At 35.4% G+C, this 144,179-nt stretch overlaps 3 protein-coding genes across 4 annotated transcripts; 1 reads left to right on the top strand and 2 right to left on the bottom strand.

Moving 5' to 3' along the window:
- Positions 1–24,449: 24,449 nt before the first annotated feature.
- LOC142340880 (uncharacterized) lies at positions 24,450–114,594 on the bottom strand. The gene is made up of 6 exons (XM_075391639.1): positions 114,461–114,594; positions 114,108–114,220; positions 107,666–107,700; positions 46,230–46,382; positions 27,137–27,369; positions 24,450–24,716 (listed from the first exon to the last, which is right to left on the bottom strand). Exons 2-5 carry the CDS (start codon positions 114,200–114,202, stop codon positions 27,152–27,154), a joined length of 501 nt encoding a protein of 166 aa, XP_075247754.1. The 5' UTR covers positions 114,203–114,220; positions 114,461–114,594; the 3' UTR covers positions 24,450–24,716; positions 27,137–27,151.
- A 5,682-nt stretch (positions 114,595–120,276) lies between these two features.
- Positions 120,277–130,822, top strand: LOC142340879 (uncharacterized). Its single transcript, XM_075391638.1, has 5 exons — positions 120,277–120,602; positions 121,447–121,493; positions 126,153–126,305; positions 127,002–127,201; positions 130,592–130,822. Exons 1-4 carry the CDS (start codon positions 120,502–120,504, stop codon positions 127,181–127,183), a joined length of 483 nt encoding a protein of 160 aa, XP_075247753.1. The 5' UTR covers positions 120,277–120,501; the 3' UTR covers positions 127,184–127,201; positions 130,592–130,822.
- A 2,530-nt stretch (positions 130,823–133,352) lies between these two features.
- On the bottom strand, positions 133,353–143,833 carry LOC142340878 (uncharacterized). Of its 2 annotated transcripts, none has more exons than XM_075391636.1 (5): positions 143,295–143,833; positions 141,485–141,888; positions 136,896–137,107; positions 135,985–136,189; positions 133,353–133,694 (listed from the first exon to the last, which is right to left on the bottom strand). In XM_075391636.1, the coding sequence occupies exons 2-5, from the start codon at positions 141,576–141,578 to the stop codon at positions 133,483–133,485; spliced, it is 723 nt and encodes a 240-aa protein (XP_075247751.1). In that variant the 5' UTR covers positions 141,579–141,888; positions 143,295–143,833; the 3' UTR covers positions 133,353–133,482. The 2 variants fall into 2 exon arrangements, with proteins under 2 accessions (XP_075247751.1, XP_075247752.1); XM_075391637.1 differs by having other exon boundaries at positions 141,485–141,707.
- Between the last annotated feature and the right edge of the window lie 346 nt (positions 143,834–144,179).

The following is a 144,179-nucleotide window of genomic DNA, read 5'->3' as shown; positions in this document are numbered from 1 at the left end:
CATCACACAAGAAGCCTGACTTCAAATCCTTACACTTACACACTTTTCACCCAAATAAATGTAAACGCTCACGTGGTATTTCACTTCCGAGGGACTCTTTCGCAGATGATCCTGATTATCAGCAGAAGAGTTAATTCTAAATTTATCTAGCACTCGTATTTAACGCTCTTTTTGTTTTAGCGACTCCATAGCAGTCACCACCACAGGACAGGAAGGAGGTTCAACAATCCCTCAAAATGTTGACCCTTCAGGATATGACCTCATCATGCTGGAGGTTTATGACATCCTGCCCTCGCCGCTCACAAATTTGGTGCTGCCCCGCCCAGTACCAGAACCAGTATGCGAGATGCAGACACCAGCACTCTTCACGATGGCTCAATCTTCACCACAGCCACAGTCTGTGGACTCGATAAACTACACGCGGGCGAACCCAATGTCTTCACCAGCCAATTCATCCTCTTCTTTAGGTGAACTCCACCTCTAGATCGAGAGCGATACGATTTCACCCTCGGTTCCTGTTGAAACCCCAAGCTCGTGACAAGAGCTGCTCCTTCAAGGAGATCAACCGGTGTCACAGCCACCTCCAATATTCGGAACAACCACGCACTCATCAACCCCCACATCACAACCACCACTCCAGCCTATGAGTATCTCCTCTTGGTATGACGAAGTTGCTATAGCGGAACAATCAGGCCGCTCTATGCCTGAAAAGGTCGTTCACAATTGGGCAATCTCCGGAAGGTTTCGTGGATCTCAACCAGGGCCCAAACAATGGTGTACCCACCACCAGTAATGCCCACTCCCTTTTCACAACGACAACGTGTACCTTCACCACGTTATGGCCCAACCATTCCAATTCTCCGACCACAAACGTCCTTTCCACAACCACCCCGCTACGATTGACCGACGTCGATGGACAATTACCCGTGCACCGACCTTTCACCTAGGAGACGCCCTAGAATAACAACACACGAAATCTACCTCGTGCGCTCTTCACAAAATCATGTTTCACAGTCACCCATCTGACACACTGCAAGCCCCCCCCCCACAAGGCCCACAGCCCTCAACCTCTAGAGGTAGAAGAAATCTCTTTGCTCTCACACAAGGCATCATTCACAGAGCACCAGGGCCAATTTTTCGTTTGTCTTTGTACCAGTTTACAAATCGTCTTGGAATCAACACAATTCACGGTGTCCATTTTCCAGAGCGGATCAACTACACATCTACACCACCACAACATACCTTGTTGCCCAAAGCTAGTTCCTGGACAATTGGAAAATGAGTATGTCCAAGAGGGTCAGGATAGAAATCTCTTACAAGAGTGTCTCCATTTTCCGATCAACCCCCGCTTCACGGAACATTTTTGACACCAGTCCAAATATTTCTTCGCCCTTGTGGGCCACCAGAACGACTACTTGAACACGTTTTTCAACCGCGATGTTGCTCCCTACCGTATTTATCAGAAATACAATCCCTTCTATCTCCAGTTTGGTTTTTTGGCACCCCACACAGATGGATGTAAACAACCAGACGCACAAGCTCAACAAAGTGAAATTGTTGCACACGATCCACAATTATTTGTCCGTTCAACAACATTTCCACAGAACAAACTCTCTCATTCATATAAACTCGCGTCTTCAGTACGCAAACAACAAATTAACTTCGCCCTACTATTTTAATTATAGTTACATGATTCACCCCACTTACTGCGAAGGAACTCTCAGAAACTTTGACCCCATTAAGAACTACTTCTTGTTTTCGCCGCTCTATGCGAAGACAAATTGTCCAATAATTGTCCCCATCGAATATCTCAAGTGTGTAGGGGCAGGAGCTACGAAGTGCATGTATGGCCACACTTTCAACCTCCTCTACAGGGATTGAATGACGGTCAAGCTGGACAATCGAGAGCCGTCAGTAGAGGAGACACAGATCCTCCACCATCTTCTCGCGTTGCAGCCACACTGCAACGTCGAACTCTTCCCCCATGCCCTTGCAGCCTACCTGGCACGCGATCAAGAATTCTTAAAAATCTTCAGGGATTCTGATAATTGGACCCCTGATTTCGAATTCGAATATCCTATTTAGGCCACAGTCCTACAACATCGGGCTCACTGATCCACAGAACTCGAGACTCACTGTTCTCAAACTCACTTTAAATTATCTTTTCTTTTCTTTCTGTGTTTTTTTTAATTTTTACTGTGTTTAACCTTTTTTTATTCTTCTCTTCTTTGCCGCAATTGAAGATTAGGATCAGTTCTTTTCTTTTCGGTCGGGACATACTGAGCAATTATTAAATTTAACTAATAAATTTAATAAGGCAAGTAGCTCACACAGTAGCTAGAAGATGGATTTCCACCAGAAGGTAAGCTAGTAAATCCGACTGGTTCAAACCTTGTATCAGATGGAGATAAACAGAAAGCTCCTTGTACAAACCAGACAGGGACTACGGACTACAAGAGATCCTCCAACTGGGAACAAATCCTCACTACATGACAGTGGGATTAGTTCGGTACTCTAAACAGGACTGACGTTACTGGCCAGTACGCCCTGTAACTGGTGCCCTTACTTGTTCTACAATCAGAGGAACACCTCACTGACGACACTAGTCACTACTTCAGTGACAGCGGCTCCAGACGACGAAAAAATGTTTTTTTTTTGTGAATTAAAGGCACATAAAAATTAATTAATGTCTGTCACAGCAGAAAAAGAGAAAAAGCAAATCAAGAAAGACAAGCAAACTTTGTACAGTTATTGTTCTCCAGAATGTTTGTGAAATTGCCAAAATTGAGGCTCCTAAAAGTCAGTCACTTGGTACAGCAGATCACTGCAAGGAACTCTGTCAACCTTTCAATCACGTGTGGACACCAGAATTAAATTTTTTATTGCAAAAATCACAGGAATTTCTTAAAATCACCAAAACCCCCGCAAAAGCAAAAGCCTCTAGACACAATCATCAATGAAATATAGAAGTAATTTCGATATTGAGTTTAATGGAAACGCCCAAAACTTTTTGCAAATTTCTACAGGTGAACAAACTTTTCTACGGTCTTTCAGAACAAGTTTAAAAAGACACCTCGGCCGGGGTTGATAGTGTTCTGCCAAAACTCGATTAGACCAGCACATTTGATTAGCCAATAGACAAAAACTCTGCACTAATTTTTTTGGACGTAAGGTGATTACAAAATTAGATATTTTGTCGAGGGTTTAAGAAAACCGGTTTTTCTCCATTGCACCTCCCCCCCCCCCAAAAAAAAATTATAGCCCTAATTATGTTATAAATTGCTCGACTGGGGTTGCTTCAGGTTATATGACCAACAAGGTGGGGGAGGGCTTTGAAGTCTCCAAAGAAATCTATATGATAGTTTTAAGTACTGAAGTGTCCCCTAATAATTACCTTCACATGATAGTTATCTAAAAAAAATTATTTACAGTCTCAAAACACTGATTATATGGGAAACAGAATTATTATCTCAGCAGGTACAAATAAATTTAGGATTTTCTATCATAGCAAAACAACCAGACAAACTACGTTAGACAAGCAACTTTTCTCAGAAACCTGTCTCCTGGTTGGTACATTATGAAAGCACATGCGTGGTGTAATTGGTTACTATTTGGAAAACGGTGAACATAAACTAAGTCTTGTAGGATTATTTAACAAAATTTCCACCAATAGCTTTTTCAAAAACCTCCTCTGACGAATATTTTGCAAAGCAGTCCATAGGTGCTAGGAATTTTTTGTTTCTGCGCTGTTTACGAAACAAATGGGTCACTCAAAGTCAATTTGAATTTCGTCATTAGGATCCGAACAATTTTTTAATTAGCAGCCACTTTGAGGAGGAAATGATTGTTCACAGAATCTTGCCGTTTGCAGACAGTGGTAAAAATAACGTGATATTTGTACGAGCACCATGCGTAATAACTAAACCATATTGTTCCCCAAATTCCTGGGCGGGGGAAACTGACAGATTCAGTTACAACCCGACTGAATTTGAAAAGTCCACCGGAAGCTCTAGATGTGACGACTAATTGATTTGCATTGTACTTATTATCAATCAGCACGGGGTTGTTATCCTCACCATAAATAAGCATTGCTCGTTCTCATCAACCATTTAATTTCTTTCAAGGCGGAATATTTGTCGTTAGAATAGGCAGAAACTTTCACCCAAATAAAAACTTTGTTCTAGTATGTTGAATTGATGTAGAGGTTAATTGACACGTGGGCAGGAATATGAAGTTACAGCGAAAGAACACATGAAGACATTTTGTTAAATTGGCCATGGGATTACGGTGCCACCTCAGGAGCACATTTCAGCAACTTATTTGCTGTATGGTGAAATGCGACATTGAAAAAGCTTCTTGAACATGTGATAAAAATTGCCTGGATATTTGTTTTATTTAGAGCGACCCGTTTCTGTGCTATGGACCAGATTGAATTTGTTATCTAGATTTTGATATGTGAAGTGAATTGAGTTATGATTGGCATTTGCGTAAACTGGCGATGTGGGAAATAGTCGCTAACCACAGAGTATTCGTCATGTTTGTTAGTCACGTTTGCTTCTTCATTTGGTTGGCGCAGCAAATTTTATTTTAAAACTGGAAATATGATAATGGGAAAACCAATTGATAAAAGCTTTTCAGTTCAACTTGCCAACCTTCTATTGTGGGAAATGATTTGATCGTGTTCTTTGGTGACGGATAAAAGTGCACAATGATCAACAATAATAAAGAATTTTAAGAAAACTTCGACAGAGGAGACTACTCCTAATAATTCAAGTTCAATTATTCTATATCTATCATTCTTCGTCAACTTTGAGAAAACCTGTTCCGAAAGCTAGTTCTCCGCCACTCTACTGTCTGCTGTTCTGATGCAGCAACAAGTCCAGGATCATCATCTGAACGCGCGTCGGATTTTAAGTGCGTTCAGATGATGATCAGATGTCCCAGTAAGTTTTGTTCCTCTTTTCAACAATGGACAAAGTGGGTAACGAAAGCCTAAGATATAGAATAGACGTACTAATGTGGTGAACTCTTCGACGGATGTAAGGTAAATATTTTAAGTTTGTTGGATTTTAAAGAGAATCTATAGCGATATCAGATTCTAGCAGTAAAAATTCTCCTTGGAAGAAACCTTATCCGAGCCTTTCAATTTCAGACATAGCAAAATGGCCTTTAGTCAAGTTTTTTTCTAAGACCCTTAAAACCCAGTTTTCGCAAACAATTGTAGAATTTTTGCAATTGATCGTCAACAGTACCACGAATAACATCGATGATGCCCTCAAGATTGAATGTATTTCGTTAACCAATAAAGAGTAACTCCTAGCGGTTGGAAGTTCAGCCAGCGTATCCATGAGACTGTAGAAAACAGTTTTGTGACTTTCCATTGCCCAATCGGCTCCCTAATAACTATGTAAAAATGGCGCTTCGGTGTCATTTCCGGGCAAAATTTACAGGCAAAATTATTCGACTGCATGCGTTCTGCAAACCATTTTAAGAAAAAAAACTGTATGTGATGTATCCATTTCATTCAACGTTGTGTGATTGAATCAATTAAATTGTCAAATTTTGGTATCTGATATTCATATTAAGCGGATGAATTTGTTTAAGTTTTGATTCTGTGATATCCCTGACTGTAGAGATGCAATTCGTGTCACAAATCCACTTAGAATTAGTTGAATGGATTCGAGGTGCGAATCCAAGTTTTACTGAGTTGTGGGATTACCACTTTTAGATTTACTTAGCAATCGTGCTGCGATTGCAGACAAAATTAGTGAGAGTGGAATTCCTCCTCAAATCCGTTAGGATTGCGATTAGTGCAAAACAGAGTAGATTGAATGCAACTGAATTCAGTAATAAGATTCTAGAGAATGAATAAATAGTCAAAAGTGGGGGATGTGAACAATCTGAAATATTGACTTTTTAGTCGGCGGTAAATTACTTGTAGGTGAACTATGACTTATAGCTTGACAAGGGCAAACATAAAATATTTTAGTACAAATGAACTTGTATATGGTACAACCGTACCACATATCCTTGGCTCGAGCAAAATTTTAAACTGTAACAGTGTAAAATTTATGATAATATTAACATATGTACTGGTTATTATAAATAATAAGGAATGTGAGCAACAACAGATAAGTGACGAAGGAACAGTGGAAAGGAGGTTAAAATGCAGGAGAAAACTAAAACAATGCAAACTTTCAACATTTACGGTAAAATATATGCATGCAATATAAATTAAGGCACAATCGCGATGCAAATCCCGCAGAATTAATAAAGTAGAGGAAATGGTTACATGAGCAACATCAATTTTAACTAAAGTATATTTAACACGAACCTGGTTAGTTAGCGAACATAAACACGAAATGAATGGAAAAGTTATAGGAATCCATATTTAAATGAACAATTACAGAATTGAAATTTGAACAATTTAACAAATTTAGTCTAATAGTTTTAACTCAAATTTGGTTTTCTGCGTCAAAGACGCTCATACTAATTTCTCTTGCATAGTCCTCATATTCGTAGTTCTCAGGAGACCATGCTCCCACTGGAGGAGGTGCAGGAGGGCTCACTACTCGCAGCTCGTAATATGTATCAGGAACAGGGGGCTGTGCTGCTTCTTCCTGAATGATGGTCTCTATAAATGGATTCGTTGGTTTATGTTTCTTAGAAACAGAAGCGGCTGAATCGTCACTTATTGAGCACACCGAACTCTCAAATCCGAAGTAATCAGGAGCGCGGCGAGTACGTTTATTTCGGGAGGTTGAAGGGGAGGCAACAGATGATGTCACTGAAGAGGCAGCAACAGACGAGGCATTGGATGTATTCAAAGTTGCGGACGTATTTCGAGAACGCTTTCCTCCTGCTTGGGGCTTTCTAGGTTTTCGAGACGCCATTGCCTTGGAGATGTTGCTATTTGCTGAGGAGACTCCCGATGCTGCATCAGATTGGGTTGGTCGATGGCGGATTTTAATCTCTCCGCGAAATTTCTTCTTTAATTATTTTGTATGTTGAGAAATCTTCTCCTCCGTGGTTTTCTCATATGGAAGGGGTCGTCGTTTGGCGTATTCCCAAAGATCTGTATTTCGTTCGGCGTGGGTGCCGAATTTGGCAACATCACTGTTTCTGACACAGACTTCGGGTACTCCTGGTTCCTTAATAACCGTAGTGGTATCAGATGTGCGGACAACTCTACTACCCGGGGCCAGGGTTTCCCATAATCCGCGAAGGTCCCGTTTGGAGCGCTTTGTGACTTTTCTAGCCAGTTTAAGATCCAGTGACTGCTCTGTCCGTGGAATAGGATTGTTCAGTTTGGGATGCATGATGAAACGGGAGATAGCTTTATTGTGATCCCCATTATAGCGGCGTCCCTCGTCTACCTGTGCTTTCTGCATCGCCTCTTCGATCAATATATCGCTCCGACCCCCCGTCACCCATCCATTTTCGTCCAAGTAATCTTCAACAGGGACGGTATCGGCATCTAAATAGTGGTGAAGAATGTTTTCATATGATAGATTAGATGATTTGGGTATTGTAATTATATTACTTAGTGGTGTGTTTGGCTTTCTTCCAAAATGTGCTTGGAAAGGTGTTACGTTTGTTGTCTTCTGTTTACATATACGTAATTGATATATTATTGACTTTATTGCTTCTTTAATTGTGAATGTTTTATTTCTATTGTCTAATTTCATGCAGCTTAAGCGTCTTTTAATAGTTTGTATCAAACGCTCCACTAGTCCTATAGCTCTATGATCGTTTGCAGTGGCAGTGAGTATGTTAATATTATGTTGTTTACAAAAATTTTTAACTTTATAACCTATTAGACAACGTGCTTGATCTAATCTAATATTTCGGGGAACACCGTGGATTTGAATGTAGTCGTCTAAAAATTTTAGAACATTTGGTCCATTAGCTTTGTCAAATACTTCTACAGTGGGATATTTAGAAAAACGATCAATACATGCAAGGAAATAAATATCTTGATCTTTTTCATTTGTGATAGGTCCTCCAAAATCAATTTGTATTTCTTCATTAGGCTCTGTACATTGTAGTAAAGGTTTCCATTTAGACGCCGGAACAACGGGTTTAAGATACTTACCAATATCAGTACAAGGCTTGCACTGAGCCGCTTTGTTCAATATTTCTCGGTGCATATACGGCCAGAACGCGTATTGCCCGAGCGTTATCATGCCCCAACTTCCCGGATGTGTTAAGTCGAAGCTTTCCAAGACAGCGTCCTGAATGGAGTGCGGAATTGCTACTCCTTCGTCCACGCAAACACAGCCCGAGCGGACATGTAGGTCTCTCCAGTAGGAGAACAAGTAAGGGTTCACTTCCTTACACCTTTGAGGATCGTTTTGAAGAGTGCAGTCACGTACTTCCTTCAGGACTGCATCCTTACTGGTGAGAACCGCCAAGAAGCCCTTCGTGAAGAGCTTCGTGAGGTTGTTCTCGAAGACCTCTTCTTTTGACAGGTCCAAGTTTGGGGAATTTTGGCCTTCTTTGGACGATCTGGTAGTATTCACTGCGGAATTAGGTGTAGACTGAAACGTGACCCGGCTGTGTGTAGGGGGAGTTTGCGGGTTAGATGCTGAGCTGCTCATCGTGTGATTGTGGATTGAATGGATATGAGATGTATTTGACTGAGTATTGAGATGTGCTTGAATTTGAATTGGCGTTGTACTAGTAGTAGAGTTAGACTGGATTTGTGCTGCGTTTGCAGAGTTTTCAAGAATCAATTGTGTGGTATTACGATTAATGGCAGAAAGCAATTTGGAATAGTTTGTTGTACGAGGATGCGAGGCACGTGTGGAATGTGTGTGAGTGACGCTGTTAAAGTGCTGTGATTGACAGGTTTGTGGTGTGGTAATTACATGAATTGCAGCAATAGCGTCGCAAATGCGGGTAATTGTTGCTACCGCAAATTCCTCGTCATATTTGTTTGTAACTTTTGCTTCTTGATTTGGTTGGCGAGAAATATAATCTACCAGCCCCATTTTTGCACCAGATATATGTTCGATATTAAAATCAAAAGGTAAAAGACGATCGATCCAGCGTGTTAATCTACTATTATAAGATTTATTAGACCTATGTTCTTTCATAATTGAAAGTAATGCTCGATGATCAGTGATAATTGTGAATGATTTGCCAAATAAATAATATTTAAAATATTCTACAGACCACACTACGCCTAACAATTCTAGTTCATTAATGCTATAGCGTTCCTCATTAGAGTTGGGGAAACGAGACGCGAATGCAACTGTATGCCAGCCCGTAGGCGAACGTTGTTCTAATGCTGCTCCTAATCCCGCTCTTGAAGCATCGCATTTGATCCGCGTTTCCAAGTGAGGATTATAATGTGTATTTTCTGTGGCGTTTGCTACTTTATTTTTAATTGCTTGAAAGTGTGTGTCATGTTCAGTGTTCCAAATGAATTTTGTGTTCTGTTTTAATAATGGACGAAGGGGATGGCACAATTGAGATAAATTAGGGATGAATTTTCCTAGATAATGAACAGAACCTAAGAAAGGTCGAAGTTGTTTTTAAGTTTTTAGGTGCTGATAAGGAAGCGATTGCCGCTGTTTTTGACTCAAGTGGAGCTATTGCTGATTGAATAAACTTATGTGCTAGCCATTCAATTTCTGTCTTTGCAAAATGACATTTAGGTAAGTTTATCCGTAAATTATCCTCATCTAATTTCTTTAAACATTTATAGACGAGTTTTAAGTGGTCTTCTTTAGAACCACGGCTAACTACTATAATGTCATCCAGAAAACAATAAGTATTTTGAAGTTCAACTAAAGTGTAGTCCATCACTTTTTGGAAAGCTGCTGGCATATCAGTTAAACCGTAAAAACCAGTAATAAAGCGGTATGTTCCAGTTCTCTCACCGCTAATAATATTGAAGTTACAGGGTTGAGCCGTTTCCGGATCTAATTTCAGTTGAATGTATGCGTACTTCAAATCCAATGTTGAATAATATGCTGTTTCTTGTGACGCGGATGTATTCAAATTCTGTTGAATTGTGTCGATCAAATTGTCAATATTTGGCATTTGATATTTGTTTTTATAATTAGATTTATTTAAAATTTTGGAATCTAAAGCTAATTTAACTGTTTTATCTCTTTTAACTGTAATTACTATAGGTGAAATAAAAATTTTTGTCTGAGCAACTGTTTAATTTTATGATGTGTTTTTCGTCAAGCAACTTTTTAAGTTCTATATTAACTAGTGGTTGTAAGTTAATTGGAACTCGTCGTCTTTTTTTTATGTGTAGGTGTAAATTCATTATGAAATGTTGACTTTACTGAATGTTTTAAAGATTTACCGACACGGGTGATGAGATCTGGAAAATCAAAAGAGATCTGCCTCTTGATTGGACATTGATTTTGATCAATATTTGCAACTTGTTTGAATTGGATAACAAAAAAACCTAGCTTTGGAAAGAGATCTCGTCCAATGATGGGTCGGTGACCGTCTTCCACTACAGTTACATCAACGCCCGTGGCTATCCAGTCATTACACTTTATTGATGTATTGATCACACCAACAATCTTGATTATATCAATAAAAATTTTTTCAGATCATGTATTTCGGGTGACTGTACCCAATAGCTTTCGTTGCATTCGGATACCACTGTGTCCGCCAGACTTTTATTCACAAAAATGCATACGCTTCCCGAATCCACCAATGCTTTTGTGCTTGTATTTCCAACACAAATGACTAAATTTACGGGTTCTACCTCACGAGTGTCGGTTTTGATGGAAATTGCAGCTACACAGTAATCGTTGTAATCATCATAGTCGGAGCATTAATTGGCATCATAGATGCTCTTCTGCTGTACTAGTCTGCTGATATTGTTAACTTGTTCCGCCACCGTTGCTGAAGTACCTACTGTGGCCGCCTCAGAAACCGAGTCATCTACATCATCTACTCTAGGTTTTGGTTTACTGGGTTGTTTTGATTTGCGGCAAACTTTTGCAAAGTGGTTAGCAATTCCACAATTTTTACAAGTTTTTCTACGGGCAAGACAGTTTTGTCTATGAGAAGGAGTCCAGCCATAGCCTCAATTTGGGCAAATCTTAGGTTTGACGAACTGGTTTGTCGGTGATCGGGATCTGTTCCACGATCCCTGAACATTATTTATTGATTGACTTGAAATTTGATTTGTGGTGGTGGGAGGTGGAGTTCCAGAAATTTTCAATTGGTTTTGTATTCCTATTTCAATGTTCATCGCAACCTCAAGAGCTTTTTTAGCCGTCCGTGTTACTTTGAGTAGCTCCCTTTGGATTTCGCCATATTGCAAATTAGCTATGAAGACATCCCGAATGATCGACTCCTCGTGACGTCCTAGATCGCAGTTTAGAGACAACTCACGAAGACACCCGTAGAACTTTTCCACAGGTTCTCCTTTCATTTGTTTTCTAGTGAGAAATTTGTATCGATCAAATGTGATATTTCGTTGTTTAGTGAACACCCTATCAAAGCATTCCCAAAGAACTTTTGTTTTTACTCTATCGATCTGAATACTCGGTTCTTGAGAACCAAATATTCGTCTCCCTTCCATTCCCAAGCTGAGGTATGTTAGAGAGACTGCTTTGCTATTACAATATTTCCAAGGTTTTTCTCCACACAGTATGCCAACAAGTTCTATTTTTTGACAACGATTGAGCCACGAATTTTTGAGCTGTTCATTTCTGGTACGTCGATCTCGTTCACTTTGAGCTGGGCTATTTTCGACATCATCCTCGTAAATAGGTTCTGGGGATAGAGTGACCTTGTCCGGAGGATCATCAAGGAGAATGTCAATTGAAATGCCTTCTTTAGCCATGATAGCCAATTTTAGCATTATCTGCCATCTATCCCATCGTAGTGGAGGTTCAAGTGTTGACTTTTCCCAAAAGGGCTCGATCCCAAGAAGTGCACGTTCTTTGGTTGCTGACTGCGCCATGTGATATCCCTGACTGTAAAGATGCAATTCGTGTCACAAATCCACTTAGAATTAGTTGAATGGATTTGAGGTGCGAATCCAAGTTTTACTGAGTTGTGGGATTACCACTTTTAGATTTACTTAGCAATTGTGCTGCGATTGCAAACAAAATTAGTGAGAGTGGAATTCCTCCTCAAATCCGTTAGGATTGCGATTAGTGCAAAACAGAGTAGATTGAAAGCAACTGAATTCAGTAATAAGATTCTAGAGAATGAATAAATAGTGAAAAGTGGGGGATGTGAACAATCTGAAATATTGACTTTTTAGTCGGCGGTAAATTACTTGTAGGTGAACTATGATTTATAGCTTGATAAGGGCAAACATAAAATAATTTAGTACATATTAATAAACATGAACTTAATATGGTACAACCGTACCACAGATTCCAAAGCTAAATTTACTGAATTAACCTTGACATAGTAGCAACGCAATTGTCATCCAACAACGAAAGATTTAAACACCAATGAAAAACTTAGTTAGAATAATTTACGTTACTTGATCAGTATTTTGTTTTTTTTTTATCGTTTTCACTAACGCTGTTAATCTTTTGTTGGATTTTCTTTTCTCTCCTTAATTTCTTAGTCTTCTACATACGTTTGCAAACAGGTTAATGAGTACACAGTTGAATGAGAATCTACTTTGGCGTGGGCAAATTTTCCCATGGTACAAATACCATGTATCGCCAAAATTCCGAAGTTGCTACGTTTATCAAAGTTTGTATTGGTAATATTTCATGGATTTTATTCGAAATGCGGTTCAGAAAAACTAAAGAGGATCAGCTTTGTTTTTGCCAACTTGAACATTGCGGTGTACGTGAGATTCTGATTTTGTGTAGATAAAACTGTCTGTAGATGCTGACCAAGTCTAGCGCTTTTCTTGGCTCAAACGCTTCACGAAGCAACCGTCTTTGAATCTCATCGTCAAAAAGCATATCTGCAATGCAGACTGTATTGCAACAAAAACCTTCTCGATTGCCCATGTAACAATTATCTGCCTGTTCCTTGAGACTTACCATAAACTCTTCTACACATTCCTCATTAAGTTGATTACTCGTGATTACTCATCGGGAACTGATATCGATCAAAGGTGGCATTGCGCTTATCAACAAACGCTATATCTATTGCGTCCAGTATTTTTTTTCTAGTTTTTCAAGTATTCACACTTGTAGGTTAATTTTGCTATTGAATACGTATTGCCCTCCCGTTCGTACGCTGATGAATAAAAAAACAAACCTGAGCAGAGAGATTCCAGGGCATATCTCCAAATAAAATGCCTTGTGCTTCGACATTCAAATTTCTTTGGGGGCATTATGCATTTGGTGTTAATCTTCGGCTTGAACAGCAGTGCTTTTTCTCATATATGAGTTTATTGGGTTCTTGTAGTCGAGTTGGTGGAGGATTGAGAAAAGTGTCTATGAAAGTTTCCATTTTAGCTAAGACTGCCATTTTCAAATGTATTTTCCAGCATTCCCATCACAAACAGCTTCAAAGTTGGCTTTTTTCAAAACAATACCAAGGGTTGATTATCCCAAACGGTGCACTTCTGACTGCCCCTCTTGGTGTGGGAGCATATTGTTTATAGTTATTTTGTACCAACATAATATTCATTTCAATGTTATAGATTTGTGGCGTGAATCAAATTTCAAATATTCCCGTCCTTATTGCTTATCAAACGTTAATCCCCAGACTCAGAAAAAAATAAATTGTTAAGAATAAATTGCATGTCAACTATTCATTGAATCATATCAAAGTATTCGCTGTGAGAAAACAGCATAGACTTAAATGAATACAAAATACCAAGCGCATGTGGAAATAAATTTGTAAAATGTGAATTCGCACCACGGGAGTAATAGGCGACAGTTCGATTAGGCAGATGCGACTTTTGAAGCCACGAAACTTTCGAACTAAAATTTTCCAAATCAACATAAACATTACTCACACGTCACCTCCAGCTGTCTTTAAGCGAAAAGATGTATTGAAGTAGATTTGAACTTTACCAGTTTCTCCAGGCCATGAATTAACTAAAAAGATATAAGTGAAATTTTCCAACAGTTCATATATAATCCACGCGTTTTTTGAAAAAACAAATGATATTTTTTAAATTGGCTAACGGGATGAAAAGTACCCTTCACAAATACGTCTTTTTGAGCCTCAAAAAAAAGATCAGGGCATATGCTCTTCGTGTGGCGGCTCTGCCTACTAACTCAACAACCAATTTGAATAGCGCTTCAAGGCCATTTCAGGCTTTAATGCTAGCATAGCATGACAAACAAAATTTAATGCAACATTCTATCGAAGCCATTTGGATTTGTTCACTAAGTTCAACATTTATATTCAGTAACTATTAGTAGTACGCAATTGTAATAAATAAAGTGAAACTCAAACTTGAGTGATCTCAACCACCAGCAAAACAAGGCTACGACTTAACAGTTTTGCATCAGATTCTTGGTGATTAGATTGCGAATCAACCTGTTATTGATACAGAATATTCGACAAAACTTCTACATGTTTAACAAACTTCACATGACATCATATTTACACTGAAAAAGTGACGTTATGGAAAAGTGTTCACATTCTGTCGACATTCTTATCTACAACCAATCCACAGTTCAGTTTTGACATGTAAACCCACGTGACATGTAAACCCATCAAAGGACCTTGAAAAACTACAAAATCAATTGAAATTTACAATTTTGGTTAGATTAAACTGACATACAGTGCGTATTGAAGCACATTTTTTTTGAGCGGCAAATTACGTGTTATCATGTCTTGTTTCTGTAGATCATATTAGTGATTGTACAGTTTTAATTTTATTTTGACTTGTGAAAAGGGAATTAACTTTGATATTCTCAAAACTTTCTTTCTGAGGAATGAAGTTCCTAAGTAAGAGAAACTCTGTGCAAAGCGTAAAGTCAGTTTCTTTCACTGGTTTTAATGAAGCCTAGCATAGTTTTGATATTGTTGGTTATTGAAGACAATTGATAAATAGAAAGTTGTATATTAATTTGAATGAGATTTACAGTATCTGAATTAATATGAAAGCGCCCCCCTTAACGAGAAGGTTTGCTACAAACTTGAAATTTAGTTAACAGTTACTTGAAATTATACTGAACAAATTGAGAGGAGCCGAGTATGCCATTTCGAATTATAAGCTGAGTTGTTAACAAAATTCAACAAAAAATTTTGATTGTTTCAGTTTGTAATATTTTGTTATTCTGAGAGAAACAAGTTTGTTATTCAGCAAAGCTGAGTAATTAGTTATCAGGAGTAATAGAGCAACAAGTAAGGCAACGGTTAGATACGGTATAGCGGATAATACAGTTCGCAAAAGTTAACTGCAAAAACAATATCCGGACAGATTTGAAACCGCTGAAACGAACTGGGCGATGTAAAGTTTCCCTTGAGTTTGATAGGAGAGCAGCCATTACATTTGTTCCGGGACACGGAAAGTGGAAGGCAAACTACTGTCCCATTTGAAGAAGAGAGTGCCGAAGGCACCCCCAAAAAAAGAAAATCCAATGAATCAACAGCGCAACGCCAGTGAGGCAGAGCGAAAGGTGCGAGTGCAATTCACAAAACATGCTGAAGAGTTGACCTCGCTTAAAAGGAACCAGCAAAGCAAATAGCAACCAAGCAATTCGAGCACAACCAGCACAGAGGAGCTTCAATCAACAGCTGAAAGGTACGACAAAAAGTTCCAAGATTTGATGGAAGAAGTTAACACTAAAACAGGGATTAGCTACAAAATAATTGAAGATTCAGATCGACCCAACAAACTAAAGGTCCTCTTCCAACAGACTGTTCACCTTCTAGAAGAAGACATACGCAAACAACTGCAGCGTCAGAGCCCACTTGTGCCCTATCAAGCTAATTTCGTTGAAAAACATCTGAAAGAAGCAAGAAAAGGCAAAGCAAGTTTTGACTATCATTGGCTTGCATATACAAGCAAAGGCACGCAACCAGCACTGAATGCAGAGCAAAGCAACCCAAATCAAGCAATGAATGACAGCGAGAGCAAAAACAACTACCCAACGGACGACCCAGTTGCTCAAACAGTGCAAAATGGAGCGAAAGCAAGTGACCAAGAGACGGAGAATGTTTCGGAAACATCTTCAGCAAAGCAAAGGCGCGAGATAAAGGGTGAAAAAGTTCGAAGTTGGATTCAAAACCAGGATGCGGCTAGAAAAGGTATGGTTCGAGCGGAGGAGGCTAGAGCTGGAAAAGCAAATGAACGAAATGGAAAACAAGCACCAATTACTGGAGGAAGCGCGCGAGCTAGAGCGCAAAGTGAAGAGAACAGCATTAGAGAACAATGATGCTTGTTCCCAATCAACTGTTGCTCGAGACAATTCTCCCTTCAACTGGACCCCAATAAGAGAGATGTCTCAGACTGGGCCAGCAGGATCGACAACCTTCTAACAACAAAACGATTAACAGCTCGCTTCGAAGCCACCCCTGAAGTGAATAGTCCCAGTCACTTCTCAAAAAATCGCAATCCACGAGACCGGTCCTCAAGTGTTGAAGACCGGGACGTTCCCCCAGGGCGGGTCTACTACGATACAACACTGGCTATTCAGGTAGTTGTAACCTACCAAAGTTCAAGTTAAACAACTTCGACGGAAACCCTCTCGAATGGCCGGAGTGGTCTAGTATGTTCATTGCTACACTGGATCAACGACCAATACCAGACTCAGAGAAGATGAGCCATCTGAAGACTCTGATGACAGGCAAGGCAAGTTCAGCAATCTCTGGAATGGGCTAATCTGGACAGTTCTATGGTGCTGCATGGAGCATTCTGGAGAGGAAGTTTGGAAGCCCTCATGTGATCATTGATGCACATCTGGAGAGTCTTCGCAAAGCAACTCAGGTGAAACCTCCCAACTCAACAGATCTGATCAGTTTCTCAGTTATTGTTTCGAACCTTGTGAATTTGCTCAAAGAGTACAAGCAGATTGTTGCCTGCAATCAAGCTCGACACTGTATATGGCAGTAGATAAACCACCCCAAGCTCTCAAAGAGAAGTTGTGGTTCTATGTTGATGATAAAGATAAAGATTGGCCCGATCTGATTATGTTTGAAAAGTGGCTATCTACGATAGCGTTCGTGCAAGCAAGGTTTTCAGCTTTCAAGGGAGAGCGAAGAGAAGAAGACCGAAGAGGCACAAATAGAGACAAACGGTTCTCGAAAACATCGAACTTCAGTGCAAGTTCGAACGTGCAAGTTCGAAAATTCAACATAGCTGGTACACACGGAACAAAGGGTCTGAAGACAGAAAAGTTTCCTCTCAAAATAATGGGACTACATTCATAGGTGCATTCAAACGAAGCGTTTGCACACCCGTCAATCTCCGTGGGGAACACAAAATACAACAAGCTCTAGCAAAGCTTTAATCAATAGAGTGTCCTACCCAACAAAAGCTTCAACTTCATGGAAGTTGCATCATCCTTGGTCATGATGCTTCTGAGCTACAACGGCCATTGGACTACAAGAGAGGAACACGAAGTGACCCTTTCGCCGTTTTAACAGAGCTAGGATGGGTAGTCAGTGGACCCTTGACGGGCAAGAGAAGTCAAAATGTTTGTCATTTTGCCTTCACTGAAGATGTGAAAGTGGCTGAGAATATTCAAACCTGGTGGGTTATAGAAACGTTTCCAAAATCAACGTCGTCAGTCAGTCAAAGAAGGAACTGCATGCACAAAGGATGCTAGAGAGTACGACAAAGATTACAGGCGGGCGGTACGAAGTGGATATGCTGTGGATTGAACCAGAGCCACACCTATCGAACAACTACAGCTCAGAAGTGGGTCAGCTATACCCACTGAAGCAAAGATTCCAAACGGACCCAAACCTGAAAAGTTTGTAGCAACAGTCAATAGATACAGAAGTAGAAAAACGATTCGTAAAGATATTGAACAAGTCCGAAGTGAAAGGCACCTTCGGGAAAAAATCGTACTTGCCACACCATCCAGTGCTTAACCCGAACAAGCCTGGGAACGTAAGACGTGTTTTCAATGCCGCATCAAAATACAAATAATTATGCCTAAATGACAAGCTACTAGCAAGAACTGATCTGCTACACGGGTTGATTGCAACAATTTTCAGATTCCGTGAAGGACCAATAGCCCTAACAGCTGACATTGAATCGATGTTTCTACAGGTGCAAGTTCCCGAGCAGGATAGAAGTTGCTTGAGGTTCTTCTGGCGTCCAAAAACAAATGAACCTGTTCAGACATTTGAATATCAGTGTCATGTATATGGAGCTAAATGTTCTCCAACTTGTGCAAATTATACTCTGAAGCGAGTGGGACTGGACAACGTAGAAGAGTATCCAATAGCCACAAAGGCAATACAAAACAACTTCTACATGGACGATTTCATCAAATCAGTAGAAACCCCGGATGAAGCAATTGAAGTCTTCAATCAACTACAAATTCTTCCTTCGCAATATGGACTTGAACTGAAGAAGTGGATAAGCAACAACGATGCAGTTAACGAAGCAATCCCGGAAGACTTGAAGTCAATCAGCAACACCAAAGCAAGTTGAAGTGGAACCTAATACAGAGGGGTCCTCACTGCTAAGACTATTATGGACTCTTACAAGTGATTGTCCTCAAGTGTGCAGAGGTACGAACAAGGAAGGTGAAACACTTATAACACAGAGAAAGATTCTATCACTGGTACCTTCAGTTTTTGACCCCATCGGATTGTTTGTTCTGTTCAGTGTTCACGTGAAACGGCTTTTGAAAGGCGTCTGAATTAAGAATGGACAACATTGGGATAGCGAAGCGGAAACTGGTGAAGAAGAAGTGTTCCTGAAATGGTAAGAACAATCCAACTGTAGCTGAAACAAGCATCGATCGAAGTTACTTCAACAGGGAGAGGGATAAAGCCAATAATCATGTGCTTGCTGACGCATCCGAACACACGATGTGTGCAGTGGCCTATCTACGTTCACAACCAAAAGATAGAAACCTCAGCTGATTTAGCATTTGTCATTCGAAAACGCAGAGTGGCACCGATGAGGCATCTTTCAATACCTCGATTGTAAATGCATGCGGCAGTCATAGCAGTGAGCTTGAAGGAACAGATAGTCAAGGAACATGAAATGAAGATAAATAGTTGCAGTTTTTGGTCAGACTCAACTACAATATTGCAGTGGATACACAGTTCCCATCGTAATCAACAAGTGTTAGTGGCCAATCGAGTGGCAGAGATACTAGATACAACTGATGTTTCACAGTGGAAACATGTGAGTGGTATCAACAACCCAGCGGACATTGGCACCAGAGCAATCAACATTGAGGAACTGAAGAGAAGTGAGTGGCTCACTGGGCCGGCCTGGTTGAAACGATCAGAAAGTGAATGGCCAGAGCAAGTGAATCTAATCTTTGCGTCTGATGAGAAAAATATACCCTCATAAGTTTTCATGATACAGGCTAAAGAGAATACTAGTGAATACAGTGGCATACGTACAGCGAACATTGAACAAACACAAAACCAGCAACACTCGTAGTCAGCATTGGAGAAAGGGAAAAAGCGAAAGCAGCAATCTTTAAACTACTGCAGCAAGAACAGTTTGGTCAAGTGATGAAATCTCTCAAAGATGAAAAAGAAATTCCAAAAAGAAGCAGAATCCTACAATTCTCACGTTTTTTAGATGGAGAAGGACTTAGTTGGGCCAAAGGCAGAATAGGCAAAAGTCAATTGGATTTCAACGCAAAGCATCCAATATTGCTACATTGGAAACATCATGCGGTTGAATTATTCTTCCGAAGAGAGCACAAGTACAATCAACACGAGGGCATTGAGCATGTAAGAAACATTGTCCAGCAGAAGATGTGGATCCTAAGCATACGGAACGCCTTAAGGTCAATCAAGAAGAAGTGCGTTACCTGCAGAAAGGGCACAACACAAACGATAGCACCAGTAATGGCCAATCTACCCAAGAGCTGTTAGATGCTTCAACAGCCTTTACAAATGTCGGAGTTCACTACTTTGGTCCTTTCATTGTAAACATTGGGCGGAGGAACGAAAAGCGATGGTGTTGTCTTTTCACATGTCTAACTATGAGAGCGGTGCAGCTATAAAGTGGTACCCAAGTTGGACACCGACAGTTGTCTCAATGCAGTATTGAGATATATTGCGCGAAGAGACAAACCAAGTACAATCATCAGTGACAACGGGACAAACTTTGTCGGAGCTGAAGGAGAACTTTCAGAGTACGTTGGGGCATGGAACAAAGAAGGGATCGAAGAACATCTAGTTCAATGAGGAATCTGATGGAAGTTCAACCCACTCGCAGCACCTCACTTCGAGTACGGGAACGGTTAGTGAGAAAATGCAAGAAAGCAATGTATGCAGTGCTGGGGAACAGATCATTCATCGAGAACGTTCTTTCAACAACGATGTGTATTGTTGAGCAGACTTTGAACGCAAGACCGTTGACTCCAGTCAGTTCAGATGTTAATGACTTAGAAGCCTTGACCCCCAATCACTTTTTGCTACAGGAACGTTTGATTACCCTACCTAACTTGGGCAGAAGAATTTGTGGATCATCGAAAGCTCTTTCGATAAACTCAAGCATATGCAAATCTCATATGGGACAGATTTCGGAAAGAACATCTGCCAACTCTGAATAATCGACAAAAATGGCAATCTAAGTCAAACCAAATCCTTAAGGAAGGCGATCTCGTTTGGTTGACCGAAGACAGCAATAAGCGTGGCTGTTACAATCTAGGTTCCATCGGTGGGTCTGACGGTGTAATTTGATCAGCAAAATTTCGAACGAACGACGGAGTGTACAAGAGATCAGTAGTGAAGCTCGCCCCAGTACTACCTGGGCGATGGAAAACAGGTCCGGCGATATGGCGGCTGAGCTAACGAACTCAACAACCGCATTGAATAGCGCTTCAAGACCATTTCAAGCGTTAATGTTAGAATAGCATGACAAACGGAATTTAATGCTACATTCTATCGAAGCCATTTGGATTTGTTCACTATGTTCAACATTTGTATTCAGTAACTATTATTAGTACGCCATTGTCATACATGAAGTGAAATTCAAACTCAAACTATCTCAACCACCAGCAAAGCAATGCTACGCCTCAACAGTATTGCATAAGATTCTTTGTGATTGTATTGCGAATCAACCTGTAATTGCTACAGAATAATTGACAAAACTTCTACATGTTTAACAAACTTCACATGACATCATATTTACACTGAAAAAGTGACGTTATCGAAAAGTGTTCACATTCTGTCGACATTTTTATCTACAACCAATCAACAGTTCAGTTTTGACATGTAAACCCACGTGACTAGCAGCATAAAAGGACCTTGAAAAACAACAAAAAATCAATTGAAATTTACAATTTTGGTTAGATTAAACTGATATACAGTGCGTATTGAAGCACATTTTCTTGAGCGGTAAATTATGTGTTATCATGTCTTGTTTCTGTAGATCATAATAGTTGTTGTACAGTTTAACTTTACTTTGAATTGTGAAAAGAGAATTAACTTTGATATTCTCAAATTTTTCCTTCTGAGGAACGAAGTTCCTAAATAAGAGAAACTCTGTGCAAAGCATAAAGTCATTTTCTTTTACTGGCTTCAGCGAAGCCTAGCATAGTTTTGATATTGTTGGTTATTGAAGCCAATTGATAAGTAGAAGGTTGTTTTTTATTTTGAGTCAGGTTTACAGTATCTGAATTACTTTGAAAGTGCCCCCTAAACGAGAAGGTGCGCTAAAAACTTGAAATTTGTTTTACAATTACTTGAAGTTATACTCAACAAATTGTTAGGAGCCAAATTTGCAATTTCAAAATTTATTAGCCAAAACTCAGCAAAGAAAATTTGATTAATTCAGTTTGATTTATTTTGTTATTCTGAGAGAAGCAATTTTGTTATTCAGCAAAGCTGAGTAATTAGTTATCAGGAGTAATGGAGCAAAGAGTAATGCAACGGTAATCTTCAGTATAGCAGATAATACAGTTCATAAAAGTTAACTTTAAAAACACAATATCCGGACAGATTTGAAACCGCAAGACCGTTGACTCCAGTCAGTTCAGATGTTAATGACTTAGAAGCCTTGACCCCCAATCACTTTTTGCTACAGGAACGTTTGATTACCCTACCTAACTTGTGCAGAAGAACTTGTGGATCATCGAAAACTCTTTCGATAAACTCAAGCATATGCAAATCTCATGTGGGACAGATTTCATGTTAGGAGCCAAATTTGCAATTTCAAAATTTATTAGCCAAAACTCAGCAAAGAAAATTTGATTGTTTCAGTTTGATTTATTTTGTTATTCTGAGAGAAGCAATTTTGTTATTCAGCAAAGCTGAGTAATTAGTTATCAGGAGTAATGGAGCAAAGAGTAATGCAACGGTAATCTTCAGTATAGCAGATAATACAGTTCATAAAAGTTAACTTTAAAAACACAATATCCGGACAGATTTGAAACCGCTGACACGAACTGTGCGTTGTAAATTTTTCCTTGACTTTGATAGGAGAGCAGCCGTTAAACTTCGATTTGTTAGAACCATAGTTATTTCACTAAAGCTAATAAGGCAGACCATATGTGGGCGCCTTTTACAGCCTTAAGGTATAAAGAGTTAAGGCTACGTATTTCTGCGCTCGAAATACGCTTACCTAGTTCTTTCAGACTAACCGACTCTGTAAAACGCTGAAGGTGAACTTCAATTATAACGGAGATAATATAGTATAACACCGGAGTCATAAGTATACACATCTTTCAACTACAGTTTAGTGTGAGTATGTGTATGTTTCGCTCGTCTGAGCAGGAACTTCTTGAGCTGTGGGTTCCCAGCTCTCTTTAGTCCTTCCATCGCAGTTGTGGGTTCAGTTGCAGTAGTTGTTGTCGTTGGTAGCAGTAGTTGTAGTCTTAATCAGTGTGTCGCATGTTGCAGTCAGAATCGTTTTGCTTGTTGGTTTCAGGAGGCATTTTGATGAACATGGGGAGTAGAAGGGAGAGGTTGTGTCTTGTCTGTCTTTGCATTCCTGGCGGAACTCGCTGAGGTCGAAGTCAGTGTACCGGGTATTCTTGGCATACAACAACAATTTGGTTGGCGGTTGTGAGGGTTTCAGGGAGGTCTCTCACTATGATGGTACGGTTCGCTGATAGCTGGTCTTGGTATTTGCTGCATCTCTTGTATCTGGCAGCGTGGTCTCCTTGGCAATTGGCGCACTTGGTTTATCTCTGGGGCAGTGCATTTGGCTACTTTGTGGTGGCCTCAATATTTGATGCATCTAACTTCTTGGGTGCAAGTGTTCGCCTGGTGACCAAAGCCTTGGCACCGATAGCACTGGATCACCACATCACGGCTGGGAAGAGGAGGAGAAGAGGGCTGTGTTTTTCTTGATTACTCACATCGGCAATGGGTGAGCCCGATCATCAGGCCGCGTTCGATCAGAACAGTCTTCGGGGTCTCGCCTCTTGTGAAGGCTCTCACTAGCTGGGTTGGTGCTTGGTTGACTCGGCTCCGGATTCGCACTAGGCTCATCTTCGCCGGGCAGGTCTTGTTGATTGCTGTCTTGACCTCGTCCAGTTTCTTGTCCAGCCCTACTCCAACTACCTCAAAGCTATGATCATTAACATACTTGGCGCTTTGGGTGGAAGGCAAAGCTTCCGGACACGCGCTTTGGATAGCTGAGAGGGCTTTTTTGAATAAGATGTTGCTTGGCTAGGTCCTTATGAAGCTGGAGTTGTAGTTGCTTCTTATTGCATCTTGTAGCTGTTGGTTTGTAGTACGTCGCAATTTTGTAGAACTAAAATTTTGCAAATCAATCTAAAGATTACTCACACGTACACTCCAGCTGTCTTCACGTGAAAAGATGCAATTGAAGTAGATGGGAATTTTACCAGTTTTCCCAGGCCATGAATTAACTAAGGAGATATAAGTGAAATTTTCCAAAAGTTCACGTGTATTACACGCGTTTATAAATAAACAAGTGATATTTCATAAATTGACTATCGAAACGAAAAGTACCTTCCACAAACACGTCTTTTTGAGCCGCGATAAAAGATCAAGGCATATGCTCTTCGATTTGTTAAAACCATGCTTATCTCACTAGAGCTAATAAGGCAGACCTATATGGGAGCCTTTTACAGCCTTAAGGTATAAAGACTTCAGTCTACTTATTTCTGCGCGCGAAGTAGGCTTACCTAGTTCTCTCAGACTAACCGATTCTGTAAAACACTGAAGGTGAACTTCAATTATAACGGTGATAATATAGTATAACACCGGAGTCATAAGTATACACATCGTGCAACTACAATTTAGACTGACTACAGTTAGTTGAGTTAGCGCTATATAAAAGAGAATAGTGTCTTCTCGGTCTCTGATTGGCTAGAGGTGTACATCAAGTACTTCGACTGCTACACCAAGCTCAGCTTAAATCTTCTCAGCTCATAAAAACTGTTTCAAAATTTTTTGGGTGGAAATAAACTCAATTTAAAAACCTTCAACAATATGTTAAATTGATTCAGTAGATCATAAATCAGGTAGCATTCAGTCAAATTAATTTTTCATTATATTTTTTTACTCATTTTTAGAGATGATTAGAATCGCAATCATTCAGCACTGTTTATATGTCAACATAATACCATTGGTGATTAATAACAAAGTCGCTTTAATCATCAAGCCGTTGCCATTTTGAGAGCTCAGAGACCAATTGAATTGTCATATTGCATCGCATTGCGTCGATAAAGCTAAAACAAAATGATCGAATCAAATGCACAAATTTCTTCAATTTTCTGAAAATGTCACTAGCTTAATATAGAGACGATAGTTTCTGCGTTTCCAGCACTTTTCTTTCAGCGAAGATTTATGTAACTTTTGATGAATATTCAAATATTTTTGTGCTTATCTTGCAAAAGTTTTTAGGAAATATGTGATGCGCTGTTGTTCTATCGATGGCCAGTTCTTTATTCCTTATCTTGGAAACAATAGAATGGTCCATAAAGGTTATCGCCCTAGTTGAGAAATCTTCGGTTTTTAAACGTAAGAAATTGTCGGTATTGTCGGTTTTTTCTAGCCAAAAACGACGAAAGCCCTTACGTCGGTATCGTCGTTTTTGTTCGGTATTTAATATAAGAAAGGTTCGGTATTGTCGTTTTTTAACGTGCGAGAGATTCGGTTTTGTCGTTTTTAAACGTAAGAGAGATTCGGTATCGTCATTTTTTTTCTAACGTAAGAGAAATTCGGTATCGTTGAGAGAAACATTAAGAACTATCATATTTTGAGTTTTCCTACCACGAATAAACATGGAAGAAAATTCGGTCGGCACGTTCTGTTTCAAACGTAACCAACCGTCAAAAAAACTTACTTGTAAACTATAAGAAAGTATGTCCAATCCCAGTGAGAGTGAATTATTTAACCAAATTATCATCAATTTTCAACAAGTATGTTACATTCTAAAATTCAAAAATAATCAAGAACTTTGTATTTGCATAACTAGTTTGACCAACGAGCTAACGAAAAATTTTCATGAGCTTTGCACACTTTTCCAGAATTTTTCTTTGAGACGTACGTTTGAAATTCCTGCAAAAAGAACGCTATCGTAACGTTTGACTACATTATAAACAGAAATATCAATTTTCCCAATGGAAAAATCCGACAATTTCTTGCGTCCAAAACCGAACATACCGACGATTTCTTATGTTTAAATACCGAACATACCAAATCTTGCAAAACCAAATATACCGAAGCTTTCTTACGTTCCAGACCGAACATACCGTCAATTTCTTTCGTTTGAAACCGATTAAACCGAATCTGGCTGAACCGAACATACCGAATCTTTCTTACATTCCGAACCGAACATACAAAATCTGGCAAAACCGAACATACCGAAGCTTTCTTACTTTCTAGACCGAACATACCAACAATTTCTTTCATTTGAAACCGATCATACCGAACAGACCAAACATGCCGACCATTTCTTACGTAGAAAACCGAAAATACCGAACATTTCTTGCGTCGTTTTTGTTCGGTCTTCTCAACTAGGGCGCTGAAAATATTTGTATTTCGGGTGACAGTTTCTTCAAATTCTTCATAATTTCGAATCCGAAGTGACCGGATTGAAACTGATAATTTTGTGCAAAATCCACTGATTACGTGGAAGTTATGGGAGAAATTTTAAGAGAAATTTTCTGAGAGAAATAATTTTTTTGAACTAAAGTTCAGCTAAAACTGAACAGGCAAAATTTTTGAACACTTTGGGCAAAAGCTACAATCAGCAAAAATAACCAGCTGAAATCATGAACATACCCGGCAGATTGCCGAAAAATAGCCGCCGTTGATTCCAATAAGCATGATTGGGATTGAACGAATAGAATATATTGAAAAAAAAGATTTTTGTACAAAAAATATTTTTTAAGTCCGATTTATTTTGATGGCATTTCGTAGTTGAACATACTTCTGTTACTTAGAGAGAGGCTACAGGGGCTACTATCAACACCAATAAGCATTAGAGGGTGTAACTAAGACTTATAGGAACGGCGTTTAAATAGCGGGCATCTAAAATTGGGCTTTATGGGTTTATCCCGTTTCTATTTCTGACTTCAATTTTTTATACCGACTCTGTTCATTTTGAATTGCTTTGCTTAGCAACTGATGTTCAAATTCACTTATAGCAGAATGAGAGAAGAGAGAAACTAGCCTAGAGAAGTCAAAAAGATTTCACGCAAAATGTCGAAAAAGCGGCAAAATGGTAAAGCGAAAAAAAAGTTTGACGAAGTGAAAAAAAAAATACGAGCGCAATAATAGCCGGCTGAGAAGATGAGGGCGGCTATTAAACATATCCGAATTACAAGCGTTAAAAAATAAAACCCGATTCGCAAATAAAAAGAATCGAGTTCCCCTCGGACTGCTGATTGTCCCCGAAAATAACAAAAAAAAGATTTCAGAAAACATAAAAGCATGAAATACGGTGGAGAATTATTTGACAGTGGAAAAGTATCACTTTAGAGGTGTAAAATTAAAATAAAGCGGGACGAGAAAAGTGAATAATATTCATGTTTACACACTTTCGAACAAAACTGCCTTTTCAACAACTTTTACACCAGGAACATTATGAATATTAATTTTCATATTGTTGCTCTCGGCTAATGGTGAAAGGATACAAACTCACATAATAAACTGAAGATCACTTTTTGCCCCCTTTCTTCGTGCCACTTCCCCCTTTTTCCCCTTTTTGTTCCTCTCTGCCCTTGCATGCCATAGCGATTATTGCCATGACTAAGGCAGCAACACCAAACAGCATGCCCATAATCAACATCACCACGAAGGTTGTAATTTGTTCAGACCAGAATGAGGCTGGGAATTTACTGGCAAAATATGCCACTGCAACTAGTCCAAAGAGCACTGAAATGAAAAAACAAACTAAGTCAATGAACGATGAGCGTTGAAAAGTGCTCAATGAGCCGATACTTTCCGAAAGTTTAGCATAAAATCTTTAATTCTATAATACACTGAAATGATCTGAATTTTCTGCTCCTTTCTCGTACAATTTCAGCGATTTTCAGCGTTTTTCGGTACATTTCTTAAAAAAACTTTGATTACTGTAAAATCAAATTAAATGGAAAGACTTGTAAGCATCAACGGCGCCATGGAGTATGAAACGCCAAGAAAAGTGCGTTAATTCGAAAATGTTTTGAAATTGCTGTTAATGCGTTTGAACGAGCTGACCGAACTTTTCAGCGCATTTTAGAGCATTAATAAGTAAGGCCTTTGCTCAGAAATTGTCTAATAATTAACACTTATCAACACTTCAACAATTCTTACATCATTTCGGAAAAATCCTCGAAGCATATTTCTGATTTTACCGATTTGACCTTTTCAATTTCAATGACTTCTACTGCGTTGCAGTTAAAATTTGTGTACGTGACAACATTTCTCCCATCTGCAAGACTTAAAAAGCTTCGTTGGCCAGTCCAGTAATGATAATTAAAATATTCAAAAATTTTAAAAACAATTGCAAAATGTAACAAAATCTTGCTAAACTTCGTGATATTAATATCTTCAGAACACCCTTCCCCTGTCTCAAGAGACTATCCAGTATGCCTATTATACGCCATAAACAGTTTCACTGGCTCAAAACGATCCATATAATTGGAACATGTACTAATTTTTCAAAAAAATTTCAAATCAAAATTTATCAAAAAATATCTAAAACTCGACTCATTAAAACAACGATAACCATTCCATTAACTCTAAAAACTAAGAAGCAGGTTAGTATCAAACCTCGAAGGAGGATTCTTGGCTTTTAAAGCTGGAAAAATTTTAAAAAATGACGAACAATTTCAGAAAACATGAAGATTTTTTAAAAGAAATGCTAAAACCCGTTAAATGTTAAAATCTCCATTGCATCTCGAAACAATTGCATCTCCATTATATCTCCAACACCCCATTGCATCTAGAAACTATAGAATAAATTGTTATCAAAGTCTAGAGGAGGTTCCTTGGCTCTTGTGGCTAGACAGTCCTATAAAATGACAAAAATTGTCAAAAAAACTTGAAAAAGTCGCAAGTTTTATAAAACAAATCAATAAAATTTGCGATATTAAGGAGTTGAAAACCATTCCACTACCACTAAAAGCTATGCAACCACATACTATCAAACCTTTACGCAGTTTTTCTGAACCCTGAGGCTGAAAATTCTTGAATAATGACAAGAAATATTAAATATAATTAAAAAATGGTATTTTTTCAAAAAATAGCTAAAATTCGTGATGTTAAAATCTTGAAAAAATTTCGTTACGTCTAGAAACCATACAGTAAAATATCATGAAACCCAAGAGGAGGCTCCTTGGCTCTTAAGGCTAAATAAACCTAAAAACCGACAAAACTTTTCAAAAACCTTGAAAAAATTGGCAAGTTCTTAAAAGAAAGCAAAAATTATCAAAGTTGAAATGTTGAAACCATTCTATTACAACTAAAAACGGTGCAGTAATCTATTATCAAACCATAGTGTGGTTTCCCTGACATTTAGGGTTGATAAAACTCAAAAAATAACAGAAATGTTGTAAAAATGACAAAATTTTCAAAAAGCTTGAAAAAAACTTGTGATAATTTGTATAAATTTGCTTATTTTTAGCGAGCGGTTGTTCGTCAGTAGCTAGCGATGGGGGGGGGGGGGTCCGCCGCAACAGTCGGGTGGCAACAGTTGGGTGTGGGAGTTTTCAACCTCTAAGAACCTCTCTTCACAACATAAGTATAAGTCTCCAAAGCAGTTTGAGCTAAAACGGGGCTGCAAGGCTCTAAGAGCACTTAATGCCCGCTGGGCAATGTTTATCCCGTTTTTGAGGACAAAAAGTCAAAAGCGTCAGACGAATAGTCGGTCAAGCGGTAAATCGCCTAAAAAGAGACCGACAGGACTAATATAATTGCTACAAACTTCCTTTGAGAGCAATTAAAAATGGTCAGAGCTCAATATTCTCTAATGTTTTTTGAAAACAAAACAACCGATCAGCGTTGGAAGAACAGTTCTCAAACGACTAATGGAAGCTCTAATCTATTGCAACGTGCCTCACTTGGGGTCTTTAAAATTAGTAGGGAGCTTAAAATGGCGTCGTTAGAGGTTATTATATACCACTATAATCACCAAAAAATTAAAATTAAAAATAACCATGATTTTGGCGCATTTTTTTTACTTTCAGTAAAGAACTACCACCACTTGAGTTTAGCCACTGATACTTGTTGTAGAATTTTGTATTTTGTCGTTAGAAGGCTTCTAGCTGAGGACTGGCTAGCGCCCAAAACTCTATCGATTTCGAAAGGTTTTTTCGGTGGGTCGTCTATTTGCTGAAATTGATGTCTTTTCTCCTCAGTTGCTCTCGGCCGCCGTTCAAAAGTTCCGTTGATTAAATAAATTAACAGTCGAAAATAAGTAATCAAGCCAAAGTAACAATAACACCGGCAAGAAGTGATCTCAACTGATATCTCAACTGATATTAATTAATCAACCGAAAATGTAGATACATAAACTCAAAAATTTTTACACTAAAAAATGGGTGCACACTTCTAAAAAGAATTTTCATCAAATCAATTCCCAGCTTCTGAAAAGGATTTTCCGTTGCTGAAAAGTGGTCCTAACTATTTCAGTCCTATTTTTAAAGTTATCTCAAATTCTGCGTTTCCGTCTTAATTAAATCTAAAAGTCAAATTTGTTGATTGCAAATTGTCTCACAGTCCAACTGTTCGTGACAAAAATTAATCAATCCCAACTTGCTTTTAAATGATTCTTCTTTATCTAGAACCAACTGTTCTGTATCCTCTCTCTTCGTTCTCTCTCCTCGCAGTTTTCGCTTTCTACTCTCAAGAACTTAGATGCAACGCCTTCTGCCACGTGGCATTAGAAATCGTTACCTGTGTGAACTGCTGTCATTACACCTCTTTGTTCTACTTCTCGCTCTCTTTGGGGGATGGTTGATTGCTAGCTGCATTGATTTCTTTACTTTCGCTCTTTTGGAACGCTCTTCCGAAGATGAACTCAACTCTCATTGGTCAACGAAACAAGTCACGCTGGACTACCCCTACCTATATCACGAGTTATGCAAATTCGTTCACGCAAATACCAATCCGCCTACTAAATACCAAACGTCAAATGCTTTGCATAATATTAGCTCCACCCAATTGTACTGAAGAAACGAATCACTTGACTTTTGAACCAATTAAAAACCAATGTTCGAAAAAACTCCTCTGCCATATACCAAATTCATCAAAAGTAATCTGATAGAGCACACAAATAATCAGGTCTTCATGCTACGATCACCAATTTGCAAGATTTAATGATTTTTAGGCCGACGAAATATTTGCGCATGTCGCAATTTAACCCGTACGTTTCGGAAATTTCCCTAACGTCCCTTGAATGTTCCGAAGTATTCCGTTCCAATGTACCAACCATTCCATTTCAAAAATGATAATCATCTTTCTGCTAACAGAGATTTTCTTGTTGGGTTATATGGCGACATATTTCTCATTGGACCAAACGTTAATTATATACTTTTATCAAAACAAAAACATCTACAGTTGCCCTTTGTCTATCTTTAAAACTGCTTAAAATGTCAGCCCGTAAAAAATTTCTAACAGTAGTCTGAATTTCCGCCGGGACACTAATTTCGACATGAAAGCCCTCCTGAAATCTCGCCTGTCCATTTCAGAATGGGGCGGGTAATTTAGAGTCCCTTATTTCATTGTTCGTTAATTTTTGAATACTTGAGAGTACCCATGGAAGGGTTCATTTGTGAGATATAAGTAATCAAAAATTTATGTCGACATAGGGACTGGGCGTTGACTTAGCCTATAATTTCAACATTATAATCTATAATATTCTATTTCCCTTCGTTCATACAATTTCGGGCAAATTTTTGTTGTTTCAGGAGTCATAGTGTTTCCTTGTATTATTTTCCAAATTTTGCTGTAGCGCAATGCATGGTGTAGACAGAGTCTGCAAACCATCCTCATTTAACTTTGCTATCCAATATAAACAGTATGTGCTATTTAGAAGGTACAATTTGCCAACATAACTATTAAAACTTATTAACTTCCGTGTTCTCGGGTTTCCCAGGAAAAAACGTTTATTGACACCATTCTGGGATTTAAAATCTACTCCCATCAGAAAGACATACCGCCTCGGGCTCTCATACCGATTTTGGTTAATTTTCAATGAATAGTTTAGAAGTTTCATGAGTTAAGCGTTTTCCCAGTTTTCCTGGGATAGGGACCCGGAAAGACGATTTAAGCCTGTTTTGTGTTTCATTTGTAATTAGGGTACTTAGGGTTGCAAGTCCTGTGATTTCTAAGAGATAACAGTGACGCTAATTATGACTTCCTCCTACCTCGACCTAACTCACTTTGGGCGCTAATAGCTCGGGTTCAAACTCTCATATCCAAAAATTCCCCCTGATAAGGTCCTATTGAAATCATCATTTCTATCCGCTCCCAAATTTTCTTGTCGATAGGACTTTATCCTCAGAAATGGGGGTTGCTGACCGAATTCGGTTAATTCTGCATTTTGTGAAAAATGTTCTAAGTTCTCAGTCAAATTTGTCAAACTCGATACTAGCTCTCATTCATTCTTCTTTGCTACCATTCTTTATACCACACTTTTAAAGCAGCTCGTTTTTGATTCACTTTTTGTATACCAAATTTTAATCTTTTCTTTTTATCTGAACACTGTTTTCTTTTCATTATTCATTTGGTTCCTTTTCTTTTATCCATGGACCCAATTGAACACAATAAAATTTCCGAATACCATCTTAATAAGACCATTCCTAATACGTGTATCGACAATTTATCCCGGAACGCTTTCGTTCGTAAATCGAAACGCTATCATTTTTCTGATGGCGTTCTTCAAAAGAACGGAAGAACTGTTGTTTCTGCCTCAGCGGCATAGGAAACTTGAAAACATATTCACGATGTAATTCTTGACCATAAAGGTGCGGGAAAAGCATTAGAAAGTTTTGCCGCCGAACGTTAAGACATTTACAAGTTGCGGGATATATGCCGCTCTCTTACTTCTCTTTGTATTGTATGCGCCTATCGACGTCTTGTTACTATCGAGGGTAAGCGAATGGTGCAAATCAGTGAGAAGAAGCGTATAACAATTTGTCGGGCATTAGGTTTGGAGCCTAAGGAGAAGCTTCCTTTTAATGTCAGAGATGCTCCTTCAATAGATCTGCCAAAGGAACTGATCGACGTGAAAGATTGCGCGACTAACCGTTTTAATTGTTTTCTTGCCTGCATTAGTACACGACTTACAGTGTCAATCAATAATTCTGAAGCACTCGTTGTCGCATTGGAGGTAGCTCGGGAGAATTACCTCAAAAAATGGTACGACAGTTACTACTTTCCGCGTATAGATCTTAATCAGAGCCTTAAAGAACGCGGTATCCAAATTATTGACTTGTTTGCTCTGGCTAAGATCATGGGAGTGCATATTATTGAGTACGATGCAGACAATGGGATTTGGGGTTATTATGCTGGCAATAACCGGGGATGCGAAGATGGCGCAATTTATACTTGGTTTGAAACGCGCAAGGATAACGAGGCTGACTCTATGCTTGTCGTGGGTGCCTTGAATAAACCCAAGGAACCAAAACCCAAGAGTCGTCGCTATTGAGGCTACCCGGATTTCGTGACTTTAAGTGTAATAAGCCCTGCTTAGACTTTTTGCCGTTTATTAACAAAGGGGTCGTCTTTTTGTCTAATAGCTTTGAATAGATCTTGTAGATTAGTCGAAGTTGCTTTTGTTCATTGTTAATTAGCGTTCAATTAGTTGCATTGATAAACTATAATTACTTCTAGCTTGTGCTGCTTTAAAACGCAATTTAATTAATAAAAAATTTGTTTGTATCAAGAGCTTTCATGTCTTTATAAGTATTTTTGTTTAGCTTGGTCATTTGATTGATTTGCAAAATGATATATTCTACACTTGTGAAAGAGAGAGAAAATTAGATAATGCAACGAAACAGTCAATTTTGCAATAATCAATCGAAAAAACAAGTCGATCAAACTAAAATTTTGCATAAGAAAACGAACACCTTTACAATAATTGCTTAAAACTTCATTGGAGAGCAAAGAAGAACAAGGTAAGTTATATAAACCATCAGCTGTTCTCTTGTGATTTATTTAAAAGCAAGTTCTGAACTTGTGAATTTGCCGCAAACTTACTCTCTTACAAAAAAATTTCCTTTTGTTTATCATGCTCTTTTTCCCTACTTTAAATTTTAAAAAATAGACAACTCATTTTAGTTTCTCATTGACGACAAGAAAATAACAAAAATAGCAACTGTTCAAAAGTTTTTCACAAGAACCGATCTTTGAAGAAACAATTAGCCCAAAAATCCAATTGAACAGAAAATAGAAAATATCAATTATTTTTTAAGGTGTAAATACGCATTACAGGAAATAATTTAGTCAATATGAAAACATAAAAATGCCCCCAAACAAAAACTGTATATCACTAACAAATTTCTGTAATGCTGAAGAAAAATCCAAAAACTCCAAGAAAAATGCAAAAAGTAGATCTTTTTCATTTTATTGTCTTTCCTGTCTAAAAAAACTGTTATATGCAGAAAGATTTGAACCTTACTGTACTCTACTTCATCGAGCGCTAGTAATCTCAATTCACAAAGAATGTAATAAGCAAGACAATGGGCAGAATAATAATAAAGTAGTTTAAAAGATCACAAAGTAAATGAAAACTTCTAAATCTTTGAAACCTCCTGTAAACAATACGATTTACAGAAAAACGACAGAGTTCACAAATAAACTCGAAATCTTCAAAACTTTTTTGAAACCTCCTGTCCAATAAATTGCTCTAACATCATAAATTTGCTTGAATGAGGATCATGTCAGCAAAAAATTTCTTCGGGTGCAATAATTCCTTTCCAGGCCTCAATCTTTCGTATTTCTGAACAGAAACTTTAAGCAAAGACCTAAATTTTTTACACCATTTTGTACGCCAATAAAGCCACTCCAATCAATTTTTCATTTTTTCACCTATTTCTATTTCCCCGCGTATACGTGACTTCAGGGAAAATGACTAAAACATGGCCTGCAGATTGCTGGATAAACACCATGAAATAAACTACTGAGGTCTTCTATTATCAATAAATAGTCCAGGCTAAGGTCCAAAAACTGCCACTCGACTTTTACTTACTTTTCTTCTTACTTGACCGCATTATTGCGAAGAGTGGACGAGCTTTGACCAATTTCACTCATAGTGTACATTCTCAATTCAGTTGTAAAGAGATTGCAGAAGTCTTTTTAACACTTCCCAGAATGCAGTAACAAAAAAATGACACACAAAAATTCAAGCTGCAGAGTACTTCATGTTACCAAAAAATTTGCACCCTGAATTCTTGTTCTGTGATTAACGGTCGTAACCAAAATAAGGGAGTCAACAAATTGAAAAAAATTTACGGAAGAACTTCTTATACAATTGGAAGCATAGGTACTGCCTTGAACACCGCAATTCAATCACCATAGCAGAGAGTACGCAATCTAAAATTGAAACTGGATCCTAATTAATGTTTAGATATTTAAGTAGAAATAGTGCACCAAAGACAAGCACTGACTGCAAATTAAAAAAAAAACAATCCATTGATTGGAACCAAATTTTTTGCAGTTGTCGAAGCAGTTTTGGCTATTTTGTAGTATAAGATAATGCCTGGCGAAATGTTTGTAGAGCATCAAGGCATCAAAAATTGAAAACGCGTAGCCGTGACAATAGCTTCACTGAAAAAAAAAATAAGAAAAATAACCGACTAACGTCGGGCGAATTGCTCTCAAACGACCGGCGAGGGTTTGGCTTCGTCAGTAGCTAGCCACGGGGGTAGGGTGCATCGAGGGGTTGATGGGGGCAAGAGTCGGGTGGGGGGGGGGGTAGCGCGGGGGAGGGCTGTGGGGGGAACAGGGCGACAGCGAGGGGGCAAAAGAGGGGGATTCCCATACTTGGAGACTAGTGAGCTGAAAGGCTCTAGGAGCACTTAATGCCCGCTGGGCACTTCCTGTTCCATCCGTTTTTGAGGACGAAAACTCATATGGGTCAGACGAAAAATCGGTCAAGCGAAAAACTGCATAAAAATGACCGACAAAACTATTATAATAGCTACAAACTTTGTTTGAGAGCAATCAATAATAGATTAATCAAGAAAAGCAAACACGCAAGCTTTTATAAAAACTCAGTTCCTTGAATTGATTGTCAAAATATAAACAAGGCTATACATTGGGTTGCTTTCAAAAGGCTTTTACGGAAGGAAATTAGGTTTAAGATCCAACGTAATAATAAACCAAATGACAAAAATTGCCAAACCCAAAAGGCTAATTCAGGTCCTCAAAAAACATTTAAACCTCAAGCAAAATACACATTTAAAGTACCATGAAGATTGCATGACAATTTAACGCAAATTGCAATTCAAAACATAAACTTGTTCCAAATCAAAAAGTAAAAACGAAACTCACAACAAAATTTTCCAGAGAGCTCAAATTTAAAACAAAGCCATAAAGTTTTCTTCGATTTTCCCCCCCATTTACAACTTTAAATGAAGCTTTTATACAAAAAAAACTAATGAATGAAAAACATGATTTGAAACAACAAATCAATTTAATCCCAAACAATGCACTTCGCACTCCAGAATTTTGCTTAGTTAGCATTTAGTCCAGTTGGTTGCTTCTACCAAAAAATACTAAACAAGAAAAAACAAAGAGACAAACATCTATAAAATTTAGATTCAAACCTTATAATTCACCGTCGCTCTTTCTTTCATACAAAAATTATAAAGAAAATAGTAATTCATCAAATTCTATTCATATCAAAATGAAAAAAAAAGAAAATGAGCAAAGAACCTGGTTAGCGTATCGATAATTCTGCATTCCTATAGAAAAGTTTGCTGTATAATTGAAAAAACTGAACAAAAAATTATTTAAAAACGTTCTCATTTTTGCAAGTGAAAAACTTTTGCTGTTTACTTTAAAAATGTTTTTTTGAAAAAAAAGAATAAACTGTTTTTTTGGGAACGCCTCTACCGCTCGTAAAAAAATGAACTGCTTTGGTTAGTCAAGAAATTCAAACTTAAATTGAAAGAAAACGACAAAAATTAAATAAAACTTCTAATTGTTGTAAAAACAAAATAAATATCAAGAAATATGTTTCCAGTGTATTTTTTAATCTTGACACATGTAAATGTACATTAAACTTGTAAATGGAACATCTCAAATTACATTATCAATTAGAACAGTAAGATTTTCTACAAGTACTAGCAGCAAAATTTTCAACAGCTTGATCAGCTGAGAATCAATTCATCTAAAAACTAGGTAATGGGTTGATATACAGTCCATGTCTACACATATATGAATTAATCCCTCCAACAAAGCACTCAAAAATTTAAAATTCGTTCGCTCAACAAAATGCAAATAGTAAATCTCCATCGCTTTGCAAAAGCTTCTTTGTAATCACGTTTTTCTGATTTTCGTTTTGAGGTCAAATGTCAAAGGGACAAAGATAAACCCTGTAAGAAACAAAAGAAACATCCGAGAAAGCAATCGGAATAGTCAGACCAGCACCCAACTCTCAGCCAAATGCATAATATTACTAATCATTTTTAATTCTTTCATTTTAGTTTTCGGTTGGAAAAATAGTTGCAATTTTTTCCAACGAAAACTCCACAAGTTATATTTTTGAACAGTTAGTTTCAAATGATGGCAGAATACTTTCTATCTCCTATAACTGATTCTGATTTTTTATTATGAACTTTATTCAGCAAAAACTAATCTAACTTTTTGTCAGTTTTCGACGTTGGACAGCATCAAGAACTAAAAGCTCTTTTTCTAGCCTGCTTAATGCTACATAGGGCTTCAGTGAAACTTAAGTGATAAAAAATTAAAAGAAATTACTATCATTCAAAGTTACTCATTCAGTCAAACAAAAATTAGCCAGAGTATCTAGTGAAACTATTTGCAGACAAAAATTCTCGAATATGTTAGAGAAAACTCAACAAATAATTCATATGTGCCAAAAAAACATAGAATGGCAAACAAAATATTGAAGTTTCAAACTTAAATCTAATTTTAAGTTCAGATGTTCACAAAATCTATTAAAGCTACAGCTGAAAAAAAATAACGAAATTGGGCTGAACTAACATATGAAACTAATAAATGTTTCGAAAATATGCACATGTAAAAACAATTCGCTCAAATATAAAGGCACCGATAGCATTACCGCATAAACAGCATACAGCAAGCAAAACTTTTGAAAGATTTTTTTATTAAAGCAGAAGTTTAATTAATTACACTAAATCTTCAAAACACTATCAAAGCAACCCTAATATCAAAAAATTTTGTGGAAAAAGGCCTTGAAACCATTAAAATCTAAGAACAAACAAAACTTTGAACCTCCATTTTTACACAAACTTCTTGCTCAGTCCCAAAAGAAGGCATCCACAGATTAAACATTCTCTCATTCTCTGCTTTTCCGGAGTCGTCGTTATCAAAAAATAGCCCATCAAATCAAAAAATGCGAAAAAATATGCAAAAACTTTGAAATAGCAATCTTATGTTCTATAACAGTAAAAAAATAGCAAGAGGAAGCGAAGCTGAGTTGTAGAACACAATCAATCACTCTTTCAGAAAATTCCGACTAACATAGGGAAAATTGTTCTCCAACGACTAGTGGGAGCTCCAATCTATGGCAATCTGCTTCAGTTGGGGGGAATGGGAGGGGGCAAGAAACTAAAATCGCAAAAGGGTGCTTAAAATGACGTCATTAAGGGTTATTATATACCTTTATAACCACAAAAAAATTAAAAGTAAAACAATCCAATTTCAATTTACTACGCATTTTTTTCTCGTTTTACTACCCGCACTTTGGTTCAACTGCCGACACTTGTGATTGATAGGGGAACTAAGATCAAGCGAAACAGAAAAACTAAGGTCGTCAATATCATTCAAAATGGCAAAATGGTGCATGAAAGGACCAAGCGATTAAAATAATTGCTTCAAACTTTGTTCGAGAGCGATTAAAGACAACCTTGTGCATGAAAGGACCAAGCGATTAAAATAATTGCTTCAAACTTTGTTCGAGAGTGATTAAAAAAATCGGTACCGATACAAAAAAGTAATTTCTTGCTAGCAATATTGCTAAAAAAACTCAAAATTTGGAGCCATCCATTAATAGGTTCACAGGATTGGATAGTAGTCTCACAAATTTTGAAGAGACCTTGTTAGAGAATAAATTTATATGAAGCTTGGCAAAAGCTTGCTTTTTCTACAAAAAACTAATCAATGAAAAACATGATTTGAAAAAACAAACCAGTTCAACCCCCAACAAAGCAGTTTGCACCCCAAAGCAGTTTGTTCAGTTAGCTTTTAGTCCACTTGGTTGCTTCTACCAAAATCCACTAAAGAAAAGAAAACAAAATGAGAAATATCTGTAAAATTTAGATTAAGTTCACCTAATCGTTCTTTCTTTCATGCAAAAAATATAAAGAAAAGCAAAAATGGCAATTCATCAAAATTTTTTATATCGAAGTGAAAAAAAAATGAGCAATGAACCTGTTAACCCAATCGATGATTCGCAATTTTTAGAGAAAGTTTTTCTGTATAATTGACCAAGCTAAATTTAAAGCTGAATAAAAGTACTCATTTTTGCAAGCAACAAAATTTTGCCGAAGAATTCATTAGAAATTCTTTGTCAAAAAGGAATCAAATGTTAGTTTGCGAAAAATTGTTCCCAACAAATTTGCTAAAACGCCTCCATCTGTTGTAAGGAAGTTGAATTTTCCAGTTAGCCAAAAAACTTCAGCCTTAAATTAATTGAAAACATCATCTATGTAGAGTGACTACCAAATACTTTGCTAGAGAACCAAAAAATAACAAATTTTCTACTGTTGCAAAAAAAAACTGAATATAAAGAAAATGGTTTCTGGTTTACTTTCAAAATTTAAAACTTGTGAATGCGGTAGAAATGTACAATATCAATCCCGCCACAAGAATTTTACAGATACTAGCAATAAGATTTCCAACCTTTTGATCAACTGACAAATAATTGATCCAAAAACTGGGTAATGGGTATATAAACGGTTCATGTATACACCTATATACACTAATCGTTCCAACAAGGCACTCAAAAAACCAAAATTATTTCACTCAACAAATGCAAGAAGAGAATATCCTTTGTTTTGCAAAACTTTCTTCAAAATGTTGATTTTCTGATTAGGTTAAAAGGTCAAATGGACAAAAAACCCTGTAATGAACAGAAAACAATAGAAAGCAATCGGAACATTCATATCAATGCCCAACTTTCAGCGAAACACACAATATTATAACCCCTTTTTTTCATTCATTTTTTTCCAAGAAAATTTCACCAGTTTGTTTATCGAACAGTTAGTTTCAGCTGATTTCAGGGTACTTTCTATCTCCCATGACTCAATTTGGTTTTTCTCTGTAAAGTAAAGGAGCAAAAAGTGCTCTAACTTTTTGTCTTTTTGACGCTGGTCAGCATCATGAAGAAAACGCTTTCTTCTAGCCTGCTTACTCCTACATCCGGCTTCAGTGAAACTTAAAAGGTAAATAATTAGACGAAACGTTTAGTTTAATACAATCAACCTTTTTCTTTAACCCAAAACCATTCAGAGTTACTATCAGTCAGACAAAAATTAGCCGAAGCATGTAGACAAATTATCTAATTGTAAGCTCAGATATTTGCAAAGCTATGAAAGCCACAGCTGAAAAAAACGAAATTGGGTTGAAATATCATTTGCTACTAATAAATGCTCAAGGTTAAACACTTCGCCCAAATATAAACGCACCAAAAGCATCACCGCATAAACAGCATACGACAAGCAAAATTTTTGAAAGGTTTATGATTAGCGCAAAAGTTTAATTAGCTACCATAAATTTTCTAAACACTATCAGAGCATTCCTAATATCATTATATTACTTTGGAAACAACATTTCGAAATCTTTAAAATCTAAGAGCAAACAAAACTTTAAACCTCCAATTTCACACCTAAACTTCTTGCTGAGTTCAAATAGAAGGCATGCTCAGATTAAACACTCTCTTATTCTCCTTTCTTAGAATTTCCCGAATCGTGTAATAAAGAATAGCCCATGAAATTGACAAAAGTAGGCAAAAGATTTGGAACAGCATTTTTATGTCCCATAACAGTAAAAAAAAATTAGCAAAAAGAAGCTAAGCTCAGTAGAAGAACAAGATCAATCAATTTTTTTGAATATAACCGGCTAAAGTTGAGAAAATTGCCCTCGAACGACTAGATCGAGCACCAATCTATGGCAGCTTCTTGTTTCAGTTGGGGGAGTAGGAGGGCACAAGTAACTAAAGTTGCCAAAGGGTGCTTCAAATGACGTCATTAAAGGTCATTGTATACTTTTATAACCACTAAAGTAATTAAATGTAAGAAAATCCAATTTCACTTTACTACGCAGTTTTCATTTTGACTGCCGGCGCTTTGGTTCAACTGCTGACACTTGTGATTGAAAGCGGAACTAAGATCAAGCGAAGTCAAAAAGACTCAAGGGCTTAAAAATCTCCCAAAACAACGAAAATTTCAGGACAAACTTCTCAGGCATAAAAAGATAAAGCGGTTACAATAATTGCTTCAAGCTTTGTTCGAATCTTTGTTCTACAAAAAACTAATCAATGAAAAACATGATTTGAAAAAACAAACCAATTTAACCCCCAACACTGCAGTTCGCAACCCAGAAATTTGTTTAGTTAGCTTTTAGTCCAGTTGGTTGCTTCTACCAAAATACCATGAGCAAAAGAAAACAAAAAGACAAATATCTATAAAATTAAGATTCAGTTAACCGTCGTTCTTTCTTTCATACAAAAAATATAAAGAATAGCAAAAGAAATAATTCATCAACTTTTATTCATATCCAAATGAAAAAAAGGAAATGAGCAAAGAACCGGGTTAGCCAATCGATGATTTGCAATTTCTATAGAAAACTTTTTAGTATAATTTAGCAATCTAAATAAAAAATTGAATAAAAATCCCATATTTGCAAGTGACAAAAATTTGCCGTTGGTGGCATTGGCAATTCTTTGTAAAAAGGAATTAAATGTTAGTTTACTAAAAGGCCTCTATCTGTTGTAAGAATGTTGAACTGTTTCAGTTAATCAAGAAATTCAAACTTAAATTAGTTGAACGTAACCGACTATCGTCGGGCAAATTGCTCTCAAACGACCGGCGATTGGTTGACTTCGTCAGTAGCTAGCCACGGTTTAGTGAAGCTGGCTTTAACTTGATTCGAATCTGCTACCTTTAGATTTATAGCCTTGTTAGTAAATAAATCAAACAAAAAACTGATTTTAAAAACTTGAAACATGTTGCAAAATTTAAAAGAAACGCTTTCAGATTTCGCAGTGAAATTGATTAAAACTATTTTTTTGTCTCTGAAGTTATGTCAGGTAAACCATCTGCAAAACTTTAAAAGCTTCGTTGGCCAGTAATGATCGTTAAACTCAGAAAAGGACAAAAACTTTCAAAAATTTTAAAAACAATTGCAATTTTTAACAAAATATTGTTATAAAGCGCAACATTAATATCTTCAGAACACCATTCCATTTTCTCAAGAGACTTATTCAGTATCCCTTTTTCAAGCCTTAAACAGTTTCAATGGCTCAAAGATCCATACACTTGGAAAATTGAAATTTTTGAAAATTTTATCGAATAAAATTTTATCAAAGAATTGCTAAAATTCGAGTCATTAAAATAACGATAACCATTCCATTAACTCTAGAAATTAAGCAGCAGCTTACTGTCAAACCTCGAAGGAGGTTTCTGGTGCACGAAAAATTAATTGAAAAATTATTCAAAAAACTTGATAAATTTGTATAAGATTTTAAAAAAAATCGCTGGAATTCGTTATTTTAAAATCTTGAAATTTTTTGGCTCTTGAGTCTGGAAAAACCTAGAAAAACTGACAAACAGTTTCAACAAACATGAAGATTGCCAAAAAAGCAAAAACTCGTGATGTTAAAATTTTTAAAAACACTCCAATGCATCTAAAAATTAAAGAACAACTTATTAACAAACCCTAGGGGAGGTTCATTGGTTCTTGAGGTTATATAAACCTATGAAATGACAAAACTTTTCAAAAACCTTGAAAAATTTTAAGTTTTATAAAAAGTCGATAGTTTTTTTGATATTAAGAAGTTTAAAACTCTTCTATGGCCAAAAAAAAATTTCAGTAGCCTATAGTCATAGCTTATACGAGGTTTCCTGGTTCCTGAGGCTGGAAAAACGTAGATAATGAAAAAAAAACTTGAAAAATTTGAAAATTCAAGTTTTAACAAAGAATTGCTAAAATTCGTGATGTGAAAATGTTGAAAACCATTCTATTATCACTAGAAACAATGCAGCAATCTATTATCAAATCCTTAAGAAGAAGTTTGGAACCATGAGGCTGAGAAACTTTGAAAAATGACAATGTCAAAATTTTAAAAGGAGTTGCAAATTTTGTCGAAAAAAAGCCAAATTTTTGTGATGTTAAAATTTTGAAAATAATTTCATTACATCTATAAATTATACAGTATCTTTTTATCAAACCCTAGAGGAGGCTTCTTGGCTCTTAAATCTGGATAAACCTAAATAAAAGAAAAATTTTTGAAAATCCTGAAAAAAATTGCAAATTTTGTTAACAAAATGCAAAAATTTGCGATGTTGAAATGTTGAAACCATTCTATTATCACTAGAAACTATACAATAACTTATTATAAAACCATAGAGTGGGTTCCTGGACATCCAGGGCTGATAAAACTCAAAAAATGAAAAAAATTTTCAAAAACTTGAAAAAAGCTGTGAAAAATTAGTACAAATTAGCTTGTTTTTAGCGAGCCATTGTTTTTTAGTAGTAGCTAGCCACGGGTGGTGGGGGGGGGGGTCCACCGCGTAGCATTATTTGGGTGGGGGGCAACAGCGCGGTGGGGGTGGGGGGGGCAAAAGTGGGGGGGGGCAACAGTTGGGGGTGGGAGTCTTCAACCTCTAAGAACCTCTCTTCACACCATAATTATAAGTCTCCAAAGCAGTTTGAGCTAAAACAGAGCTGAAAGGCTCTAAGAGGACTTAATGCTCGCTGGGCGCTACTGGTTTATCCCGTTTTTGAGGACGAAAAGTCAAAAGCGTCAGACGAAAAATCGGTAAAGCAAAAAATTGCATTAAAAAAACCGACAGAACTAATATAATTGCTACAAACTTCGTTTGAGAGCAATTGAAAACAACATTTATGTAGAATGACTACAAAATAACTTGCTAGAAAACAAAAAATTCTTTTATTGCAAAAAACCAAAAGAATATAAAAAATTGGTTTCTCGTGCAGTTTTTATAATTCAAACTTGTGAATGCGGTCTAAAAGTACAATATCAATCCCAACCACAAGATTTTTTCTAAGTACTGGCACAAAATTTTCAACCTTTTAATCATTTGATAATTAATTGATCAAAAAACTAGTGTATACACCTATATACACTAATCGCTCCAACAAAGCACTCAAAAATCAAATTTCATTCGCCCAACAAAACGCAAGAAGAGAATGTCCCTCGTTTTGCAAAACTTTCTTTATAATGTTGTTTTTCTGGTTTTCCTTCCTAGGCCAAAATTTCAAGTGGACAAAAATGAACCCTAAAAAGACCAAAAAATACAATAGAAAGCAATCGAAAAACTCATACCAGCACCCAAATCTCAGCCAAATTTATAAACATACCCAGTAGATTGCCGGAAAATAGCCGCCGTTGATTCCAATAAGCATGATTGGGATTGAACGAATAGAAGATATCGAAAAGATTTTTGAAGAAAAAAGTTTTTCAAGTCCAATTTATTTTGATGGCATTTCGTAGTTGAACATACTTCTATTTCTTAGAGAGAAGCTACAGGGGCTACAACCAATACCAATGAGCATTAGAGATGGTAACTAATACTTATAGGAACGACGCTCAAATAGTGGGCATCTAAAATAGGGCTTTATGGGTTTATCCCGTTTCTATTTGACTTCAATTTTTTATACTGACTCTGTTCATTTTGAATTGCTTTGCTGAGAAACTGATGTTCACAATCACTTTAAGCAGAATGAGAGAAGAAAAATACTAGCCTAAAAAAGTCAAAAAGATTTCACGCAAAATGCTGAAAAAGCGGCAAAATGGTAAAGCGAAAAAAATAGGAGCGCTATAATAGCCTGCTGAGAAGATGAGGGCGGCTATTAATAATATTAACCATTTTCATTCATTCTTTTTAGTATGATGCAATTTTTTCCAGAAAAACTCCACCAATTTGATTCTCGAACAGTTAGTTTCAACTGATTGCTGGATGCTATCTATCTCCCATAACTCAATTTGGTTTTTTTTCTATGAAGTAAAGAAGCATAAACTGCTCTAAGTTTTGTCTTTTCGACGCTGGTCAGCATCATGAACAAAACGTTTTCTTCTAGCCTGCTTACTCCTACATCCGGCTTCAGTGAAACTTAAACGATAAACAATTAGACGAAGCGTTTGCTTTAATTCAATCAACCTTTTTCTACAACCAAATCTTTTCAAAGTTGCCCTCAGTCAAACAAAAATTAGTCAAAGCCTCTAGTGAAACTAATTCCTGACAAAAAATCCTCGAATACATTGAAGAAAACCCAACAAAAAATCCATATGGGCCAAAAAAGTTTGGAACAACAGAGGAAGCAAGTCTGTAGGAAGCAATTTTCTGCTGTTTTGAAATTAAACCTTGTTGTGCGCTTCATAAGTTTCTGTCTCCTCCTTGTTTTATAGCTTTCTGTTGCAGTTTGCGTTTTGCATCGATTCCAAAGATAAGTTAAAAGTTTTTGCTGACTCTCAGATTGATGTATGCAAAAAATCACACTTTTCTTCGTTCTTCTTTTGACTTTTGTCCAGCATATAGAATTAAAAACACTTGATTTCAGGTGCTACATTAATTTTGTACATCCTGTTTTAGTGATAGTTTAACAATTGAAAAAACATGAGACCAGCATAACTGAACTCTAGATGGTAAAAATAGATAAATATCATAACTTCCTATCGGGTTGTAATAAAAACTTTTCATCGCATCTTGAAAAATGAAAATCATGACGCCTCCTCGAGTCATAAAAAGAGCGCCCTTCGAGTCGTAAAAACAGACACTGTAGTTCTTTCTCAAGTTGTATAAAGACAAGTGAAAAACCAATGCTACTCTTTGATTGATTAAACGACAGCGCCCCATTTGTATTCAAATTCTCTGTGATTTGCTTTTAATAATTGTGAAAAAAACTTCCCTCACAAAGAGCCGTTTTCGTAAGATATGCCGGCATTTTGCACAAATTTTTGTAAGAAATTGCGGTGTTTAGTGATGAAATATCTTTTTTCATAGCATTTTTTCCAAATCATGCAACAAAATCATGAAGTCAACAGGGTCCCGAGTCCTGAAGACTCGCTGTTTTGGAGGTGATTTTTTTTTATTTTTGTAACTATCAGTTTTTTAGCGTTGAAATTTTTCGTTCACAACCTTCATCCACATTCAGCGCTAAAGCTGCGATACTCTTACATTCATTCACCACATTCACCGCAATTCTTACGTTCTTTTGCAGTTTTCACAGTTGACACCTCGACCCGGGAAATAATAACCTGCTGAGAACATAATGAAGGGCTATTAAACTCTCTCATTTCTTATTCTTCAAAATATGTTTCCCCTGAGAATATGTCATCAAGTTGCAAAGGTTTTTACCCGATACTCCGCAGCAAACAACCAGGCCAACCATGTATCCACACTTCGTCCGGCATTGTTCACAACATAAAGCTACTCCAAACAGCACACATGCTGTTATCAGAAAGAACATTGCCAGCAGGTGCATCGCCAGAGTTGTTGTCATTGTTTCACCTGCGTGTTATACAATTCGTCTACATATTTGTTAGCAATTACATATATGAAATGAATTTTACCCTTTCTTGCAGTTCGAGCTATTTCGAATCATAAGACTCAGCATTCCGGCCCATAAAAAATTGAATATCTAAATTGAATTTCTGATCATAACAGTCTCAATTCATCTCCGAAGTTCACATGGGCACCAAAAATTAATTTTTTTTATATAAGTCAAAACTTTAATTGAATATCTAAATTGAATTTCTGATCATAACAGTCTCAATTCATCTCCGAAGTTCACATGGGCACCAAAAATTAATTTTTTTTATATAGATAAAAGGGCACTGCAAAAATTGATAACTATTACAATAATACTCAATTTTTCTCTAGGAAATGCACTAAGACATTTCTCATTTTGCAAAAACAGGCTGCAGTGCCTTGTAAAAACTGATATTAAAAAATAAAAATCTGTTAGTAGTTATATAAGAGCACGAGTGGGGGGTGGGGGGGGGGGTAAAAGGTCGTACCTATGTATAAAGATTACGTATAGCCTATTTTCATCCATTTTCCGAAGACGTACCTAAAAAAGAGAGTGAAAACAATAGACCTGTCAAATTATCATAGTTACCCAACAGGTAAGTATCGTAGCTACTCAGGTGAAATCCGTCCAGCTGAGATAATTGATTTTCCCCTCTGACACATTTCTAGTTAATCTTGTCTTCTTAATCAAATAGTTCAACAACCTTCACTTTTATACGTTATCTCATACACTTCATTTGCACATAATGTTCACATTTATAACTTTGATTCTTTCATTTACGTAAACTAAATACTTTTCTATCAATTTCTTTGAATTTTAGTATAAATTTTTAATAGATTTTACCCAATTTTGTTCTGATTTACCTAATTTTTGTCATTTTTTTTCCAATAATTGCCAAAAATACCCAATTTATGGCAAATCAACCAATTATTGCCAAAAACACCCAACTCTTGTCAAAAATACCCATTTCATGGTAAAAAACCATACCGAAATATAGCAAAAAAACCCAATTATCACCAAAAATACACAATAATTGCCAAAAAATACCCAATTCTGGGCTAAAAAAAACCCAGTTCTTGCCAAAAAAACCCAATTTTCGCCAAATCTGCACAATTATCACCAAAAATTACCCAATTTTTGCCAAAAATACAAAATCTTGTAAAAAATTACAAAGTTCTTGGCAGAAGATACCCAGTTGTTGCCAAAAAACAACCAATTTTTACAAAAAATACCCAATTCTCGGCGAAACTAAACAATAATTGTCAAAAAGACCCAATTCTTGACAAAAAGAACCAATTCTTGCCAAAAATTACCCAATTCTTGCCAAAAATACCCAAATCTTGCCCAAAAATATACAATTTAAGCTGGCAACCCCTATTTTTGTTAGCTTATTTTGAAAAAAAAACCCAAAAATTCAAATAAAGTTTCTAAATTATTTCCTAAAATGTTCTAATTTCCTCCCATTACTGCCACCTATTTGTAACTTTGAATTCCTGCACATTTTGAAACCTTTGTTGTTTCAAAGAAATCTCACGTAACCCCATTAAATTTTCTGCAGTGAAATGACCTCTGCTCTGCGAAGTCTAATAAAAACCTAATAACTAATCTAATGGTTTATTCACCAATCATCATTAATTTATCACCCGATAAGACAATTAGTCACATAATTGACTCAAATACGTCATTTTATTCTCATAATTACATCATAGTATCTTCTTAAATAGAGTATAGTCATAATAAAGTCGCAACTACATCATAATAACGTCACTATTACATCATTATGTCGTCAAAATTACGTCATACTGTCGTCACAATCACCCCAGAACCACTACAGCATTTTCGTTTTCGGTTTTGTTTTTGTTTTTTGAATTTAAAAAATTAAGCGCAGGTGAGTAAAATGTTCTGTACAAGTTCTCACATCTAGTGATATTTTTTTTGTTTTATATAAGATGCCTCGAAACTTGGACCACAAAGAACTTGGCAGTTCTCGCGACAAGCTTATTTTGAAATGCAGTTTATGTAGACATCAAAAGATTCTCGCAAGAGTTTGCTCACATTGCTTCCAGTAATTTTCGAACGACGAGCAACAGCGGCATCATATTGTCTCTAAACATGCACCGCCTCTCATCCAGAACAGGCAATTTTCTTGAAGCAGCTGCAATTCATCGTTCTCCACATAATATTAGCTTATCATAAACAAAAAATCTGCAGCACTCTGTTCAAGTCCGTTTTGTTGACGTTGACTTACCTAGATACGCATATTCGATTGCTCTTCAAAGTGAGCTCAAAACAGTGGAACATTTTAAAAAAGACCCGGTTCTTGAATTGTATAGAAAGAAAATACGAAAATATTGTCAAAAAACACCAAGTTCTTGCCAAAGAAAAATATTTACTGCAAAAAGTCCAAATTCTTGCTAAGAACATATCTTTTTTTGTCCAAAAACTACCCAATTATCACCAAAAATTACTCAATTTTTGCCAAAAAATTTTAATTCTTGTCAAAACTTACTCATTTCTTGGCAAAAGAAATCTATTTGTTGCCAAAAATAATCCACTTTGACCAAAAACGCCCAATTCGTGGCAAAAACTACGTAATATTGTGAAAATAGACCCAATTCTTGACAAAAAAAAACAATTCTTTCTAAAATATGCACAATTTTTATTAAAATACCCAACTCTTGTCTGAAACATCCAATTTGAGCTAACAACACCCAGTTATCGCCAAAAATAATTAATTCGTGGCAAAATTAGTCAATTTTTGTTAGAAATACCCAATTTTAGCTGACTAACCGCAGTTTTGTTAACGTATTAAAAAATACCCAAAGTTTCAAAGAAAGTGTCTCTTTTTTTCCTAAATTGGTATCATTTTTCCCACATTTCCCAACTTTTTGTTATTTTTTTCTTAGACACTTTGAAACATTTATTGTTTTAGAGAAATCTCACACGTGATCCCATTAACTTTTAGAGGGAAAAACCCTCTGCTTTGCGAAGTCTCAAAGACCTAAATACAAATCTACTTTATTATTTACCAATGATCATTTATGTATCACCTGATTAGACAATTAGTCACTTAATTTACTCAACCGCGTCATTTTATTCTCATAATAACATCATAGTAGCGTCATAATTCGAGCATAAATATAACAAAGTTTCAACAACGTCCTAACACCGTCATAATAACGTCTTAATTATGTCATTGTGTCGTAACAATTAGGTCATTCTGTCGTAATAATCACGTCAGAATTATTGAAGGACTTTCGATTTCGGTTTTGTTTTTACTTTTTGGAGTTTGTAAAACTAAGTGCAGGTGAAAAAAATGTTCTCTTAAAATTCTGACAAATGTTTACTCTCTCGCAACCTACGGTTCAACAATATATAGTTTACTCCTTTCTCACTTCTAGTCTCATTTTTTTGTTTTATATTAATAAAAGATGCCTCGAAACAAAAAAAAATTTTTTGGACAAAAAAAAATTTTGCAATTTTTGCGACAAGCTTAATTCAAAATCCAATTTGAGAGGACATCAGAAGCTTCACACGAGAGCGTCCTTACATTGCTCTAAGTAAATTTCGAACGACGAGAAACCGTGGCATCGTATTGTCTCTAAACATGCACCACCTCTCATTCAGAAAAGGAAACTTTCATGCAGCAGCCGCAATTTATCGTCCTCCACATAATATCAGCTTATCATAAACGAAACAATCAACAGCACTCTGTTCAACTTGCTTACGTTGACGTTGACATATCTATATACGCATATTCGATCTCTCTTCACAGTGAGCTGAAAAAAACGAACACTTTTCACAAGACCCTGTTCTTGAATTGTATCGAAAGAAAATACAAAATTGTTGTCAAAAAATACCCATTTATAGCCAAAAAAAGCCAAACTCTTCCCAAAAAATACCAATTACTGCCAAAAAAATTCAAATTCTTGCTAAGTACATACCCATTTTTTATCCAAAAACTACCCGATTATAAACAAAAGTTACCCAATATTTGCCAAAAAATATTATTTGCTGTAAAAAATTACCCAATTCTTGGCAAAAAAATCCAGTTGTTGCCAAAAATACATAATTTTGACCAAAAACGCCCAACTCTTGGCAAAAACTACACAATATTGTCAAAATAGACCCAATTCTTGACAAAAAATACAATTCTTTCTAAAAATTACACAATTTTTATTAAAATACCCAACTCTTGTCTGAAAACATCCAATTTGAGCTGACAACACCCAATTATCGCCAAAAATAAGTAATTCGTGGAAAAATTAGTCAATATTTGTTAGAAACACCCAATTTTAGCTGACTAACCGCAGTTTTGTTAACATATTAAAAAATGCCCAAAGTTTCAAAGAAAGTGTCTCTTTTTTTCCTAAATTGGTATAATTTTTTCCCACATTTCCCAACTTTTTGTAATTTTTTTTCTTAGACACTTTGAAATATTTATTGTTTTAAAGAAATCTCACTCGTGATCACATAAATTTTTTTAGAGGGAAAAACCCTCTGCTTTGCGAAGTCTCAAAGACCTAAATACAAATCTACTTTATTATTTACCAATGATCATTTATGTATCAACTGATTAGACAATTAGTCACTTAATTGACTCAAACGCGTCATTTTATTCTCATAATAACATCATAGTAGCGTTATAATTCGAGCATAAATTTAACAAAGTTTCAACTACGTCCTAACACCGTCATAATAACGTCTTAATTATGTCATTGTGTCTTAACAATTAGGTCATTCTGTCGTCATAATCACGTCAGAATCATTGAAGGACTTTCGATTTCGGTTTTTTTTTACTTTTTGGAGTTTGTAAAACTAAGTGCAGGTGAAAAAAATCAAGCACCACCTCTCATTCAAAATAATAAGTTTTCATGCAGCAGCTTCAGTTCATCGTTATCCGCATATTATCAGCTTATTCATCGTAAACGAAACAATAATCAGCACTCTGTTCCAGTGGCTTACCTTGATGTTGACTTATCTATATACGTATATTTCATCGCTTTTCACAGTGTCCTCGAAACAGTCGAACACTTTTTACAAGACCTCGTTCTTGAATTGTTTAGAAAGAAAATACAAAATTATTGTCAAAAATATCCATTTAATTCCAAAAAATGCTAAAATCTCGCCAAAAAATGCCATTTACTGCCCAAAAAAATCTAAATTCTTGCTAAGAACATACCCAATTTTTAGCCAAAAACTACCCATTTATCAACAAAAATTACCCAGATTTGCAATAATCCAATTGCTGCCAAACGTACCTAATTTTGACCAAAAATGCCCAATTCTTGGCAAAAACTACACAATATTGTCAAAAAAAGACCCAATTCTTGATAAAAAAACCAATTCTTTCCAAAAGTTACCCAACTCTTAGTAAAATACCCAATTCGTGTCTAAAAACATCCAATTTGAGCTGACAACACCTAATTATTGCCAAAAATAACCAATTTTTAGCAAAATTACCCATTTTTTGGCAAATATACCCAATTTTAGCTGACTAACCCCAGTTTGTTAACATATTAAAAAATACCCAAAGTTTCAAAGAAACTGTCTCTTTTTTTCCTAAATTGGTATAAATTCCTCCCATTTTTCCCAAATTCTTTGTAATTTTACATTCCTAAACATTTTAAAATCTTTATTGTTTCAAAGAAATCTCACACGTGATCCCGTTAATTTTTTTGTGGGGAAAAAGCCACTGCTTTGCGAATTCTAATGAAAACCTGATAACAAATCTATTGGTTTATTTACCAATGATCATTAATGTATCACCTGATTAAATAATAAGTCACTTAATTGACTCAAACACGTCATTTTATTCTCTTAATAACATCATAGTAGCGTCAAAATTATTGTATAGTCATAATAGGATAACAACTACATCGAAATAACGTCACAATTACGTATTTATGTCGTCACAATTACGTCAGAACCATTGGAGGACTTTCGATTTCGGTTTTGTTTTTATTTTTTGGAATTTGCAAAACGAATTTCAGGTGAGTAAAATGTTGTTTACAAGTTCTGACAAATATTTACTCAATCGCAACTTATAGTTCAACAATTTATATTTTACTCTTTTCTCACTTCCAGCCTTACTTTTGTTTGTTTGATTTTAATAAAACATGCCTCGCAACTTGGATCAAAAAGAACTTTGCAATTTTTGCGACAAGCTTATCTCAAAATCTAATCTCAGCAGACATCAGAAACTTCACACGAGAGTGTGCAAAAGTTGCTCCCAGTAATTTTCGATCGACAAGAAACCGCAGCATCATATTGTTTCTAGTCAAGCACCACCTCTCATTCAAAAAATAAGTTTTCGTGCAGCAGCTTCAGTTCATCGTTATCCGCATAATATCAGCTTATTCATCGTAAACGAAACAATAATCAGCATTCTTTTCCAGTGGCTTACCTTGATGTTGACTTATCTATATACGTATATTTCATCGCTTTTCACAGTGACCTCGAAACAGTCGAACACTTTTTACAAGACCTCGCTCTTGAATTGTTTAGAAAGGAAACACAAAATTATTGTCAAAAAAATCCATTTAATTCCAAAAAATGCTAAAATCTCGCCAAAAAATGCCATTTACTGCCCAAAAAATCCAAATTCTTGCTAAGAACATACCCAATTTTTAGCCAAAAACTACCCATTTATCAACAAAAATTACCCAGTTTTTGCAATAATCCAATTGCTGCCAAACGTACCTAATTTTGACCAAAAATGCCCAATTCTTGGCAAAAACTACACAATATTGTCAAAAAAGACCCAATTCTTGATAAAAAAAACCAATTCTTTCTAAAAATTACCCAATTCTTAGTAAAATACCCAATTCTTGTCTAAAAACATCCAACTTGAGCTAACAACATCCATTTATTGCCAAAAATAACCAATTCTTGGCAAAATCACCCACTTTTTCGCAAAATACCCAATTTTGGCTGAGTATCCCCAATTTTGTTAATAGATTTTTTAAAAAAACCCAAAAGTTTCAAAGACTGACATAAAGTGCATCGCTCTTCACAGTGAGCTCAAAACTGTCGACTAATTTTTACAAGATCTGGTTCCTGAATTGTATAGAAAGAAAATACAAAATTATTGTCAGAAAATACCCGTTTTTGCCAAAAAATACCAAATTCTTGCTAAAAAAACACGTTCGCTGCCAAAAAAATCCAACAAATTCTTGCTAAGGCTATACCCATTTTTTATCCGAAATTTACTTAATTTTCACCAAAAAAATACCCAATTTTTGCCAAAAAATACTAATTTTTCTCAAATGTTAACCAATTGTTGGCAAAAAATGTAGTTGTTGCCAAAAAAACCCAATTGTGACAAAAAAGGCTCAATTATTGACAAAAAATAACCAATTCTTTCAAAAAATTACCCAATTCTTAGTGAAAAAAACCACTTTTTGTCTAAAAACATCCAATTTAAGCTGACAACACCCAATTATTGTCAAAAATAAGCAATTCTTGGCAAAATTACCCAATTGATGGCAAAAATACTCAATTTTAGCTGACTAATCCCAGTTTTGTTAGCATATTTAAAAAAAACCAAAACATTCAAAGAAATTGTCTGTGTTTCCTAAATTGGTATAATTTCCTCCATTATTCCCAATTTTTGTAAATTTATATTCCTAAACATTTCGAAATCTCACACGTGATCCCGTTATTTTTTTTGGAGGGAAGAAGCCTCTGCTTTGCGAGGCCTAATAAAAACCTGATGGCAAATCTACTGGTTTTTTTACCAATGATCATTATTGTATCAACTGATTAGACAATTAGTCGTTTAATTGACTCAAACACGTCACTTTATTCTCCTAATATCATCATAGTAGCGTAATTATTAATGTATAGTCATAATAAAAAACAACTAAATCATAATAACGTCACAATAACGTTACTTTTACATCTTTTTTTTCGTCACAATTATGTCAGAACCATTGAAGGACTTTCAATTTCGAATTTGTTTTTTTTTTGAATTTGCAAATTAAGTTCAGGTGAGTAAAATTTTGTTTTCAAGTTCTGATAAATGTTTACTCTATCGCAACTGACAGTTCAACGATTTATATTTTACTCCTTTTATCTCTTCTAGTCTTAATTTTTTTTTGTTTTATATTAATAAAAGATGCTTCGAAACTTCGACGAAAAAGAACTTTGCAATTTTGCGACAAGATTAATTCAAAATCAAATTTGAGCAGACATCACAAGCTTTACCCAAGACTGTACTCACAATGCGCCCAGTAGCTTCTTAACGACGAGAAACCGCAGCATTATTTTGTTTGTAAACACTCACCACCTCTCTTTCAAACGAAAAAATTTTTATGCAGCAGCTTCAGTTCATCGTTCTCCACATATTATCAGCCAATTCATCATAAACGAAACAATCATCAGCACTCTGTTCCAGTGGCTGACGTTGACGTTGACTTGTCTATATACAAAAAATACATTGCTCTTCATAGTGAGCTCGAAACTGTCGAGCAAATTTTACAAGTTCCGGTTCTTGAATTGCAATGGAAGAAAATAAAAATAATTGTCAAAAAATACCCATTTATTGCCAAAAAATAGCAATCCATAGCCAAAAATACAATTTATTGCCAAAAAATACCAAATTCTTGCTAAAAAACCCGTTCGCTGCCAAAAAAATCAAACAAATTCTTGCTAAGGCTATACCCATTTTTTATCCGAAATTTACTTAATTTTCACCAAAAAAATACCCAATTTTTGCCAAAAAGTACTAATTTTTCTCAAATGTTAACCAATTGTTGGCAAAAAATGTAGTTGTTGCCAAAAAAACCCAATTGTGACAAAAAAGGCTCAATTATTGACAAAAAATAACCAATTCTTTCAAAAATTTACCCAATTCTTAGTGAAAAAAACCACTTTTTGTCTAAAAACATCCAATTTAAGCTGACAACACCCAATTATTGTCAAAAATAAGAAATTCTTGGCAAAATTACCCAATTGTTGGCAAAAATACTCAATTTTAGCTGACTAATCCCAGTTTTGTTAGCATATTTTAAAAAAAACCAAAACATTCAAAGAAATTGTCTGTGTTTCCTAAATTGGTATAATTTCCTCCATTATTCCCAATTTTTGTAAATTTATATTCCTAAACATTTCGAAATCTCACACGTGATCCCATTATTTTTTTTGGAGGGAAGAAGCCTCTGCTTTGCGAGGCCTAATAAAAACCTGATGGCAAATCTACTGGTTTTTTTACCAATGATCATTATTGTATCAACTGATTAGACAATTAGTCGTTTAATTGACTCAAACACGTCACTTTATTCTCCTAATATCATCATAGTAGCGTAATTATTAATGTATAGTCATAATAAAAAAACAACTAAATCATAATAACGTCACAATAACGTTACTTTTACGTCTTTTTTTTCGTCACAATTATGTCAGAACCATTGAAGGACTTTCAATTTCGAATTTGTTTTTTTTTTGAATTTGCAAAATAAGTTCAGGTGAGTAAAATTTTGTTTTCAAGTTCTGATAAATGTTTACTCTATTGCAACTGACAGTTCAACGATTTATGTTTTACTCCTTTTATCTCTTCTAGTCTTAATTTTTTTTTGTTTTATATTAATAAAAGATGCTTCGAAACTTCGACGAAAAAGAACTTTGCAATTTTGCGACAAGATTAATTCAAAATCAAATTTGAGCAGACATCACAAGCTTTACCCAAGACTGTACTCACAATGCGCCCAGTAGCTTCTTAACGACGAGAAACCGCAGCATTATTTTGTTTGTAAACACTCACCACCTCTCTTTCAAACGAAAAAATTTTTATGCAGCAGCTTCAGTTCATCGTTCTCCACATATTATCAGCCTATTCATCATAAACGAAACAATCATCAGCACTCTGTTCCAGTGGCTGACGTTGACGTTGACTTGTCTATATACAAAAAATACATTGCTCTTCATAGTGAGCTCGAAACTGTCGAGCAAATTTTACAAGTTCCGGTTCTTGAATTGCAATGGAAGAAAATAAAAATAATTGTCAAAAAATACCCATTTATTGCCAAAAAATAGCAATCCATAGCCAAAAATACAATTTATTGCCAAAAAAACTCAAAAGTTTTGTAAAAAAAACCTGCTTACTGCCAAAAAAGTTCCAAATTCTTCGCAAAGTTACGCAATTATAACCAAAAAACACCAATTTTTGCCAAAAATTATTAATTTTTGTCAAAACTTACCCAATTCTTGGGACAAAAAACTCAATGGTTGCCAAAAATACATCAGCTTTACCAAATAGGCCCAATTCTTGGCAAAACCAATTTTTGTTAAATAATACTAATTCTTGTCAAAACTAACTCGATTCTTGGCACAAAAAATCAGTTGTTGCCAAGAAAACACCAGTTTTTCCAAAAATGCCCAATTCTTGGCAAAACGTAAACAATACTTTTCAAAAAGTACCCAATTCTCGACAATAATAATCAATTATTGTCAAAAATTACCCATTTTTTCTCTAAAAAGATCCAATTTGAGCTGACAACACCCAACTATTCTCAAAAACAGGAAATTCTTGGCAAAATTGCCCAATTTTTGGCACAAATACCCAAAATAAGCTGACTAACCCCAATTTTGTCAACATATATTGATAAATAACCAAAAACTCAAATTAACAAAAAAACTCAAAAACTAATTTCCTCCTATTATTCCCACTTTTTTTGTATTTTTACATTCCTAAACATTTTGAAATCTTTATTGTCCCAACAAAATCTTAAACGTGATCCCATTTTTTATGCAGGGAAATGACCTCTGCTCTGCGAAGTCTAATAAAAACCTAATAACAAATCTACTGGTAAATTTATCAATGATCATTAACTTGTCAACTGATTAGACAATTAGCCTTATAATTGACTCAAACACGTCATTTTATTCTCAGAACAACATCATAGTAGCGTCATTCATATTGTATAGCCATTATAAAGTAACAACTACATCATAATTACATCACATTAACGTCACTTTTACGTCTTTATGTCGCCACAATTACGTCATTATGTCGCCATAATCACGTCAGAACCATTGAAGGACTTGCGATTTCCGTTTTGTTTTTTTTGGAATTTGCAAAATTAAGTGCAGGTGAGTAAAATGTTGTTTACAATTTTTGACAAATGTTTACTCTCTCGAAACTTACAGTTCAATATTTATAATTTACTCCTTTCTTACTTAAAGTCTGTACTTTTTGTTTTATATTAATTAAAGATGCCTCCAAATTGGATTTGCAACTGTTGCACCAAGCTTATTTCGCAATCCAATTTGAGCAGATACCTGATGCTTCAAACGAGAGTGTGCTCATATTGCTCCCAGTAATTTCCGAACGACGAGAAATCGCAGCATTATATTGTTTCTAATCATGCATCAACTCTCATTCAGAAGAAGAAGTTTTCATGCAGCGCTTCAGTTCATCGTTCTTCACAGATTATCAGCTTATTAATCGTAAACGAAAATTTCAAGAGCACTTGGTTGCAGTGGTTTACGTTGACGTTAACTTATCTATATACGCAAAATCCATCGCTCTGCACAGTTAGCTCAAAACAGTCGAGCACTTTTTACAAGACCGGTTTCTTAAAAGAAAGAAAAGAAAACAAAATTTGTGTAATAAAACCATTTATTGTCAAAAAATACCAAATACTTGGCAAAAACTACACAATACTTTTCAGAAAGGACCCAATTCTTGACAAAAAGTAACCAATTCTTGCCAAAATTTACACAATTCTTGGCACGAAAAAACCAATTCTTGCCAAAAAATATCCAATTTGTTGTATTATGTATGCTATAGTATTTGCATAGTGTACTAAATAGTGCCATATAGTATGGTGTACAACTTACACTTTTTTTGCGGTGTTGTAGTAGGGTAATCCAACTGTGAAGAGGGATTAACTGGTTTTCCCTTATGGTATCGTCTGCGGAAGGGAAGGCGTATGGTTTTTTTTACTGCCAGCTGAGACTGCACTTTGATCCACTTGTGGTATGAGAATGTGAAGTAAATAAAAGATGATTTTTTAGAACAGAAATTTGCAAATTCGGGTACATAAGGGTAACTGAATATTGGAAGCTGAAAAAAACAAATGAATGAATTATCTTCAAGAAAGGGCTTGATATATACATAACCATTGAAAATTAAGTAAGAACAGATAAAATTTCAAAATTACCAATTATTGCCAAAAAACACAAAAATTATTGAAAAAAAATACCCAATTATTTGCAAAAAATGCCAAATTTTTGGCGAAAAACTACACATTACTGTCAAAAAGGACCAAGTTCTTGACAAAAGTAACCAATTCTTGCCAAAAATTACCCCAGAAGTACTCAATTCTTGTCAAAAATTATCCAATTGGAGCTGACAACACCAATTATTGCCAAAACAGCCAATTCTTGGCAAATTTGCCAATTTCTTGCAAAAACACCCAATTTCAGCTGACAAACCCCATTTTTGTCAGCATGTTTTGAAAAAATACCAAAAAATTCATAGAAAGTGTCTCTATTTTTTCCTAAATTGATCTAATTTGCTCCCATTATTCCCACCTATTTGTATTTTACTTTCCCAAACATTTTGAAATCTTTATTGTTTCAAAGAAACCTCTCACGTGACCCCTTTAAATTTTTTGAAGGGAAAAGGCCTCTGCTTTGCGAAATCTAAAAAAACTATTAACAAATCTACTGCTTTATTTACCAATGATCATTAATTTATCACCTGATTAGACATTTAGTCACCTAATTGACTCAAATACCTCATTTTATTCTCATAATTACATCATACTGTCGTCGTAATTAGTGAAGAGTCATAATAAAGTAACAACTACATCATAATAACGTCACAATAACGTCACAATTGCGACTTAATGTCTTCACAATTACGTCATTCTGTCGTCATAATCACGTCAGAAACATTGACGGACTTTCGTTTTTGGTTTTATTTTTAATTTTTGATTGTGCAAAATTAAGTGCAGGCGAGTAAATTGTTGTTTACAGGATCTGAGAAATGTTTATTCTATTTCAACTTACAGTTCAACAAGTTGCATTTTTCTCATTTCTTACTTCTAGTCTTATGTTTATTTCATATTAAGAAAAGCTGCCTCGAAACTTGGACCAAAAAGAACTTTGCAATTCCTGCGACAAGCTTACTTTGAAATCCAATTTGAGAAGACATCAAAAGATTAACGCGAGAGTTTGCTCACATTTCTCCCAGTAATTTTCGAAAGACGAGAAATCTCAGCATCATATTGTTTCTAAACATACACCGCCTATCATTCAAAAAAAGAAGTTTTTGTGCAGCAGCTTCAGTTCATCGTTCTCCACATGATGTCAGCTTACTCATCATAAGCAAAAAAACCAACAGGGTAAACTTTGATCCACCTGTGGCATGAGAATGTGAAGTAAATAAAAGATTTTTTTTTTCGAAGCAGAGGTTTGAAAATGTGGCTAAATAAGGACAACTGATTGCTTGATTTTATACGCAAAATCCATTGCTGTTCACAGTGAGCTCAAAACAGTCGAGCACTTTTTACAAGAACCGGTGCTTGAATTTTATAGAAAAAAATACAAAATTATTGTCAAAAAATACTCATTTTCTGCCAAAACAAAACAAATGCTTGCCAAAAATACCACTTACTGCCAAAAAACTCAAAAATATTGTGAAAAAACCCGTTCGATGCCAAAAAGTTCCAAATTCTTTCCAAGAACATACCCAATTTTTATCCAAAAACTAACCAATAATCACCAAAAAATCCCAATTTTTGCCAGAAAATAATAATTTTTGTCAAAACTTACCCAATTCCTGGCAAAAAAATCCAGTTGTTGCAAAAAATACCAAATTTTGATCAAAAAATGCTAAATTCTTGGCAAAAACTACACAAATCTTGCCAAAAAGTACCTAATTCTTGACATAAAAGAACCAATTCTCGCCATAAAGTACCCAACTCTTGCAAAAAAACCTAAATTATGCCCAAAAATAACCAATTTGAGCTGAAAACATCAATTATTGCCATATATAGACAATTCTTGGAAAAATTAGCCAATTCTTACCGAAAAAAAAACCCAGCTTTTGCAAAAAACTACAAAATTTTTGCCAAAAAATATTAATTTTTGTCCAAAGTTTTCCAATTCTTGGCAAAATCCCATTTGATGCCAAAAATACCCAATTTTGTAACAAAAAAAAACACAATTCTTGGCAAAAACTACACAATTCTAGTCAAAAAGAACCCAATTCTTACCTTACCAACAGGTAACAAATTCCAGCCAAAATTTACCAATTCTTGCCAAAAAATAACCAATTCTTGCCAAAAGAATATCCAATTTGTTTTAGTATGTATGCTACAGTATTTAGACAGTATCCTTAATAGTCTTGTATAGTATGGTGTTCAACAAACACCTATAGTATGGTGTTGTAGTATATTACACCACTTGGGAAGAAAGAAAACCTGGTTTTCGCTTATGGTTTTGTCTGTGGAAAGGGAAGGGGTATGATTTTTTACTGCCAGCTGAGACTGCACTTTGATCCACCTGTGGCGTGAGAATGTGAGGTAATCAAAAGATGATTTTTTTTCAGCAGAAATTTGAAAATTTGGGTAAATAAGGGTAACTGAATACTGGAGGCTGAAAAAACAATTGAATGAGTTATCTTCAAGAAAGGGCTTGATATATAAAACCAATGAAATATAAATTAGAACGAATAAATTTTCACAAAAACTTTGTAACCATTGTAATCTCATAAAACAATTTGTAACTAACAAAAATTGATTCTGCATCATGTTGAAATATTTACGTCACATTTTTGTTTAGTAAAAATCAAATGACCAGAAAAATGCGTTGTCTATAATTTGTCACGCGAGGGAGATTTTAGCAAGGAACACATGCAAGTTGTTTTAATATCACGAAATATATTGGAGAGCGTGTCTATTTTATGAAGAGAAAATTTTGATCAAATGATTGCTTCTCATCCTTGTCATTTTCCTGGATAGGAGGAAGAATAAGGTTTTGGAAATTGGACAGATCAAAAGCCTCTGTCTTTTACTTAATGTAACCACATGTTTGTTGAATATGCCATCCATCCTCTAAACACAGTAGTGATTCAAGTCAAGAGTAAGGGAGAAAGATAAACTTGTTGACTTTCAGAGGGTAAAACCCTTGTTCATTGCGAACTCTCTGAATAGTCTGAAAATATGTTGGGAGAGAAAGTACTGAATTGTTGTTATTTTTTCTTCGGCTAAGTGGAAGATGTGATGTGACTCTTTATTTTTTATCAGGAAAACGTGCCTCGAAAATTTCACCAAAAGCACTTTACAATTCTAGCGACAACCTTATTTTGAAATCCAATTTGAGAAGACACCAAAAGATGCACGCGACAGTTTGCTCACATTGCTCCCAGTAATTTTTGAGCGCCGAGAAACCGCATCATCATAATGTTTCTAAACTAGCACCTCCTCTCAATCAGAAAAGAAGGTTTTCATGCAGCAGCTGCAGTTCATTGTTCTCCACATAATATTAGATTGTTCATCATAAACGAAACAATCAACAGCACTCTGTTCCAGTGGCTTACGTTGACGTCGACTTACCTATATACGTAAAATCCATCGCTGTTCACAGTGAGCTCAAAACAGTCAAGCAATTTTTACAAGACCAGGTGCTTGAATTTTATAGAAAAAAATACAAAATTATTGTCAGAAAAATACTCATTTTTTGCCAAAAAATAACAGATGCTTGCCAAAAATACCATTTACTGCCAAAAAACCTAAAAATATTGTGAAAAAACCCGTTCTATGCCAAAAAGTTCAACATTCTTTCCAAGAACATACGCAATTTTTATCCAAAAACTACCCAATTATTGCCACAAATTCCCCAATTTTTGCCAGAAAATAAAAATTCTTGTCAAAATTTACCCAATTCTTTGCAAAAAAATCCAGTTGTTGCGAAGAATACCCAATTTTGATCAAAAAATGCTCAATTCTTGGCAAAAACTACACAAAACTTGCCAAAAGTACCCAATTCTTGACATAAAAGAACAAATTCTGGCCATAAATTACCCAACTCTTGCAGAAACTTCAATTTATGTCCAAAAGTAACCAATTTGAGCTGAAAACACTAATTATTGCCATAAATAGACAATTCTTGGCTAAAATACCCAATTCTTGCCTAAAAAATACACAATTTTTGCAAAAAACTACAAAATTTTTGCCAAAAAATATTAAATTTTGTCCAAAGTTTCCCAATTGTTGCCAAAAACCCATCTGATGCCAAAAAATACCCAATTTTACCAAAAAAAACACAATTCTTGGCAAAAACTACACAATTCTAGTCAAAAGGGACCTAATTCTTACCTTACCAACAGGTAGCCAATTTTTGCCAAAAATTAACCAATTCTTGGCAAAAAATACCCAATTCTGGCCAAAAAGAATATTCAGTTTGTTGTAGTATGTATGCTATAGTATTTAGATAGTATCTTAAATAGAGTTGTATAGTATGGTGCACAACAAACACCTATAGCATGGTGTTATAGTATGTTAAACCAAATGGGAAGAAGGAATAAATGGTTTCCCTTGTGGTTTCGACTGTGGAAAGGGAAGGCGAATGGTTTTTTACTGCCAGCTGAGAATTCACTTTGATTCACCTGTGGCATGAGAATGTGAAGTAATTAAAAGATGATTTTTTTTGAAGCAGAAATTTGAAAATCTGGGTAAATAAGGGTAACTGAATACTGGAAGCTGAAAAAACAATTTAATGAATTATCTTCAAGAAAATGTGTGATATATAAAACCAATAAAACTCAAATAAGAACGAATAAAATTTCAAAAAAAATTTGTATCCATTGTAATCTCATAAAACAATTTGTAACTAACAAAAATTGATTCTGCATCATGTTGAAATAATTACGTCACATTTTTGTTTAGTAAAGATCACAAGACCAGAAAAATGCGTTGTCTATAATTTGTCACGCGAAGGAGATTTTAGCAAGGAACACATGCAATTTGTTTTAATATCACGATTTATATTGGAGAGCATCTCTATTTTATGAAGGGAGCATTTTGATCAAATGATTGCTTCTCATCCTTGTCATTTTCCTGGATAGGAGGAAGAATCTTGAAAATTGGACAGATCGATAACCTCTGTCTTTTACTTAATGTAACCACATGTTTGTAGAACAAGCCATCCAACCTCTAAACACAGTAATGATTCATGTCAAGTGTAAGGGAGTAAGATAAATTTGTTGACTTTCAGAGGGTAAAACCCTTGTTCATTGCGAACTCTACAAATAGTCTGAAAAAATGTTGGGAGAGAAATTACTGATTTGTTGTTTTTTTTTCTCCGGCTAAGTGGAAGTTGTGATGTGACTCTTTATTTTATATTAAGAAAAGGTGCTTCGAAAATTTCACTCAAAAGCACTTTGCAATTCTAGCGACAACCTTATTTTGAAATCCAGATTCAGAAGACATCAAAAGATGCACGAGACTCACATTGCTCCCAGTAGTTTTCAAACGCCGAGAAACCGCATCATCGTAATGTTTCTAAACTTGCACCTCCTCTCAATCAGAAAAGAAAGTTTTCATGCAGCAGCTACAGTTCATTGTTCTCCACATAATATTAGATTATTCATCATAAACGAAACAATCAACAGCATTCTCTTCCAGTGGCTTACGTTGACGTCGACTTACCTATATACGCAAAATCCATCGGTGTTCACAGTGAGCTCAAAACAGTCGAGCACTTTTTACAAGACCCTGTGCTTGAATTTTATAGAAAAAAAATACAAAATTATTGTCAAAAAAACACTCATTTTTTGCCAAAAAATAGCAAATGCTTGCCAAAAATACCATTTACTGCCAAAAAACTCAAAAATATTGTGAAAAAATCCGTTCAATGCCAAAAAGTTCCAAATTCTTTCCAAGAATATACCCAATTTTTATCCAAAAACTACCCAATTATCACCACCAATTCCCCAATTTTTGCCAGAAAATAAAAATTCTTGTCAAAATTTACCCAATTCTTTGCAAAAAAATCCAGTTGTTGCGAAGAATACCCAATTTTGATCAAAAAATGCTCAATTCTTGGCAAACACTACACAAAACTTGCCAAAAGTACCCAATTCTTGACATCAAAGAACCAATTCCTGCCATATAATACCCAACTCTTGCAAAAACCTCAAATTATGCCCAAAATAACCAATTTGAGCTGAAAACACCAATAATTGCCATAAATAGACAATTCTTGACAACATTACCCAATTCTTGCCGAAAAAATACACAATTTTTGCAAGAAACTACAAAATTTTTGCCAAAAAATATTAAATTTTGTCCAAGGTTTCCCAATTGTCGCCAAAAACCCATCCGATGCCAAAAAATACCCAATTTTACAAAAAAAAGCACAATTCTTGGCAAAAACTACACAATTATAGTCAAAAAGGACCTAATTCTTACCTTACCAACAGGTAACCAATTCTTGCCAAAAATTAACCAATTCTTGTCAAAAAATACCGAATTCTTGCCAAAATAATATCCAATTTGTTGTAGTATGTATGCTATAATATTTAGATAGTATCATGAATAGTGTTGTATAGTATGGTGTGCAACAAACGCCTATAGTATGGTGATGTAGTATGTTAAACCAACTGGGAAGAAGGAATACGTGGTTTTCCCTTATGGTTTCGTCTGTGGAAAGGGAAGGCGTGTGGTTTTTTAATGCCAGCTGAGACTGCACTTTGATCCACCTGTGGCATGAGAACGTGATGTAATTAAAAGATGATTTTTTGAAGCAGAATTTTGAAAATTTTGGTAAATAAGGGTAACTGTAAACTGGAAACTGAAAAAACAATTGAATGGATTATCTTCAAGAAAGGGCTTGATATATAAAATCAAAGAAATTTAAGTAAGAACGAACAATATTTCACAAAAATTTTGTATCCAGTGTAATCTCATGAAACAATTTATAATCACAAAAATTGAGTCTGCATCATGACGTAGTAATTACGTCACTTCTATGTTTAGTAAAAATCACATGAGAAAAATGCGTTTTCTATAGTTTTCACGCGGGGAGAATTTAACAAGGATTTCCCATCCTTGTCATTTACCTAGATACGAGGAAGAATAAGGTCTTGGTGATTGGACAGATCGAAGGAGCTGTCTTTTACTGTCAATAGTCTCAAAATATGTTGGGAGAGAAAGTACTGAATTGTCGTTATTTTCTTCGACTAAGTAGACGTTGTGATGTCAAGCTGCCTCTAAATTTCTCCGCAAACGTTTCCGAAGTGTTGAGCTAGTAGTCTGTGTTTATATTGTAACTCTAGTACAATCCACCCCAAACGATAAATCGATGTTGTCATTTGTAATTATTGTTTTTAATGTCTATGCTTCGTTGTTAGGAACGTAATCTAAATCAATATGATGTGTTGATAGAAAAGATATCGATGAAAGAAAAGGAATCAACAGAAAGTTTTGCAGTCTTTCAGGACACTTATCTTAAACCGAGACAAAACAAAAATGCACAGAGGTTCTCGGTCCCAATCCCTATCAAAGTAAGTCTCATAATTTATATGATTGGTAAACCAATCAAAAACTAGAAATGATTGGTAAACCAATGATATGAATGAAAAACTAGAATGCAGCTTATCAAAATAATGAAACAAAATAGATCATTAACCAAGAAATTTTGTTTAAATAAACTTCAAAAATTAAGAAAATTAAAAATAAAAAATAAAAAATATGATCCAATTTTTTGTAACAAACACCTCAGTTGAAAAAAAAACTTTTTAAAATTTTTTTAAAAGCTGAAAAGTGGAAAAAAAGAAAAATTAAAAACGTCAAAATTTACATTAATTGTTGGAAAAGTTATTTAAAAAAAATTTTTGAAAAAAAAGACTTATTAAAACAATTTTTTTTTCAAAAAAATAAAAATTTACATGAAAAAACTTCAAAAAAAGAAATGGAAAAAAACAAAAAATGAAAATCATCAAACAAACTTTTTTGGTCAAAAACATTATGTAAAAAACGACATTTTTGAAAAAAAAAATTATTTACACAAAACAACAGTTTTTTTTTCAAAAAAGTATGAATGTATATGAAAGTACTTGAAAAAATGACAAATGGAAAAAAGAAAAATAGAGAAAATCCAAAATTTAAATTTTTGGTTAAAAACCTTATGTAAAACACGGCATTTCTTAAACAAAAATCTTTTTAAAAAACCCTTTTTTTCAAAAAAATTAAAAAATTTACATGAGAAAAGTCATCAACTGACAATTGGAAAAAAGAAAAATAATTTTGCAAAATACAAACTTTGCTTAAAATGCTTGAAAATAATAAAATATATGCATACAAAATAACTGCTGATACATTTTCTTAAGTAGATAAGATGAGCTGAAGCGCATTAGAACGGATAATTAGTTTCCTGGATGGATTTCACCTGGGTAGTTACGATAATCACACCTGGGATAATTATGATAATTTGAGAGGTCTTTTTTTCTCACTCTCTTTTTTAGATACGTCTGTGTAAAATAGATGAAAATAATCTATTCGTAATCTTTATACATAGGTACTTTTTTAACCCCCCACTCTTGTTCTTATATAAATACTTCTATTTTAACCCCCAGCTAAATGACATAATAATTAATGTGATTAAAAACAACTCATAATTTGTATATGGGGATCATAAAATGATTGGAGGGGGGGGGGGGGGGGGGCTGGCTGGCTGGGTACCCGGGAACGGATTTCAGATATCGATCAGTGCTTCTCCAGTGAAATACACGTCTTGAATTGACAAATCAGTACTGATCGCGTTTTATCTCAAGTCTTTAAATTTGGGAAGACATGTCAAGAATTGCCAAGAATTGTGAAGTCTAAGTTAAGTCTTGGCCAAAACTTGGCAATTCTTGAGTAAACTCTTGGCCAATACTTGGCAAGAGTTGATTCAGTCTTTACCAAGAATTGACAAATCTCGATCTTTATGCAAAGTAGAGTTTCAAGAACTAGTTATTTACAATTAATAAATTTCAAAATTAGCAAAAATTGGTAATATTTTTTACGAGATATTTGCTAATCTGGCCAAACTAATTCTGGATTGAGCATATACCATAATAAACTCTCTCTTATGCTCTCACCGAAACCAAATTGTTTTTCAATGGGCTGAAAAAAGTGGCCAACACGGGTATTTTTGAACGATATCAGAAGTTTTTCGCTCTCTATCAAGTGATCTTTGTGAAAGAGCTCGCGTTGTTTTGTGCTTCTGTTTTCAATTTGAAGAGTTTTTAGGCAGCCCACTACAAGTGCCGGCTTTCTTCTTACGTTGCCAAACCAAACGAAAAAAAAATGTGCAACTTGACCCAGAACTTGTCAAGTTTTGGCGAAGAGACCTGTCAAGTCTAAAAAGTGATATGATCAGTGCACCGATGCAGTGTTGATCCAACTCGTGCAATTTGACTGAATCAGTACTGATTAAGACTTGGCGTTCACCCGGGGACATGATTCTGCACGTGGCTCAGATTGTCTTCACATTAGCACTTGACAGCAGTCAAACAGTCAGTGTAAAGAGTAGGCTAATTGAAAACTGTTTCCCAAAGAACAGCAGTTTAAAAAAGTTTTCTGGAGCAGACACCAGATATTATTTGGCCTTAAAAAACTTCAACGAAAGGGCGAGAAAGGATTTTTAGAGGTGTCAAAGAGACTTTAAGATTCAAATTCTTTCCATTTGAATAACTAAACCTATTACAATTGTTATTTTGAAGCAAAGATGATAAGATTGGCATTACTAAAATAATGTAACAGTTCCAAAGGTTTAAATTCAGACCGTACAACTGCAGGGACTGCTTTTATGTAGTGCGCACATATAATTTTTACGCCCTCAATGCGGACTGTCATTTTTTTACAGGAAATTCCTATATAACCAGACATTATTTGTAAGTGGGGCCATACAAGATACTGGTGCATGGGTTGGAGAGCCGAAAAGGCCTGGTAAAACCAGCAACAGCAATTATCCCAGAAAAATTGCTGAAAACACAGGAAAACATATCTTGTTACAGGAAACGTTTAGAAAAGATGAGTTAAGAAACCTTTAAGAGAACTGATTATAACGAAGCAAAATTGTTGCAACAATCAGATGGAACCATACAAAAAACCATTTATAACTCAACAATTCAAAGACCTCTACTGCCAGCTTTAAAAGTTGTTTCCGTAATTTAAAACTTACCCGAGGGGGATTGAAAAAAATAACAAAAAATGAGTGTTGTACAAACAAAATGTGTGCAAGATGTTTTGACTGTATTTTGTAGTTAACATGTTCCTGTTTATCAATGAAAACGTACAGAGATTAGGTTGAGTACCAAAAAACTATAGAGATGGCGACGAAGACATATAAAAACAAAGTCTAAGCAGCCGACACCTAAAACTGTGCTTTTCTGTGTTTATCTCGTTCCATTTATGTTTTTGTTCTGCTTTGTTGACTCTGTTCAATTGAAAGCTTTGCTAAGCAACAATTTTAGAAGGGGAGAAGATTCAAAATAGCCTGAAAAAATTCAAAATTTTATCCAAAATGACGAAAATTTGTCAAAATGAGCTGAAGCGAAAACATTTTTTTTGACAAAGTACAAGAAAAAAACAGGAGAAGTCTTGAAACAAATTTAAATTAAAAAAGCAAAGACATATATTTAAATTAATATGCACAAACAAGAGATAATGCATCTAACATAACAAAAAAGCAGGTTGCAACAAATTCTGTCACTGAAGGCTGACGAATCATTTAAAACGAATCATTTAAACGCCGAAAAACCGTAGCTCCAATCGGAAACCATAGAAAATTTTAAATCTTTTCTCATGTGGAAGAGGCAATGAGATCTGTTAATAGTAATACTAAGATTAAGACACCAAGATGAGCATGACAGTCAAAACAACTAAAACGTTTTTTTCGAAAACAACGAAAGTATAGCTACTTGCAAATAGCACAAACGATGAAGAAGAGTGTTTTCAGAGGTATTTCAACAGAATCTTATGACAACTGTCATTTTTGGGTCTAAGCAGCAAGAGAACAAAAAACCAACAAGCATGAAAGTATGAAAATAAAATGTACTGCTGTTTTAAGAAAAGTGTCCAAAACGATAAACCTTTTACAAATCGATGAATCTTATCTAAGATTACTTGTGCCTCAATAGGGAATCAAGAACTTTTTTGATTAAAGTTTCTAAACACGAGAGTATTAAATATTTAGCATTACGTCTAAATTGAAAATAAATAGTTATTTCTGTAGAATCGTTTTACACGAAAAAACATTTTTGCTGAAATCTACCCTTCACCAGAATACTAGGGCCAGCAAGTTTTGTTCACAGGAAATCCAAAATACCGGTAAAAGAAAAAAAATACTCATACTTGTTATTTTTTTTGAGAAAAGTGCAATTGTCGTTTAAGAAGCTGGATGTGAATTGAAACAATTGAATAGCTCCAATTATGCTTCCTTTGAATGCCAGCCCAGACTTTTGGGAGTAGGCAATTTACAAACAAAACAGATAAAAATTCAGCCTGTTAATTAGATTATATCAAGCCATTATTTATTCAATGAGGCCAATCATTTTTGAGACTAACAACCAAGAACAGAAAGAAAACGAAAACTAATAACACGAAGAACTTCAGAAACGCGGAAAATTCAACAAAAACGTGGTATTTTACAAAATAAATAACTAGGAAGATCGGGAGAATAACTGCAAGAAGGAAATAGCTTACAGTTTGCCGTAGTGTTTCAAAACCAAGAGCTTATGCAAATCCATTTCTCACAAAAATATAAAAGCAGTTTGAAAACAAACATTCCACGTCTTAACCTACTCCCGTTACTACTCCAGCGTGATTAAATATGATTTCAATGTTTTCTCATGGACATGAAAATATCAATAAAGATGGGAACAGATCTTAAAAAAACAGCGCACCAATTAAAACCAAACTCTTGTAAAATTAGGGCTCGAAATATTAGAATGGCTTGAAAATTAGGGCTCGAATAGCCTGCTGTGAAGATGAGGACATTTATGAATAATCAATCAAAAAATTTTTTCTGATCAAACAACAGAGACAAATAAAAAAGACGATAAACAATCACAGAAAATCAAAGTCTAGTCCCCTTTCAGGATCTCCAACTAATGTCCACTAGGCACTTTGGTGGTCGAAAACATATTCTACTAACGTCGGGCGAACTGCTCTCAAACAACCGGCGAGTGGTTGGCTTAGTCAGTAGCTAGCCACGGTTTAGTGAGGCTAGCTTTACCTTGATTCGACTCTGCAAGTTTTAGTTTTATAGACTTATAAGTGAACAAATCAATAAGAAAAAAAACTGGTATTATAAAATTTTTGCAAAATATTGCAAATTTAAAAGAAAAGCTTCCCGATTTTGCAATGAAGATGTTCAAAACTATTTGTTGTCTCTGGAGTTATGTCAAGTAACTCATCTGCAAGACTTGAAAAGATTCGTTTGCCAGTAAAGATCGTTAAACTCGGAAAAGGACAAAAATATTCGAAATCTTGCTAAAATTCACAATACTAAAATCTTCAAAACCCTTTCTTTGTCTCAAGAGACTATCTAGTATCCTTTTTGCAAGCTTTAAATAGTTTCACTGGCTCATAAAGATCCATAAACTTGGAATGTGATAACACTTTTCTAAATATTTGAAAAAAGTTAAATTTTATTGAAAAACTGCTAAACCTGGAGTTGAAAAAAATTTGAAAACCATTTCATTAACTATAGAAACTATGCAGCAGTTTTCTATCAAACCTTGAAGGAGGTCCTAGGACCCTGGTGCCAGAAAAAAAAGATAAACTCAAAAAAGATTCGAAAAACTTGTTGCAAATTTTTTTCTGATATTAAAAATTGCTGATATTAAAAACTTGAAACATTCAATTACACCTAGAAGCTATGCAGAAAACCAATATATAGTCAAATCTTAGAGAAGGTAATGTGGCTCTTGAGGCTGGAGAAACCTAAACAATGACAAAAAACTTCAAAAAACAGCAAGTTAAAAAAATTGCAAAAATTTTTGATAAAAAAGTTGAAAACTAATCCATGGCCAAAAAACTTTTTCCAGTAACTTATCATCAAACCTTAGCGGAGATTTTCTGTTAGGCTGAAAATCCTGAATAATGACAATAAATGTTTACAAAAATGAAAAAGATGCAAGTTTTGTAAAAAAAAAAGCTAGAATCCATGGTGTTGAAATCTTGAATAACATTCTATTAAATTTAGAAATTATACAGTAACCTATTGTCAAACCCTAAAGGAAGTTCCTTGGCTCTTGAGGCCGGAGAAACCTAAAAACCAACAAACTTTTTCAAAAAAACTTGAAAAATGCAAGTTTTATCAAAAAGTTGCAAAAGTTTTTAATAATAAAGAATTGAAAGCTATTCCATGGCAAAAAAAATTTTTTCAGTAGTTTAATATCAATCTCATAATTAAGTTTTCTGGCCCTTGCGAAAGATTTGAATAATGAAAAATATATGTAAAAAAATTGAAACGTTTTGTCACAAAAAAGCTAAAATTCTTGAAGTTAAAATGTTGAAATCATTCCACCACTGCTAGAAACTATGCAGTAAGCAATTATAAAACCCTAAAGGGGGTTCCTTGACACCTAGGGCTGAAAGAACTCAAAAAATGACAAAACAATTTCAGAAAGCTTGAAAAAAAATTGTGTAAAATTGCGTAATTACAGCGATCGGTTGTTCGTGAGTAGTTACGGGGGGTTGCACGGGGGGGGGGGGGGTTGGAGGGAGTAGTAAGACCAAATTCGAGCTTTGTCACGGGGGGGGGGGGGACGAACCACCCGTGAAAATCCGTGAGGTACATTTTTGAGGTCGAAAAATTTTCTCTCTCACTTTCGCCAGAAGGACAAAAATTTGTAAATTTTTTTTAAAAACTTGTAAAATTTTCTCAAGTTTGTGGGGACAAAAACTTGTAAAATTTTTGTCAATTTTTTGCGGTGAGAAAAACTTGTGAAATCTTTGCCAATTTTTTTCGGTGGGCAAAAACTTGCAATATTTCCAGCTATTTTGCGCGGGGGATAAAAACTTGTTAAAATTTCACAGTTTTCTGGAATTACTTAAAAACTTGTGAAAATTTTGCAATTTCTTGGTGTCCATTAAGTTGATTTTAAATTTAAAAAATTCCTAAACCCTTTTTTAGTCAAAAAGACTTCATGGGTTTTTGAAAAACATATAACTGACTTACCTTTGCTTTATTTCAATCTCTTGATAAGTTTTATGTATTAAATCAACATTTGAAGCAAAATGGAGTCCAATTTTGGTGGTTTTGATCCAACATCTGGTTTTAATTTGATAGTTTTTTGATCATATGTTATCCCAGATTAGGGAGTTTGGCCAGATTAGAAAACCAATAAAACTTCAGTGTCAGGGCTCCAAATTGAGAATTATTGTGTCTGGTATGAAATTTGCAGCGGCAGAGGTGAAAAGAATGCGAATTTGCAGAGAATAAGGAAGAAATATACGTATGAAATGGACAAAATAAATGCTCAAAAATATGTGAAATGTTCCTAAAAAGTACTGAAAAAGTGTTTAAAAGTGTGCGGTAAAGCTAATCATCTACCACGTTTAAATGATGGGAGAGTTAGAAATCGAGAAAAAAATTTGTTTTTAGAGTAAAAATTGTTGTTTTTGGACAATTTTATGCAAAATACTTCCACAAAAAGCAATTTGATTACGCACAAATTGTTTTGCATTGTGAATGACAAATAGTGCAGACCAGTAAATTGTGTAACACAATGGGTTTTAGGGATAATGCAAATGTGATCACGTAATATAGTGTAAAACTTAGGGAAAATTATAAAAAATGACAAAATTTTAACGGGAAAAACTGATGTCCGACTGAACCTCACTGGGTAACTTAGGCAAAATGGTAGAAGGAGCAGTGTATTTCCCTCATATACTTAAGAAAACTTATTTCTCTTCTTTGTGAAGGAGGTTCTATTTTTCTTCTTTACTTTAATAAACAATTTTCCTTTTCTGGTTTTGTTCTCCTGTTAGTTTCATAGCACTTACAATAACTATAGCTGTATGTCTATAATGTTCAATTATTTTTATCCAATCTGGACTTGTTTTGCCGACCTCTGATTTATTGAAAGCAGACTGAAGATTTTTTTTAAACTTGTGCATATGGCAAGTTATGTTTTTTTTTTTGTTTCGCAAGTTTTGGTCTCGGCGTTTGTGATTGGTTGGCCGAGTTTTAGGAATTCTTATGTCTACTACATGTGTCAACCTTTTTTACCTGTTTTGAGTTTGTGTTTAAAAGAAAGTAGCATGCTGTCGTCTCAAGATTACTTTGATTTTTATCACGATATAGCGCGTTCTGAAAAACGATATGTAGTTGCCTGTGTGAAAACATATGATAAAACTGGAACTTATATATCGATGACACTTTTCAAAAAAATAAAAAACGGAGACAACTAATTTAATTTCAACCAAAAACTCACTCTCTCTATGCAGGAATTGGAGGAATTGGGAGAAAATATTGATGCTATCAGAAGAATAACTCTCTCAAAGTATGCGAAAGAGCAGAGCAATTCTTGCAAAAGGAAATTACAGCCTGGTTTCAGTTTGGAAATGAATGCTCACAGTCGTAGCTGCAGATTCAAACAATCAAAAAAAGCTTCAGAGAGTGATAAAAAAATTAAATAGCAAAAGAAAATGGTTGAAGCAATGTTTGGGCGTACGCCAGAATATTTTCGACATTCCAAAAACATTTCGATATTTTATTTGCAAAAGTGAGCCTCAATTTGATTCTAATCCTACAAAAAACTTCGCATACAGCCAGCACAAAAATGAAGATCATAGCAAAATACAACAATTTCAATACCATGTCATTGCTGCTGTTGGTCAGTTGCTGCAGTCCATATACAATACCATGTCTCTTCACTTGTTTTGTAAGTTTCATATGCTATTGTTCTCAAATCGGTATTGGCCTCTTCCTTCAGAAAAATCGCCACCGGAGACATGTTCAAATTTGACGAAAATGTTGCGGTTAATGAATTGTTGTGGTAGTTTATCAGGTCGTGAAAACTTTTGGTCAGCTTTTCTATATAATCAAAAGATAAAAACAATTTGTTCTAAAACTTAAGAATTGAGTATCAATCTATATCAACTTATCAACTGTGCTATAATAGTCTTTTGAACTCACGTTTTGAGAATAATTAGACTGTCAACAATAGTAAAAAAAGAGAAAAAGAAATGAGGAAAGACTGTGAAAAGATTTTGCAAATAATTTAATTTTGTTGTAGAGCAAAGATTCGGATTTTGTGAGCAACCAAACAGTATGCAAGAATTGAAAGAAATGATTGCAAGTGTTGGATTGTTTTTCCTATTGTTTAGGCGTGTTGCTTCTAAGGATAGCTAAAAACTATACTTGTCACGTAGAGCATAATTTTTGGATATATTTGGTTTTATCTTAGTCAATCGGAAAACAGCAATTTTTGAAATTTAACCTTAGTTCTAGTAAGCCGAAAGGAGCGTGAATGATACGTACAGACAGTGTACGAATGCGTTGTTCTATGTCTTCTCATAGCCATTGGAAGAATTCGTGAACAAACAAAAACAATATGCAGTTAGCATTGCGGTTATTGGTTCTAAGTGTTTAAAAATATTAAAAAAAACTCGATAAGTTAGTCTGTCGCTACAATTAGAATGACAAAATCTTACTCACTCGTTGTTTAAGGGTTGTTATTAAAAAAGGTTTAGAGAAAAGCATGAAAATTTTGTAGGGTTGCAGTTTGTTAAGTGAAAAAAAGACTTGGCATGCGTTTTGATCAACCAGTTGTTTGTAGAAACTGTTTGGAAAACATTCGCGAGAAATATTTATCCATTTCCAAATGTTATCTTAAAAAATCAGTAAGATTCAACCATTTCCTGGCAGCAAGTGAATACTTTAGTGATTTGGACTGCTTTGATCATGATATTGCTCTAAAATTCCGTCCATGTGGAGGTCTAATTGGCATTGAAAATTTACCTCTCGACAAGTATCTAAAATATCAAAAATTTTTATTTTTGCACGCTATTTTACACGACTCAGGTGGTTTCATATACGAAGTATATAACCAACGACCTGGTTTTTCTTATATGCTTCCGTGGAAAATAAGCAATTGTTTTAGCGGGAATTCACCGGGAATATTTTTTTGCTTACAAGTAATGATTTTTCATCCGTCAGTTTGTCACTTATTGGAATGCTGAGCAGCAAAACGGTTGTGTAAGACGGTGGAGGATTTCGTCACAGAAAACGAATTATTGTTAATGAGTTTGGAATCTGTACAGAAGACAACCTTGACTGCGTGTCATTTTTACCACCAACAAGTTATAGTGAGATAACAACTCAACAAAAGCAATTTTTCAGTTGGTTGAGTAGAAATTGGCACGGCATTGAGTGGGACACAGGAAATTATCCCTATATTTATCTTACACAAATAATTCAAAGCTTTTGCTTGCGGAATCCTGGTGCAATATTCTACGCTAAGGGAGAGGGAAAAGTAAAATTTTTGTCAGATTTGCTTGAGTGCTCTATTATTGATCTGAATTCACTCTCGTGTCCTTCAATATCTGTGAATTATTTTACACAAAACCGTGAAAATCTTTCAGAGGGCAAAAAGATTTTCAACCAATATTGTGCAAAAGAAAAGGCCATATTCTAATTCGACTGGTTAATAAATGAGAGAGGAAATGACGAAAGTGGAAGCACCCTTGTCACCGAGTTCAACAATCTGCGCCTTGATTACGGGGGACGGGAGCTGAGTCTTTCAATTTCCAAAGGCGAAACCATAAAAACCGGAAAACAGTTTTTACAGAGAAAAATTGTTTGTTGCTGACTAAGGTAGAAATGCGCTCATTTACTCATTTAGTATATTATATTGAACCTTTTCTTCAGTGGAGGTAGCAAAATGTCAAAAACTCAACCCAGAATCTGTCCTCCAAACTCTTACTGATGTCGAAGCACCCGGTTGGTGAAGAAATTGACAAGAACGATCATTTACTGCCAAAAGAGATTCAAAAATTGGTGAAGGAAGAAACGGTGCTCAAAACTGTTCATTATGACAAAACTGAGAGACTCTCTGAGTGCATTATGGTTCATTTGAAGGACTTTCTAACTGAGTTCAATAGCTATGAATTGTGTAGAGTGATTTTTTTCTCAATACAATTTTTTTTAAATTTATTTTGTCTCGAGATGGAGGGAGGTAACACTTGATCAAATGACGCTCTTGTAGAAGAAAGTTTTTTTCGAAAAAGAAAGTAACAGCAAATCTTCAGGCAAATTTTGTAATCAAACAACGTTGCCACTGTCAGAAGTTGTATTTTTTGTTCAAATGTTTGTTATATTACTGCTAATATCATTTTGCCTTGTTAAATTAACCGTTTGAAAACCAAATTGTGAAGAAACATCAGTTTGCATATCAATATTGTCAAGTTTTGTTGGATACATTTTACCAAATCCAAGACTATGAAAAAGATTATATCTACGCAAGATAGGGTATTCATGGCCGTTGTAGGGCCTTGAGGTTGTGTCAAAACAGAGTTAATTTTCAAAATGCTGAGTGGGAATATATTTTACCCAAAATTTAACAACGTTATTCTTTTATATAGAGAAATGCAAAAAATATACATCAAAGTGCAGAAAACACTTGGTGTTACGTTTAAAAAGTACGCCAATTTGGAATTTTTGGATAGCCTTGCAAACTGTCATCTGATAATAGACGACTAATGCGCAGAAATTTACAATGACAAAGAAATTGTTAAATTGGCCACTGCAGGGTGTCACAAAAACATTAATGTTATCTATATAAAGCACAACTTTTATCAACAGAGCAAGTGGTCTCATACAATACACCGCTTTGCTCAAATCAGCTCGCGACATTCAACAAGTCGAATTTTTAGGCAAACAGTTTAACCTTGTTAAGTTTTTAAAACATCGCTATCAATTTGCAACAAAAGAACCGTTCGGGCATTTGCTTGTTGATCTTGATCCAAGAACTTCTGATTTTTTACGATACTGTTAAAATATTACTGAACCAGGTCCTACAGTTTTCTATCTTCCATCTGATAAAGGATCAACAACTCCTCTAAACCATGAAAGAGAAAGAATTATCTATACTGAAGCAAATGGTGCATTTGCAGCCACAACAGTTAAGGAAATTTTTGCGTAGTTGTGATAGTGATGTTATACTGGTTTTTTGTGAATATCTTCACAATGTTTTACTGGGCCATGTTAGAGTGAAAGTAAGAGACTTAGAAAATTACATACACATATTTCAAGGCGTTCTCAAGAAAAATTCATCAACGGATAAACGATGAGCACTTTTACTAACAGAAACTGGTTTTGAACTTTTTTATTAAAATTTGTTTCATCCATTTGAGTCTAGCGATGTCAACTGCTGAAGAAATTATTTTGATTCCCAATAATCATTTTATGAAGGAGCAACCATATTCCTGACAAATTCTAAATGATCCCAGAGTTCAGCAAAAAGGTGCTCAATTTTCCTTTTTGAACCGCCTGCAACCAAATGAAAGCATTGACAAAGAGAACCAAGAAATTGTGGATACAAGACAAGCAACTGATCCTGCTTAGTTGTTAAAATTACATGCGGACAAAATTCTTTGAAATCTCAAGATGCTAGTGCCAGCAAAATTGACCAGGACAGAAAAAATAGTTAACCTCGTTAAGGAATCAAAAAAAGGTTATAAAAGAAAATGAAGATTTCATTGTTGACGGAACAGCAACAGGAGTATTTGTTCCATTTTTTCTCTACGATTTGCAGCAATCAACTAAAATATAATTAATACAGATTGTTTCAAGATTCTAGAGGCTTCATACATAAACAAAGACTTGGTGATCAACAGTAATACTAAAATTGCGATCCGGAAACGAAGTCATAGAGTTACCAAACAAAATAAGAGAGATCTTTTGCGCCAAAAAGAATCAAGCACAAAGAAACCAGCCAATTACTTACAGAGGAATCCACAGACGCCAGAAGTGGTTTCGGAACCTCAAAGGAAGACAGGACTCAGCAAGAGGAGAAGGACTGGAAGTCTTTCGACGAAAGAGAAAAAATTGCTTGATTTATTATATACGAAAGGTCCCGCAGCATACGGAAGCGTAAAAAATCTACAAAAGAGCACAAATTTGAAACCAAGTAAAGTGAAGTTTGTTTCTAGAGGGCCAAAATGCCCACACAAAGCATAAAAAATATAGAAAAAGATTTCCAACACTGAAGGTTATTGCTTACGACATAAATGAGATTTGGTCGCTAGACTTGGCTTATGTGGATAAATTAGCAGAAAAGAACAAATATGTAAAATACTTGCTGATTGCAGTGCACTGTCTCTCACGTTATCTAAGAGTCGAACCCTTAAAATCAAAGTACGCCACAACAACAGCAGATGCGTTTAAGAAAATGAGTAAGAAGAAGCAACCTAAAAAAGTGTGGATAGATGCTGTTACAGAATTTAAGGGCTCTTTCAAAATCCTTTGTCAAAAAAAACTTTCAGCGAGAAAAAATTGGCATTTGCGGATAAAAATATACAATCGCTCAAGAAGTTGATATACAAGTATTTAGAGGACAAATGGACATACTCGTATGTTAATCAATTGCAGAGCTTTGTACAAACCATTAACTCTAGAGTCAACAGGGTAACGAAATTGGCGCCGAATAAAATAACAAAGAAAGACGTTCCCTACTTGATATCATTAATTTTTAATGCTTCAGCAAAACTAGTTCGTCGACCAAAGTTCAACGTTGGGGACTTTGTGCGAATATCAAAAGCGGATCTCCCTTTTAGTAAAGGATACAAGCAAGCATTTACCAAAAAAATTTTGAGATTTACGATATACCTACAACAAATCCCTTACTTATAGTCTCATTGACGCATCCCAAGAGCCAGTCAAAGGAAATTTATATGAAATAGAGTTGTTCAAATTTAGAGACAATTTCTTAGTGAAATAATAAAACATGAATGAATTCACGGTTCACTTAGTTTCATCAACCTCTATGTATATTTTTCCTCGAAACACCTTGTATTCTTTCAAAAATTATTCCAACGAAGAAATTAATTTGGAGTGAGATTGGCAAGTTGCACTAAGTGAAATTATCTTCCCGGCAAAAATAAATCAATTGAACAAAAGTCATATGAAAAAATTTTCTTCTGAAGGCCTTAAGTTTTATGAGAAAAGTATTTCATTTGATGCTGTCTCCAGACCATACGGATGAGATCGAGCTATCATTGGAATTGGTTTCTATGAAAATAGTGACCATCTTTTGAGATCCTTGAAAACAGCTACCGGATTGCCTCATTTTGATTATCAATTTAACAAAATCATTGGGGTTTTGTTCCTATTATTGGTAAAAACGAAGGAGTTACTTTTCCGGATAAAGAAATTCCGAGTCTACTAGGTTTCAACGCTTTTCGTGGTGGGTCTGGTTATCATATTGGATACAAGATGTTGGAAATTTTGAAATTCTGACCATGGCAGATGACGAAGAAAAAACTTTTGTTGGTGATTATCCTTTTGATTTGTCTGCAGGGAAGCAACTCATTTTTATTTACGTTAACATAATTGAGTATCAATACGTTGGTGATACTAAAGCTCCTCTCATTCGAGTCATTGATTCAAAACAACGCCTGAAAAACGGTAGCACCTGTGAAATAGAGCCAACACACAGAATTGTTTTCAGCAATTTGGAATACAAAAAATTTTTTCATCAAAAAACTTTCAGTCAATTGAAATTCAATTGCAGACAGAAACCGGACAATTTTTCCGTTCGCTGGAACAAGAAAAGATATTTTGACTTTGAATTAAAAAAAATCGTTTAAATGGAAGCTTACTATCAACAGCAATCTCAGTGTCACCATAATTTTCAGGACACTATCGCCAACGAGGAAGTGGTTTTCGGGCTTTAGCAGAAAGTATTGGCAGAGCCTCATCACCAATTGCAAGAAAGTTTCTTTGGCTTGTAGCCGGAAAGATTGGACGTGAATTAACTGTTCAAGCAGCTCCTGAGCTGGTAGATGTAGTTACAAAGCAAAAGTCTCTGAAACAAGCAATAAAGTCTGATGTGCAAAAAACTGTAAGAAAACAAGTAAGCGGGTCAAGATTAGGAAGAATACGTAAATTGAAAACCAACGATGAAAATCCGAAATAATTCGTTCGTAAAAAGAAGCCTTTGATGAGAAGTCGGTCACATTTCTTTTCCAAAATTCAAAATGACTACTAATTTACTGCCCGCAGAGGCAACACACACCACACTTGATTTGTTTGAAAAACAGCCAGTTCTTATTACTTTTGACAATGCTTTCACTCAACAAGTCGGACCATCATATTCTCCGGACGGTTCAATGCTTGAGTTTGAAGTTTTGGGTGATCGGAACAATTTCATAGATTTACAAAAATTTCTCCTTGAAATTGAATGCAAAATCTCCCGGAACAATGACGGCGATTTAACGACAGGAACTGACGTTGCAAATACAGACGCGCCATACTTAATCAACAACGCATAACATTCTTTATTTTCAGAATGCACGGTATCTGCTAATGGTGTTAAAATTTCCAACACAAACGGTAACTATGCGCACAAAGCATTCATTGAAACGGTACTATCTTCAGTAAAAACTGCAAAAAAACACATGGCTAGTTTGTCATGGTTATTATTACGAGGATGAGCCAGCTAAAATTGATAGGACCGATGGTCGCGCGGACGACATAGCGGCCACAAAAACTCTTGTTGCTAACTCCCAGGAAAACTATTTTAATTGGACAGCCAGCTAGTGATATTTTAACTTGTGATAAACACCTACTTAGTGGTTTTAATCTGAGAATTTCATTTAGAAGTTCTACAAATGATTTTGCAGTAATTTCAGAGTCAAAGAAACATTACAAAGTTAAAATAATTGAAGCTAATCTCTATGTTAGAAAAATTACAGTAGCGGATCATGTATTGACGGCCATTGAGAAAACTCTACTAAAAACGGCTGCCGTGTAGCGCTATACAGAAGTAGTACCACGAACTTTTTTAGCTACAACTGGAAGAAGAAGTTGAAGCCATGGGGATATTTTTTCGAAGGAATCTGTACGACGTATGATAATTGCAATGGCAACTAGTCCAAATTACCTCAGATCTAATCGCACTAATCCTTTTCACTACCAGAAATTTAATCTGAGCCAGATTGTGGTTTGAAGAATTGGTCAACCTATTGTTGGAACTCCGGTGTTAACAAATTTAACCACCGCTTTTACTTCAATACTCTGGAAGCCTCGGATTTCTTGACAAAAGTGGGCATGGAATAACTCTGGACAATTATCCAAATCACTTGAATTAACTTCAGCGCAAGAGGCTTCTCATGATTTCATTCATCCCGAACTTACAAATTGCTCAATTTCGGTTCAACTTACATTTGACGGAGCATTGGCAGCCAACGTAGAATTTTTATTTCTGGGCAAAAGAAGCTCAACATTTTATGTTAATTCGGATTGCAAAGAGACAAAAAACCCAATAATCACCTACCCCACCAATGGATAGTGATAAAATACGCTATTTGATGGGAAAATGTATTCATTTGAAATATTATTCTTATAGAGTTTTTGCAGCAGACAACTTTCCAAAGCTAACAAGAAAAAGATTTATTGTAGTTAACGCTTCACCATAGCAATATGAAGAAAGTCATTGGATGGTTACTTTGTTTCATGAAAACAAAGTTTGAATGGATGACCCGCTTGGAATCCCGATACAAAACTACCAAATATTGTATTCCCGTCTGGTACAGTTTTACAATGAAATAACTCAAGTACTCAAACTTAAGCCAGTTCAAAATCCAAACTCAAAACTCTGTGGACTTTGCATTTACATTGCACATGTGATGTTTGGTTATGGATATCCTTTGATGTTGAATATGAACGACAATGATATTCTACGCTTTGCTATTCATATGCTCTAACAATTTTTTTAATTATTTTTTTGCTCGCTCAATTCTTTCTTCAAAGACAACAGAAAAAGACAATTGTTATTTAAAAGATTTCGATTCCATATTAAAATTTGTCAAAATCAAACTATTATCAACATGCAAACAACCATAGCCACTATTTATTGTATCAAGTATTTTTGAAAGCTCATCGTACATACCACCATTATAAATACTATAAAATCTTTCAATCATACAAGTAGGAAAAAAGTCAGTTTGCGTTTGAACATCCTGTGTCATTACCATGTTGACATTTGATATTTTTTTTCTTAGAAAATGAAACAGTTAGATTGTGCTGGTCGTTAGAACTGACTGCCTCTTGAAGTTTTTCCATCATTTCGCCATAATGCACTATGTGAGAAGACCCCCGAATGAGCAATTGAAAACAAGTCAAGAGACGTGGTATTCTATATGGTATTAGAAGAAGTATCCTTGAATCTCTGCGGCAATTGATTAACAGCAGCAATGACATGGTAATGAAATTGTTGTATTTTGCAATGATCTTCATTTTTGTGCTGGCTGTATGCGAAGATTTTTTGTAAGATTAGAATCAAATTGAGGCTGACTTTTGCAAATAAAATATCGAAAAAGTTTTCGGAATTTTTGAAAATAATCTGGCGTACGTTCAAACCTTGCTTCAGCCATTTTCTTTTGCTATTTAATTCTCTTTATCGCTCTGTGAGGCTTTTTTGATATCTTGAATCTGCAGCTACGACTTTGACCATTCGTTTCTATACTGGAACCAGGCTGTAACTTCCTCTTGCCAGAACTGCTCTGCTCGTTCGCAGACTTTGAGAGACTTATTCTTCTGATAGCATCAATATTTTCTCCCACTTCCTCCAATTCCTGCATAGAGAGAGCAAGTTTTTGGTTGAAACGAAATTCGTTGTTTCCATATTCTTTTTAAAAAAGTGTCAGCGATATATAAGTTCCAGTTGGCACATATAGCAGACATAATAATTCCTAAAACTCGGCCAACCAATCACAAACGCCGAGACCAAAATTTAAGAAACAAAAAAAACAAAAACTTATTTTGCCATATGCACAAGTTTAAAATTAATCTTCAGTCTGCTTTCAATAAATCAGAGGTCGGCAAAACAAGTCCAGATTGGATTTAAAAAAGTTGAACATTATAGACATACAGCTATAGTTATTGTGCTATGAAACTATCAGGAGAACAAAAACCAGAAAAGGAAAATAGTTTATTAAAGTAAAGAAGAAAAATAGAATCTCCTTCACAAAAAAAGAAATAAGTTTTCTTAAGTATATAAGGGAAATACACTGCTCATTCTACCATTTTGCCTAAGTTACGCAGTGAGGTTCAGTCGGACATCAGTTTTTCCCGTTAAATTTTTGTCATTTTTTATATTTTTCCCTAAGTTTTACACTATGTTACGTGAACGCATTTGCATTATCCCTCAAACACATTATTACACACAGTGTTACACAATTTACTGGTCTGCACTATTTGTCATTCACAATGCAAAACAATTTGTGCATAATGGAATTGCTTTTTGTGGAAGTATTTTGCAAAAAATTGTCCAAAAACATCAATTTTTACTCTAAAAAAGCACAATTTTTTCTCGATTTCTAACTCTCCCCTCAATTAAACGTGGTACATGAATTGCTTTACCAAACACTTTCAATCATTTTTTCAATACTATTTCGGAACATTTCACATAGTTTTGACTTTTTATTTTGTCTATTTCATACGTATTTTTCTTCCTTATTCTCTGCAAATTTGCATTCTTTTCACCTCTGACGCTGCAAATTTCATACCATACACAATAAATCTCAATTTGGAACCCTGACACTGAAGTTTTATTGGTTTTCTAATGTGGCCAAACTCCCTAATCTGGGATAACATATGGTCGGTAAAACCATCAATTTAAAACCAGATGTTTGATCAAAACCACCAAAAATGGACTCCATTTTGCTTTAATTGTTGATATATTACATAAAACTTATCAAGATGTTGAAATAAAGAAAAGGTAAGTCAGTTATATGTTTTTCAAAAACTCATGAATAGTCTTTTCGACTGAAAAAGGGTTTAAAACTTTTTAATATTTAAAATCAACTTAATGGACCCCAAGAAATTGCAAAATTTTCACAAGTTTTTAAATAATTGCAGAAAACTGTGAAATTTTAACAAGTTTTTATCCCCCGCACAAACTAGCTGGAAATGTTGCAAGTTTTTGCCCACCAAAAAAATTTGGCAAAGATTTCACAAGTTTTTCTCACCGCACAAAATTGACAAAAATTTTACAAGTTTTTGTCCCCACAAAATTGAGAAAATTTTACAAGTTTTTGTCCCCGGCACAAATCGAGACAATTTTTACAAATTTTTGACCCTCTGGCGAAATTGAGAGACAAAGTTTTTCGACCTCAAAAATGTACCGCACGGATCGTCACACGGGTGGAGACGTCCCCACCCGTTACAAAGCGTGTACACGGATCGTCACGGGGGCGACCTCTCCCCCCGTGACAAAGCGTGAATTTGGTCTTACTACTGGGGGGGGGGGCTGATGGGGAGGGAGGGGTTGGGTGAGCAACAGTGGGGCTGTGAGGGGGCTTGAGCGGGGTGGTGGGGGGGTAAGAGCGCGGTGGGGGCAATAGGGTGTTTTCAACAGTGGGGGTGACTTCATCCTCTATGAACCTCCCTTTGCACCATAAGTATAAGTCTCCAAAACAGTTTTAGCTGAAGCAGAGCTGAAAGGCTCTGAGAACACTTAATGCCCGCTGGGCGCTACCTGTTTATCCCGTTTTTGAGGACAAAAAGTCAAAAGCGTCAGACGAAAAATCGGTCAAGCAAAAAAACATCGCATTAAGAAAAGACCGACAGGACTAATATAATTGCCACAAACTTCGTTTGAGAGCAATTAAAAATTTTCAGTAAAGATGAACGTCTCAGTGATCCGATTCCCGGAAACCCTGCCGGGAAAGCCGGGAATCTTATAATTTCTCGGTAATCTTGGCGGGAAACCCGGGAATAATATAATTTGTCGGCAATCTTGGTGGGAAACCCGGGAATTTTATAATTCTCGATAATCTTGGCGGGAAACCCGAGAATACTATAATTTCTCGGTAATCTTGGTGGGAAACCCGGGAATTAATTTTTGTCCGGTTTTTCCGTGGAATTTTGACAGTTCCCTGTTTTCCCGACAATTGATCCCGGAATTCCTGCCAGGAAATTTTTTCCCGGATGTCCTGGTGGGAATCTTATTATCTCCCTGATTTCCCGGTAAGATCCCTACAATTGATCCCGGAATTCCTGCCGGGAATTTATTTATCCCGCAATTCCTGTCAGGAATCTTGTTTTTCCCGGGTTTCCCGTCGGGAAACGCTGGATCTTACTCCATCTTACCACATCTTACAATCCCCGTTAAGATTCCCGGTAAGATCCCCGGATGTTTCTCGGAACTTTCCTGGATCTTAGTGGGAAAATTTTTGGGATCTTACTAAGATTTCCCGGAATCGTTACACTGGGGTATTATTTAATAAGGAATGCATTATAGGAGCTGGAAGAAACCAAAATATACATTTGAATTTTGGCTCTAACCTATGCTGAAGCGTAATATTTACGGTGAATTATAAGTATGGAGAATTACGACACTGAATTGGAGAACGAAAAACTCCATACGAATATCTGTTAGCAGTATTTTCTGATGAAATCTGATAGCTTTAGTCACATTAAGTCTTATTGCCCGGGCTTTTTTGGCTCATCCCTTTCTTCCTTTCGTGTGATTTCACTTTTTGAAATTAAACGTGTTTGATAAACAGTTTGAAGAAATGTTTTCCATCTTTTCAGTTGAAACACTGAGCGAGGCAAGGCAGAATTCATCGTGAAGACAATGTGTGAATAGCCTCTCGGAAGGTGCCAGTTACAGGTTGTGCTGGCCAGTAACGTCAGTCCTGTTGAGAGTATGCCCAACTGCTCTCACTGTCTCGTAGTGAGGGTTTATTCCCAGTTAAATCATATTAGTGAGATTTAGATCTTTCATTTTTAAGTCCCAACCGGGGAGAAGGAGAAAAGAAATGATCCTAATCTTCGGTCTTGTGAAAAAATTAGAAATATATTGGAAATAATATATTTTTCGATAAAGAGAGAAGAGTAAAGAAGAAAAATGATTATCAAAATAAAAATAAATGAGTTTTGTGGTGAGTTCGAGAACATTGAGTCTCGTTCTTGTGGGTTGGTGAGCCAAAAGTGGTGCTGTAGGGCTGTGGCCTATGTCCTGTATTCGAACTCGAAGTCCGATTTTCTGGATCCCGGAAAAAAGCTAGAAAATTCTGATCACGAGCCAGTCAAGCTGCGAGGGCACGGGGATAAAGGTCAGCATTACAGTGTGGCTGTAACGCCAGAAGGTGGTTTAGGATCCGTTGTTCCTCTTTTGAAGGCTGACGATTGTTAAGTTTGTGGGCCATCCAGTCCCTGTAGAGGAGGCTGAAAGTGTGACAATAGGTACACTTTGTGGCACCTCCTTCTAAACATTTTAAGTACTTGATTGGGACGAGGATGGGACGATTCGTCTTAGCATAGAGTGGTGAGAAGAAGAAAAAATTCTTTATTGAGTCGAAATTACGAAAGGTGCCTTTGCAATAGGTGGGTTGTATTATATAGCTGTAGTTCATTTAAAACGTTGAGGTCAGCTTTGTGTTAGCGTATTGGACGTGTGAGCTTATATGTACTATCGGGTTGGTGTGTTGGAAATGGTGCTGCACAAATAAGTAATTGTGCATCGAGTGGAGCATCTTCACGCGATTCAACTTGTGTGTAGTGTTGTTTACATCCATTTGTGTTGTATGTAAAAAACCAAATTGTAGATAGAAGGGGTCGTATTTGGCATATATTTTGTAGGGCGTTATGTCTCTGGTAAAGAAGGTGTTCAAGTAGTCATTCGGGCGATCTGCGAGGGCAGAGAAGTACTTCGACAGATGCCAGAATCGTTCTGTGAAGCGTGAGTTGATGGGGAAGTGTAAGAATTGAAGGGCGAGGTTCTTATCTCCTCCCTCTTGAACATACTCGATCTCAAGTTGTCCGAGAGAACAAGAACTAGCGGTAGGTTTCAGCGTGTGCTGAGGTGGGGTGGAGGTATAAATGATCCTCTCTGTTACGTGGATACCTTGAACGGTATTGATGCCGAGAGGGTTCGTGAATTCGTGGAATCTAAAATCTGGTCCTTGTGACCGGTGTGGGATGCTGTGTGTTGGCGGGAAAGGATTAAGCCGTCCGCGAGAGAATGAGGGCTGTGAGCCTCGGGGTGGGCTTGTCGTGTGCCGAGCAGGCGATTGTGAAGCCTGTATCAGGGACAATCGAATGGGGTATGTTTCGTGCACTGTTGCCCGTGGACGCCTTCTGGGTGAGGGATCAGTGCAAGGATAATTATCGGTTGAACTGGAGTGGTCATAAATGGGTGTCGGAAATTGAGAATCGACTGTTGGGGTCGGAGGGGCGGGAGGGCTGATCCTTACCGCGGCGAGGGTACTGTTGGGCGTTGTGTATACGGCGTTGGCATCACTGGTGGAGGATTTACCAGTGGTTGGGGTCGTGGTCGTGTGCCACGAACTCTACCAGAGTACGCCCAGTTGGGGACAACTGCACTGGCGTGGAGTGGCCAGATTGTTCTGCTGCTGCAACTTCATCAGCCCACGAGGAAGTATTCGTAGGTGGAGGTTGGGAATGTGGAGCGGTAGCTGCTGCGTGTGCAGTCAAAAAAAGTGGAGGTGGATTTGACACCTGATTAGATTGGTAGGGAGGTTTCTCTTGTGTCGAGCTGTGCTGTCCTCTAGGGACTGAGGGTGAGCTTGTATCACTGTCTATGTACAGGTGAAGTTCACCTGAACTCGATGAAGAGGTGGCGGGTGAAGGCAGTGGGTTCACCGCGCATAAATAGCTGTGTCCACAGACTTTGGCTGTGGAGACGATTGTGCCATTGTGAAGAGGGCGGGCGTCTGCATCTTGCAAACAAGTTCCGGTACTGTCGGTTGCAGCACCAACGGATTGAGTGGTGATGGTAAGATGTAATCGACCTCCAGCATGATAAGATCATAGGCCGTGGGGTCAACATTTGGAGAAATTGGTGAGCCTACTGCTTGGTGGGTAGGGACTGCAGTGGAGTCACTAAAACAAAAAGAGTGTTAAATTCTTTTTCTTGGAAGATTGAAAAGAAGATCTTCCGGTATTTCTTGATAATCAGGGTCTTTTTCAATAAAGTCGTGCGAAAGACAAATTTCACGTGAGCGTTTAAGTTCATTTGGTTGAAAAGTATGCAAGTGTAAGGATTGGAAATCTGGTTTTCTGCGTGAATAATAGGTGTTTCATAGCATTAATAACTAGAGACTGGTAAGGTAGAAGTGTGTCTTTTGTTTGATTTATTGTGTACAGGAGTTAAGAATTTCCTATAAAAACTTTCAAATTTTTTGTGTAATAAATTCAATTCATGTTGAGAGTGTGGAGTACAACTCCCAACTGAGTGTTTTCGTCGTTTTTAGGTGAAGGTGGTTTATATTGTTAAGAGTCCGATTGTAGTACGTGAAATATGTTTTGTGAAAAAACTCCAAAAAATCCGGAAGTAAGGATTTGAGCCAATGTGATACTGGGTACTAAGAATGACTTTAGAGTGTATGTGTTCAATGCACTACGAAATAGGCCAAAAAAGCACTGTAAAACATTGAGTATAGTCCATATGATGGCTATTTTTTGATACGTACCAAGGGTATTCAAAGATTCCTAATAAGGATTTTTTTAAATAGTTGCTGTTGATTAAGTCAAGCCAGTCTAATTGGCGGAGAGTGAATTCTTTGCCGTTAATGAAGAGTTTGTTAAAGTTATTTTTATATTCAGTGCGTAATTATGAAAATTGTGCTTGTAACTGTGCTTGTTTTGCAAGATCTGCAAAATTCACTGCTTGTGCTACTTCAAACTTTTCCGTTGCATCATCAACTAAATGGTTAAGTTTCATCTTATCATTTGATTTAGTGCAGTCGTGTTGACTATATATGCCAAGTTGTTACGCGGTAAAATCAGTGTGGGTGAAGCGGTTTTCAACCTCATCAGGCATGACATTTTTGACGGGGTTTCGCGCTTTAATTGGGTAGGGTGTTAAGCGATGTGTGTCATCGCCGTCTGCATCAAGTGAAATTTGTTGATCAAAATTATCGGATTTTTATGGTGTTTTAATAGACCAGGGGAAGGTCTTCCAAGTGACTTGGTCAACAAATTGTAACTTATTCTGATAGTATATAGGTATACGTTCAAAGCATTGATTTTCTAGTACATATAGAGGCGATGAAACATTTTTACATAGAAATAGGGAAATGGTGTTTTTGACTTTTGTGTGTAGCGAATGTGTGTCGCTGTCCTGTGATAACATAACCAACTAGGTGAAATTTTGTGTGATTAATATAAAAGCAGTTTGTTTTAAATCACGGTCTAAGTCACATAGTTTTTTGTATATACTTAGACTTCTTTGATCCATTTCAAGTAAAACTCGACTAATCATATAGTCAAGTTTGGCATCTGTATAAACATTAGGGTGAATTGCACTAAACCAGTTTCGTTTTTGGAGAAGTTTGTGTTTTTCCAATATTCGGTATAGTTGTGATTCCTGTGGAATTACGTATCCATCGCGAATATTAGCTTTTGTGTAAGGTGTTAAGGGGGTGGTCCATCTGGTACTGTTACATGTGTGTTATCAAAATCGGGTGACGTTTTTCCCGAGACAAAATTAAAACCTTCTCGGTATTGTATAAAGATGTCTTGATTTTTGAGTGATTTTGTGAGAACTTCAAAGCGTGAAAGTGCAGATTCATCATAGAGGTGTTTTTGAAAACGGCTAGAATACATGTGTGACAGATGTTTGTGAACATTTGAGGTTTCCTTATTTTCGAGTGTTTCTATAAAGTATCGTTTTTGGAATTTGATCATACGTGCATGTGAGCTTCCAACATCAAAAATTTGACAGTGATTTTCGGGTTCCCAGATAATGGTAGCTTTAATAGCGTAATTTGGAGGACAGTGACCTCGTTCTATGTCACAATTGATACGAATTTTGCCATAGTACATGCGTTCTGTGGCAACATCAAAAGTGAGTGTGATGTTTGTTAATTGTAGTGACCATCCTAGTGTGTGGATGACATGATATTTGTGTTCAGGGTGTTTTCCGGGACAGTTAGCCCAAGAAATATCTGTGGCATTGGGAATCCAATAATGATCACGGGGGTTATAGACCATGCTTCGTTGTTGGAAGGCGAAATGTCTATACCGGTCTAATTGAAAATGTACTTGTTTTTCTTCAATCTTTGCTTGCCAGCGAGGGTCACCTAGTACATCAAATTGTATTATTTAAGGGTGGTAGTGGTGTTTACTTATGAGATAAACGCGTGCAAGTTCTTTACGAGTTTCAATTTCTGTGGGGAAGGAAGGTCTTTCCGGGTTATTAAAATACCAATTATCGTGATCAAACCGAAAACCTCGTTTGAGTGAAATTTTGTGACAGAAGCTTTTTTTGTCACGGAGTTTAGCATCTATGGCGTAGGGGCGTACTTGTAGATTGCGTATCTGTGAAAATAATTGCACTTGTGCGGTGAGGATTCAACAATCAGCTGGTTTGATCTTGCATTCGCCAATTTTGTTGAGTTTATAATACTGCATATTTTTGTTATGCTTTGGGGACAATCATAGTGTGTGACTACTAGGTCTTGTATGCCTGTTTTTGGCGTGGAAATATTGTGTTGTATAACTTTTATTGGTTGTTTAATTGGAAGGGGACATGAGAAGAATAAGTTAAAGAGGATGTATATTAAATTTGTAGTGGATTTGTGTATTAGAGTCCAGAGTGAGGATTATAGAAAACAAAATAGCGTGCAGTGTTCTTTGTGTATCTATAGTGTATTTCTTGGCAATTAAAAGGTGAGGGATTTGTTTTTACTCTAAAAATGGGTGGTGCTGCAGCTTTTGGATGAAAAATGAGTTTGACTTGTTCGACAACGATTTCAACAGAAAAAGTGATCTTTGATTGTTTTAATAATTCGTGAGCTCTTTGTTTCTGTACAGGTGTTATTTTGTTTGACTTAGAAATTCTCGGTTTAGCCCAATTATGTAGTTGTTCACCGTTATTATGATCTACAAAAAGGGCGGGTGGGGGTTTAATAAACTTAGGATCAAAATTAAGCAGTAGTGTCGGGTAAGTTCGTGTTGTATCTGGGTGTTTTCCGATACAATGGTGATAGTGTTGATCTGGATCAGGGGTGGGTGTATTTGAGCTTAAGTTAAAAACGGACGTTGTGCCGGAAAAACTGAGTGGTATAGAAATTTGAAAAGAGGGTGATGAATTGACTATGTTAAATGAGTGATTCCAATGCGCTTGTGATAACAAGCAATCAAACTTTGTTACCGGTCCTTGTGGTGGATTAAATGGGTTAGTTGCAATTTGTGTAAGAGATTTGAGAACTAGTTGGATCAGAAATAGAAATGTCAGAAAGTAGGCTAGTATCATGTGTAGTGTCGTTAATATGTGAAACAGTGTGAATTGGCTGAGGCAATTCTGAGCTATGAGTTTTATCGGTGTTTAAAGAATTTATTGGTTGAGTGCAAAGTTGTGGTGTATTAAAGTAATTAAGTAATTCGGGTTGTGGTGCTCCTGGATGAGCTGGTATTAATACGGGTGGAGGAAGTGTTGTATTTGGGAGAAAACCAGAATACGGTAATAGAGTTTGTGTGTATATTTGGTGTTGTTGTGCTTGCGTTTGGTGTATTTGCGTTTGATTTTGATGGGGGGATATGGGATTACCGATTGTGGAGTAAAGTGGGAAAGAGTGTCCAGTAAGACGAGGTCTATCTGCAGATTTGGCAGTAATAATGACTGAATTGGTGTGTTCCTCAGTTTCTGGTTTTTGTGGTTCTTTTATTAAAGAGCTTAAATGATGACTTTTTGGGTGTTGGCTGTTCAGTGGCTTCGCTGTATGAGCAACGAGGTGATTCTGAGACTGGGGGAGCACTTGGGTTAGTGTTGGGTTGCTGACTAGAGGACGAAATTGTGACAATAATCGTTGGCCCAGAGTGGGGCGATTATCACAAAAATAAACTTTGTAGTGAGTCGAAGTAGGTATAACAATTATTAAGAGGTTTAAAGTGGTTACACTTACTCTGATTGCTGCGCAGGGTAATTCTGCTGGGATGAAATTTTGAAGATAAATGAAATCTAAAAAGTCAGAGGAAAAACTGTCAATAATTCGGCGATAGTGTAATCTTTTCTTTCAAATGAAAAGATAGCGTGTGGGTATTTAGTTTCATTTTCTGGGTTGCTGTTGTCTGACGAGTTGTTGGTAATGCTAATCTATTCTTAGGAGTTCCTTAATATATTTTATATCATAAGAGGCTGGGATAGCATAAAGATTAACAGTATAGACAATATCTGTACAGAGAAGTTTGGAGAGTTTTGGTGTGGCTTGTGGTGCAAAAATTGGGAGATAGAAAAGAGCGATGTGTTCGTTATTAAAGTCTCTAATATAAAAAACCCATTCACAACCATTGTGTGAATATAAATATATGATCATGACTATGAAAGATATCTTGGAAACGAACCTGTTTAGGCTTAAAATTTTGGATATGTCTAAATTTATCTGCGTAGGGTGTTCTTTTAAATAAAACTTCCAATCTGTGTTGGGAAGTTATGCGCATACCTGTTTGGATTTGCAGTTGAAGTTGCTTTCAGTGCTGTGAGACCGAAAGGGTTGTATTAAAGGTGGGTTGATTGTTTCACTGGTTTGTGTAGGTTGAGTTGAAGTTTGAAGCAAGGCTTTGCTTATCACTGAAGGAAGAACTGTGCTGTGTGACAGTTCTTTTTAGAATTATTGAAGAAGTGACGAGAATCTAAAGAGTGGAGAGAGAGTTACAAAGAGTGGAAACAGAATGAAAGAGTGTAGAGAGAGATTGTGAAGTTTTACAGAGAAAAAGAGAGAGAGAGAGAGAGCGAGAGAGAGAGAGAGAGAGAGACATGCAATTAGGCTGAGAGATCGGTAAACTGTGAAGTGATTTTAGACGTTACGATTTTGCCTGACCACGACTTTTCATTCGGGTAAAAAGAGTTACCGAGTCATATCTTGGCAAATAAATGAGATTAGGGAATTATTCCCAGAACAAGCTGTGGGTCGGTTATTAACTTAATGTTTATTTAGTTTCCTTTCTATTATCATCGGGGGAATGGTTCGTATTTTCCTCCTTTTCATTTTTTGATGGAGGGGTTTTTGTGGTTCAGCTAGGGTAGCAGGTGAAGAGATAGTCCGTGTGCTTTGTTTACTATTCTAATGGGTGTAATTAGTTTTCCCAGTGAAAGTAATTGTATTATTGGGGAGAGGGGTGAATTAACTATCTGGATTATCCCTCTCGCATAGGTGAACGAGGGAATTGTATTTTTAGTTAAAGTATATTTAGTAGCTATTTTGTATGTTATGCTAAATTGTATTCGGCTATTTGAAGCGAGAAGAGTGATATACTGTGTAGTTTAATAGTGAGGTGTGAATGTTTTTATATATTCGTTGTTCGTGAAGCCAGAATTTTAGATTGTGGTATAAATTTCTGTAGTCTTTTTTTCGGTTGTCGTCGAAGACTATTATCTCTTTTAGTGTAGTTTTCCGAAGTGTGTTCGGGTATTTCAGACGGTCTACAAGGTGACTGTGGTGGAGGGTTATCTGTGGATGGTATTTTTGGTATGTCTAGACTAAAGGAGACAGATTTCGGCTTGGTAAACGACGGCTTTTTAGGTTGTAGTTTTAAAAATGAATTATCCGAGAAGTATTTCTCCATTTGTTCTTGAACGAAGAGTTCCTTGAGATATGGTACAATATAACTTCTATGTCGGGTGATTTGTTTACCAGAGAAACCTTCTAACTTTTAAGTGACCAACGTGGGAGTATCAACAATTTTTTAATGTCCAATTTTTTGTGGTTGGATCATCTTTGATATACCAATTTGTGTGGCTTTATTTACATTAAGACATAAGTATTTAGTTTGAGTGGTTCTGCCGTTCCAAACCGGCGATTTAAAAATGTGCGTAAATGTTTGCTTTGGTTTAAATAATTGTGTACTTCATTATAAACTTCTGAGTGTATCTTGTCACGATTAAGAAACCAATGTGCAACGGTTCCTTTCTGAAATTTTTTATTTTGAGGACGGTGACCTAAGTGATCCGTATGTGTATGTTTGGGAAAAGAGTTACAAGGTGAATGTTCAGAAGGTTTGCAATTTCCAAAACTATCAGTAGTGGAAGATAGATTGAAAGTTATGAGTTTCTTCGGTTTGTGGCCAAATACCAATTCATATGGTGAAAGATTCATTTTTGTGCGAACTTGTGAATTAAATTCAAACGGAAATACTTTTACTTTCTGTGACCACGTGTCATATTGTGAGTCTAAGACTATACAAAGCGATTTATTCAAATGGCGATTACTATTTTCAACGAGTCCATTAGACCACGGTGCATAAGGCGTTTGTGGTTGAAATTGTACATTATATGTACGACAGAAATGTGTGAATTCTCCGTTAAAATATTCATTTCCATTATCTGTTACCAAAATATCTGGTATTCCGAATTAAACAATCCAGTGATAAAATAATATTGTGAGTGCGTGAGTTGCATCATTTTTGGGTGATGGGTGGAGTACAACATAATGTGTAAATGCATCTACGATGACATTGACGTATGACTTTCCATCCGAAGATGGGGAGATTGGGCCTTTCGTATCCACTGAAATACGATGATTGAAGTATGGTGAAACATCTAAAAGTGGCTGTTGTGTTGCCATTAAGAGGTTTGGCGTGGATTTGCTGGTTTGGCAGTTCAAGCAACCTTGTGTAAGTATTGGTATCCAAGTATGAAGAATTGGGAAATAATAAGTTTCAGTGATAGTTGCATGTGTTTTTTTTCAAAACCCGGATGGCCTGAAAGTTCATGGGTGTGCGCATTGTGAAAAATAACTAAAATAAGAGAGAGTGTCAGACAGATTTTAGTTGTTTGTGTCTTTTGTATGAGATACAGGAGATTACTGCTTTCATTAATACTTAGGTTTTGAAATTGACGATAATAATGTAGTAAACCTTTGTTAGCTCGGATCGTTAATGATGGGGTGGGGGGAAATTTTTATAACGTTTCCAGAGTAATAGTTGTCTAATTACTGGGTCTTGTTTGTGTTTCATAGAGAACTGTTTCATTTAGTTCTGTGTTTTCTTCATAAAGTAGTTACAGATTTTGGGAGACTTTGGGATAAATTCATCCTTTGCAGCTAATGAAAATTTGATAGTGTTTATAAGTTCTGCATGTTTTGCGTCATAATTAAATTCTTGGAGAGGTTCTGTTTTGTTTGTATTAAGTGTGACATCTGTGTGTTGTACGATAGGGTAAATTTCTGGGGGTGAGTAGTTTTGTTTTAATTGTTGTTTTTGTTGGTGAATATTATCTGGAGGTTGTGCTTTGGTTTTAAATTCGTAATCTGAAACAGGGAGGTAGAAATCTTTCTCTAATTGTGCTTTAAAGTAATTATCTTTTATTTGTAAAAAACATCGGAAAGTGTGGTTATTCTACATGAGTGTCTGTAGAAACTGAATTAATATATTTTTTGATACAGCGTAGTGACACTGTATAGTTTGTGTGTTTTGATTATGCGTCATAAAGAACTTTATTGATTCGGGTATCACTAATGTGCGGAGACGCTGTTCATCTTGTGTTGTTGTCGTCAGTGAGCGACTGAGTAGTGGTTCGTGGTCAGTGTATAGCAAATGGTTCGTGGTCAGTGTATAGCATTATTGGATGTTTAGATCCTTGAATAAGGAACTCGTATTCTGATAATGCATAAATAATTGCTGTGCATTTGCGAAGATTGTTAGAGAGTCTAAGTTCTGTGGTGGAGAATAAGCGAGAGTTTGCTAAAACTAGTTCCATTTTCCCAAATCGATTTTTTTGTAAGAGCGCAGCTCCAATACCATAATTGGAAGCATCACAAAGAATATAAAAGGGTTTTTCTGAGTTCGGAATTGTGTGACAGAGTGTTCCGTTCTTAAGTTCCTTTTTCACTCTGTCAAATGTTTGTTGTAGTTCGGGAGTCCATTCAAAATCTGTTGTGTCTCGGAGTTGGAGATAAAAGGGTCTGAGAATGACTTGTAGATTATATATGTATTTCGAAATAAAGGTGAGAAATCAAACATAGTTTCGATATTCTTTTTTTGGGTGGTTGTAATTTCAAGAATCCGTCTATTTTCATTTGAGTGGATGTATGTGGTTATTTTGGATTTGGTGTCTTAAAAATTTAACTGAGTCTAGAAAAAATAAAAATTTGCCCGGGGCAGCTTTAAGGTTTTCGTTTTTTAGAATAATATGATACTGGGTGAGTGTTTTGAGCATTTCTCCTGTTATTGTATCTTGGATGAAGACGTCATCCAGATATGTGGTTATTCTGTTTTTGCATTTTAGTGGTTTAAAAATGCTGCTCATGAAAGATGAGAAAGCTGCTGGGCCAATAGGAATACTGTAAAATAAGCGTTTGGAGCAATATTGCTGTCCAGCCATCACAACAATAGTGAGTCTTTGCGATGGTTTATCTAGTGGCATTTGATTGTATGCACTGTTATGTCAGCTATGGAGAAGATTGGTCCTTTAATTTGGGTTAGAATAACTTGAATTGGTTCTATGGGCCAACTACACTTTGTTTCGTCAATCAGTGTTTAATTGACGAGCGTCTAGGACAATTTTTAGTGATTCTTCTTTTTTGAGCATGATTACTGGGTTGATGAATGTGTTTCCGGTAGTTAAAGAATCTGTATTTACGAGTGCTATAATATTAAAATGTGTTAGTATATCTAATAAGTGTTGTACTCTGTCTTGTAATTGTAATGTGATACGTGTGGCTCTTTGCTTCTTAAAGATAGCTGTAGCCTTCAGAGGTAGATTTAATTCAACTTTAACTTTCCCAACATCAATTTTTGATGTGGCATAACACTTTTTGAATTGTATTGGAAGTTGTGACAGCTCTTCGAATTGTGTTGGTGTTAATTTTATGTGTTCGAAATTAAACATGGTGAGAATTTCTCTATCTGTTTCGGTGAATTCTGTGACAACAAACGGTATACTGAATTTTTTCTGTTGTGCTTTACATTCATGTTCTTGTTGTTTAGTGAGATTCCGATGTACCTTGAGTGAAATAATTTAAGTATAAGCATCAATGAATTCTGTGAGTTCATGCGATATTTTGTGGCTGGATAATCATTAAGTGAGACCTCTTGTTGTGCGTATACAATTAGTACTTTAACGAGTGTTAGATGGTGATTTAAGGGGTTGTGTATTAGAATTTTGATAAATAACTAATAGGGATATTCAAGATTTTTTATATCCATTATAGAAAAAAACATATTTTTACGTAGTAGAACGAACGAAAAATCAGATACGTAAAGAGTATTGCCGCTTGTATTTTGTTTTTGCATTTATATGCGATAAAAGAGTAGGTTAATACTCGATGTTTGAAGAGGTGTGAAATAGATCGATTGATCTCCAATTACCGGAAATAATCGTGAATAATATTGGGGTGGTTTAATCGAAGGGTCATAAAATTTTAGTAATTTTTTTTATCATTATTGTGTTTAATTTCTAATGTATGAAACGAGCATTTTATTGATTCTGCATATTTTTCTATGAAAGCTGTACCTAGAATATTAAATTTTTTGTTAAATGATTGAAATGTGAGAGTAAGTGATGTTTTTTTAAGACTACGGTTTTCTGTTACATCTGGGTACAATGTGATTTTTATTGTTCCGTTTGAGTGTAATTTAGAGTTACTTGCTGCTGAGAGAACAAATATTGATGCTTTTAGTTCTAATTTGTGGAACTCTTTTTTATTTCATTCCAAGTGTCCGTGTTTAAAATGTTGAGTGTTGCACCAGAAACTAATAGAAAATCTATGTCTAAGTGTGGTGAAGAGATTGTTTTCTTATAGTCTGTTGTTTGTTGTGTATATATTGTGAGTGGTAATGCCCATATGTTATTTTTACAAGAAGCTGAAAGAATGCATTCTTCTGTGAGATTCTTCTGTTACATTCTTCTTGACAATTAAAATAGTTGCCTTGTGTGTCATTATTCCATTCTAAGAGGATTTCTTTGAATTGTTGTTCGAGAAGTGTCTCGTCTGAAGTATTTTGTGTGTTCGCAATTTCAGTGTTGGACGTGGTGTTGTCCAATTGTTCTTGGTTTAGTAAAAAAAATTAATGTAATTTCTAACATTTCAAAGTCTTTTTCGTGAAAACGGTCGTCGTGAGCGATTTCCGTATCTATTATAATGGGGTGATTGTGGTCTAGAATTTTTTGAGTTTGATTGGAAATTTGACCTCGGGTAGGGTGAACCGTTTCTACTCGGTACTTTGAAATTACTATTCCCATAATAGGTTTTGAATGACTTTGAGAGAATTTATTCGGGTTTCTGTGTCGAGAATTGTTTCGGTGTTCTCTGCTATTACTACGGAAGCGGTGTGAAAACGGTAGTGGTTTGCCTGTCATGTTATTTGATGTAATTTGTCTATTTGGAAGGTTTGGTTCCCTTTCATTGGTTGGTTAACGGTTTGTTTTTGAAAATTGGGTTTGTCTAGTGGTTTTGTATACCGTATTTCAGGGCATGTGGAAATACTATGTCCTGAGCGTGAACATTTCTTGCAAAATTTTAAGAAGAGTGGTTTCCTTTTGAAATTTGGATCCTTTGAGTACTTGTGTCGTACTACATTGATTCTGTGAGCAATATTTTGTTGCATTGTGTGTACATCATCTGTTATAAGATTATCTATCTCAAGTGAGAGATTATTAATTGGGGTTGAAAGCGAAGAATTTGTGTTTAATTTGTGTCTATCAATATGCGTTCTCGTAATATCTTCTTGATGGACTTTTTCAACTACCTGTGCAAATGGAAGCTGTGGTTCCAATGCGGTTGATTTGTGATTTGCAATTTTTTTTAGTGCTATTCGTGCTCATTGTGGATCAAGTGCTTTAACGAGTGCGTCATTCATTTGTGCATTCCGCATGTCTGGAGCTTTATTAACATATGCTTTTGCGAGTCACTTGTTCTATTCTGAGTGCTAATGTCTTTATTTGTTCGCCAGAAGCACGTGTTATGCTTTCTATCAGTAATTTCGCTTGTGTTTGCGACTGTTGATTATCGAAGGGTTTTCTGAAATTCACGGCAAAAAGCTTGCCAGATCTTTTTAATATCTAGTGGAAGGTGTGAATACCACTGTTGTGCTGGTCCTATTAGGGCCGTTTCGTTTGGATAATGGCAATACGTTTCAGGATCTAGGCTTCATGAAATGGCGGATCGTTTTGCTCTGGTCCTGCTGTCATTACCATATTTGCTGCGATAACATTTAAAAAATCATCTGTTGTATACGTAGGGTCAGTAACATCAAATGGTCTGAGAGAATACCTAAGTAAGGATACATCATTTGGGTATTCCCATGGACTACAGGTGATGGCGTTTGTGTACACGCTGCTCGTTAATAGTAGGGAGTCGGTGCATTTGTGTTTTGTTGTGTGTTATGTGAGTTTAATTGTCTCATAATATTCACTAATTGTTGTGGAGTGATCTGAATATTTTGGTTAGTCTCTTGTATGGGTTGGGTTGAATTATTATGAATAATAGGTTCAGTGTTAAAGTGAACTGAATTTTGTCTGTGTAGACGGGGTAAAAGTGTGTTTATATTTGGTAGTTTTGGTATGGTTGTTTTTAAGGAATCTGAATTTTGTGCTAATTCAGTCGAGTTCACAGGTTGTCTGCGATGATTATTTTGATAATTATTAGTGTTTTTAATTTTCGAATTATTATTAGCATGATTGTTATTATTTTGGTTGTTATTTTGATCATTATCATCAAGGTCAATTAGTTTTTTTACAGTATGTGATGAAACAACTGTTCCATCATCTAATTATTTTGGGTTGAAATATGTTTCCGCAGTGTCGTTCATACAGTTTTCTGAGTGTTGAAGGTGGATTAGTGTATCCATATTTTCAATTGGTGAAGCTTATAAAGATGTGTTTGTATTTTTTGGAAGATTGGTACAAGTAAATTGATGTTTTTCTGCATTATAATTTTTAAATTCAATACGCTGGTGGTTAATGGATAATTTTTTGTATTCTTTCGTATGATATTTCCAAAATATTGATAAAATTTTGTGGAAATCAATCAGGATCATATATGTATTGCAGTGTTTCTGGTAGTTTATTTAATAGTTGTTGGTAACTTTGTATTTTTAATTTGGTGGCTGAAAATTTGTATCTCACTTGGCTTTTCCAAAATCGGTGTAGATACCAAGATAGAAGTGTGAGTGTATATAAATTTGCTTCTTCACTTAAGTCTGCGTATGTAACACAGGTAATATACACTTTTAGAAGGTGAATGAATCCTTCTAATTCTTGTCTAGCAATTTTGTGCACGCTTTCTTTTCAACAGGGTGAAGCATTTGCATTAAGTGCAGTTGCAAGTCGTTTAAAAAATACAAAGGAGGTTTTTCGAAAATTTTCGTTTCTGTCTGAGGGTTATATCTCAGATCAAATTCCATTAAGAAATTCAAATAGTGTAGCTGATAGTGGGTGAAGCAAGGTGTCGTATATTAATGATAAATATTTGTGTGTGAGTGGGTCACAATTAAAAAGAACTAATCCTTTTGTGAGTTGAACTCCGTAAACTGCAATAAATATGCAAGAAACGCGGTTCGTGAAACCTGTGATGCTTTTTCTGGTAAATTAAGGTGAGGTTGTTGTTCTACAGCAAAATAGTGGTATTCGAGTTGTTTTGCTGTTTTTAAGAGCATATTCAGCTCATCTTGGTGTTGATAGTGTTTAACTGTGAAGGGTAACTTGTGTTAAGCGTGTTTTGTTGTTTTAAAAATGCGAGTTGTAGCTCTTCCGAGTGTTTCGGTAAATTAGAAGAAGATTGATCCGTGTGTTGATCCATCTGATTTATTTTTATAAGTTAGCATTAGTAGTTTGTTTTAATTGGCATTGTGTTTCCCTTTTTTTCTTGAAATTTTGAAAAAATTGAGTGCACAAAAGTAAGTAATCAAAATCTAAAATGTTTTCTCAGAATAGAAAAGGGTGTTTTATGTGAGTTCTTTTTACGGTTAGGGTTTGTTAACTCACTGGTCGCACCAGTTAAGGCAGACCCGATGTGGGCTACTTTTACAGCCTTACAGTATAAAGAGTTAGGGCTACTTAATTCTGCGCGCGAATTAGACTTACCTATATCTCTAAGACTAACCGACTCTGTAAAACACTGAGTGTAAACTTCTATTATTACTGTGTATAAGAAGCATAGCACCGGAGTCAATGGTATACACATAGTGTATCTAACTAATAAACTGTTTAGAGCTACAAGAGTTCTCTCTATTTAAAAGAGAATAGTGTCTTCTCAGTCTATGATTGGTGGAAGGTACACCATCAGTATTATTACTTCTACAAGAAATTCACTCACGAAAATAACAAGCGCAGAATCATTTAAACTTTGATCTACCGATACAAACTTTCAGGTTATTGTGAAGTGTTTGATTTTGCCTGAAAATTTCAGCCAACCATACATTTACATTTGGTAAGTTGGGATATACATTATACGTCCAAAAATTGAGGTTATGACAGCAGCTGTCTCGTGATGTTGGGCCGTACTGCGTTTATCCTTTATCAATGAAAGAAACAAGCACGAAAACAGATTTTTCTGACAATTTTAGAAACTGTAGCTTATGAGGTTATATTTTCTTGCCACTAAAAACACAAAAAATAAAACTGGACTTCTTTTAATATAATTCAGAAAAATTAATTTTTATTTTTCAAATTGAAAAAAAAACAACTTCCCAAAATTTCGAGAAAACAAGTTATCACGCAGTGAAATTTCAAGTGTCACATATGTAAACAAGCAAGCCCTTGAAACAACTCCAAAACCAATGATTGTCTGAAAAGTTTGTCCAAAAAATTTGTCTTGGAATAATGAGGTAGAACAGGGAGCTCTCAGGAGTTTTCTAAAAATTTTGGGAGACTTATTATCAAGAGTACGGGAAGACTAAATTGGGAAGACTAATAAATTTGAATGTTTTAAACTAACTAGTTTTAACCAGAAATCATCTGGAACAAATTTGGATAGCAACATGCAAAAGATTTACTTTGTGGCAAGCCAGGCTTTACGTTGTTCAAATTAGATGCTATTGTTTTGAAACATGTTGTGATTCATTGTGCCGTAGACTTGTTGCTGAGATGCTTTATAACTCATTTAGAGCCGGCAAAAATTAAACAAAAATTGGAAGGCAATTTTTTTCCGGAAACACATTCGTGGTTTTTTTTAAAGAGCTGTTGTTTGTGTCAAAGGCATTGTCAACACTTGTAATAACAGTTTGCCAATAAAATCACTCTAAATAAAGGCTCCGTAATAAATTTTTAAGATCTTCAAGCTTAGCGTCCATTCATTTCGCATGCCATGATGCGCATTCAGAGGAGGCTATTTAAAACAAGAACCCATGACCAAAATATTTAATAAAAAAAAGTAAAATAGGAGTGAGAAGCGGTAAAACATTTTATTTCAACACAACGCGCTTTCGTCATTTTGCGGAGAAAGTTGTGATATCATTATATATTTAAGATTAGCATCGAATTTATCAAGTCATAAAAAAATTCCGTCACCTAAGTTTGCATCTCTCATCAATGGAATGTTTTTTGTTAATAAAATTCTCTTAGAAAAATTGGAAGTTAGACCAGAGTTGTTTAATTTTCTGAACTAATCTAAAATTTTAAATAGAAAAAACAACTATTATTTTTTTTATTTGTTTGGCTTGAAAAAAAAATGCAGAAACAAGTATTTGATATTCAACCAAAAATTTTGGTAGTTTTCCCAGAATGAGGTAATGTGGAGGTGCATGGGTCTTAATTGGATAACTGTGTGCTTTTTTAGGAACAGATTTTTTCAAAAAATATTTTGATCTGAGAATTTTGAAAATCAGAGCTGTCACTTGCCTGTTAGCTAGTTGTTTTTTACTTTGAACTTATTACTATCATCGTTAGTAAAATTCAGAGAAAAAATGCTTTCAGCAATGATTATTTTGTCGCTTCATCCAAGCATCACTACAAAGTCAATCTCTAAACCAAAGCCCCAGTTTTGGATAATGTATTGGCAATTGACTTTTTTTCTGGATTTTCTTGAGTTGCTATTCAAATTTTTTCAATATTTTCATTTGGCAGATAATTGCAAACATATATTTAGGCCGGATATTACAAAGTAACAAAAAATTCGAAAAACAATTTTTAAGTAATGAAAAGTCGCCTTTTGAATTTTTGAGTAAATTTTAGAGAAAAAATTTTGTGCCCAAAATTTAACAATTGATTTATTGATTCGCCTTTAACAACATGAGCAGCAAAAATTGAACGCAATTTTGAAATGGATTTTAAATAAAGATGGAGTTTGTTTAAAATACTGATGTCAAACGTAAACTAACATCGAGCAAATTGCTTTCAAATGCCTGGCAAACAATTGGCTTTGTCCGTAACTAACTGAGCGGCCTAACTGAGGGAGGTGGTTGAGCATGATGGGGGCAAGGAGGTGGGGTATTAAGCGAGGGGGATTAAGTGGGGGCTAAAAGGGGAAGGGTCAAACTCTACGAACCCAACATATCATGATTTTATGTCTCTTAAACAGCTTCGGTGAATCGTGTTTCTGTAGAGACTTGTGAGCCATTAGGTTCCCAGAAAACTTAATTGTCTCTGGGTTTCACCTGTTTATCCCGTTTCTGAGCAAAAAAGTGAAGAGGCGCTCAGTCATGAAATCGGGCAAAGTTTTTAAACATAACCGACTAACGTCGGGCGAATTATTCTCAAACGAACGGAGACAGACCGGTTGGCTTCGTCAGTAGCTAGCCACAGTTTAGTGAAGCTAGCTTTAGCTTGATTCAACTCTGCAACTTTTAGTTTTCTAGCCTTGTTAGTAACTAAATCAAATAAAGAACTGATATTTTGAAAATTTTCAAAAAATTGCGACGTTTAAAAGAAAAGCCTCTACATTTCGCAGTGAAAATGTTCAAAACTTTTATGTCTTTTGAGTTCTCTAAAGTAACTCATCTGCAAAACTTGAAAAGCTTCATTGGTCATTAATGATCGTTTAATTCAGAAAAAGACAAAAATATTCAAAAATTTTGAAACAAAATCTTGCTAAAATTCAAGATATTAAAATCTTCAAAAACCATTTCATTGTCTCAAGAGACTATCCAATATCACTGTTTCACGCTTTAAAGAGTTTCACCGGCGCATAAAGATCAATAAACTTGGAACATGATATTTTTCCAAAAGTTTGAGAAATTTTTTTGTAATAGAATTGCTAAAGCTAAAGTCATTAAAATATCGATAACCATTCTATTAACTCTAAAAAATGTCGACGAATTATTGTCAAACCTTGGAGGAGGTTCCTATGACCCTGTTGCCGGAAAAAATGATGAAACATTCAAAAAGATTAAAAAAATTTGAAAAAAATTGCAAAAATTTTTCAAAAATGGCTGATATTAAAATCTTCAAAAACATTCAATTTCATCTAGAAGCTATGCAGTAACCTATTATCAAAGAGTAGAGGAGGGTCCGTTGCTCTTTAAGCAGGAAAAATCTAAAAATGACGAAAGAATTCAAAAATCTTGAAAATTGCAACTTTTGTCAAAAAAATGCTAAAATTCGCGATGTTAAAATCTCGAGAAAAAATTAATTATCTTTAGGAACTATACAGTAACCAATTGCAAAAACCCTAGAGGAGGCTTTTGGCTCTTGAGGCTGGAGAAACCTGAAAACCGACAAAAATTTTCAAAGAACTTGAAAAAATGCAAGTTTTATCCAAGAATTTGCTATATTAAATCCCCGGGGACTGATGGGGAGGGTTGGAGGGTTGGGGGTGGCAATATTGGGGTGGGGTAACAGCGCGGTAGGGGGAGGGGTGTGGCAAGTGGTTTGTCAACAGTTGGGGTGTCTCAACCTCTAACAACCGCCTTCACGCCATAAGTATAAGTCTCCAACACAGTTCGAGCTGAAACAGCTGAAAGGTTCTAAGAGCACTTTATGCCAATTGGACGCTATCTGTTTATCCCGTTTTCGAGGACAAAAAATCAAAAGCGTCAGACGAAAAATCGGTCAAGCGAAAAATCGCATAAAAAAAGACCGATACGACTAATATAATTGCTACAAACTTCGTTTGAGAGCAATTAAAAAACACCGATTTTTGTAGCAAAAGGTAAATGCTAAAAATTTCTTTGAGAACAAAGAAAATCGCAAAACACCCCAAAAAGTAACGTAACTTGGTCGAAAGTTTTCGATTTTTTAAACATATTTCGCTTTATTTCAGTTTTAGTACTCCAAACAAATACGCCCTCTTCTCCTCGTGTCTCGAGTTCTTTATCGATCAAATAAATTCGAAATTGTAAATCCCCAAAATGGCTGTTTCACTATTCGCTTCACTGGTTGAAAGAAAATAGACAGAAAAGGCTAATCAAAAACTGCGTAGAACAATAAATTAATTTATCAAATACCGAATTGAAAATTAAATCAAGATGAATGTCAAGTTTCCTACTGCATTAACCTTGTTTCTTTAAAAAATCGCCCCAACGTGATTTGAAAATTTGCTACATTTCTTGACTCTGAGAGATCAGAATGACAGGTTGACAATCACACCAGATGTCAGCCTGAAAATCTAACAACAGGTCAAGGCGAAATTGTGAACTGGCGCCGTTACTGGCATCTACCAGTACCCAATTTTTTTCGACTAATTTTATTCATTTTTGTAAGCATACTTTAATTTTCCTATTATAATGTATTGTACGTGTGAAGCGTACTTATAAACATTGAGGATGAAAATGCGGTGCCCTAAATGGAAGTTGGTATTTTCACTTTTAAACTCGTAGTTGAAAAGTAAAATCTCCTTTCCGTCACAAAATACTTTCCGCGCGTTCCGCGTTGCTGTAAATACATTTCACTTAATTTGGGAGTACATATTGCTTTTAAAAGGACTGGAATTAGAAATCACTTTCAAAAGGAGTCAAAACCGCTTTTAAGCGAGTTGACTCAAAATATTACCAGATATCTCAAATTTGCACGAGATTTATTGCTGTGTAGTCTCTCAACATAATAATTAATGCAAAATTTAGTATTTCATGCTCTCTCAACGAAAAGTGTTTCCAATAAATGTTTGATTGACTGATCATAATTGTCCTAACATTCTTCACTTCTAGAAGGATTGAAATTTTGTGGAATGCCCTTACCGCCGAAAAGAAATTTTTATCACAATATTTTGGAAGTATTTTTCATTCAATGCTGTTTTATTGCCGTCTGGAAACTGATAACGCGTAATTTAGGTGATTTCATCATTGGCGTCAAAATACGGTGGAAAATGCCAGGAACAATTCTCTAACTATTTTTTGTTTTGGTACCCAAGGACGCTATTAAAGACAAATGGTAGTTTTCAACAAGAAACTTTATCTTATAGTATCTAGTATCATATTGATAAACCATTTCTATTTCTTACTGTTAAAATGTCGCTCCAACAACAAACAATGTATGTTATTTTCTATCTACAATAAAAGTTAGTACCGGAATTTACCTCAAAACCAATTGTTTGTTGTATCTCTTCTGCCCTTCCCCAAGCGCCCGTGTTAATTTTTACATAGAACTTGCTTATTACAACTCACAATTGGTAAGTTGGGAGCGTGAAAAGAACTGGAGGGTTGAAAAGGTATAAATCTTTTTCTTTCGCTTCAACTCCTGTTTCAATTTGAGCCCAAAAGGTGTCTATAGAAGTTATTGAAAGAGAGCTATAATAGTACTATATTAGTACTCAGCTTCTCAGCTTCAAAAACAGACACTACTTAGATAAAGCTTTTCGAGCTGTAATGAGTAGGACAACATAACAAATGGTTGAGCTGTCAGCTCGTCAACTCACATTGCCTAATAAAATGACTGACAACAATCGCTCGCTTTGATTAATCATTGAAACTAATTCAAAAGCAAATCATCTTGGTCAATGAAGTTTTGTAACGCTATCTCCCTTTTTCATTCGATGAGGCTGTGGACTTATGTTTCTCAACTTAATGAAACAACTTTTTCAAATGATTTCTGGCTTTAAAGTAACTTTTGATGGGAATCTGTTAGCAATCATTCGGATAAGAAAGGAGAATAATTGAATTTACGACTAAAAATGAGAGAGACAGAGAGAGTTGGGAAAGAAAGATAACTAAGGAGGACAATGTCAGAGGACTAAGAAAAAATCTCACATACCAGCCACATTTTCATACATTCCACTACAGCCATTGCTAAAAATTAAACTTACTTGAATAACAGCAGACTATCTAACACTTTTAAGCATCTTTTCTGTACAGGTAATGAGATCTTTTCTACTAGCGCCCCATAAGCCTATATAGGTTTTCGTGGATTGTAAAAGCCATGTTTGCTTTTCATCGCGATAGGAGTGTTTAGGTAGATTGAAGGCACTTTTAAAAACGTTTCCAGAGAAACTGAAAAATATCGAGCCGTTAATGTATCTGATAACTCCAAAACGATATATTACAGGGTTTATTTATGCTTGCATTATATGCAACAAATCGTTGAATAACGTAGTGCCTTCAAACCACAGCTGTCCTAACTTTTAAAAAGTATATTGTCCATATACTGGTACCAAAAAAATACATAAAGCACAATTTGTGCACTTAGAGCATTATTTTTACCCAAAAACTAATCTGCCGTAAGGCGTGAAGAAAAGCGTAAAATTTTGATGTTTTATACAAGTTTTCATTCTCGTTTTCTCCCTTTACATAGAAAAGATGTTAAGCTGATTTATTCTGCTACCGTATTGAAATTGGATGTGCCAGATTTTCATGGACGTAAACTAAAAGCAATTTAGCCCAAAATTAAAATCTATTTCGCAGCTCAATTGCGCTCGAACGATACCAAAAGTAACAGGCTCAGGGCATCTCTCGCGAAGGATTTCTTCAAGTTCTTCGAAGGAATGAAACAATATTTCTTGACGATAAAACCAAAAAATCTGAATTTAGAAAATCTCTCACTAATGTTTTGGAATAGAGTGCAATCAGATGGGCGCAAACTCTCTTCTAGAAGTTAGATTAAGCTAACAGTACTAGTTTACATGAAAACTCTGAGAAATTACGTAGAAAAATTGCTTTTCGGAGACCTTTATTTTCATTAAGATGATGCTCCTTTGAATGAATAAAAAATTGTCATCAAATTCTTCAAAGAAAAGGAGTATGAGTGCTTGATCGGTCATCGAATACTCGCGATATCCAATTGAAATTTTATGGGTAATTTGAAGTAGCGATTACAAAGTTAAAACACTACTTTTTAGGAAAATTTGGAAGCGAAAGTTGGGACTAACTAAGATGTCGTTACAATTTTGCGTTAAAACGGTAGAAAATGTCTACCAGAAATTGTAGGAGCTAAAAGTGTTACTAGAGAACTGATTTGAACATACAAAACTTTCTAAGTATACGTAGCTTTTTGGTAATGTAGTATATATGTAAAAGTCCTAATGTCCTCAAAGTTAACTGCATGTTTGAACAACATAGAAGGGTGCTAAACTAAGCGCATGGCCCTAGCAGAAAAGATCCCAAGTTTCCATTTAAATAGAGCCAAAATATTTCTACTGCTTTACTGCATCGATTTTATTAAAAAGTTTATTCTTGAGGAGGACAAGCCAGAGCAAAAATTGTCTTCAAATGCCGCCATTAGAGCTAAATATGTATATACCACTATTAAGGTCAAGATTGCCACCACCTGTAGCTCAAATTGTATTTTAACGCTTTGCATTGTACTGCCACCAAATGAGTACAATTTCTTGCTAGAGTAAACCAGAGTGAAATTTGGATAAGGCAAAATGCAAATAGTCAGGGTTGTAAAATCAACTCCAAAAAAATCACAATGGTAAAAGTTGAAAGGCACAAATTTTTAGAATAAACGCCTGACATTTCACTTTGTGTGAGAATAATAAATAAACTGGTGATCGTGGAGGAGGAGGAGGGGCGTGCATTCTCTCTTATGAGGTCTGGTGTTTGTTAAATTTCGGAAATGTCAACAAATGTCGTCACAACTTTTGTTTAAAGAACACAAATTCACAAAAATTGTTTCAAACTTTGAGAGCAAAAAAGCGGTTTTTTAGCGTTAGCAACTCTTTTCATGGTGTGACTATACAAAACGCAAGTTTGTTTTTGATGATTGGTACATCATATATTATAATAGGGCGTAGTGGCCTCCAGGAGTAAGAGTAACTTTCATCAGTCATTTATTGAGATAGGATATGACCTCGCCATGTATAAAAAAAGGGCATAGATACATATTTCAAGGTTAGATATAGCAAATTATTTGTATTAGGAAATGACATAGAGACTGCTGACTGTATTCAAGTTAGGGTTCCGAAAATATGCATTACGATTACTGATACCACACTTCATGTATTAATAATAGATATGCGGTAGAAACTCGCAATTTTAAAGGGTATAGACGATATGAATTGAGAACAAATATAGCAAGCTTCATGCGTTAATGTAGAATATAGACTTAATTGCCACAAAAAAGTAAGGTATAATAGACTACATGCATCAAGATAAAGTAAATCTGGTTCGATGTACCAATATTAAGTACAACCGACTGAATATTAGGTGTATCCTGCGATTCGGAGGTCCATTATGGGCATACGATTTGGAAGTCCATTAAGGTTAGTTTAACTAAAACAAATTCAAAATCAAATGATTTAAACAAGAATTTAAAAATGAGAAAAATGGGGCCGCTCTAATTGAATAGTTGAATGAAATGATTAAGGACCGAAACTGTTGGATCGTTGCCGTTTGTAGACCCCTAGCTTACTGGCTGAATGCTATTTGCACCCTCAGTCACACGTGCAAAATTTGTACTATGATTTACTATGCAATGTCACATGCTCAGTAACTGGCCAGTGCATAAATTATTGGAGGGGCACAAACGGAAAAGATCAGAAGAATTTCTAATTAAAAATCTTTTATAAAAAGATGACTAATAGAAACCACTTTGCTAAAAAAAAGTCTTCTTGTTTTCCATAATTGATTTTCTTGTTAAAACTGTTACTTTCTTTGCATCTTGGATTTTTTGGAAGAAATATTCTAATTTCGAAAGTAATTTTCAGCTGTGTATCAATGTATTCTATTGCGTTTTTCTTTCGCTGTGGCCTTAACCACATCTAACACTGCTCATTATTGACATCCAATTCACATAATACACTGGATCACCGAATTAAACCAGAGCTGCTCCTTCAAAACTACTCAAACTTTTATAAATAACTGTTAAAAACAATTGTTTTTCTTATGCCCCTAATTTTAATTCATGTACTGGCCATTACTAAACGTTAATGCATATACTCAGCTATGCCCAACCTCAGAAATGTAGTGCATGTACCTTAATGCATGTAGTCCACTAGACAAAGTTTGATTGAACGTAGTCTTCTATACCTAATACTAAGACATTTAGATGGCCATACCTAATCATAGTACATGTAATCGGTTACCCGGGTTGACCACCATAAAAGAAACTTACCAACCATAAAACGCCATATATGGATTTTATGGAAACTTACTAAACATACAACGATCATAAAATTTTTTGAGTTTGGCTGAGAAACAGTCCAAAGAGCTACATGCAGTTCCAAAACAACGTTTTTGTTAATAAAATTTCAAAATTCTGTACTTTATTTTTATGGTACCGTACTTACCATAAAACGCCATAAAAAAACTTTTATGGACCGTTTTATGGTTTCAAATTTTCCATAAAAATTCTGTATTACAAAATTCCCGATTTTTTGAGGTTATCTTCCAAATGGAATCAAAAGACCAGTCTCAGATTCACTAAACGTCAAAAAACAAAAAGTCCACTTTTATGGTACCGTACTTACCATTAAAGGCCATGAAAAAAACTTTTATGGACCGTTTTATGGTTTCATATTTCCATGAGAAATTCTGTATTATAAAATTCCCGATTTTTTGAGGTTATCTTCCAAATAAAATCAAAAGACTAGTCTCAGATTCAATAAACGTCAAAAAACAAAAAGTCCACTTTTATGGTACCGTACTTACCATAAAACGCCATAAAAAACGTTTTATGACCGTTTTATAGTTAAAAACGTTCCATTAAAAATTCTGTATTATCAAATGCCCAATTTCCTGGGTTTAATTTTCAAATAAATTCAAAAGAACAGTTTTAGATTCATTAAATGTCAAAAATCAAAGAGTCCATTTTTATGGTACCGTACTTACCATAGAACGCAATGAAAATCCTTTTTATGGACCGTTTAATGGTTATAAATTTTCCATAAGAAATTCTGTATTAAAAAATACCCCAATTTTTGGGGATATTTTTCAAATCAATTCAAAACTAAGTTTCAATGCCAAGATTCAATGCTGAAAAAATGTCTTTTCTGATTTTCAGCTAAAAGTTTTTCAAGTGTAAATTTAAAAAAAAATTCATTAGTTCAAATTTTACCGCAAAAAATGTATTTCTTAAAAATTTGCAAGTATAATCTAAAAGTAGATTACAGCAAGAGTTCAAAAACCTAGGTTGGGGGCTCGATTTTTTTCATTCGAAATTCATTTTAGAACTAAGATTTAGATCAAAGCCGCACGTCAACTCTAAGTGTTTAGGTAATGGTAATTTATCAACCATAGAATGAGTTTATCAACCATAGAAAGTTCCATAATTGTAAACTTACAAACCATAGAAAGTTCCATAATGGTAAACTTACAAACCAGAGAAAATTCCATAATGGTAAACTTACAAACCATAGAAAGTTCCATAATGGTAACTTACCAACCATAAAAAGTTCCTTAATGATAACTTGACAACCATAGAGTTCCAAAATGATATATTGCCAACCATAACACGACCATCATTCTTTTAATGGAAACTTACAAACCATAAAATGGACCATTATGGAAACTTACAAACCATAGCAAGTTCATAGAAAGAAATTTTTTATGGAACTTTTTATGGTTGGTAAAGTTCGGTCAACCCGGGTACATATTTTCTTATTGCATAAAAACAGGCAGGTTTTATCTGAATACATTTAGTCAGCTATAAATACTCTTAAAACTTACAGTTGGCTACACCTAATCTTCATACTTGCAGTCTCGTGTACTTTGTTGTATTACTTGTCGTCAGCTACCCCTATCATAACACATGTAAGGGCTAATCCTGATACATGGTGTCGGTTGTACTTAATCTTACTACATTGAACGAGATGTTTTTAATCCTGAAGCAGGTAGTCTACTATACCATAGTTTTTACTTCAGGCAAGTAAGTTCATATCCTTTTTTAAAGCATGAATCTTGCTAAATATATTCTCCATTCATGTTGTCTATATAATATATCTTTATAAGTGGCGTGTTCATACCATATTTTAATTGACGCAGGGCCGTAACTCTTGGAGGCAACTAAACCCTCTTGATAAATGGGTTCCTCAACCCCATCGGTAGCTTGGTTCACCCTACTACTACTAAGACATTCGTCGGCAATTGCGCCAAAGACTAAAAAGTGCCAAAGATGAAATTCAGATAAATTGGTAACAGGAAATTGACGATTGACAAATGCAATGAGAACACATACAAATATTATTGAAAGATGGGACATTTTCCGTTGCCCCCCCCCCCCGTACGTTATGCAACCCCTCTACAGAGCACGTGTCATTTAGCAAAATATTATGTAAAAATAGCTTGTTAACACGTGCTTCTGGATATGGGGTGCCATTAACATGCACCCACTAAGCTGGGGGGTGGGGCGAAGGGGAAACATCCGAAATATATTTCAAAATTGGGAAGTTCTTGTTTTTGGAGCTCAAGCACTCTATCTTGATTTAACGTTTGCACGCAAAATATCCTAAACAACCTCTTAACTTTTTCTTTTTGGTGAATCTAATGATTGAATACTTAGACCACATTTTCAACTATATCAGAAATAAATGGAAGAAGTCATCAGTATACTTTTTTCACCAAATGATCGATTCACTTTCTTGAATCCTATATCCTGATTCAAAATTTGAGGCATAGTTTATGGGAAGAAATTGTAGCCTACATGGTTAAATTGTGCCAAATCGGTTCGAGAGACGCAACAATATTTTGATATATATCAATGGCACTATGCTTAAATTTAACTTTTTTGGAGATTTGTGAAAGAAGAAAATCACTGTGATTGTACAAAAAAATGTGGATTTTTCTCCCCCCCCCCCACCACAGTTTAGTGGGTGCATATTGTTTGCCCACCCCCCCCCCCCCCCGACGAGCATGCCAAACTGTAACGTAATAATTCACTCTGCAATGACACGTGCTCTGTGATGGGGGCCCCAAAAGGTACTGGGGGGACGGACGGAAAAGATCCAAAAAAGCTATCTGTTTGCGCCAGATTCATTTTGGTTCCCTACGAATTAGCAGCTATGGAAAAATTGTCTGATCAAATAATTTTGTTTTAAACTTTTGGTGGCCTCTCTATCTTGTTTTGCCTTTTTTCACAACGATTGTTCAATTTTTCTTGAATACAAATCATTATTAATCGTAAAAACCTCTTCTTAATAAATTTGGTTGATAATCTGAAGATTGGCATGAGATGGGGCGCATCACGTACGGGGGGGGGGGGGGGGCAGAAACGGAAAAGATCCCATTTCTTAGTAACTGGTAATAATATACAGAATACTTACCAGAGGGGTGCACAGGCTACCACATAGAACAATATTCCGACAGCAGACATTATCAGTCCCAACAAACACAGCAGACATACTGTACTCTTACACATGATGCTCTATTGTTTCACCTTGCCGACAAAAGTAAACGATATGAAATTGTTTGACATTGTTTGAAAACAAATAAAAGTTTGAAAAATTGATTGAACTAAAACTTTGATATCCAAATTTTGTAAGTTTTTATAGTCCTTTTTCCTTTCCCTTATGACTTCATCTAAGTAATTTTACGGCTAAGGACCTTGAAAAATATCAAAATTCAAAGAAATTAAAAGAAGAAACAAGCTAGCTAAATCAGCCGAGTGAACGTTTACTTTTGCTAAGACAACAATTCTGTGTGACAACAGCAATAAATATAACGGCAGTATAGTCTGTGATTTTATAATTTCCCTCTGAAACTTTTCGCGCTTTTTCCTGGCCGCTAAAAGGCACACCCATTTCTTTGTTGGTTTGTGACACCCTTCAATGGAAGTATATTAAGTGCCGCAGGTTAAATCACAGAGAACTTCAGGCATTAATGAACAATCACACTGCGGTGCGAGGTGCTATCCAAATCTTCCAAGTGACTTCTGAGGAGTCACGTAATCATAATTGAAAGCTTAGTTTTTCGAAAACTTTCCATTGTAAATGGGATCCACGGGCAATAAGTTACATCCAAAACTGCTAACCTGGAGCATCTGTAGGCTACCACGAGAGTGCTTTGACAGAATAACTACAAATTGAAAAACATGAAAAACAACTTTATGTAGACTAGGCCATTAATATGCCGACATTACAGAACACTCCCAGGTCAGCATGGTTTCTAGTAAAAAAATGCAAATAGTATATTGGCCCTCTACTAACTCCATACGAAAACAAATACAGAAAAGCAATGATCTAAAAAAATTTCTGGAAATCCCTGGAAGCCGATTACAAACTCTTAAGTTTTTTAAAGCTGAATTTTGCGAAACAAGTTTGCGGGAAATTGGACGCCACAACTGATCTTACAAACAAAATTCATCTCTATTGAAATCATGGCGTTGTAAAACTACACAGCTAAATTAGATAATTTGTACAGTTTCGTCAGTTGCTGATCGCTAAAGGCGTGCAATTTTAGATGAAATTGCAATATGAGCCAAAAAAAATATATATTTCTTATGTTTAAATTAAACGTCAAAGAAACTTTTCCAAGAAGCTTGGAGTAAGGCCACAAATTGTTTTGTTTTAAGGAATTAGTTTTTCAAACGTTTAATCAGGAATTGCTTGCTATTTTTATACAAATATGGAAGAAACATTCGAAAGAACTTCCTTCCCATGAGAGAACTTACTAAAACGAGAAAATATGGTTTTACAATAGGCTTTTATTAGTAGCAAACTTGGCTTCTTCCGACTAAAGAATTGAAAACATAGACAGAAATGAAAACTTAGCTGCCTTAAATTTGGCTGCCTATTTTTCCAAAACTTGGTAAAGTTTGTCATAAACATCGTACTCTACTTGAAAACATTAACATTGAGCATTAAAAAACCAGACTGTAAAATTTTCAGTGTTTTTACACGGCAGTACGATGTCCAACTTGACCGTATAATTTTGGTTACAGTCCCATGTCGTTCTTATAATGAAGTTTTCCCCCGAAGCTTTCGGTGTCATATAAGTATTCAGACTCAATTTTCCAATAATGCTGTTAATATGGTTTTGGGTGCTGGTTTGTTAACCTAACTAAGTGATTACCCGGACCTTAGTGCCATAGTATTTCAGTGCTGAAACATTATATTCCAATTGTATATCGTCGGCCCAGTACTGTTTCGATGTATCCTAAGAGTATGTTGCTACCTCATTATGTGCAGTCTATTCGCATATATACTTTTTTCTGAAAATAGACTGTACATCCTGGTTTTGATTCCCATGATGTTCATAGCAAAATCATAGAAAATTGTGAAAATTTCGAAAAAAAAATTTGAAATTTTGGGCGATGCACTTTTTAAGCATGATGATGCCTTATAATCTTAAAACGTTGCAAGTAACGTATTAAGATTAGCAAAAAACCCGCCAAAACCAGTAAAAACACGCCGAAACCAGAAGATACACGCCGGGAACCTTGAAATTGCCAAATTGGGACCAAAATTGCAGATTTTTATGGTTTTATTTCAGATTGTAATGAAATTTTGTATTTTCTTATAGCTTTTAGCCTAACGAAAGTGGATACAGTACTTGGTCGACGATATACAATTGGAATATAATGTTTCAGCACTGAAATACTATGGCACTAAGGTCCGGGTCGCTTCTTTGTTTTTACTACTTTCGTGGTTATTGCGGCCCGTAATTATTGCGGCCCGTTGTATAGCTAAACCCGCAACTTGTAGTTGTGAAATGTTTACTCACGGGGCGCGTTATTTCTCCATTTCAGCCCAAGAACAGGAGGAGGAGAAAGCAGAATGGCGCTCTGAAATTTGAGCTTAATTTCGGGCCGCAATCGGTGAATATTAAATAGCCCGTGGTTTGATTTCGAAATAGGCCGAATATTTCACGCGGCTGAAATAGGCTGCGTATTATTCCGCAATAACTGTCTGCAGTCGAGGAAAGGCAAGTGGGAATTGCAATCAGTCAGGCAATGATTGACTATTTGGGTGAAGATGATTGAGGTCTACTTGATTGAGCCCTTTATCTCGTTTGGGGCTGGCCTAGTTTCATTCTAATAAATAACAGCCTGGCCTGTCGTTCAAGAGCAATTCTTCCGATATTTGTCGGTTTATGTTTCTTTGTATGAACTCGTTTCATGTTTATTTGTTTATGTTCCTTTGATCACTACTTTAACCGAATAGTGCTATTTTTGTCTCTTGATGAATTGGCTACTTCGAACAACTTAACTGATTTGCAATAAAGCAAGTTTGACTTCGAGTGTTCAAATTTGCTTTGCGATTTAAAAGTGTTGACGTTTTTAATTCAAAGTTCTCAAGTTCAACTTCACTCTGTGGTTTAACGTGTGATTTAAACTTAAAACCGGTCAAATTTTTCTTACGTCATCGATTCTGTTTTCAGTGCTTGTTGTTTGTATTTTTCTGATGTTTCCAACATTTTGCTGAACCACGTGGATGTTGATGTGCAATGCTGGACATGGCAGTGTACCTTTTCCCTAAACGCTGGACTACGAGAATTTTTCCCAGATGGCAGGTGTCCGTGAAAGCCATGCAATGGGTGGTTTCAGATGGCAGGCACGAGACCAGATATCTTCAGTAGCTATACGGAGAGAGAGCGAGAGATGTGAAGATGAGAATGTAGTGTTGCAAAAGGGCAAAAACTAAAGCATCAAGGACAATAACTAAAATGTTTATATTTTTGATGAAATCGTGTAATGTGTTCTTTTACTCAACAATGATCATAAGAAATTAATTTTTGAGTTCTCCTAGAGAGTTTTTACCTAAAGTAGACCAGGTTTTTCGTGTTTTAAGGGACGATTATTAAGTTTTAGATCAAGTGAAAACGAGGTTTTTCTTCATGCCGTTGAGACAAAAATAGACCGAAAACCATGCTGTTCAAAACAAAATTCAGAAATAGGTCATTATGTACAGGCTAAGTTCATGAAAATATCAGAAAAATGATCATTCTGTACAGGCTAAGTTCATAAAAAATCAGACTTATGATCATAATGTACAGGCTAAGTTCATAATTTTACTCTGAATTTTACCATGAAATGTCTATTAGATGCCCTGATCAGAACTCTTGGCATAGTAAAACACAGAATAAAAATAGTATGATTCAGTACTGATTTTTTATGAGACTCAGGTCCGGGTAACAAGTGATCTGTAAATTTGAAATTCATATGGGATATTTTCCGCTTGTTCCCCCAGTACGTTATGCGCCCCCCCCCCGCAGTTACTGAGGGCGTGCCATTACGTAGTATATCATTATATAAAAATATGGCACTTGGCGCCGGGGGAGCGGGGGGAGTGCAAATAGTTTGCACCCAAAAAGCTGTGGGGGACATAAATGGAAAAGGTCCCTCATATGTTTCACAAAGTTGTTCCAAAACTTTCAAATTCTAATTCAACCGTTCTTTAATTTATCAGAGAAAAAATGTTCATTGCACTGTTGCTATCGCCACCGAGAAGATATCAACCGCCAGAGCTCTTTCCCATCAAAAGGTTTTCGGATCTTTTCCGTTTGTGCCCCCCCCCAGTACGTTATGCGCCCCCCAGTTACAGAGCACGTGTCAATAGTAAATCGTTATGTAAAAATATTGCACGTGCGTCTGGGGGTGCAAATAATCTGCGCCACTAAGCTGGGGGCACAAACGCAAAAGATCCAGGTTTTCAATTACTTCGAGAGGTTGAAAGCAATTTTTGGGTAATGTTTTTGATTTGACTCCCAGATCTATTCTGTTTTGGCCCCAGCCCCCAGTGTTTTTTATGACCCCAGTTTCAAATTATATGTTGTTATATAGCACGATACTATGTAACAAAATAGCACGTGCGCCTGGGGGTCAAAAAAATTATGCTCACTAAGCTCGGGGGCGAAAAAGAACAGAACTCAACTCCCATTGAAATAAAACATTTGTCTGACTTTCACCACATTCACCCTGATCAGACTATCTTTTTCCGTCACTCCGGCTTAAATATATGTAGTGTTTAGGGTTGAAAATAGTCAGCGCTAAAATTTCAAGGCTGTTAATTTTACCCAATTAGTTTGCAATGAGGTGATAAAAGCGCACGCGGAGAACACGTACACTACAGAAACAAGTTTCAGCTCACATCGATTCAAGTTTTTAGCTTATTCAGTCGCTCTCTCGCACTATCAAAATCTCACTTTTTGTTCTTTCTTAAATTTGACAAAATGTGTCTTTTTTACCCTCCACTCTTTCACAGTTCGTAGTTTTCATAGGGTGTTAACAAATTATTTAATTGATAAATTAGTTTAATTGTTTATATTAGACTAAGCCGTTTTAAACTTTTATCCCAACTTTTTCTGTGTGGTCAACAAAACAATGAGTCTAATCAACAAACCTTGGCATTATATATGAATTAGTGGCGCTCACAAAAGCAGTTTTTTGTTGACTTTTTTTGCTCTTCTTTAACTGATCCAAAACGCTAGAAACAATGAACATTAGACAATATATGAACATTAGACACTAAACGGATTTTTTCTCTTGTTCTGGCTGTTCACTCGTTCCTCATGATTCAGTAAACATGGGGACAAAATTGGTCAATGTAGCTGAAATTTGATTGCTTTTAATTAGTACACTACTTTTCTGTCACATTTAGTCTCCTTCTCTCAATGAAAAACATTGGGAAACTGTAAGTATAAGTTATAACAAAATATTAGCCGTTCGAGTGCTGGGCACGAGGCCGCAGGTGGACTACGATTTTGTTCTAACACGTATTTAGAGAACAATAGGGTACGTACGTGTTGAACTTCAATTTAAATTGAATTAAGAGTGAAATTTTGCAGACCAGAAAAAAGTTTTTGTCTTGAAATATACATACATGAGTTGAAATAAACCAAACCTCTGTCTCTGATACCGAAGCCTCCGGTTATTTATAGCGCTTTGATTTAAGTTTGAAATGTTAGATTTTTAAATAAGCCTTTTTTGCCTTAAACTTAATGTCTTAAATTGAAACACTCAGTTTAGGGCAAAGAAATTAGACTTCTACTTCTTTTCTAAGTTAAATTTTTCAAACCAAGCTCTCTGTCTCGAAGTTTCAGAGACAAATGTGGTCTCTAAGTTTATATTAGAAGAACATTTTGTTCTTCTAATATAAACGAGGGGACTAACATTTTGTTCTAAAGTATTTAGAGTACCAAAGGGTACAAACGTGTTGAATCTCATTTGAAAATGAAGTTAAGAGTACAATTTTGCAGATTAGTGATAGAAAAGTTGAAAGATTGAGCTTAGACTTAAAGTCTAAGTTCATTATTTCAAACTAAGTTCTCTGCCTCGAAATTTTATTGACCGATGAAATCGTATCCTGGTTCTCTAAGTTACGCCGAAATCCCTTCGATTATGTGTCTAACTTTAACAAGCTTTTGAGCTGGGCAAAAAAAACATTTTGAGTTGAGAGCATCAAAATTGGTCTATGTGTTGTTTAAAGCTACGAAATTTTTTCGCAACATTGAAAACCCAGAGTTAAAAAACATTTTTTCATAAAGATTGCCTGACTGAAATGTAACTACTTTGTGACTGCCAATTTTTTATTTGAAATTGAGCATCTGGGTATTTCACGAGACTTCCCTCTTCCTATCACATTTTTTTAAAAAAAAAGAACTAAGTTCTCAATGTTGCAAAAATATGTGGTCACCATTCGAAGATTTTGAAGACGACAACTAATGGTTGCCATTAGTATTTCACCTTCTGTCCGTGATTTTCGATCTCGCGAGGTGTAAATGTGTAACAACAGTAAACTTAATGTGCCACATGCCGTTGGATTATTGTTATCAAGTGGAGCTCTCTTGTTTTACACATTGGCTTTCTTCAAGCTATCTTGGTAAGTTTTTCTTTGTCCATCTCGATTTAGAACGGATATTCCCGGGTGAGGTATCAGCGCCGTTTCAGCGCATTATTTTGTAAATGCAATAATAAATGCGCTAAAATCATGTAAGAAATGGGCTGAAAGCGCTGAAATGCGCTAAAATTTTGAGAAGGCGTTGAAAATTCAAAATTTCAGCGCATCTTCAGCGCATTTCGTACATAATTTCAGCACATTTTCAGCATATTTCAACATTTTCATAAGTTTAACCATTTTTTTCATCGCTTTTCTTACAAACTTTCGGCGCAAATTCAATGCATCCGTTAAAAAATTCGGCGCATCCGCTTTTGAGAAAATGTAGGAACAATAAAATTTCAACGCATTTCTTACGCAGTTTCAGCGCAAATTTTTGTTGTAGTTATCAAAAATCCGTAGTTATCAAAAACTGTGGTTATATCAAGAAACAGGGTTGTTCACAGAGGGAATTTGAAAACGTTTTCTCGTATAATTCCTTCATGTGAATATTTTAAGTACAATGGTTATCTTGCTGAAATGTTTTTTCCAAGAACCAATAATTTTAAGTTAGAACGCTTTCAGAAACTTTTTTTTTATAATTGTTGAATGCATCATGCAACGTCGTATGACATCTTTCTAAGGTCGAATTTAAGAACCTAAAAGTATATGAAGTTTTAAAGGCCAGACTGGCAAGCGAACCAAACTGCAGTTTAAGTTGGAAGGCAATTAAGGAAAAATAGAAGTTCACATCAAAAGAGATTTCCAACTTCGTACGTTTTCGTTATCAGCCGACGGCAGTCTTGATTTATTTCCAGTACAACCGTAACTGAATGTTTGTTTGTTTTAGCCCCGAACAATTTCCTGATTGTGAATGCCCATACAAGAAGCTTGACGGCTAGTAAAAATAAAAATTTTTGTTTTAATATTTTGGACCTATAACGTCTGTGAAAATCCCCATATGACTCTCTTTAACACCTGTGAAAAGCCCAGTATCATTTTCGGATCTTTTTCGCTAGCCCCCCCCCCCCCCCCCCCCCGGTCCTACATAGGCGAAATTTAGGCAACCCCCAAAATTAATGTTTTTGCTCCCTTCCGGAAAGGTTATTTGTTTTCATAATTTTGTTCCTGGTATAATACATCAGCAGCCATCCGGACCGTAGTGCCATAGTAAATCAGGGCTCAAACATTGGATTCCAATTGTATATCGTCGGCCCAGTACTGTATCAGTGCATCCTTCAACTCGGTATCTTTCAATTCATGATGTGCAGTTTAAGTCTCATTGACGGTTTTTTTCTGAAAACAGATTGAGCATCCTTGGGATTGATTCTCATGATGTTCGTAGGAAAATCATGACAAAATGTGAAAATTTCGGGAAAAAAAATGAAATTTGGGGTGATGCACTTTTTGAGCATGGCGATGACTTACAACCTTAAAACGTTGCAAGAAACGTACTAAGATTAGCAAAAATCCTCCAAAACAAGAGAATACACACTGAAACCAGAAAATACAAACTGAGTGCCTGGAATCTGACAAATTTGGACCAAAATTGCATATTTTTACGGTTTTTATTTCAGATTATAATGGAATTTTGAATGAATGTCTTAGTTTTAGCTCCGCGAAAACAGATACAAAACTGGGCCGACGATTTACAACTGGAACACAATGTTTTAGCGCTGATTTACTATGGCGAGAAGGTCCAGGAAGTTTCATTTCAACCAACAGGAAGTTTAATTTCAACCGCATGCGCTGAAAATTGACGATTTAGTTTGTAGAAACCATCAATTTTTTAGTGTTATTCATATCGAAATGGAAATGGACACCATTAGAGACAAATGAATGCTTCGCCATTTTTTGCGTTAACAAAACTTGACGGTCTCAAGCACTCAAATCTTTAGTTCCACTAGTTTCTAGCAAAAGCTCTCAATTGACCACCTTAATACCAGATGATTATCTTGCAAAACATTTCAAGAATACTGCAACCAGTGGATATCTTGCAAGATCTGGCAAACCCGATGGTTATCTTGCATAGTGTTGCATGACAAAGGTTTATCTTGTAAGTCCGTTCCAGTCGAGATTTGCTCTCATTAGTTGTTACTGACGCTTTATATTTCTTCTAGCGCAGAGATTTCCAAAAAATTGTTTGAGTGGGTCTTAAGAAGTAAATTGAAGCAAAATTAACACCTGCTTTACAGTATTTTTTAGCAAAGTAGAACTTAAGTTCAATTTAGTACCCGGACCCTCGTCCCATAGTGTCAGCACTGAAACATTGTATTCCAATTGTATATTGTCAGCCAGTACTGTATCAATGTATCCTAAGAGTGTATTGCTACCTCATTATGTGCAGTCTATTCGCATAGATAATTTTTTTTCTGAAAAATTTTTGGTTTTGATTCCCATGAAATGCATAGCAAAATCACGAAAAATTGTGAACATTTCAAAAACATGAAATTTGAGGCGATGCAATTTTTGAGCATGTCGATGACTTACAATCTTAAAACGTTGCAAGAAACGTACTAAGATTAGCAAAAACCCTCCAAAACAAGAGAATACACACCGAAACCAGAAAATACAAACTGAGTGCCTGGAATCTGACAAATTTGGACCAAAATTGCATATTTTTACGGTTTTTATTTCAGATTATAATGGAATTTTGAATGAATGTCTTAGTTTTAGCTCCGCGAAAACAGATACAAAACTGGGCCGACGATTTACAACTGGAACACAATGTTTTAGCGCTGATTTACTATGGCGAGAAGGTCCAAGAAGTTTAATTTCAACCAACAGAACCAACTTAATCCGGGTTTTAGCAAAACGAAGAAGGCTAAAGTAATTAGGGCTGTTGATCAGAACAAAACGACCGAATTGGGGTATAGGCTAAATTAGGAAAGATGATCCAACAGTTGCACCACTATCGAGCGTGAAATATTATAGTACAAACTCCGTCCAGTCAAACCCTGTCTGTGACCTATTTTGATAACGGTAGTATCCACTCCGGGTACTACTCGGACAGGAAATCTTAATTGAAATGGATGCCTGCCTGATTTCCTAAAAGAACAGAGCATTTTAAGTATTATTAAATGAGCGAAAACGGAGGTTATTGGCGCGAATAACGGTGGTTTTTGTGGCCCAACTAATGCATTAACAGCAGTTTTTTTGACGCATTCTTAGACTTTTTTTGCACTGTGAATAGCATTTTCAGACTTCATACTTTGAATGCAAATAACATTTTCAAACTGTACTTTCATCATGCAGCACAAATTCCGACAAGTTTTTGCTCTGATTTCTGTCATAAGAAGTCTAAATTATGACATGATCATAGTACTGGTTAGAGCAAAAATAAAGAATTAAAATACTTTAGTTCAGTACTGATTTTGTCTGTGAGTCCAGTCCAGGCATATATGTAACAATTTTCAAAAATATTATAGTACCCCAGTGATTGTGGAATTTTTATCGTGTAAGATCTGACAAACTTCTGACAAACCATCTTGCTAATAGCCTGTAAGGGGATGCATCTTCTTATAAGATCTTATAAGACGTTCATCAGATCTTATACGATAAAAGTTCCTCTTATAAGATCTTACACGATAAAAATTCCTCTTATAAGATCTTACACGATAAAAATTCCTCTTATAAGATCTTACACGATAAAAATTCCTCTTATAAGATCTTACACGATAAAAATTCCTCTTATAAGATCTTAAACAATAAAAATTCCTCTTATAAGATCTTACACGATAAAAATTCCTCTTATAAGAACTTACACGATAAAAATTTCCTCTTATATATATTCCTGAAGTATGGTATATTCTTCATATTGAAGACAATTCAGAGTTGCTCTCAAGCAGTAGCCAGAAAGCTAAAGCATGCAAAACTTAAGTGTCAGAGCAACAAAGAGAAAAATATCTTATACTGTCTTGGAAGACTTATAAGATAATGTAAAAAAGATTATTTGAGTGGCAGGGGCTTTCTCCGAAACGGTGATTATCAAACTAGGCTGAATTTTTTTTTCAAAGACAAAAACTATCTTGGACTGCTAAGTTTAGCCCTGGGTACTATGGCTCACACTAAAACTGCCGCCAAAACAGAATCATCAAGCATTTTTTTGTTTCATAATTGGTTAGCTGACCGATTCTTTTTTTACATTCATAGGACCTTGACTACGTTATACGATCATATTGAAAAAATTAAACATGTCATTTCAGATCTTACACGATAAAAATTCCCTCTTATCAGATCTTACACGATAAAAATTCTGGTAAGGGGAATGTTTATCTTATAAGATGTCTTATCAGATCTTACACGATAAAAATTCTGATAAGAGGAATGTTTATCTTATAAGATGTCTTATCAGATCTTACACGATAAAAATTCCTCTTACCAGAATTTTGATCGTGTAAGATCTGATAAGAGGGATTTTTATCGTGTAAGATCTGATAAGATCTTACACGATAAAAATTCTTAGTCAGCATCTTATCAGATCTTACACGATAAAAATTCCACAATCACTGGGGTAGTAGACCCCTCTACAAAGCTCGTTATTACTAAAAAATGCAATAGGGGCAATTTTGTGTATGATGTTTACATTGTATGCAGTGACTTATTACTGTGCTCGTATTTTTTTTCAAAACCTTCGCTCTATTAGTATTTTCTAAATGTTTATCCACACATATGCATATGTAATAACTGAAATGCATTCATAATGTTTAAACATATATCCTCTAATTTTTGGCTTATTAAACTCATTTTCAAAATTCGGCTTGCTTGATTATCGACCTGCTTAACCACCACCGTTGTGGACAACCATGAACAGTGACGCTGACCAGACGTTAATAACAAAATGTTGGGTTTTTTGCACTCTAAATAAATTTGTTACCCGAAATTTGCCTAAATATTTCAAGGGTCACTGGTTTAAATTTTACCTGAACTGAAATTACCTGAACAAAGGTCAAGCAAATTTGCCTCAATTTTTTTAGCGCCCGCTTGCTCAAAATTAGGTGCCATGCAGAGATAATGGTAACAGATATTTTCTGTTTTGAAGCAAACCTGGGTTAATTCATTTCTGTCACGTTTATCCCACGCTTGCAACTATAAACTTAGAACATGGAGCGTAAAAAGTGTGGACTTTTTAAGAATTTTACTCTATAAAAGATAACACCATACGGCGCAATTTGACATCATTGGTTGTCATTCAAAGTTCATAATAATAAAAACATTTTAATTTCAATTTTAATCTATAACGGGTCCTACACAATTTTATTTTCTTCTGAAAAATCTTTCTACTACCAAAAATTCAAAATCGGGAGGAAAACAGGTTAGTGAAATTGTAAATTGTTTTGATTGTTCAAAATGATTGCCCTTTAAAAACTGAAAGAAAATGTCTATTACTTTCTTTGCATGAAAGTAAAAAATGTTCTTATCAAGCTATGTCACTCTTATCTTAGTTCACACTCACACCTATAACACTTTTTCCTCCCTTTATGACCCGACTAGCAGTTTTTCTCCTCTATTTGAGAATGAGCAATTTCAAATGATCATGGCTGTTTGCCATTTCAGATACCAACGTGCAGATAATGTTGGCCGGACATGTGTGCACTGTCGTGTTCCTGCTACCGAGCATCATTCTGTTCGGAGTGGCTCTGTGTAAAAAGGACTGCCAGATCGTGTGTGGGTTCCTCTCCGCATTACTCGTATTTTTGTCTTTAACAGGTGACCAGGTTTCATTAATGCTGTGGTGTGTGTTACCCTAGTCGAGAACCAGAAAATAGCCTTCTTGACCAAAAATTTATTGACCTATGAAAAGATATTTTCTTGACTATAATAGTCCAGGATAACACCGTAACTCGGACTTAAGAAAAAAGTGAGCTCGACCGTTTTCACCTAGGAACCGTGTATGGACGTGTAATTTGGGTCACCATTGTTCCCATTAACCTTTTGAGTCTTTTCATAAAGTCTAGATCTCGACTAGGGTAATGATGAGACAAAAAAAACACAGGTGTGGGGTGGGGGGAGTGGGGTGGGTAAAGTGCCTTTCTAATTACATGGATGAGCACCAACCAAGCTGATAACCAAGCTGAAACCCCGAATTTACAGGCAATTCAAGGCTGCCAATAGATATTGAGATTAATATCAGCATTGTGATTCAAATTATATGTTTATTTTTCTGTGAAGTTTTTTGACAAAAAAGTTTTATTTTGTATAGTTTCAGTTATATAGATTTTATTATCGAATTACGCAATATTGAGCAGCTTGGGGAAACATCGATCACCCAGGTTGAGGTGCCAGACTGAAGTATAGGCCAATTTTGTACTAAGATTGTACCTTTTTGTTGTCAACTTTCATCGAAAAAAAAAGAATCAAAACGTGTATAGAATTCAACTAAAGATGATCAACTTCTTGTTATAGCTATTATGGGATTGTTCACCGCTGCGTTTGGTTCTGACAAATATGGTCTGGATCTTGATCCCTGGAAGATCAAAAATATCATGTTTTGGCTCGGATTCATGTTCACATTTGCGGCGCTTATTGCTGCCATCCTGGCCACTGTCTGCAAAGACACAGAACGGACTACTTTCGAACGATATTAAACTTATCATCTAAAATAGGTAAGCCAGTCTTGAGAATGTTCAGAATCTTCGTTGAAGGATGTCATTTTTCGGTTTCTTTCATTACATATTTCTCATTTTTCGACAAGGAAAAGAAGGCGACGTGTTTGAATTTTATTGGACACAAGATCCGTTCCGTGAGACTTGAATGGACAAATTTTGGTGAAGTAAATTTTAATGATACTAATCAAAATGGCGTTTCTTTTCCTCTCCCAATGTCCCCAGCTTCATCCAATTATCCCAAAAACCAAGGGTCTGCCTACCAAATTTGTCAGACCATTTAGTTCATGGTCAAGTTTGTCTAAGTTGGCGTTCATTGTCAAATTAATTTAATCTTTTTTTGAACAATTTCAGATATTTTGAGCCTTACAAAGCAAGGGGATCTCGCTGCAAAAAGGAACGCCTATCCACCTTTTATCATTGGTATCAACTTTTTGGGGGCGCCAAAGGCCATCAATACTCTCCAAGTGTTGATTTGTATCGTTCCTTTCTTTTAGTGAATACTATCAAAATCAAAAGAGCAAAATCAACCGAAACTTTAAAATTGATTAAGCCTGGTCATTGTCATTAAGCATTAGGTTAACAAAGTTCATTAGAGTATTTGCTAGCTGACATTCGTATTAAGTTTACTCTTTTTCAGTTTAGAAGCTAAATGAAGCATAGCTTAAGCATCTAACTGAAACTGCACGCCAAATTTGAACTTTTTTGACACTGAAAAAGAAAACAGGAAAAAATTTAATCAATTTCGGTTGCTTTTTCTCTCGCAACAAGCGCGTCAACGACCACTATTTTCCGGTAATCTGCCGGCTATGTTAACGAGTTGTGAAATTAAGTGATTCCAAAATATACAGTGGAGTTTTAAACGTTGCTCCGTCTTTTGGTTCTTATTTTTGCTGACTTGTTAGTCAGTAACATTTGGTACTGGTCCTTCATCTGTCTAGTGGAAAACAAATTAAACTTGTTTTGTTTAGGTTTTATTTGATGCTTTGACTTTGTGGCTAATTGATTTTTTAAAATAAATGTTGACTTCGATCAGTAGTTGGTCCTTATCGGCTATCTAATGAGGCATACACGAGATCACTCATTTTTTTACTAATACGCAAATTATTCGGTGGAGAATTTGGATCTTTTTAAGTTTCATTTTTTCTTCATTTGGTTAACAACAAAATCAAAAGACTGGAAAAGCAGGATTGGAAAAAAAATGAGCAAACGTAAACTACCGAGCCTTCTTGGTTCAATATCAAATCACAATTATGAGAGGTCATAAAAAATCTCAGATCAATGCGGTGTATAGAAAACTCCGATTTGTTTCTCCTTAAACGAATTAGAGAGTTACATTAATGCTAATAAAACGCTGAAAAAAAATCCGTTTTTATCCTCCTTTTGATTATTATTCAAAAATTTTGACTCAGGTTTTTTCAATAGAAAGTCAAACTATTTTTTTAAAAAACGGATCCAAAAAAAGAGAACAAGATGCTTTTTCCTATTTTTTTTTAATTTGTTGACTTTTTTCCGATTAAGCTCCCTTAAATATCTGTGAGTTCATAAAATTAAGTTCCCATAATAGGAGGTCGTTTTCAATCTGGAAAATACCTCATGTTGATTATAGTTCATGTCTCCAATGAATCATATTGATTATAGCAAGAAAACTGCACTTAATTTTGCTTGTCAAAAAAAGCAAAAAGTTTCAAATAAATTTTTATATTTTTCAATTTTGGCCAAGCCACCTACAAAACAGGCAATTACCGATTTATGATGAAACATCTATTCATTCAGAACTGAGTTTTTTTTGAACAACAATATGTGTGAACGAAATGAATGGCTTGCTTGGGTGATCTCTGAATTTTTTATTCTCCACTGATGATATTTCAGAAGTGCTTGGGCTTTCCTGCGCTCCTTTAGTCACTTTGAAGATTTGTGCAGCTAAGCCATTTCAAATGGCTGCCTTTCTTTTTCGTTATTGTGTTAATGAAACTGAACAACAGTAGAAATTGTGATCAAGACTGATTCAAGACTCGTCATGGCTTGGCATGATTAGAGCCCTGATTCAGTATTAAACCAAGACTTGACGTTGAGCCCGGGCATATATTCTCTAAAACTGCTATTTGCCAAGCAATTGTATCTCATCGATAGCAATTTTACTGGCAGTTTAGCAAATATAAACAATTTTGTCTTATTGCTCGTATTTTCTACGAAAGTGTTCAGTTATTACCCCGCAAAACGTACATATTTCTCAAGTATAATTTTTCAATGCTTTCTAAACCATTTAATAAATACCTTCAAATTAGACTCACAGAAAAAAATAATTTTGTAAAGAATCGTATAAAAGGCCATCGCATTACTAATTGCAAATCACCTGTTAACGTTGAGATGGCTCGTGAAGAAACTTTATTTCTCATTTTTATCTGATGTAATTTTTTTAAATACAATTCAATTCGGCTTAAAAGAAGCTGTGGCTGCTGTTGTCTACAAAAGCATGAAAATATACGTTATGCAGCGTAGTGATTCTTTTTCGTGTAAAATTTGCCATTCACTCCTTTTTTTGGACAAAAAACGTATCCCCTTTTAAATGAGAAAACGAAAATTGAAATTAATAAGCGCAAAAGTTTTATGTCGCATCCCATTTTTGATTCCTGAATCATCAATTTTACTTTTTGTGGGGAATTTTAAAACAAAACTAAGGAGAATTGGTAGAGGTGTTCAGTCCTGTTTAAAATTATGCCCTACTCCTATACCAGTGTATGTGCATGTATTTATGTATTGTTTGCGTGTGTATGCGTGCGTGTGCGTGTGTGTGTGGTGTGTGTGTGTGTGTGTGTGTGTGTGTGTGTGTGTGTGTGTGTGTGTGTACGTGTGTGTTTAATTGCTCTCAAACGAAGTTTGTAGCAATTATATTAGTCCTGTTGGTCTTTTTTTATGCGATTTTTCGCTTGACCGATTTTTCGTCCGACGCTTTTGACTTTTCGTCCTCAAAAACGGGATAAACAGGTAGCGCCCAGCGGGCATTAAGTGCTCTCAGAGCCTTTCAGCTCTGTTTCAGCTCAAACTGTTTTGGAGACTTATAGTTATGGTGTGAAGGGCGGTTCTGAGAGGTTGAGAAACCCCCCCCCCCCCCCCGTTGACCCCCATCCCCACCGTGCTGTTGCCCCCCCCCCCCAACCCAGTGTTGCCCCCCATCAGCCCCCAGTGCACCCCCCCCCCCCCCGTGGCTAGCTACTGACGAAGCCAACCGCTCGCCGGTCGTTTGAGAGCAATTCGCCCGACGTTAGTCGGTTATGTTTGTGCTTGTGGTTTTCGTGTATAAAGGGGTGTCATTCTTTCTATGTTTTTGGTACGAGTCCAAACATATTAGAAAATTGACACCAGAATTCTTACTTTGGTTCATTTTAGGATATCCATCTCGTGAAGACGACTTTCTGTTGAAGATGACGAAATTCAAAAAGACGGATGAAATGTTTCAATTGAACATCTTTTTCACAATTGCAATTTTATTAATTCAGTGACTAATCAAGTAAAAAAAATGGACGATGATTGAAAAAAAGCTCAATTAAAACACGATTTAGATTGATTTGATTACATATCATTGCTTTGAACTTAACGCCGACATAATTGAAAATTGATTTCCCCTTGCTTTTGAGTGATATATACTTTGGGTTCATTTCCCATTATAGCAGACAAAAAGTACCTCCTTTATGTAATTGATCAGAGTGATATTGCGCTTGGATCTATAGTCCTTCGTCCCACATCTTGATGCCAATATATTGGCCTACACCGGTCGAAGCTATTTTAACACCAATTAATGTGTTAGTAAACCAGTGATAACTTTCAGGAAAATTATAAACAATGATGTGAGATTTAACCAAAAAAAAATTTAGAGATGAATCAAAATGGCGAGAAATTGAAAGGCAATTTTATTAAGAGCAGTGTTAATTCCGCCATGCGCTGAAAATTGACAATTTAGTTTGTAGAAACCATGAATTTTTTAGTGTTATTCATTTCGAAATGGAAAAGGACACCATTAGAGACAAATGAATGTTATGTCATTTTTTGCGTTAACAAAACTTGACGGTCTCAAGCACTTAAATCTTTAGTTCCGCTAGTCTCTAGCAAAAGCTCTCAATTGACCACCTTAGTCGATACCAGATGATTATCTTGCAAAACATTTCAAGAATATTGCAACCAATGGCTATCTTGCAAGATCTGGCAAACCCGATGGTTATCTTGCAAAATGTTGCATGACAAAGGTTTATCTTGTAAGTCCGTTCCAGTCGAGATCTGCTCTCATTAGTTGTTTCTGACGCTTTATATTTCATCTAGCGCAGAGATTTCCAAAAACTTGTTTGAGTGGGTCTTAAGAAGTAAATTGAAGCAAAATTAACATCTGCATTACAGTATGTTTAGGAAAGTAGAACTTAAATTCAATTAAGTACCCGGACCCTCGTCCCATAGTGTAAGCACTGAAACTTTGTATTCCAATTGTATATTGTCAGCCCAGTACTGTATCAATGTATCCTAAGAGTGTATTGCTACCTCATTAAGTGCAGTCTATTCGCATAGATAATTTTTTTTCTGAAAAACTCGGTTTTGATTCCTATGATATGTATAGCAAAATCACGAAAAATTGTGAACATTTCAAAAAAATGATATTTTGGACGATGCACCGTTTGAGAATGATGATGACTTACAATCTTAAAGCGTTGCAAAATACGTATTAAGATCAGCAAAAACCGCCAAAACCAGTAAATACACGCGGAAACTATAGTATAACTAAGTAGTACAACTAACTGGTATAACTAAGAGTTAATTACTGTTTCTTTGAGCAATCCAAACACAAATGGGGAAACTTATTTTCTTTTATTTTTCCAATATTACACATTTCAATTTTTTTCCTTGTAAAAAATTAAAGTAGCCGTATAAATAATTGTTTTTATCATTTAAGTACACGTTCTCGCATTCACAATTCTTATTTTGCAAACTAGAATGGTTTCCTTTTTGAAAGTAACTCATATTAGAGTTTACGCAGGAAACAAACGAAATTACGGCTAGATTGGTTTTAAATCATTACAATAATGAAAAAAATGATAGATAATACATTTCCGTTTAATTCTAACATTGTTCGATTGTGTTCCACTTATATGCATATTTGCAAGATGAAAGGATATCTTTCAAGATTCTTGCAAGACGAATAGTTATCTTGAAATATCTTACAAGAATTTGAATGAACCTTGCGTCTTGCAAGATAACCATTCAAACGTGACTGAGCCACTGGAAACAACTCGTGTTCAATGATACTGAGTGAACAAATTATAGTTGCACAACCACCTATAAATTACATTCAATTGATGAAATTGAACAACTATGTTTTTGTATCCTATCAAAAAATTTGTTGCAAGTATTTGGTTCTTGTCGTTTTTTCTGTGTGTTTTTACTCAATCTTGTTTTCTCACTGTCGGTTTGATTTTTTGTCCTCAAAAACAGGGGAATCTCCAATCCCGTAGTTATTAGATCTTGTGCAGCTCTTCTAAATTTTAAGTAAGCTTGAAAGGCGGCGTCCATCTAATCTTATAAAACAGTTTTTATTCTATATTGAGACCTGGAGCAGTTCAAATCTTTTTTATTTTTTGGCCGTCAATTGCAATCTTCTCTTTTGTGTCGCTATCATGGATTTTTCTTAAATAAATTTCAAACTAAATCAGATCGGTTATCAAAATTTTGGAGCAACAAACAATTCGTTAGGGAAACTGCATATTGATGTTGCATACGATTGACTTCTCACCGAAATATTAGTTCACGGCGGAGTGTTAACTCTCTTCTCTTTACGCCAATCTTCAGTAATTTATTCTCCCCGCTCATTGAGTGAGAAAAAGTTTTTATAAAAATGTTTTATGTCATGAAAAAATGAAAACACGCCTAAATTTGTGCTTTAACAATTTATTCTCTAAAATTATTTTCCCATGAAACTAGCCAGAAAAAGATTCCCTGCTCCTGAAGCTTTATCGCAATGTTAAAAATATCTGGTCCTTTTGAGTAACTTATGTTGTGAATAAAGACGAATGTAAGATCTATGCAAGATTCGCAGGATCCCCATTTGGAATTGATCATATCATACATGCATAACCAATACGCTTTGCAGCTGCCTTCAAGAAAACTACAAGTGCTAAAGTTAAATTTTATACAAACAAAATATAAAGAACTTGTTATATGCTTTTATTAACAAAACCAGGTGAATAAATTATAGTTCGATTAGAAAACTTAATCAACTCTGTTTCGTTTTGCTTTGCTCAATGCTGTGCTACCACTCTAGGGTTTGGTTTTGGCAACGCAACCCCCTCTCTGATCCAGCCCTGTCTCAAACACGTATTGATCACAGTTATGACGTCATCTACGTTCTTGAGGTCTTTGACCTCCACTTCTGCTATCTGAGTTGGCATTGAGGCCACTAGAGAGTCGTAGCCGATGTAGTAGCGCACTTTGCTACGATCAATGCTCTTCTCTGATTGAAAAGTTACGTGTTAATTGCGTTTCCTGTGTTTTAATTTTGCCTATTCGTGAAAGGCGAGCTAGCTCTCAAATTTGATCCAAAACTTCTCCCGACTGTCACGATAAAAGTTCACAAGTACTACAAAGTTCACCAATTAGAAAGAACATCTTCAAAAAACATGTATCCTTACTTCTTCAAAAAACTTGTATCCTTTAGTTTGCTGTTTTTAAGATTCTTTTTTATAAAAATTATAGCCAATTCAGCCATGTAAAATTAGCTCTCAGCGCGTTCACTGTTTTTGAGCGTTGTCTTGAATAATTTAATACTAGCTTAATAATAATGCTTTATACCCATTGTTGGGTGCAAAAACCAATAGTCGAGACTCGCAGCCTTTATCTTATTTTATATTCCAATTTTTCTTCTGATTTTTGTTTCTTGTTTTATTTATCTTTCTACATTTTGTCTCCACAGAAATCGCCCTTTGTACGACACAAAATGACTAAAAAACAAGAAAACAAGAACAAGGTGAGGGTTAAGTGTGTCAGAGTGACTGTTGGGACGGCCATTGGAAAAAAGATTTTCTCGGCTAAACTTAGGGCTGATTTTAAACGAAATATAACGCATTGCAAATTATAAAAAATACGCTACTTATAAAAACTTTGTTAAGATTGCACTTTGGTTGAAGAAGGGACAAATAAGCAGGAGGATAGCGTTTTGAGTATGAAAATCAGAAAGTAAAAAAGAAACAAAGAAAGAAACAAAGAAACAAAGAAAGAAAAACAAAGAAAGAAAAACAAAGAAAGAAAAAGCTAAAGTTAATCAAGTTTTTTTGTTTGGAAACGCTAAAATTTACATGCCATCATTGCTTGGAAACACCGCATCTGCATAAAAATCAGCAGTAACTATAGAGGCAAGATCAGATAACACCTAAACCGAGACAAATTAAAAGTGAATTTATTCTTTTCCTCAGAACTCCCGAAATCATTTTATGAATTTCGAATATTTTCTTTTCCTCCTCTGATCTTGATGACGGAACCACGCCTCAAGCTTGCATAAAGGGTATCACACCTAATAATTTTTGGACAAAATTATGCGGATTATTATCAACACGATGCAGCCAAATAGTTCCGTCAAAAATGTAGTCTTCAATAGAAATTTTAACAGTTCCAAAACTACTTAATCAAAAGAATACAAAGCAGGGTTTTTGTTAGAGTAAAAGCGTACTGTTTGAGAAAAAAAATATTGTTCTGAGTTTCAAATTTTTTAATTGGAGATTTATTTTGCTTGTCAAAATCTCAAGTAAAAATGTTTTTGAACAATTTCTAGTAATGAACAAATAGAAAAATATTTGTTGTCAAATTCCGAGGCAAAGAAATGGACGTTTCGTTTTCAGACGAGAATCTAATTGAGCAACATACGCTTTGTTTTGCCCTTGTGAAAACTTATAAAAATCTTAACCATTTGAGAAGTGAACAAAATCCACTTTATAACAAATAAAACATGATTTACACCATTTGCATCAAAATATTAAATTTTTAATTTGTTGGCAATTTTTAGTATCGTTTCTGTAAAGTTTCATTAGCATGATTTAAAGTGGAGCTTGAATGCTATAGAACAGTCACTAAAATTATTCAAATCTTTCATTTTTTCCGAATGTAATCTTGATAGCAATTGCAAAATGAAAGGAATGTTTTAGAGGATACAATTTTTTCTGCAACGCAAGATTTGACTTCTGACGGAAAAAAATAGTAAGTTTTCAGTCTAATGTTTAGGAAAAAAGTAAATGTAAAGCTGCAGCAACTCGTACATACTTTAGCGAAGTCAAGTTTTGCTGTTGTTTGTCGCTGCTTTTTATTGTTTCTCGCTGCGCAAATTTCGTTCAACAATTAAACAGTTCCTTTTAAATTTCAACTTTTTAGCATTTGTGGGACAAAAAAACTATTTTGACTTTTAATTTTGAAAATCGAACTCAGTTTCTTAGGAGAATTTTATTGCTCTTTTTTCTTTATATTCTGTTGTACTGCAGTGGTTTACTTTGAAGTGTATAATCGTCATCGACTAAACTTGTGACTTATATACTCATTTTTATCCTATTATTATCTCGCAGCTTTGTAGAAATCCCAAGGGCTCTGGTACGGTATTTGCATAAAATTTTTAAAGGTGTCCTCATTGCCCCTCAACTCCCAGTGGCATGTTATTTCATTTTTTGGGTAATTTTGGGCCAATTTCAACAAATATTCCTTAAACTCATCTATAGATATACTATATGTTCATTATTAGAAGAAACGCAGTTAGCTGTTGCCTGATTTTCCTTTGCTGTTGTAAATGATAGCCACAGGAGGGATGGAGTCACTCTTTCTGAGAAAAGGCATCTGGATTGAGAGATCGTACTCCTCCACATTCTCATTGGTGCAGTCCACGAATATGGCCAGACAGTTGACCTGGCTAAGGACAGGGCTGAAGTCTTTCTCCATTCGAAAGTCAAACCCAGGCTCAGAGAGGTGTATCTGAAAAGAAACAAATGCAAAAAATAGCTAAATAAAATTAAGTTTAATTGAAGGATGTTAACTGCCTGATCACGTTCAACGCTTTTATACATAACATGATGCAACTAAAATTGTTTGCTGTAAATATTAGAGAAGTTTCGAATTATAGGCAAAGTCTCTCTGCTTGAAGTCATGAGAACTCCTGACGTTTATCGAGAACCGCATAGCGTTTCGAGATGCTCAGTCAGAATAACTTGCTTAAGTCGCGCAACTTGTACGTTTTACAATGACGAAAGTCAATGAAAGTCATTTTCTGACTGTGTATATAGCAACTTGTGGCATTATAAAACAGCACTGTCAACTTTCGGCATTTTATAACGTGCAGGTGCGTGTTTGAAAGAAATTTCAACTCTGTTCATCAGTAACAGAATGTGTCGGAGATCTAAACGTTAAACGACATGTCACAAGTTCCGAGTCACAATCTTGTGTGGTTTTGCTTCCTCAAGTAAACAATTGCGTTTAAACTCTAGTAATTTTAACCGAGCTTATTTAAAATAAGATCTTGAGGAACCCCGTTATGTTGCAAAAGTTCCTCAAAAGCGCTTACGTATTGGCTTTTAGATGCTCTTTTCAAGACTCTTTGTACAATAATGGCTTCTCCAATTGGGGAAAAAACAATTGTAATACCAGGGAACTACGTCAATTAATTCTGACTATTTCTGCTCACCTTGACTTTCTTCTCCTCCCACTCATAGTCTTCAGTCTCAAACCTCTTGTATGCAATGTCAACATAGTCCCTCTCACTCATGGTCGCACAAGTTCTAGCCATCATTTCACTCCTCACCCTTTTCGAGTCATTCTCTGAGAACTTCTCGCTCTTTTCCTTCTCGTCTCCAAAGTTGTCGTAACAAGTCTGTCGAAACAGTGTTTTCCCAGAGCCTAAAACGTATATCATAAAAAATTTTTTAGTGCAATTTTGTTGAATTTAAAAATGTTATTTTCTGCATCGCCTCAGACGAATTGGTGGATTCGTTGCTTGAACTGCATTCACGTTGCAAAAATTTGTGAAGCTTTTCTTTCAAAACAACTATCAATAATCTTTGGTTGTCTGAAAGCCCCGACGATTGAGTGAAAGTGCATCTTTTTGGGAACAATTTCCACTGAAAGAAATTCATGCGTTGCAGTTTTTAAGGGACCACAAAGAGATTGAGCGAAAATTTCATTAATGATCATCTAATGGATTTTCTCCTATCATCGTTTTTTAACCAATTTCAAAGTCTTCCAAGTGAAGATGACTAACGTTGGTTCAGCCGCGAGGCAGAAGAAGCGCAAAATTATTGTAGCAACGGAAATCCCTAATTTCATAGGTTTCCAGAAAACTTTTTCAAAATAACTGTGAGCCAACCAACTTAAGGACCAAATTTTTGTACCTCTTGAAGCTATTCTGGAGTTGGCTAGAGTAAATGGGTTAAAAAATTTTGTCGTTAAAAACTATAGAGGTCTTCAAACCAAGAACTTCACTGAAAAAACTGTAGAAAATTTTTAAGAACTGTAAGAAATCAACAGTATCAGCAATAATTTTGGAAAACATTCAGTTTATGCACTCTTTAAAGAAAGCTATCATACACGTAATATGAACTGTGAACAAAATTATTCTCATGACTATATAGATAGGAAACGCAAATTTCTCAAGTAGTTTGAGAAACTATTTTTGAATAACATTTAAACTTTAGCAAATTTTTTGGAATGCGCGATACAATTATTGAGCCTTTAACATATCAAATCTCAAATGCAAGCGCAATTTAACCCTTCAGCAATCGTCCAGTGTAAAAGTAGAGAAATATATAGGCTAATTAATGTAAAATTCTTTTCAAAAAACTTCTCTCTTTCTGCTCATATATCCATTATCAATATAATGATACCAGCTTTTTTTGCTCCATCAATGTAACTTTAAAATAATTTCAAAAAAAAATAAAGGTTTATACTCTAATTCTGTTTGGCATTGCCCTCTTTGTAAAAACCAATCATAATGTTTTTTCGCTCGAATAAAGGAAATCAGGAGCAGTTAAGAAGTTTAACAGTTTTTGTTGAGAACTCTTAGAGCTTTGCATAAATTAGGATCACTCCAAAGGAAGAAGAGACTTCTACGTTAATTCCCAGCTCCTGCTAGATTTCAGAATATCAGATAGGTCTTTTAAATGTTTCACATTGTCTCATTAGGTTAAGGATAACTTCAAATTAAAATTAAAAGTAATTAGATTAGACATTATGAAGCTTTTCTTTCAAAACAACGATCAAAAATCTTTGGTTTTCTGAAAACCCCGTCGATTGAATGAAGATTCCTCTTTTTGAAAACAATTTCTGCTGAAGTTTCTCCTATCAGCTTCTAAGTTTCTTCTGGTGGGGTTTCTCCTATCAGCATTTCATAACCAATTTCATAGCCTTCCAAGTGAAGATGACTAACGTTGGTTCAATCGCAAGGCAGAGGACGCGCAAAATTATTTTATCAACGGAAATCCCACATTTTTTAGATTTCCACAAAACCCTTTTAAAAAAATTATCAGCCCACCAACTTGAGGACCAAACTTTTGTACCTATTGAAGCTGTTTTGGAGTTGACTAGAGCAAATTGTTGAAAAATTTTGTCACTCAAAACTATAGAGGTCTTCAGAGCAAAAATTTCAGTAAAATTAACGTTTGAGAATTTTTTAAATCTGAAAGCAGTAAAAGAGTGTAATTTTATAATTGATTTCAAAAAATAATAAAGGTTTATGATCTAATTCTGATTCACCTTTTTGAAAAAACCAATAGCAATGTTTTTTCACTCCAATAAAGGAAAAGAGGAATAATTATGGAGTTTTACCGTTTTTGTTGAGAACTTTGCATGAATTATGACCACTACAAAACAAGAAGAGACTTCTATGCTAAATCTAACTCCTGCTAGATTTCAGAATATCAGAGAGGTCTTATAAATCTTTTACAGGGTCTCATTGGGTTAAGGATAAACTCAAAGTATAATTAAAACTAATCAGATCAGACTTCATTATCAACTAGCGAATGCTAGTTTATATAAAATGTTTTTACATGCCGTGAAACAAACCATAGCAGAGCCTTTAATAGAGACCTGATTGTTTTTTATCAGATTTTCTTAATTTCTAAAACTGGAACGGTTCATATTTTGCATTCGAACCAATTCATTAGTCAACAAAAATAAGAGATGAAAATGACTCCTGGAGCAGAAAATGGCAAGTTATTACACTTGAAAAAGAAAAAAAAACTCTACAGAACAACTTCTTTCAGTTTTAATGATGTGAGTTCCTTTTTCTTGATTTCAAGTTTTTTGCATATTTCAGAATTACTTTTTGGAAGTTTAGCGTTTAAGAAAATTGTGTACTCAATATTAGGTGTAATTACTCTAGAGGTGAAAATAAACATTAAAATGGCTTTTTCGGAGTTATACTGATCTCTCTTTATTTAATTCAGTTTTAGGAAACCTTTTTGTTTTATAGTTATTGAAACTAAGAAACGCTTATGATAACCAGCTAATGAATTTTTTAGATTGAAGCTAATGAATAATTCTTAACAAAAATTTTTCCACAGATTTCAACTAATTTCTTAGTTTGCAGCTTTTTATTACGAAATCTCAGCTCTTTCCCTATAAAAAAGTACTTCTAATAAAAATTAAAAACTGCAAATTGTTTTTTCAACTTTTTGTTTTAAAGTTAAAATTAACCACAAATTATGTCATTTCATCCCAATCTTCTGTTGGTAATCTTGTTTCCAAATATAACAAAATTTATTGACCAGGGGCTGTTTTCTGTTCAATTTGTAAACGATTTTTGAAAACACACGAGACGATATATAGAAGTAACAGTGCTGCTTTACCATACTTAGGTAGAGAAATGTGAAAAATTCTGACATTTATCTTGTTAATCCTCGATTTTTAATAGCTTTAATCTTTTAATCTTTAAGTTATAGGTGTTGCAGTAATTTGAAGGTCAGTGGTGTAATAATTTACCAAAACAACTAACCCCGAGTTTTAAAAATTATCATTTTCAAATCTCGGCTGTTTAATAAAAGAAATTACAATTCTTTGCAAAACATAATAATTCAAAATGACCAATTGTCCATTTTTCTACACATGTTAAAATTTTTTGCATTTTGTGTTTGTGGCTGAGTATTCAAATATTGAGTATAATTGCTCAAGAGGAAAAAAAATTAAACATAAAAATTTGATATTTGAAGTAAATTCCAGTTCCTTGATACTCTTTATGCTTTCAAGTTTTAGTAAAGTTTTTATCACTTTAAGTTAACGAAATTGAGAAAGGCTTATGATAAGCAACTAATAAAGCTTTTAGTTAGTAATAGTAAAAAAAGAGAAATCTGGTTTTTTCAGAATTCATATTTTCAAACTAGAATTTTTTCCAAAGGTTCTCAGTCGGTTTTTATTTTTTCTTATATTTCAACTTCGATAATGAAGGCCCAGCTTTTCCCCTATCAAAACAACTTCCATGATAAGTTTCAAATTGCCAATTATTTTCAACTATCTTTTATAAAGTAGTAGAAACTTGAGCATAAAATTTAATGAGGTTATTTTTTCGGAAGGAAAGCTTGCGATTTCGAACTTATGCCGAGAAATGAATAAAACACTGCCGCTAAAAAGTGAATTTAATAAAAATCTAGTTATATCTTGCAATATTAGCATCTCCGTGGACGATCTTGCGAAATTACATGAGGTCAAACCAGTATTTTTGGGATCCATCTGTATCCATCTGTCTTCATCATAATCTCCCATTGGATTTTAGAACTGATATCATGCTTTTTTTAGCATTCAGTTTTGACCAGTTTCTGATATCACAAGAGTCTTATTACATAAAAAGACTAAGTTCATGATGAATTCTTATGTCTCTTTTATACAGTGTCAGTCAAAAACTACCCCTTTGAAGTCCAGTTTGCAACACTGTTTTGACAATATTATCTTGAACAGGTTTTGAAAGTTTGTGTTGTGATTCGTTTCATCTTTTCGAAATAATAATAATGAATAATAACATTGTTTTCGGAACAGAAAATCAAAAATGTGTTGATGAGCTATTTTGACTTTTTTGTATATTTCTACTGCTGAACCGAAAAAAACAGCAGAAGGCAATGTTGCTTCGTTTTGTGATGCTTCATGAAGCAAAAAATTCATTATCTTTTTGTTTACTCAATACTTTAATGATGTCATTGAAAAACTCATAAAAAAACCAACAAATTTAAACTTAGTTTAATTATTTGCAATTTTGAACAAAAGTTCATTCAATAGTTCATTTCTACTGACCTTTCATTCCCATGAGAAATATTTTGCTCTGGGCCACATTCTTGTCAGAGGTCAAATGGTCGAGAGCAGACACGGTCTTGCTGAATTTAGACATAATTCCGCAGACAACTAACAAATTTCTCCACGCACTCTTCGAAACTGCGCCAGTTAATAAATTGGACTGAACTAGCAAAGATTTGTTCAGTACGATAATCTTAACACGCTGTCAACGGTAGAAGGAAGTCTGCGTGAAATAACAAAGTAGAGAGTTCTTTCAGGTCGTTTTAGTGGAAAATAACTACGACTATTTCAGACTTTTCTATAAGACTATTTTAGAAACACAGTTATAAGTTTGAGTTAAACAAGGCATTGTTTTGCGTAAATTTGGCGCTGTTTCCACGGAATTGAGCAATAAATGTTTATTCCTGAAATACTATTTCAAATGTTGAGGTCTCGAGATCCTTTTGACATGCGTGCAAACATTGATTTAATCCCGATTTTCAAACCTTTCAAAACAAAAAGCTTAATAAAACTGTCTTTAAAAATGCAGATCCAGTCCAGTTTCTTCACGCTTCAAATCTTTTTGGTTCAAACTTTGCATAGGTTGCTATATTGATAATATTAAATAACAGAGTTCTTTGAGTCTTAGAATCAATGTAATAAACGCACAGTTAAAGTATACGTGTCTTATATTAGATAGACGGTTTACAGTTTCTCAGCAATGGTATGGATTTATACAAAGCACTATAGCTGTCACTTGCAAACATTCGGGGGAATGCTGGGGTAGAAATATAGGCAACTCTAGTTCCTAACCAGGGGATTAACTTAGGATTATCCCTCTCTCAAACGCAGAAGGCTATATACAGAGATTTATTTACAACAGGGACGCTGGATAGGGCTAAAAGGTTATGGTTGGATTTTGATATACCTACGGTTATGAATACCGGTTGGAAAAAGTGCTTTAAATAAAGTAAATAATCTCAGGAATTGACTTCAATAGAACGGGAAGGAACCGCGACTTTCCCAGAAAATTTTCCTGTTTTAATTTTGCTATCCACAAAGATAAGATGGAAAATCTGGTTAATACTCCATCCCCCCTCGCTCCCTCCTCCTCTCTTGGGCCACTACTTTACTTCACTTTTCTACGCTGAATCAAAACGAAAGTGCCCATTCGTATATTCAAAATGATCTAAAGCTAACCAAAAAAGTGCCTTCTTTACATTTCTTAGTATAGCAGAAAAGTTATTGAATAGTTAAGAAAGCACAGATTCCAAACCTCGGATCTTTTCCGTTTGCAGACAACAATCATCTATAATTTAATACAAATCTTAAGGTATTTCCTAGAACAATCTTTGTATTATTTCAAATAAATAATAGATGTCTGTTGAGTAAGTTCGTGTAATAAAAAAAAACTCATTTGTGTCCCCCCTTTTCCGTTTGTGCCCCGCCCCCTCTCCAGCTTTTGCACATGTTTGCCAATAATTTAGCCAATGTTTTTGAGACTGATAAATGATTGCACATGTGAAATTATACTACTAAGTAATGTATCGTTAAGTACGTGGTGGGTGGGAAGTAGTCTTATGCTATGCCCATTGTAAAAAGAATATAATGTAATCATTAGTGTAAAAGAAAAATAATTTTTATTGTTAAAAGATGGTAAGAGAATATCCCACAAAGAAACCCTATTTTTTCATTTTAATCACATCAGAATAAATTGGTCAAGTAGAGTTTAGGTTCCAGAAAAGTAAAACGTGCAAAAAAATTGAATTTGCGCACGAAAATTAATGCCGTGGTTATCAATGGGCTAAAACGGATGATAGGTTTTTCTTACCCTGTCCGTCTTTGGTAGCAATATATCTCTCGAGGGGGTGAAAAATTGGACAAAAGTGGGGAACTGATATCAAATTTGAAGGTATTATGGGCGTATTTGTGACGTTTTCATCCAAATTTACAAACGAAATATTTTTCTACCGCCCTTTTGTCCACAAATAGGTCATTTTTGCCGACAAACTCTATTGATGCTTAAATGCTGTTGAAATAACCTAAATAGCAAACAAATTTGAACCATATAGAGCTTTTTCGTGATCATAACTCAATTTGAAACACCAATTTTACTTGATAATTTCATTTTTTTCGCGGTGGTTATATTGATTGTAATTCGTATCAAAGGGGAGAAAATTGTATAAAAATTAATCAGGGTGAAATGAATATATTGCATTAAGGGTGGTCGTTTCAAATTCCTCCATCGGTTCGCTCTCGAAATAAATAAACGCGATAAGAATTAAGGGAATTGAATTGAATTCCGCATCAGTATTCAATTAGAACCTCCTCGCTGAAGGGTTTTTCAGGGCACTCAAAGGGGAATGGGAAGCAAATTTGAAAATATTTGATGTTTGCGCCCACCCAGCCTACAGTCGGCCAGTTCCCTAGGGGTTGAGGGACTCTTACTTTGTTCAACTCCTGACAGAATGGAAACCAAAAGTGATAAGAATTAAAGCGCTATTGGATGGAAATAGTTCCACAAAAGTCTTCTCAACTATAAACGGGAGTTTAATAGCGGCGAGGTTACTTGAACTCATGCGATGATTATATTGTAAAATTCAGAGTTTCCATGCATTAATTTTTGTTTATATCACTCAATTTTCTTCCTCAAAAATGAACGATACGGACAATATGTTAAACTGTGCAAGACATAAACTGCTTAACAACTCTAATC

This window comes from Convolutriloba macropyga, chromosome 6, assembly GCF_964194025.1.
Source record: "Convolutriloba macropyga chromosome 6, txConMacr16.3, whole genome shotgun sequence".
Classification (NCBI taxonomy): Eukaryota; Metazoa; Xenacoelomorpha; order Acoela; family Convolutidae; genus Convolutriloba; species Convolutriloba macropyga.
The sequence above is the reverse complement of the archived record's forward strand: the minus strand, read 5'-3'. Positions and strand labels throughout refer to the sequence as shown.

Bases quoted from the DNA above. Each gene is read 5' to 3' on its own strand.
- LOC142340880 (XM_075391639.1), bottom strand. From the start codon at position 114,202: ATGTGTAAGAGTACAGTATGTCTGCTGTGTTTGTTGGGACTGATAATG. The intron at 46,383-107,665 runs GTATGTGAGATT...TATAACACGCAG, and splicing joins AATGTATGAAAATGTGGCTG to GTGAAACAATGACAACAACT. The intron at 27,370-46,229 runs GTAAAAACCTTT...TTTTCATTTCAG, and splicing joins TGTTTGCTGCGGAGTATCGG to TGCTCTTTGGACTAGTTGCA.
- LOC142340879 (XM_075391638.1), top strand. From the start codon at position 120,502: ATGTGTAACAACAGTAAACTTAATGTGCCACATGCCGTTGGATTATTG. The intron at 120,603-121,446 runs GTAAGTTTTTCT...TGTTTGTTTTAG, and splicing joins GCTTTCTTCAAGCTATCTTG to CCCCGAACAATTTCCTGATT. The intron at 126,306-127,001 runs GTGACCAGGTTT...TTCTTGTTATAG, and splicing joins CGTATTTTTGTCTTTAACAG to CTATTATGGGATTGTTCACC.
- LOC142340878 (XM_075391636.1), bottom strand. From the start codon at position 141,578: ATGTCTAAATTCAGCAAGACCGTGTCTGCTCTCGACCATTTGACCTCT. The intron at 136,190-136,895 runs GTGAGCAGAAAT...GTTTCTTTTCAG, and splicing joins GGGAGGAGAAGAAAGTCAAG to ATACACCTCTCTGAGCCTGG. The intron at 133,695-135,984 runs GCAACAGCTAAC...CTTTTCAATCAG, and splicing joins CAACAGCAAAGGAAAATCAG to AGAAGAGCATTGATCGTAGC.